This window comes from Malaya genurostris, chromosome 1, assembly GCF_030247185.1.
Source record: "Malaya genurostris strain Urasoe2022 chromosome 1, Malgen_1.1, whole genome shotgun sequence".
NCBI lineage: Eukaryota > Metazoa > Arthropoda > Insecta > Diptera > Culicidae > Malaya > Malaya genurostris.
Genome location: NC_080570.1, coordinates 24,939,222 through 25,053,914, shown reverse-complemented (window position 1 = coordinate 25,053,914; position 114,693 = coordinate 24,939,222). Strand labels below are relative to the sequence as shown.

General features: G+C 38.3%; 3 protein-coding genes across 9 annotated transcripts; 2 read left to right on the top strand and 1 right to left on the bottom strand.

Annotated features, from left to right (window-relative positions):
- The first annotated feature begins 5,353 nt into the window (after window positions 1–5,353).
- LOC131435317 (zinc finger protein 845-like) lies at window positions 5,354–7,332 on the top strand. Its single transcript, XM_058603056.1, has 4 exons — window positions 5,354–5,530; window positions 5,853–6,469; window positions 6,535–6,618; window positions 6,686–7,332. The coding sequence occupies exons 1-4, from the start codon at window positions 5,517–5,519 to the stop codon at window positions 7,219–7,221; spliced, it is 1,251 nt and encodes a 416-aa protein (XP_058459039.1). The 5' UTR covers window positions 5,354–5,516; the 3' UTR covers window positions 7,222–7,332.
- Window positions 7,333–13,888: 6,556 nt separating this feature from the next.
- LOC131435277 (E3 ubiquitin-protein ligase RNF19B-like) lies at window positions 13,889–114,181 on the top strand. 3 transcript variants are annotated; one of them, XM_058602984.1, is made up of 9 exons: window positions 13,889–14,003; window positions 50,133–51,197; window positions 59,882–60,551; window positions 69,910–70,191; window positions 70,263–70,360; window positions 111,616–111,781; window positions 111,845–112,019; window positions 112,082–112,388; window positions 112,456–114,181. In XM_058602984.1, exons 2-9 carry the CDS (start codon window positions 50,979–50,981, stop codon window positions 113,029–113,031), a joined length of 2,493 nt encoding a protein of 830 aa, XP_058458967.1. In that variant the 5' UTR covers window positions 13,889–14,003; window positions 50,133–50,978; the 3' UTR covers window positions 113,032–114,181. The 3 variants fall into 3 exon arrangements, with proteins under 3 accessions (XP_058458967.1, XP_058458976.1, XP_058458960.1); XM_058602993.1 differs by having other exon boundaries at window positions 13,892–14,277; window positions 59,882–60,524; XM_058602977.1 differs by having other exon boundaries at window positions 13,892–14,277.
- LOC131435297 (uncharacterized oxidoreductase dhs-27-like) lies at window positions 80,326–94,766 on the bottom strand. 5 transcript variants are annotated; one of them, XM_058603013.1, is made up of 7 exons: window positions 94,575–94,766; window positions 82,358–82,513; window positions 82,077–82,283; window positions 81,810–81,995; window positions 81,620–81,748; window positions 81,084–81,556; window positions 80,326–81,023 (listed from the first exon to the last, which is right to left on the bottom strand). In XM_058603013.1, exons 2-7 carry the CDS (start codon window positions 82,469–82,471, stop codon window positions 80,882–80,884), a joined length of 1,251 nt encoding a protein of 416 aa, XP_058458996.1. In that variant the 5' UTR covers window positions 82,472–82,513; window positions 94,575–94,766; the 3' UTR covers window positions 80,326–80,881. The 5 variants fall into 5 exon arrangements, with proteins under 5 accessions (XP_058458996.1, XP_058459014.1, XP_058459005.1 ...); XM_058603031.1 differs by lacking the exon at window positions 94,575–94,766 and adding an exon at window positions 94,003–94,125; XM_058603022.1 differs by lacking the exon at window positions 94,575–94,766 and adding an exon at window positions 92,451–92,909.
- Window positions 114,182–114,693: the final 512 nt, after the last annotated feature.

Sequence of the window (114,693 nt, the reverse complement as noted above, 5' to 3'; positions counted from 1 at the left end):
TTTCTCTGCTGGTGTCATTAACGGCGGTCACCAGTGAGCCCAAATACACGAACTCGTCAACCACCTCGATATCGTCACCGTCTATCAATATTCGTGGTGGGAGGCGTAGTGTTTCTTCTCTAGAGCCTCTTCCTCTCATGTATTTTGTTTTCGACGCATTTTTTGGCCAGTCCGATACGCCTAGCTTCAGCTTTCAGTCCGATGTAGGTTTCCGTCATCTTCTCAAGGTTACGTGTCACAATATCAATATCGTCAGCGAAGCCAAAAAGTTGTACGGACTTTCGGAAGATCGTGCCACTCGTGTCGATCCTCGCTCTTCGAATCACACCTTCCAGGGCAATATTGAACAAGATACAGGAAAGTCCATCACCTTGACGTAGTCCTCTCCGAGATTCGAAGGGACTCGAGAGCGTCCCAGATACTCGGACGTAGCACCTCACTCTATCCATTTTTGCTTTGACCAATCGCGTCAATTTATCCGGGAAACCGTATTCGTGCATTATCTGCCATAGCTGTTCTCGATCGATTGTGTCATATGCCGCTTTGAAGTCAATGAATAGGTGATGCGTGGGTACGTTTTATCACGACACTTCTAGAGTACTTGTCTTATCGCGAATATGTGATCCGTAGTGGCGCGGGCTCCAGTAAATCCCGCTTGGTATGGCCCTACGAATTCCTTAGCTATTGGTGATAGACGACACAAATGAACTGCCGATGTTTTGCGACTGCAAGTGAAAAATTGAAAAAATGACGAAAAAGTGCCTGTTAAAAACGTATTCCACTGTGAAAATAACTAAAAAGATTGCCCTGTATGTGTTTCCAGCATCAAGAAGCGATATATGTAGGAATCTGTTGAGTGTGAGGCGACTTGCAATTTTTACATTCGATCGATGAACTTTTAAACTGTAAACAAGTACACGTCGACTGTCAAAAAAAGTTCATTCTATGCTTTTTTGTGAGGTTATGTCATGTTCGTGCAAAACCTAATAAATACCAACGTATCGGTTACAGTGTTTCCATATTTAAAGATTTTTTAATAACTTTATGATAAGAAAAAAATATGTTTTTAAAATAAATTTTTAGATTCGATTTTTGATTTGAAAAACATGAAAATTGTTTTGGTGAATGCATTTTTTTTATTATATATTAACGCTTAAAAACAATTAATTGAGCTTTGATGACAAAACACGAAATATCTCACGTTGAACGCAAAATCGAAATCATTGTTGACGTATTACCGGATCTTTTGGAAACCGGAAAAAGTCAAGTTTGTATAGAAATGCTTAGTGCGACCACAGTGTGAAACACAACAGTTCATTCTTCTCGTAAAACTAAACACACTTTCGAGTTCACACTAATTTAACAAATCTTTTTTGGTTACACTTTATTTCACTTAAAAGAAAAACGGCTTGATGCTGATTTTAATTACACAATGCTGACACCAGGCGCGTAGCCAGAGAAAATTTTCGGGGGGGGTTTTAGAACATGGTGATAAATCAACACATGTACAATTTATATCACAATGTTTCCCATGGGTTATAATTTTTTGTTTCGGGGGGGGGGGGGGGGGTTTAAACCCCTAAACCCCCCCCCCCCCCTGTGTACGCGCCTGGCTGACACTATATAACAAATGAGATTGAAAAAATTGAAACATTCTCTGAAAATTTTCATTTTCTTTGGTGAGCTAAAATTATATATTTTAATAAACCAACTTGTTTTCTGATTTTCTTTATACTTGGAATCATTGCTCGCGTACCTTGCAAAAGTTTTTTCTTTTCACAATGTGCGGGTAGCAACATCAAAATCAGCCAATCAGAAACTGGTCCATTTTGGAACAAAAGCAGCCCCCCCAGTTGTCAGGTCTTGTCTTAGGATCACCCATAATCAATCCTACACGGAATCGCAAAACAAGCTAAATTGAAGTACATTTTACCCATTTTGAGGGTTCCTTTCAATAACCTAATTTTAGGATAGGTCGTATTGACTCAATTTCAGGTTGATACCGTTTACTTAATTTTAGCTTATTGAACAAAACTTTATTCTTCTTCTTCTTCACTTCTGGTGGCGTCACCTCACTTGAGATGACGCCGATTGATGGCACAGTGATTTAGCTATATTGCCAGTCAGTTTTTGTTTATAGTCCAATGGGCTATCTTTTCACTGGACTACAAGTGAAACCCTCGCTATGTGACAACGTGAAGTCACCGAAGTACGGATGAACATCCTGTGTTCACGCGTTGAGGGTTTCACCGGAAGTGGAACAAAACTTTCGCTGTTGGGTGATTTTGCTCTTTTTATTTTAACAACAATAGAAATAGTAAACGAAAGAAAAGACTCAAAAGAATTCAAAATTAGGCAAAAAAAAGTCGAATAATGTGTAGTTTTTATTTTCCGTGTATGTATTTTGACAGCTTTGTTCGTTTGAACTACAGCTCTACCTACTAGTCGAAATGTCGTTAGAAGGCCAATATAGCGTATCAATTGGAACATTGCTCCAAAACATGTCTTTGCGCGAAACTCAACTACCGCAAATGAAAAATGGAACCAAGGAAAGGAATAACATTGGCTCACTGAAACTCAAACTGTGTCCTTATAAATCACGGTATCAACTCCGGCGAACGACAATTATAACGCATGCGATATCCAAAATACAAAACATTTAAGTTGTTTTACAAATCAGTGGAGATGTTATGTAAAGAATATTATTCTTTGTATCTGTATCGTGACCTCTATCATAATAATAATTTCGGTAATGTTTGAATTACTGCAATCGGTCGTGTACGCAGGGTAGTCTCCAAATTACGTCAATGAAAATCAATGATTTCACCTCTGGCAAGTAAGTTAAAGATGTTACGAAGCGTTTGAAAATAATGGTGTTATGAGGCGTTACATGCGTTACAGTTTTGTGCATTATAACCGTTACATGCGTAGCATTTTCAAAAATCATTGGCGTTACGAAGCGATACATGCGCTACTTTTTTTAACGTTAAAAAATTATGAGGTGTTACATGCGTGATTAATTGTAAATTATAAGCGTTTCATTGTGAGTTATGAGCGTTTCAAACCGTTACATGCGTTACCATTTTTTGTAAGTTATAGGTGTTACATTTTAAAGGAAAACGGGTTGTGAGGCGTAACACGCGTTACATTTTTATAAATTATAAGCGTTACAAGCGTAACGAAACGGTAAATACGTTACTTTTATGTAAGTTGTAGGCATTACATTCGTTAATTTTTTGAGGTGTTCCACATCAATACTTTTCTTTCTGCATTGCGTGTGAGAGTTACTCGCCCTTGAATGTGTAAGTGACGACTCAAACTTTTAATCACTCGCATTTGGTACGAGGTTCGCACTGTAAACAGTTCACTAAATCGATTATTTTCACTTGCTATGTGCATAGTTCAATAGTTGGCTAGTTCTTATAGTTCTTTGTAAACATTCATAGTCTCTAAAATGGTCGGTTTGTCGTTGTTCACATTTTCGTTGTATTTTGTTCCAATGCAAACCACCAGTAGCTGAATGCTGATGTTATTGCCATTGTTTCAAGCGAAGCTCAACCTGCGAACGGTGCGCAAAATAAATCTCGCCATAATTTTCTCCCTGATTAGAGCAAGCACTTCGTGAACTGCGAACGGTGTACACAGGCAAAATGCTGATTTGCTAATACCAAAAGAAGGAAAATATCATAGTAATTCTGCGAAAAAATGTGGAGGCTTCATAAAGAACCAAACAATTAAGTCACTTCGATGCTTTGTGGCATACCATATACCATGTGACCTTAGTCATACTTATCCCATCACTTGTATCTTCCTTTTCCCGGCCATTCCATATCAATATTTGACCCTCCCAAGGGTTCTGATTTCCTCGGTCATAAACCTTTTAGAAATGCGCTTCCCGGATTTTTCAACATAAGACAATGCCAGTCAGTTACACAATTACCTCAGTCAAAATTGACTACGATAAAATACAAGATTGCTTGTGCGACAAAAAGTGGAGTTCAATACCCAAATTCCAATTCCGTTCACTCACGCTTCTCTTCCCTTCCGCTCCCGCTCACGAACCAGATAGGGCTAGGCTTAAGTTTGGATAATTAATAAACGAACGGCAGAAATGATTGTGCCATAGAACCGAAAGCTCGTGTTTTTAGTAACAACGAAGATATCACAGCTTCACAATATTTATATCACCTCCCTCGATTGTACAACGCAGAAACAGCAGACTATTCCTTCACCATTCGGAATTGAGATCTGGAACTGAATGCTTGATTATGTGTCTGAAACTGAAATCGAAACATGAAACTATATTCAGTATCAGAATTCTTGATACAGAAAAGGAACAGAGCTCTGGACCTGAACCAACCGTAATTAGGTGCTTAAGATACGTCCCAAAGTAAAGTAAGACGTGTTCACGTCAAAAGTCGTAATGAAAGTGATTACTTTTACTTTTTCTAATGTGTAAGGCAATTGAACATGATGAAACTTCAGAAATGTGTAAAATTGGGTTAGGTTAGTTTTTTACTGACAAACAGTTTTTCAAACAAGAACCATTTTAATGTTGACATCTCCAGTACTAGCACGTTTAGCAATCGAGTACCATTTATTTTGGATTATTTATCTTGTGGAGCTTGAACCAAATTCAATGCTCCATTCTAAATCAACTTCAGTTCAGATCGACATTACCACCTGATAGTAAAAACTTTTTCTACCACTTCTGCTATGATTGTTCAAATGAATTTGCTCGTTTTTCATCAGAAATCGTTAAAAACATAAACTAATTTGAAATGTTCCTACCGATTTGACTGCTCTTGCTGAAAGTATCATCTCAAAATAAGCAGCGCCTCTGCATTTCATTTCAACGTCAATGTGCCAATATTAGTTGAAAAGTACTTGAAGCTGAGGAATTTCCCAGTGTTGCCTATATACTCTTTTCGTTCCGTGCATACACTGTCTTTCAATCAGGATGCTATAGAGTAGGTGGTACTATTTGAATATTTGATTACGGTTGCCAACAATAAACATGACTACATGCATATTTTTAACTATCAATAAACCACCGGTCAAACTTTTTTTCATTAATTTTAGAACCAGATGCATATTTAAACTTTCCTTTTACATTCACTACTAAAAGTAACCTTCACCAGTCTCCGAATCTTCCTGAATTCTTCTTCGTAGTGGATGATTAGGGATTGTTTATCGGCCTTCATCCTAACAAAAGTGTGATTTCGTGAGAATGCAATTATAGCTGGTGTACTTGACATCAACGAGTTGTTTATAAACTTTTTTGGATCTCAAAAGACAGTCTGGCCACTCTGGTTGCGGCATGTTGTCAAATTTAACCCACAAGTAAACAAGAGAAATAAAAAAAAAGCTCGAAACTAGTAACAAAAGTGTTTTTTTTTTCGTAGAATAGTCGTGTTAAGAATAATGTTTTTCATATGAATTAGCTGTAAATCATAGCTGCCAGGGATGTCGAACTACTATTGACCTTACTCGGTGTTTGTGTGGAAAAACTTTAAATGCAAATGGCAATGTAAGTAATAAGTAACAAGTAAGAATTACTATTAGCGGATGGAATCATTTTTTTACCTTTGAACGCCATGACAGTCTAGTGACAGACCTACTTTCCTGGTACTGATAATTAGATGCTTGAAAATCGTCAGGATCAACGTTAAAAATTGCTATTAATTTCATAGGTCTATTTTACTACTGATAGCCCCCGGCGTTAGGGCGCTTACAAATTAAAGTAAAAATTGATAACGTTTCCAAGGTGAAACTTTTTTAACATAAAACAAACATTACCAATGAGTCATTTTTCATTTGTATTTATGCTAATTAAGTGTTCCAATTCACAGCTCTGGATCATGCAATTTCTGTCCCGGCTTATGTACCGGGCCCTTTCGACACGTGTTAGCCGTGACGGAAGAACACGAGGAATTAATAAATTATGCTCTCCATAAATTGAACCCTTCAACATCACTAGGACAACCCAGTTACACTACCTGTGACAAATGTCGTCGAACACTCATTCGACAACTTTTGATTCCCGAGAGTTGCTTTCAAATTCGACCAAGGGCCGAAATGGTTGAGGTCAAGGTAGAACCAGATTCGGCTAATGAAAGTTCCGATGATGAGCGTTCAGATAATGAAACATCAGTAGACAGTGAGGAAACATATTTTCCTCTGGAACCGGAAACAGAAATGCGTATCAAAGGCGAGAATGGAGAGGTTTTTGTCATCAGCGGAATGGGCGAAGAAAAAGTTGAAATGGGAGATTTGAATAAAGTTTTCGGAGATTTCATGGAACCAACTAAAAAATTAAAAAGCATTCGACGAAAAAAAACTGAAAATGACCTTGATGGATTATCTTTGAAGAAAGATCGTTCGTTCCCCATTCGACATCGATGTCCTTACTGTGATAAGGGGTTTGCTGACAAGTGTCTGATGACGACTCATATTCGGTGGCACACAGGTGAAACCTGTTGATGTTTGCTAGTAGTTTTTTTTTTTGCTAACCCTTTATTTCCCGTATGTTAGGAGAAAAGCCATACAAATGCAAATATTGCGGTAAAGGATTCTGTGAAAATTCCAAACTAACACTACACCTACGAACCCACACAGGCAAGTGTAGCACAATGCATTACATCTTCAAGCTAGAAAATTGTACATTTTTGAATTTTTTTTTCAGGTGAGCGTCCCTTCGCATGTCCACACTGCCCAAAGACTTTCACCCAGTCTGTGACGCTGAAAATACACATCCGGGTACACACCCGCGAGACCCCGTACGTGTGCGAGTACTGTGACCGAGGTTTCACTCAATCCTACAATTTGACGGTACACCTGCGAACTCAGCACAATCAGATTACGGTGTACCGTGGGCGCGAAGTAGGTGTCACCCCAGAGCATAGGTGTCATATATGTGGTAAGGTCTATCGGTCGGCGAAAAGCTTCCGACTGCATGAGAAGCTGCACTTCACTGGGAAACTGTTCGATTGTCATCACTGCGGCAAAAAGTATACCTACGTGCACAAATGTAAGAAGTCCGGAGGAGACGAGAAGAATAGGGTTTATTCGTGTAAGTTGTGTGGCCAAGAGTTCAAACACCAACAAAGCGTAGTGTATCATATGAGCAGTAAGCACAAACGGTTCGAAAGCGGGTTGGGAGACTTGATGCAGAATGATTTTCCAGTGACGAACGAAGATGAAGCGATTTGCGGGAGCTGAAAAAAGCAGATGAATATTGTTTCGTTTCAATATTGTGAAACTGAAATTTATTCCAAAGTCCTATGTTTCAATGAATATAAAATATGGCCTAAAAGTGTAACCGCGTTTTATTTTTCGTTTTACGGCAAACTTTATACGTCAACGACTAAATGTTCAAGATGTTTAACGCTAGTCGATCTTCCCATCAAGTAACCATACAGCATGTATTCGTAATGGAATGCAACTTTTATTCTCATGAACTTGTTGGGATTTACGACCATACGATTCACTTGACACCGTCAGCAAATAAAAAGCGAGGAAAAATTGTCATCTTTGATATACAGAAAAAATATTAACGGTCCGAGATGGCTTCTCTGCGGAATTCCGAATAATGCGAGGAACTCTTCGGAAATGTGATTGCCAATTTTAAATGCTAAACGATTAATTCCACACTCTCATATTAGTCCCATACTGAAAGTCGACAAGCTTAGAAAAAATATAAATACGTGTTTCTTAAATAATTCGTTTTTTTTTCGCTACTGAGATGATTGATTTATGTAACTACTACACTAAATACTTTTTGTTCATGTACATTCAGGCAGAACGAGTAGTAAAAACCATAAGGCAAATCTTACGATGCATCAAAAATCATCATTTCATAGGATTAATATGAAAAATATACCTCTGCAATATACATCTCATCTATCACTATTATAGTTTCCATACGAACAACTTATGAATTCCACAATATATGAGAGAAGTTACGTTTGTCATAGAAATTTCGCACAATGTTCCGAAAAATTTCTTATGAATTTCATAAGGCTTTTTTTTGGGATTCCAATTTTCGTGACTTCATAGGGCGGTCTCATAATTCGGATAGGATGTTCTTGTGATTAAAAACCATACGAAATCACTATGAAATTCGATATATCGACAGTCCCACGACAAAAGGGCCTAACTGCAAACGAGAGCCTCTCTTTGTTTACTTTCTCTTTTGATTATTACGGTGCCGTTACTGGAGCTTCTTGAAACTTGAAAGTTTTGCGAAGAGTAAGGCGTCAAATATAAAATCAATCCGGTAAATCGTGAATGAAAAAGTAAACAAAAAGAAACTGTCATTTGCAGTTAGGCCCTTTTGTCGTGGGACTGTTGATATATTTTGCCTGGGTGTAATGTTTATGACTTTGCAATATGTGCTCAGATATTGTGGAATTCATAAGTTGTTTATATGAAAACTATAAAAGTGATAGATGAGATGTATATTGAAGAGTGATAAACATTGTAATAGGTATGCTTTTCATATTGATCTTTTGAAAAGGTGATTTTTTTATGCATCCTAAGATTTGCCTTATGATTCTACTCATTCTGCCTGAGTGTACTAGAGTTTTAATACGAAATTTCACAGTAACACATGGATCAATAAGTCCCGAGACTAACAATGGAAACAACATTTTTTTTGCAAAATTTTTTTTAATTCATCAACATAATCACCTTTTAGGGTGATACAATGGTTCCAACGTTTTTCCAATTTTTCAATACCATGTTTATAAAAAAATTTATCTTTCGCTTCAAAATAAGCTTCAGTTCCAGCGATGACCTCCTCATTTGAGCCAAATCTTTTTCCCTGGAGCATTTTTTTAAGATCAGCAAAGAGCCAGTAGTCACTGGGGGGTAAATCTAGCGAGTATGGGGGGTGAGGAAGCAGATCAAAGCCCAATTCGTTCAATTTCGCCATTGTTTTCATCGACTTGTTTTTGTTCCATCGAAAGCAATCGCGGCACCCACTTGGAAAACACCTTTTTCATGCTCAATTTTTCATGAAGGATAGTAAATACACTTCCATATGATATCTGTGTCATCTCAGCAATCTCACGGAGCTTCACTTTACGATCTTTCATTATAATTTTTGTCACTTCACTCACATTTTCCGATGAAACGGCTTCCACAGGTCTACCCGAGCGTTCCGCGTCATTTGTGTCGGTACGACCACGTTTAAACTCGGCGAACCACCGACAAATCGTTGCTTTTGATGGACAAGAGTCCAAATAACATTTTTCAATCCATTGTTTCGCTTGCCCATTAAAAAACAATATTTTATCAAAACACGAAACTCGGTTTTTCCATTTTTTAAACAAATTGCAAAACGACTTTACTCCAACCTCGATAACTCAGCTATTTCTGGTCGGATCGACTTAAAATTTTGACCCGTTTCAAGCAAAGGTTAGTACTCTAGAAAGACGTGGTTACTGGTTTACTACGAGCGCCATCTCTACATTAGTCTCGGGACTTATTGATCCATGTGTTATATAAGAGAAGTTATGTTTGTCATAGAAATTTTGCAAAATGTTCCAAAAAATTCGTATGAAGCTTTTAAGGCTTATTATTGAAACTTCAATGTTTGTGACTTAATTTATTGGAATTACAATTTTCATAACTTCAATATCTTTGCTTCGGCTCTAAAAAGCAATGTAGCTGAAAAATAGTTCGAAACTTGTTCAATGCTGCTGCTTTAGTGACGCGAAAACCCTGAAAGGCAATCTATCAAACCGAAACAACATATCTTACTCTAACCAGCCACTCTAAAGGAGAACGAAGGTAACATTAACAGCAAATGGAGAAAAACATCGATAAATGTTTTTACATTAGTTTCAATTCCTATTTAGAAATTGTTACATATTCTCCGATCAACTTTTGATAAGTCAATAAACTGCTGGTTTATCTTTAAAATGTATGCAATTGTTTCCTCTTTTTGTTTATATCCACTGAAGTTTCACCGTTTTTCGATTTGTTCACTTCTATGCACCCCGTGTGAATTATGAAGTTAAACCCTCGCGCATTTTTCGTAAAATTGGCTGGTTTCCGCGACAAAGACAAATCTGCGGGTAATTTCATCGTCTCGTTTACTATTTTTAGTAGTAAAAAGATCGGAACCATCTAAAATAACGAAAATCAATACGTTCGCCCTGCCTTTCTAGCAATTGAAGTATCGCCTTGTTTGTAGGTATGGAACACGGAGGGCGAAACTTACGTAAATAGATGGAGTGACTTTTTGGTCCTTTATAGTTCTATGTTTTTTGCAGAATTCGAATTTTTAGGCAAAATTGTATTTGCTTACTTTTGTAAGATTCGTCCTTCTTTGAAAAACAGCAGATATAAAATGACTACTGAAGCTGAGATGTCTGCTGGAGCCATTACCATTATTGCATTTGATGTTCAGTACGTGTACATTTTTTTTCACGTCATTTGAGAATTGCATCGAGGTTGTTACTATTCTTTTTGCTGAACACGGCTCCCTGTCACGACGCCATCTTGATGAGATAAAAATCGGAACTTCAAAATCAGCTGATTGCAACGTAAACAAACAAACAGTAATACTTTTGTTTACGCGTTTACCTTGTTTAGTGCACGAAAATTAGTAAATTTTGGGTCGACTCTCTCACAATAACTGGTCGGTTTACCTAAAATACAGCAGACAGTGTTTTGGGATATCAAGTGGAGATAATTTTCACAATTTGAGAGTCGCGATGAATATCAAAACATCGCAATGTTTGGGGCTCGAAACGCGAGGGGCTCGACGTAATCGGTATACTTTCAAGTGGCTGGTGCTCACATACCGGTGTCAGATGGGTGGCTGAACAGGTCAGCTGTGCTCGGTTTGTTTACATTCGCTGGTTTCGCCCTTATTCTGATATTATCAGAATTTTCATATTTTTATTGCCTTTGTAAAAAGTTGTCTTGGATAATTTAGAACAATTTAAGTACATAATACGACTTTCAATATAAACAATCCCAATTTTCACACCATACACGGTGGTGAATAGTAGTGGTGAAGATGTCAAAAATGATTTTGCTCGTTTCTAGCAACAATTCACTCCTTTATGAACTAGGACTATATTTTTACAGTTAGAATACCCGAAATCCTAATAAGAAGAACATTCATAACAGAAAATGGATCTCTTAGCGACATTACCGAAAACTAAAAAATAACAGGGCTGCTATCACAAAACACCGGCAACTTTGAAATTCTCGGCTAATTTTTCAAAAGGTCGTATAAGCAAGTGACAGTTTCTCTTTAATCACTCGCTCTTTCGATTTCTGTGATGTGATTAAAAAGATTTTCTTTGATATGACTATTCTGGTTGAAAGTCGAGAGTTTCGGGTATCATTTCATGCAAAGAGTTGAGTGATAAACGTGGAAACCTACCATTAATAGAAGAGAAAGTAAACAAAGAGAAACTGTCACTTGCTTATACGCCCTTTTGAAAAATTAACCGAGAATTGTCAGATCATCGTTGATTATCCTTTACACATTCGCCATCATTAGCGGTCTCACTCACACAATCCTAGCTGGAAAAATTGTTGCCATGTATTATTATAATGCATTAAATTGACTGATTTATTTGTGAAAATCTTGCGTTGTTTTTTTTTTAGAACGGCAAATATCCAACATATCAACACTATTTTTGAAAGAAAATGGCAGATGAACTGTAACTAACATAGTGATATTTTTAACACCAGATGCAGAAGACATTTTTGCCTAGTTTTTAACGGAAATATAAAACTGTACTCTTGATTGCGCCACTGTCGCAGATAGTTTTCATGAAAACGGAAATAAATGTTCCTCCCAGCACTACGTATTGTGCCTCGGAATGGGAACGAATGTGCTCAATTGTACCATTTATGAGTAGCAAGTATCTGATTCGTGCCTAGGCAGCAATGAACCTAAACCGGTATATGTAGTACTCGAGCCCGACGGGTATTTGTCGGATTCGGGTTCAGAAACAGATATGTTTGTCGGGTTCGGGTCGGGTACTGGTGTCGATTTTTCCATTTGCAACGGGTGCGGTTCGGGCTCGGTTTAAACAAAATTGGTCGGATTTTGGGACTTTTTTCGGGTTCGAGTCGGGTGAAACGCATAATCTTACTATCGCGTTTTACATGGAAGAGAAAATTTGTTAATATGTATACTGTATTTAGCTTAGTACATTGGTTATTTCAGTAGAAATTTGAAATGTCAAAATCATCACATGAAACAATAAGATGACGTGAATACTCTCAAAAATTTGTGTATAGTTACACTGATAAAAAATGGTACGATGACACCATAAGTGCATCACTGTCTCCACATGCAAGATACACGAAATGCATGATCATTATATCAGACCCTGCCAGCTTACATTGATAAAAATTTGCACGATCGATTCATATATAAACAGCATTTCAATTTAATATACTTTTTTCATTTCATTTTCATTCATTTTAGATTTTATATGTAAGTAAATTGACTAAGATGCAAGATGAGATTATTTTTCACTTAGCTTTGATGTGTTTTTCCTTTGGATGTGATGTGTTTTGCTATTGAATCGAACTACATGTGTTATCACTTCATTTTCTAGTGGAAATAAGTACAGCACAAATGTATGTGCAAAACAACGATCAACTGTGCTTCAATTGAAATCTCTATGAAAAACAATGTGACATATGAAATTCATATAGAATCAAGAGGTAACGATATATCTTATCGTTTCATTTCGTGCATTTCAGATTAAAGTAACATGATTGCCACTAAATATCAACAGGTTTCATACTTATTTTATACGTTAAGTGCAGGCCCGTACCCAGGATTTCGTTTCGGGAGGAGCCCAAGGTAAAAAAATAATGTTACTGAAGACTGCTTATGTACCTAATTTTTGGTGTGCCTCTTACGGGTGTTTTTAACAGACACTTTAAACTTTTCCACTGGATCTATTATTGTATTACATTTGTTTACGTTTACTGGCTTGTTATTTCTGCAACACATGCCTCAGGCCTTCTAAATAATTATATTAGAGTGACTATAATCAGAGTGGCGACAGCTGTTCGTTTGGAATGACAGCTCCCAGTTCCAAACGAGCAAACGACCTGTCAATTTAATGTAAAGCTAATGGAATGTTTTGAATTGTTGCCAAAATTACGGATGAGATGTCGTCACTCTGGTTATAGGCACTCTAAATTATATATCTGTTTTTGATTTCGGGAGGGGCCCGGGCCCCTCGGGCCCCCCCTCTGGGTACGTGACTGGTTAAGTGTATGTTTTCATAAATTTCATGTGTTCTAAAAGTAGTGATAGTTCAAATGCTTTGCACATAGCATCATAGCGTGCAAATTATTTTCAGTGTTCACTAAGGCCTTTTTTAATGCAGTCTTTTTATGCGGTTTTTTTATGCGACTTTTTTTATTCGAAGTCTTTTTTATGCAAATTTTCAAAGTTCAGCGGTTTTTTTATGCGAATTTTCAGAGTTCTGCGGTTCTTCTTATGCGGTTTTTTATGGCAGTAGTGAGCTACTTATTCCTATTGTATAGTAAATTTGAAACTTACACAGGATTTTGAAAATTTTTGATCGAGCCTGTATATCTGTTATCTGTGACATACAGATCTTTACACATAGCAAAACATTTATCGAATCGAAAAAAGGAAAATCTCATACAACCTATAAAGAAATCACCAGTTTTTTTGCTTGATATGGGAATATACATTAAATTGTACCTTCAATATACTAGAAACAGTGTATAAAAATGAATGAAAATGTTAGCCTAACCGTACATTGGATTCATGAACTAACTCTAAATATGGCAACACTGACTGCGAACGAGGGAGCCAGTGGTTTTTTCTCCTTTTTCGTCGGTTTCATCAGTTTCAGTTTGCGCTTGCTGTTGTGTAGTCGTAGTCGGTCGGTCGATCGGTCGTATTTGTGCGTAAACCGTAGTTTCGAGTGCCCATTCATGGCCAGATGTGGATGGTTGTAGTCCGCTAGATTCTTCCGGTTAGTACCCATCGCCAAGTTTCCGGACCTGATCGAATATTCTGTTGAGTTAACCTGCAGGTGCTGAACCGTTCAAAGAAAAGATTTCAGTGGCTCGAATCCGCTGGTTGATGCGTGTGTGTGAGATTTTGTTACGGTTCCGTGGCAGCTTTTCGTGGTGTAGCTTTGGAAGTGTCTCTCTTGTTCAATGGTTTCTGCGATAGTGATTTTGGGAATGGAAATCGAGACACAATTCGGTGCCGCCGATGCTGTGATTTGAAGTAGTTTAAAATTGGTATGTTAATTTGCATTCTTTATCGCATGATTTGATAATGGGAGTATGAAGATTAAATGAGATTCGACAGATTTGTTCAAATACCAGTACTCTACCGTGCACAAAAGAAAGATGGAGAAAGGTATGACTCAAGTTGACCAGAATGGCACAGAGAAGTACGGATGTGGGAGCAGCAAAAGAAATATAACTAAAAATCTATCACAATCGCTAAATGGCTGATGTGCGAGGCATCTGAGAGATGTGCTCAGCAAAGATCTATTTTTAGTACGCAAACAGGATGAGATTTTATGTACAACGTCGGCCGGAAATATCTAGCGACCAACAATACTTTGAACACATTTTCTTGATGTTTCTGTTCGATATGGCTTTAACTGTTGCCTTCATCACAGCAAGCTGGCAGGTTTTTGTTTGGGTTGTTTGCTAAAACCCAGCCAAAACCGTGGCTACCTGATGGCCCCCTCATTCATACAAAAAAAAATAATTCGGTTCTCTTTGTTTACGCCCGTACCGTGAGCTCTTGACATTTCCCCTAGGGCTGCAGATCCGAGGCCATCCGTCGTCTACTTGTTACGCTTCTCGATGTTCCGGTTGAAGCCTGCGCCGAATTACGTCGCAAAGACACGTCTTTTATTTTACCACCTTCTCCAGCGGACCTGTCTTATAGATTTTTCATTTCATAAGCTTTGGAATAGAAATGTTCTCGTTTAAAATGATAAAATAATGTTTTCTTCTATTATAACCAAGATCATTTTAGGAATGAGTTAGTAATATTGCTACAAATAAAGAACTTTGCTTGAATGCATAGATGAGTGAAAAATGCACCTGTAGCGGGAATGCCACAATTTTCGATTTTAACCAATTTTTCAACTTAAACATTGAGCTACACGTGATTCGGAACGACATGTGGATTTTTTGGTATTTGTAAATAACTCGTATTCGAAAGACTTCAAAGAAACAGCAACGAACTTCAGTTTTACTGTGGGTAATGCATAGCTAATGCCCATGAAGGGCCATTCATCGCCAACGAAACAAAATCTGGTTCGCAGCGACTTCTCAACCAGCATCATTCCGACTGAGTATGCATACAAAGAGATGTTGGATATTTTTTCTCCTACTCTGCAGCAGCATCCTACCGAGTCTCCGTATGCAAGCTTTCTGAGTCAAATTTGCATTTAATAACAGCCCAACCAGTTTCGCCAACACTTCGATTACCGCGACTTGCACACGGTAGAAGCTAGGTAATTGAAGCTGTAAATCCGATGTTGCTGTTTTGTTTTTATAATGTTTTAACAGCAAAGATGTGATACGAGATGAGATATTATCGATCCGGTTGAGTAGGTGGTCATGATCGGCCCTGTTTCACAATGACTTACGACGGATATTTTTTTCTCGAAGTCATATACGTTGATTATCTAATGTGGTGTTGACTGGAATGGAGCAAGCTAATTTCTAGGAACTGCTGTTCTTGGCAATTATTTTTCATACGTAGACTGATTTACAAAATTGACAAAGTAATGGCTCGAATAGACGACAAGAGAAGCGATCAAGTAAAGCGGTTTACAATTGGTAGAGAACGCAATGCGCGCTCGGTATGATTAATTCTATGCTGGAACACGCCACCGTCAGTCGATGATCCAAGCTGATTGATGTAATCAATCGAATCCACAAAGCACGAGCCCAGCGAAGAAAGCTGGCGCGTAGTTTTCACACTCACTTCGTTTGCTACCACCGATGGATGAACGTGTGTAGGTACAGACAGAAAAGTAACACAAACAATCGACAAATTAAAACAAACGTGTTATCAACGAATGATTACAAAGCACGACCGGGTAGCAGAGATAGACATACCACTGCCTGCACCCTTAGAGTTTGTTACGAGATGGTTGCGCTTGTTGTTTTTCATTGCGGCTGCCATACTCGACCGAATGACGTGCGGATTGGCGCTTGCAAAATTGGGAATACACGAACCGTGTTCGTTGCATGATCTAGCGATACCAAGTCTGCTGAATCGAGGTCTAGAAAGTCCGGGCCGAGCAAATCTAGCAGAAGATTCCCATTTGAAAATAATTGACAATTTTTGTCGACTCATCAGTGCATTAGCAGTTTTTATTGAATTACTAGTGCTACCTCGCCTCTCGACATAAACCGCTAAGTAAACGCAAAGTTAATGCTATTTGCAAAACACTGTTTCCACACCGAACGTGCCGAATGAAAGAAAAAGCCGATTTTTAGTTCGTTAACAGATAGTATTTTAGTGATAAAGAGGTTATGTTTGATTGCTCAGCGATGTGGTATTAGTAGCTTAACACAAACTGCTAAGTCGAATGATGAGTCGAAAACGAAACGTTGAAAGAAGATAATCGTTTCAAAATTTTGCCCAATTGGAAATTGAAGACTACCTAGGAAAAGAAAAAAATTCTACGCTCAAGTAACTGTCACAATGATTTTTTATATTTCTCAGAAGTCTGATGGTGCAATACCATAGTGTTCTGTTTCTAGAGAACTAAATAGACAAGGAATAAATGTTTACGAACACCCGGTGGAAGTGTTTTTGGGTAGATAGAGTGGAAGTAGCTCATTAGAACCAGTGCTGTAAAACTTCATTCAATTCAATTAAAACCGAATGTGTGCACGAGCACTCTACTGCAGTAAACTTCACATTCTGTCGCACCTAATGGACATCATCCCGTCCTTCATTCGTTTCTCTTTCTACCGAAGCTCAGTTGACCCACCGTCAGTTTATCTCTGGAAGTAGCAAAATATCTCTTACAATTGAATGAGAGAGCGGCCTTCAAGTGAGGTTCATGTAAGCATTCAAATTGGTTCAAGATAATGGATGAAAGGTAAAATAAATTTAAAAAAACATTAATTAATTGTTCCCTCCTTTTAGTGTTTCATAACACATCTCAATACATTTCAAACAGTCGAAATTATCGATTTTAACTTGCTGGTGGTAATTGAAAACTCAAATGAGAAGCGCCTCCCTCTATTTATCATAATGGTCGGAGAGAGTTTTGTGTTATCGAGTTAATGTTTATGCCTATTCATTCACACTTGCTCACTACCCACAGTGAAGACAATCAAACAGGTAGACTACTTGGCACTACAAACTGAGCAAGCGAAACTTCAAGTGACTAGGTGTGGTTATTCAATTGACGACGAATGCTGGGAACAAAAGTTAAACGAATGAGAAAGGATATGCAGACAGTCAACGGCCATAAAATATTCGATAGAAATGAAGTTTTACCGCACTGATCAGAACCATCATGACGGCGTTCACTACGACTAACGCATGAGATGTTAAAGCATGGCATTGGAAGAACACCTCCCTATACTCTCTTGGAACAAATGTGTAAATTGATAACTCCAATAAACGAAGTACACAGAAGCCATCTATATACTTTTTGGTTCTTCAATGAAGGGTCTTGTTGGTCTCGTTATTTTGCTACAATAGATGCAAGTAACATATCATACATACAATAAAGCACTATTTTCGACGAATTTTACTCTATACCACTATTCTTGAAGCATGCTACAACGGTATGAAGCTATTTTGGCGCATTTTTTACCCTTACTCGATCAGATGCTCGAAACAAATTTATCACAAATTGAGATATTTATTTCACATAACAAAAATTGTTTTAAATTTGGCTGGTTCGCATTGAACAAGTTACAAAAAAACGGAAGACGAATCTGGATAAAGTTCTATATTAACTTATGAAAAATAATACCTTCCATTAAATCTGAGTTTTCGAAGACGTTCTAGCCGTTTCTGAGAAATCGGTTTGGAGCACACGAGCATAGCTACTTTCGGAACCGGGGTCGAAGATCCGGTATACCCAAAATCAATGTCATGTATAAAAACACGCTCCTAAAAAAGAAAAAAAAAAGGTGCGAAAAGATAGAATATCCTTCAATTTTACCTTCCCATACACAGATTCATCTATGAAGAACCAAAAACCCGAATACGTAGTTGCGTCAGTGCGGGACAGTTACATATCAGATGTTATGAAGTACGCAATTTGCAAGCTGCACCAGTAGCTGGCATGTTTGGATGCAGTCCAAGAACAAATCCTGTGCTTTTGTCCTACTATTTGACAGTGATAAAGCTGGATCTTTCAATCTGAAGCTCCGCGAGGGCAAAGCACACAAATGTCCTGTTTTTAGGCTCCTGCAGTCATTCAATCATCGGCACGGAAATACACCTCGACTTGCGAGCTCCCGTTTTATTGGCCTTTTACGACATGGAACAGGAAACCAGAGGGATTCCATTCTTAGTTGAAATAATTCCGCCGGATGCCACACGGCTTATCTGTTTGGCGGACTTATGCCACCGGGACAGGTGGACCGTAGTGTTGTTCTTAGCCAGCTGAGTACTGCCACCGACACTATACGGCTATCTAGGCTGCTTGAAGAGAAGTTGACATTGGAGATCAATTTCCATTGGTGGCCGAGCAGCTAAAAAATGAGAAAGGCATCATAACACCACTAGGTTTTTATATTTCACTTTCTTTATTGTCTTCTATTACAATTAACCTAGCGCACAGACATTGACTATATAACTACACACAGTGTTGCCATATTTTCAGATTTTTAATAACTTTATGCTGAGAAAAAATATTAATTTAATTTAAATTTTTAGGCTAGGTCTTTGATATGAAATTAACGTGAAAAATGTTTTAATGAATGCATTTTTGGTTATTTACGTTTAAAAAAGTTAAATTTGTTTCGCGTTGTTTTTTATCTTCTCCTTTCTTCAAACGAAAAGCTACAAATCGCTTTATTAAAGAATGTTTAAATTGTAAATTTGGTTTTCAAAGGAAGATTTATTATTCGCACAAGTCGAAGACATAGATAATAATAAATTGTTGTCGACTTTTTCCACCTCAACGATGAATCGCCATATGGCACTTTTATCGATGGAACATTATTAACACTTTCGATTACACTTTGATTCGCTAAAAAGAAAATCGGCTTGATGCTGATTTTAACTGCTCAGTGCTGCCATTATAAAGGGTGATTTTTTAAGAGCTTGAGAACTTTTTTAAACAATAAAACGCATAAAATTTGCAAAATCTCATCGGTTCTTTATTTTAAACGTTAGATTGGTACATGACATTTACTTTTTGAAGATAATTTCATTTAAATGTTGACCGCGGCTGCGTCTTAGGTGATCCATTCGGAAAGTCCAATTTTGGGCAACTTTTTCGAGCATTTCGGCCGGAATAGCCCGAATTTCTTCGGAAATGTTGTCTTCCAAAGCTGGAATAGTTACTGGCTTATTTCTGTAGACTTTAGACTTGACGTAGCCCCACAAAAAATAGTCTAAAGGCGTCAAATCGCATGATCTTGGTGGCCAACTTACCGGTCCATTTCTTGAGATGAATTGTTCTCCGAAGTTTTCCCTCAAAATGGCCATAGAATCGCGAGCTGTGTGGCATGTAGCGCCATCTTGTTGAAACCACATGTCAACCAAGTTCAGTTCTTCCATTTTTGGCAACAAAAAGTTTGTTAGCATCGAACGATAGCGATCGCCATTCACTGTAACGTTGCGTCCAACAGCATCTTTGAAAAAATACGGTCCAATGATTCCACCAGCGTACAAACCACACCAAACAGTGCATTTTTCGGGATGCATGGGCAGTTCTTGAACGGCTTCTGGTTGCTCTTCACTTAAAATGCGGCAATTTTGCTTATTTACGTAGCCATTCAACCAGAAATGAGCCTCATCGCTGAACAAAATTTGTCGATAAAAAAGCGGATTTTCCGAATGGACCACCTAAGACGCAGCCGCGGTCAACATTTAAATGAAATTATCTTCAAAAAGTAAATGTCATGTACCAATCTAACGTTTAAAATAAAGAACCGATGAGATTTTGCAAATTTTATGCGTTTTATTGTTTAAAAAAGTTCTCAAGCTCTTAAAAAATCACCCTTTACATATTTCCTACAGCTGAGGTTGAAAAAAAAAACGGGTGTGTAATGTCAGAGACATAACTGGATGTCGTGAATACGAATAAAACTGACACGATTTCTTTACACTTTCGAATTCGAATTGATAGTTGATCGATAGTGTGAATTGCGAAACTTTCCCCCTTTTCACTACTAACATTTTCAACGATTTTTGACGTCGATTATCTCATTTCGGATTTGCATATTTCATTGAAAGAAACTATCAAGATGCTGTACAGGATTCATTTCTGACTTTTAGAAAGACCAAATTGTGGAATTCAAAAATAAATAAACAAATAAATAAATTCTCTACGATATTTAGCACAGTTCGGAATATTTATCTCGAACGATTTTCGCACAGCGAAAAGTGCACGAAATAATTCAAATTATTTTGGATTTTCACTAAACTGATGATTTCCACCTTCGAATTTCAAAGAAATAATCTTAATAGTTCTTTAGATAACATTTAGAGCCATTAGAACGGCTGATTTTATATAATGTTGTCCACTTTTCGTTTCTTGTTTTCTTTCTCTCCAATGCAAACGACCAGCAGCTGGTGCAATCGTTCTTGCTTGAATTGAAATTAGCTTCTGCCCGAGTTGGCGGTTCAATGCATAGGACGCTGGTCTTACAAGTCAGTTGTCGTATGTTCGAGCCCCGACCTGGAAGGATTCTTAGTGTCAGTAGGATCCATAGTACAAGCCATGCAATGATTCTGTACACTAAGAATCGGCTGCGAAGTCTGTTGAAACAGAAAGGCCAAATTCCACAAAAGGAATGTAATGTCTGGACTTTGCTTTTTGCGTACAAACCGACACACCCGCACGCAGTGCCAAATGATGCGAAACTGGTTTAATGCGTCTTCTCGCCTTGACGACCGGAAGGCAAACGAGAACTACGACCTGAGCGTTTGAGGTTTTTAACCACGCAGAAAATGCGCTCTCCGATGCCGTTGTATGAATGCGTCTTCTCGCCCCGACGTCTGCTTGCACAAGAAGAAATGATCGATTTTCGACCACGGTTCCCCTTTTATAACGTTCAGTTAGAGATATGTGCCTGACTACCTCAAAATCGTCGTCCTTGCGCGAAAAAGCCAAGCAAAAGTAAAGAGTTTTCCGCGTTGTTTTCAAAGTTTGAGAAAACTTAATATTTGAGTTGTTTGTGGTTATCTCACACTGTTCAAAATTTTATTCTGAATTCCTGATCATATTTTTGATGAAATGGTGAAAGAATTATGTGGCTGCCATTAATACAAGTCGAGATATTCACGATTAAGTTCTGCCCATTCTTCCATATGGCTAATTTTGAAAAGACACCCCATAGTAAAGTAAGTCGTATTCACGACAAAACCGTGAATCATTCTCTGAAAATTTTCACTAAACACATTACACACTAAACTTCATTCGGTGTTTTTTCGTCTTTTGACGGGTTTAGAACAGCCGAACTACTAAAATTTCTACTGATATATCAGCAAAAATAAACATTTGCTGACAGCAGTACCTTAAGGTACCGCTGGGATGAAATGTTAGTTTTACTGAAAAAAATCAGCTAACGAAGATGGAACAGCTGACATCGGTAAACCAATTTAAGTGTGTGGTGAGCTAAAATTATACAAGTCCAGGATTATTATTTTAAATAGTTTTGAAACTGAACATGATGCGGCAATTCTTCGATAGTTTGAAATAAAGGATTTATCGTCTTTTAAAAAAAACACAAAACAGGAAAAAGGTAAGAGTTTTTCCAAGATTCGGGAAAAATCCAAGCTGAAGAGATATATTGAACAGTTTTGTCAAAGGTACAAGAAGACTTCCTCAGCATTTCTTCAACCCTAATGACGGAATACCATCAGCGCCGGAACATAACAATGATTTCAGTTTCAAAAATGCATTGATGAGAAACAATCGATGAACGAAGTGGAACATTATTTGGAGAAAACACTGCTGAAGTAGTTGCGGAATAGATTTCAAACATATTACTTGAAATGACGACAATTCACTGTATAGATCATTTACGAATAGTACAAAAAGCAGTGGTCCGAGATGGCTTCCTTGTGGAACACCCGATGTAACTCAGGGAGTATAGTTCCAGCTAGTATAGAGCCACTACAATCCGTGGCATACGACAAAATCCAATTAGTTAACCAATTAGGGAGCCCGAATAGCCACAACGAGCTGATGACTTGGAGACCTCTATTTTGAAAAATACATTTCTTCGATGATCTTGCAACTGAGTCTAGTGTTAACGAATATACACCCACGCGTTACATATCGATTTTCGATATCGGTAAATTTGTACTGATTGTTCAACAACACCGGTAAACTGCGTTGTAAATCGAATAAAATAGTTACCTGCTGGACAGTAATTACTGCAACCGGACTTGCCAATCAACATCAATCAGTGGTTCAGTTGGCCACAAAATTCATCCCCGCCTCGAAACCATTTTCCACACAATTGTTTAACCCCCTTCTCGAAAAAATGTTGGTGCTGGCTGGTAGGTATGGTATGGTATGTACTCCGATGTGCAACGGACTCCGTCAAAAAAAAACCGGGCAGGTACTCCGGACCATGACCGATCACCGCAACAACGCGAGCGGTGCTAGAGAGGAAAAAGAAACGGTTCATAACTAATTCTGCGCATGATTTCAAACGTAGGGCCACAGGAGCTAACTTAGCTGCCAAACTGCACGGGTTGCAAAGCTTACACAATTCCACCCGCTTTATCGCAGATCTCTTCTCCTCCTTCTTCTTGGTTTTTTCTTTACTTTCGACATGGCACTCAGCTGACTCCTTTCAATATTCGACATTGTGGTCGTTTACCAAATGATCTCATCGGTGGCGGCGGGTTCCAGTCTATGTTGTGTGAAAAACGTACCACCTGCCTGAAATTACATTCATTGATTCAGCGATATTTGCGCGTGCCTAAATCGCCAAACACTTTACGATTAGAAAGAAAAAGAGATAATGCAAGCTGTTATGTAACTGATCGGTTCTGATCGATAATTCGATCAAGCGGCGGACCACGAACGGTTCAGTACAAAGTCGGAAAATAACGTGAAAAGCAATTGGAAATTTTCCAGAACGGCATTCAATCCTAAACGGCGTTTTTAAAATTCGGTGGAACTGCCTTTTTGGTTGTTTATTGAATTTCGACTACGAAGTTGGGATCGAAATATAATTGCTCCAAGACAGAACGAAACGCACCATCAAGTTCAAAGCTCATCAATTTGTGACGTGAATTGCTTCGTGGTCGAATCAATTTGGTACAAATTGACACTCGCAGTCTTCGTTGTGCAGTTAATTTGAGTCTTTTGTAGTAATAAAACCACTTGTACGAAATAGTAGACTACCAGCTGCCTGCAACGGAATAATCGGACACGGGCTATTAAAATGTACGCAATTTTGATTTTTACTCTGATCTGGTGTTGATTTTCGTTTATACTGGAAATCAAACTCGTATGATTTCGAGTATTAATGCTACAATACCTGATGCCTGTTGGTACTTCGAAAAGATTTTCTCTTCCATCACCAACCGAGCTATAGAAAATTTCGTTTGTTTCCTTTTGCTCCCATAACTCTTGGTTCTCAGGGTGCAACGCCCAAAGAGATCACATTGCGATCTCTTTAACCTACTGACTTACTAATCACACATAACATAACGAATGCGACTATACCAAGTACAAGAAAGAAGCATTCATCAGCAAGCAGTCCCATTTCCCCCCTCTCCCGCTCTTCGGTTGCAATTCCATTGTCTGCAATTCTACAGTATACACAACAATTCCGCGAAAATATCAAACCCCAGTTCCAGTTCATGCACCGAACTCCAGTAACCATTCCCAGAGCACCTCTCGCTAGCTAGCAAGCAGCTAATGGCCTTGTCGTGTAATAAGAAGCGCGTAGGTACCAGCCAATAAACACGTCTATAAAAATAGTTCTTTGGAGTGTGCAACCTTGCGGTGGTTTCGTTTTCTTTTCTTTTGCTTCATTTCATTTTTTCTCGCTTGTTGCTCTAAATCAGTCTGCTTTCCATCAGTCGTCGTCGTCGTTTTTGTTGTTGTCATCATCATGTCGGCTTTCCAGCTTTCCATTGGTTTGGCGGCTGGTTTAACCTTTCTTCGGCGTCAATCCCCTACGCAGCTACGGATTTTAACTGCCCTGCTAGCTTGGTTTGATCAGCTGAAAAACATAAACATAGTCTACATCAAAGAAACGATTCACGAAAACAGAGAATCGGCACTAGCGGTTGAGCTGCGTTCACTTGATAAACTGGTAGAAAAATATTATTTGGAAATCAATGACCAACTCAAGAAATGTGTAGCAGTTCGTTATCAGGATTCAGAACTAATTGGCTCAAGTGGCACGTTTCCCTAGTTATTCGGAGATTTGTGCCTTGCCATGAAGGGAATTGTGAAGTGGGTGAAGAGGGAAAACTGCACAAAACAAAACGAAACAAATCGTTTTGCATCCCCGAAACGATGCTGAACGATCCGCAAGTACCAAAATGCACATATAATAATACCTCCAACCTCCGAGAGGATTTAGAGATTTTACAAAATCGACACCATTCTGCTTTCCTGGAAGAATGCAGAACGATTCGCAATATGTATGAACAGAAGTAAATTCGGCACCCAATGAGGGATGCCAAACAATCTGCTACAACCTTTTAAGCTAGAAACAGAAACGATTCATTCACTGCAAGAAGAATTATGAACCCTTCTGAGAAACGGTAGAATATCCTTCAACTGTAGCTCTCCATACACAGATTTAACCATGTATGGAGAACCAAAAACCCGGATACGTAGTTGCGTCAATGCGGGACATTTACATATTAGATGCTATGAAGTACTGGAATCGCCTTCACACAAATCACACGAATAATACTCAGCACGTTGTATAGTAGCCATGCGATAATTGAGTTTGCAATGTCCGGTCAGAGCTCTGACAAGAATATTGCAATGATGTATGGAAAAATGCAATGGACATTTTGGCATTTTCAGCTTCAAATCTGGTAAACATGCCGTTGTCTGAGCGCGCCACTACACAATGGTTCAAAAGCGCAATTTCACGCTCTTAATTGATAACTCATTAGAAACGTGGTTTTCGAGGTACAGTATCTTCAGCAAAGTTGCTCAAAATGATAGACGCCATCTTTCGACGAATTTTATTTATGTGATTAATCCCCCTTAAAGTGAGATAAAAATATTATTTTAGTTCAGGGCCAAAATAGGGGCTAAGTTACTTCGACAAAGTTGTGCAGAAAATTATTTCAATCAAATTTGCTGAAGTTATTATCCCCGTAACTTGAGTGTAATTCATGATATAATGTATTTTCTGAAAAGGGTGTCCTGAAACCAGTTTTTTGTAAGAAAACACATATATTTTCAATTTATATGAGTTTTTCGTGTTATACAAAGTTTTTTATCTTTAAAAACTACACAACTTTCTCGAACACACTATGCGACTATCATTTCAGTTTAATGAGATAGAGAAATTTTTCATGCTTTTTTAAATGAAATTCTAACTTGTCTATTATCAAAAGGCGCAGGAAGGTGCAGATGAGATTACTTACATATTAAACTACTTCAAAAGAGCTTTCATGCCGTGGTTGAGTTACTCGTCTGCAGGCGAGATATGTTCTTTTCAAATATCCTTGTCCTTGACATTTGCAATGATTAGGCTCATTGTATTTCAGATCGGATTTCAGTATATATTCATTACTATGGTCCTTGCCACAAAATATTTTTTTTTGTGCACATTGAAGTCTATAAATTGAATAGTTTAGTAACTGTTTTGTCACGACTTTATAAAAAAGTATTCATCAAATCGAATTAAGTCATGTCATCTTCTGGTAGAGAAAAGTATGATCAAAATTCATTTTTTAGTTATTTGTATTTATTTTATGATAGCTGAGTTCGGCGCTTCGACGTTACTGCTGAGACAGCAATTTGTTTTCAACTGCCATAAGCATAAGCCACTGAAGCCTCTTCTAAGGGGGTGTGTACAAATTCGCACAGAGCTACTGCATGACAGAAGAGAGAGCAACATATCTCATAGCTTAGATGAGTAATTCCTTCTTGTCTAGAATCTGTGCGGTAAGAGATACTTGAAATTTTAAGTTGGATGTATATGAGATGCGTGTAATTACACGCAATTTCGGTACATAAGGTAAAGTGCTCGAGTTCAGAGCCGATACGTGGGGCTACGACTATGCGTTATGACAAGATCGATTGGCTGTCATTGACCAACAAGCGCAGGCAGCTTAGGGTGAATTGGTTCATATTGTGATGTATACAAAATATCATCGAATAAATAGAGTATCCAAAAATAACATTAAATGCGGATGGGGATGCAGTTAATTTCTTCAATTTGACCGGTTGTGCAGTGAACGAGGAAGAGACACTACTGATTTCACACTTTAAGGGCTGAGGCCAGTAGGTCGCGTAAAACCACGTGGCTCGGTGTGCGTATTACATTTCTCTCCATGCTCTCTCGCAAATGTGCAAAATGACTCTCGATGGGCCGGGTGGCCAAGAAAGTTTTTATATTTTCGGTTACAAGTTTGACTACATCACATAAAATACAATAAAGATACCGTTTGTTTGGCAGCCTTTTTGAGCCGATTTTATTCCTCTCTCATGTTTCGTTGCATTACCAGGAAACTGAAGCAGAAAACAATGGCGCCGCCATAGAAATCGACTTACCTTCACAAAAATAGCATTCACTTCATTTTTATCGCGACAACATATATGTTTTTATACACTAATCGCATCTCAATTAAATTATCTAGACATTGTCAGGATAGATTCTTGATCCATGCATTTGAAGGCGAGATAGTCAATGAACAAGTTGAAAGACGGCGCTATGCAATTCTTCCCTCAGAAAAAAGACTTTCCCGACCGCTAAAGTCAATGAATCATTCACACATTCAGAATTTTCACAAAATAATCTAAACTAATTTTCTAAGAGATTGTCAGTTGTTTTTTTTTATATATTCGTCACCGTTTCTGAAAAAATCAGATTTGAAGCATGAAAATAGACCTCTAAATAACCCTAAAGCACACTGGCCTCAGCCCTTACTGGTGTCAGTATTGCAACTCGCACCGTGTGAAGTTTTGCGACCGAGCAAACGTCGGCACACAAGAACATCGTTAACATGACTAAAATCAACGAATTCCAATTGTTTCCCCATCCACCATTTTTTCTGCATTTGGCTCCCTTGGACTATTATTTCTCCCCAAGCCTCCTCCATTGATGACTGATGAAAAAAAAATTTGCTCGATCGAAGAGATCATCGACGCCGCCGAGCAGGATTTGTCATCGGATCACGAGTGCATCCGGCACAAGTTGAATGGCAGAATATAACACATACATCACATCACCTTCAGTTCTCATTCACTCTTTTCAGCGAAAAACAATCGGCTCTATCCGGCAATGTTTTCCTTCGGATTAACATCTATATGAGAATTACGTGGGCTTCGAAAAATGAAATTCATTTCCGAATTGACTGTCTCGGATCGGTTCGAAATTTGCCAATTATACGACAGGCGCAGATTGGCTTCACACGACCGAATCAGGAAACCTTGATGCGTTTGGTATGCTCGTGGCGTTCAATTTCGATTACTGATCCCCCGTGGTCTGCTGGACGATGGTGTTGTCAATGTCATCCAACTTGGATAGCAAATTTTGCTATCCTTGATTTACAATATACCGCGACAATTTCCCAGCAGAGCCAACCCAACCCACCAAGCTAGTTATGCAGATTAGTTATCATACAATGTATCACTAGGTTTACCTAGGTGAATCCCTTGAACGTGCAGCGCAGATAGAAGGAACGCATGCAGGGTTGTTTTTGCTTTTGCTATCTCTTTCAGATTACCGCAAATCAAACAAACCTTTTTCGATGCGTCATCGCTTGCGGCGAAGCAAACGAGAAGTTTTATCGCCGCAGAAAATAACTATGAATAGAGATAGCGGCATTTTTTTCCGATGCATCACGTCCAAGTTACCGGACTCCTGTTACAGCCCGATCAGAGTAAATAGCAAAATATTATGCTTGTGCATTGTTCACTTTACACTTCAGTTTCTGTTTTCAGCTGATATGACACCTTATGGGGGCGTTATTGAATATCACGTGAAAAGACTTAAATGCTGTTTACCACTATGTACTTGTAACTGTAGCACTGTACATCTACGTACGTCATCTGTGGTCGCGTTGAAAATTACAAAATATGGTTTTATTTTCTTCCGACGGTCCGAGAGTTCATTCAACATATCTCGAGTATTTAATGCAATGAACTAGTATCGGTTGGAGTCGAATGTCGTGGGCATCCAGCTGGCGCCGCTGGACATTCGCTACGTGGGAAAAAAAATTCTCTATTTCTATTTTTATTTCTGGTCAGTCAGTAAGTCAGTCAGTCAGCACATGGAAATGCTACAGTCTTTTCTATCGGCTATCGAAGGGTGAACGTAAATGCGAATGCAAATATCGCCTGCTATTCAAATAGGATGCAAATTGTGACGATTCCAATGCAAGCCTATGTCATAAGTGGCAATTGTTTACAAATCGAAACAAATTACTGACTCAGCTGTTGGTCGGTAGTCGGCGCCGGGAAGATACTTGAGGGAGTTGAATTTTGAGATTTTTGTGAAATTTTTCATCAATTTAAGAAAATGATGAACAAATAGATGTATCCATCTGTAGATTTTTCCATAAACATTTATCTTAGAAATATTCGAGTTTACTAGTCCATTCGGTTCCCTACAAATCTGTCTTTTTCGCGAAATTGTCGCTCACTTCCAAGCATATTTCATACAACAGCATCAGATTCCTGAATCCTTCTGCACAGAAGCTCCACCTGCACCAACCTAGTTTTAACGTTGTTGAACTGAAAATCGAGTCAATTTCTAACCTGGTTTTTATATCAGGTTTGTTCAAACCGTTGCTAAGTGCGAAACCAACACAGTTTCGTGAAAATTTTTTGTTTGATGAAACTGCCCTGGGTCATTATTTCAGTTTTTTTCAAGCGAAAACGACATTAGTGACAGTAAGATCGTAGCACTAGCCATGCAATGATTCTATACGCTATGAGTCGGCTGCGAGGTCTGTTGAAACAGAAGATCAAATGCCACAAAAGTAATGTAATACCAAAGTCAAATACCTTTTTTTTAAGTCAAAAACGTGATAATTCAGCAATCACGGAACCGTTCGAGAAAATCTTCCATGGAGAAAAAAAAAACTTTATATTATTTTGCGAAATTTCGATGTGTGACTATATTTTTTTCACTTTCCACCGAGCATAACTTTTTCAATACTGTACGCATCGTGGCGGAACTTTTAACACTGAAATACGTGTACTGCACCAACAGAAGTTCCCAGTAACTTCTTTTTCATTGATAAGAACAGATGATTTCGCAAGGCATCTGGAGCTGCTGGTTTTAAAGCTAGCTCGATGGAGCTCTAACTGTATTAGTGAAAGTTCATGGCTCTCAACGGTTCAATGGAATTTGACTACAAATTTGGAAAGCTACTACAGTGATATTACGATAATAGTTAGGCAATTATGAATAGGAAGTTCAAGAAATTGTCGGGAATTTATCCGAAAATCGTTGGAGCTATTTTACATTTTTATAAAAGTACACAAACATTTGTTTTTGCTGCAATATTATTTTCTTACGTCAAAACACCTGGCTTCACGCTTCTGTGTAGACCAGAGCTTAAGACTTACTTATTCAAGCCACCCCCTTCACCGCTGTTCTGCTGAACAATTTTCCACTTTTCGGCCTGCAAATAGGATCGGAATTTGAACAAACCAGAAATAACTTTACGGTAAATAACTCCACCGAAACATTGGTGATAAATTTTTCGCCTGTCAGTGGCAATCGAAAGCCAAGCCTTCGCTAATAAACAACCATTAATCCATCAAGGCATGCCTTCGAGCAAACCCGAATTTGGCAACGTACCGAATATCATTCTCCCAGCAAAGCAATCAACTCTCCTCATCAAAGAAAGAGACAGGGACGGAACAACCGTTACTTGTGCATAAATTTCATGACATATTAAACTTCAGTAAGTTTATGGGTTACGCAAAGAGAACACAAAATAAAACAGAAGCTCTAAATCAACGACCGCAACTTGAAACCTGCAACAGCCCGGTGTGTGGTGTGACAACTATTATGCAACTTATCTGGTAAACATTGCTTTTGTTGGTTTTTTATTTTCGTTGGTTTCATTAAACGATCGCTTGTCGGTGATTTCTACGTGCGTGTATTGGTTCTGCAATCTTCGCTGTTACTTGAATCGCTAAATACCTGCTGTGAGCGGTGAAAACTGTGCACTTAAAACGTGTAATTTTTTTTTCAACATTTCTCTTTATCTATCTATCTCTCGCTCGCTCTGGACGGATGCTGCAATATTGCATCATTAAACAACAAACTCGATGTCGCACTGTTTTGCAGGCTTGTGTGCGTGCAATTTCGGACTCGACACTGATCGAGCATTCGTACAAGAACCACCGGGGTGCTGGGCAGAGCAGAGCAGCAAGCTTTCGCCAGTTTGACTTACACCGGGCCCCGCGTGATCGGTGTTGAAAATTGCATACAACTGCTGTTTTTTTTGGTTAGTTGGGGCTATTGGCCCGATTGTGGCTACTGGAATAAACAACCGGCGAGAGAGAGAGAGGCGTTCACAACCCGATGTATTTGAGTTCAAAGCCATCGTACGAATTGCGCATTGTGTTTGCTTAGGCTTTGTTGAAGAATTTGAATTTCGACGAGTCCTAAACTGCTGTTGTTGGTACCTTTTCAGGTTTCGATTGGACTAGATCGATCATTGTCGAACCCGTTGACCGCCTGTGCCGGCTCGATTCAAGGTGGTTTATTTTGAGTGAGGTTTTGGTTGCGGCTCATGAAAGGCCTCATACCTGTCGAAATCGAAGTGCAATCGAGAGAATGTTTACACTAAAACAAACCGGTTCCCCTTGACGGCAGTTGAGATTCAAATAGCAGATTTGTTGGGGGAAATATTCGATAAAGCGAGATTACATTGATATTAGTTTGTTTAAAAAATCAAGTAATAGAATTTAGTACGTGTCTTTTTCTATTTCTTCGTCTTCTCAACTTTTCAGGAATGTATTTTGATATCAAAAACATGTAAGTTTCAACAAAATATGTTGAATTACCTAAAAAAAAAATTCAAATTATACCCACTTTTTTAAGTTTTTACGCCTGAATATTTTGATTTTTTTTTGAATTCTCAAACAATTATGAAAAAATTTGGTTGCTTGGACTAATATTTATAATAATTGCATTCTAGTGTTTGAAGGGATATTTTCCAATCAACAAATTTGTGAAACTTCTTAAAATTTTCTCTAAATTCACTGCTTAGAATTTTATGACGGGAAACAATAAAACTCCTGGAAACTTAAATATTATTTTGGATTTACAGGGTGCGGTAGAAGAAAATGTGCAAATGGTATTATACTTCTATCATATCAAATTTTCAATTTGCATTCAAATCATCAACATTTTCAGTTCATATTGGCACTACACTGCGGTCTCTTTTTACGGGAGGGTGAGGGGAGGGGTTACGTGTAAAAAAACTTAGAAATGCATGAAACGTCCAGATCTGTTGTAATCTCGAAAAAAAAACTTTTCGAAAAAATCTACTTTGGGATTTTGAGATTTCCTAAATCGAAAATTTTGTTTGATGCCAAGTGTTTTAGAAAAAGGGTAAGAGCTCCCTATTTCATCTCATTTGTAAGAACGTGGCCTCAAACCCCCAATTTAGCCACTAAAATCACTATAATATTTCCATATTACTACTTCATTCGCCTTGCTCCACGTTGAGAATTGATTCACATTTCTTGAAAATTTAACTAATATTCATGAAACAGCTAAAAACACTTATGATGTGTTCACTACTCTGCTCCTAATTTCATCTCTATGGATTTTTATCCATCCTATCGTTGGTCCTTTATTCATCCTATAAATTAGTAATGGCGACAGCAATCAAAACAAAATATTCCACTATTACACTCTCAGGTTCAAAATGTCGGAATTCTTCTTAAAAACGGAATAATGCAAGCTATGAGACAACACACGATATTTTCAGAACCAGTTTGGCATCATTTCAACGTTTGAAAATTTTTCGCTCGTTTCCTTTTGCTTTCGCTTTAAATTTTAAATTTCACTGCAAAGTTTATTTGGTGAACTTCAAATAAAAACAATAAAGTAATTGTTACTATTTAGGCATTAGCCCTTCCTAAAACAAAGCGCAGAGCCAGAGATGCCGTTTATACAGATTTATCTGTATTGTATAGATTTTTGCGTTCGCATACTGATTGAAATCAGATTACAGATTTTATACAGATTTTCTATGTATTTTTTTTCATTTTTTCCAATATGTATTAAATTTGTACAGGTTCATAAAAAGTGAGAAGTAAAAAATTAGACTTTTCTCTCTGAGTATCTATTAGTATTTGATTGCAGTGATTCTTTAAAAGTTTATTAATCAACGGACAAATCACACATTAACTGCAGGAGTTATCCGCATGACTTCCTCCACACTTTATACACCGGTACATTACTAATTATGAAGTCATCCAGCATTCAATGGTAGTGTAATTGTGCGAAATAGTGATCATGTTTTGAGACGAATCGATTAGTAGATAATTAGAAACATGACGAACTGTAAATCTTGAGACGAAAATGTGTCCTAAATTGAAAAGTGAGTTTATTATAAATGAACAAAACGATCACCGAAGAATTTAAAACCATCTTTTTCAATGGAAAAGAGTGACAATAGCTCTTATAATCATTATAAAACATTTCACAGTTTGTTTGAGGTAGGTTGTAAACTATTATTCATGTTCAAAGTAATGAGGTGACGGGATGAGATGGAAATAGGATCTCAGATGAAATAGGGAGCCGTTACCCTACATGAAAACTCGAGTCTTTCAGTTTTCGCAGTTTCATTCAATTATCTTCCCTCTCAGTCTGTTTCTCACTGGCAAAGATGAGAAGTAGAAGTGAAATAATTCAAATGATACTCGTGTAAAAACCGTTTAACTACGGCGATCCGCGTGAAAAAAATCACGTTCTTATGGAAAATCCGCGTAACTTCGGAAATCCGCGTGAAGAAACTTACGTAACTTCGGAGATCCGTGTAAAAAATCTCGATACTACTAGAACCCGCGTGAAAAAAAGCGTAACTTCGTAAATTCGCAAATAACTGCGTAAGTTCAGAAATCTGCGTAAACAAAATCGCGTTACTTTCAGAATCAACGTGAAAAAAACGCGTAACTTCGGAAATCTGCGTAAAAACATCGCTTTTTTTTAGAATTCTGTGCAAAAATTGCGTCACTTCGAAAATACACGTGAAAAAGGTGTAACTTTGGAAATTCTCATTATAAAAACGCGTAACTTCGAAAAACAGTGTTACTTTAAAAAGTCGGTTAAAGAAATCACGTAGCTTCGGGAATCCGCATAAAAAACCGCGTAACTTTAGAAATTTACGTAAAAAACTGCGTAAAATATAGAAACTTTGAGAATTTGCAGAAAAAAAATCACGTAACTTCGGAAATTTGAAATAAAAAAATCGCATAGCTACGGAGTGCCGTATAAAAGAACCGCGTTACTTCGAAAATTCGGGTAAAAAATCACCTAACATTGGAAATCTGCTTAAAAAACCGCGTAATATCGGAAATTCACATAAAAAACTACTTCAATACGCAACTCCGCGTTGAAAAAAGAAACTTCGAAAAATTCATACAAAAAGTTGCGTTACTTCGGAATTCCACGGTAAAAAATCGTTACATCGAAAATCCACGTGAAAAAACATGCAACTTCGGAAATTCGTATTGAAAAATCGGAAATTCGCATAAAAACGCGTAGCTTCGGAAATCCGTGTAAAAAAACGCGTAACTCAAAAAACGCGTTATCTGAAAATCAGTGTAAAAAAACCAGTCCGCCGTAAAAACCGCGCACCACGGAAATTCGTTGAAAAAAACGTATAACTTCGTAAATCTGCATAAGAAATCGCATTACTTCGAATATCCGCGTGGAAAAACGAGTAACTTCTGAAATTTACATTAAAAACCGCGTATCTATGGAAATCTGTTTTGTATTTTTTCGAATTTGCTCAGTTTTTTCTTCGCGGATTTCCAAAGGTAAGCAATTTTTTACATGATTTTCCAAGTAACGCGTTTTTGAAGTTACGCGTTCTTTTTACGGATCTCCGAAGTAACGCATTTTTTCTAACAGATTTCCATAGATACGCAGTTTTTAATGTGAATTTCAGAAGTTACTCGTTTTTTCCACCTAGCAGTAAGATGATACCTTTTTTATCAATCAGCATGTGTTTTTTGCATGAATATTCTTCGGTGTTTTAGTTCTCATGACATTATTTAAATGACCACTGTTTTACGCAGCAATTTGAGATTTAAATCACTCATTACCCTGTAATGTCGAAACTGCAAATGGGATCGAATTTGAATCTAAAAGTGTGACAATGTTGTAAGATATTTTAAGATTTAAGTTAATTGAAACAGCTAAATTATTTAGTGCTTAAATTACGGTTCGTTGCGCTGGTAAATTTTATATAAAAAGGTTAAACTTTGATCTTCTCACAGTATGAAGCTACTTAAATCAATATTTAGTACGAAAGTTGTTACCTTTCTAGTATGCAGTTTAGATTTCAATTTTAGCCTATAGAATAGTTGATACGGAGAGAATTTGGAGTTCATAAAAAATAGAAGAGAAGAAACTAATTGCTAGTCAATCTAATACGCTAAGACTTAAACTAAGAGAAAAAAAATTGCGACCCCGTTTTGATCCCGAAGCTGTGCGAAAGTTCAAAGACTATTCAATAAGTTTGTCTTTCAGGTTTTTCCTGCCATCCAAAATGTTTACTTACGTCACTCTATTACTGTTAATAATACTTTTTTTCTATTTTGCACACATTTCAAGATGTCAAGTCTGCTTAAAAATCGTTTTGCATTTGCCATTTTCTCTGTCGCTCTTGGATGGCAGCGTTTTATAAGTGCCCGGTTAAATAAGCCACTGCAAATGGAGCAAATTGCTGCCACTCGGTTGCCGTCGGTTTGCTTTCTATTCACGGCGTTAATAGTTCTGTTGCTCATTTCCTACTTCGCCGCTATCGCTCAGGTTGAAGAAAATTTCACATTGTTGCTAATTATGGCACGGCCAGTTTCGAGAAACCTCCAGCGTGCTGCCGTCGACGTTTGTGAGGTTATGAGTTATGTTGCATTTTTATTTTGGTTATAAAAACAAAAGATCAACTGGGTATTGGACAGTTGTTGAATTTCTTTACGGGCAGATAATGGAACAGGGCGTCTAAAATACTAATCAACTTTCTCCTTTATCAAGTATTCTCCTTAAGAAAATGTAATTTGAGGTTACATTTCATTTGTTAACAATTGATTCGAATGACATGAGACAGAATTTTCTAGAGAGACCGAATATGAAGAAGAACACAATCGTAACATCCAATATTACATGATGGTTCATGGCATCAGTCTGTTGAACCGTCGTCAATCTCGATTTTACAAGCTTCGACCTAAACCGTCCGCCGTCGTTAATCTAACCTAAATACCAAGCAAACAGAGCTCTGTGCTACACAGAACCGACCGCAGACCGGGACGCAGATAGGCTTTGTTTCCTTTTGTGTCTGCGTCATCAATCTCAGCTAGACGAACTGCCGGGGGTCAACGAGGTGACTGGTATTTTGAGCAGAGAAAAAAAAAATAATACGAACGAGTACATTCAGATGTGGGTCGACTTATTGACTGATGGAGAAGAATATGTTTATGATTTACAACCACCACCTGATCATTCGATTCCGACACCGACAACTCAAGTAATGCTAATCCTCTTTCCTATTCAAGCTGGTAAAATTGTGAGTAATATTCCTACCAGTTCAATATCAACTATTTAATAAATTGATTCAATTCTAAGTGACATTAAATCGTCAATTTTCCAAAGGCACCGATCAACAATTAACGAATCATTATCAATTTAAGCTCTGCAGTACAACAATTTTGTTTCGTGCATTCCACGTAAAGGTCAATGGTTGACCTTTCACCGAAGGTTATCTTTCAATTAGTAATCAGCTTCCATTTACGGTGTCCACTAGACTGTACGCTATGAAAAGTGCTTCAATTTCAAGGTCACATACCGATATGCGTTTGTAAGTGTAAGTAGCATGACTACTGCTTCGCACGATAGTCGTCGGTCGGTCGGTCGGTCAATTGCATTCAAAACATTTCATTTCAAGGCCAATGCTGTGATTCCCTGCGGGTTCTGTGTGCCTAGCGGTATTCTGATGCTCAAGCTAACGAGAGTGGTTCCATGCAAAGATCGATTTTCGATGGCATAAGTGTTGCTGTTGAATAAATGCTGCACAGGCAATCAACGGTTGCATTCTCATTATGGAAACCATTTTAGAATGTTGGTGGAGATATGCTGTATTGTAACTAGTTGATGTCACTGTGAAGTGAGTACATATACAATACAAATACAATACAAATACAATACAAATACAATACAAATACAATACAAATACAATACAAATACAATACAAATACAATACAAATACAATACAAATACAATACAAATACAATACAAATACAATACAAATACAATACAAATACAATACAAATACAATACAAATACAATACAAATACAATACAAATACAATACAAATACAATACAAATACAATACAAATACAATACAAATACAATACAAATACAATACAAATACAATACAAATACAATACAAATACAATACAAATACAATACAAATACAATACAAATACAATACAAATACAATACAAATACAATACAAATACAATACAAATACAATACAAATACAATACAAATACAATACAAATACAATACAAATACAATACAAATACAATACAAATACAATACAAATACAATACAAATACAATACAAATACAATACAAATACAATACAAATACAATACAAATACAATACAAATACAATACAAATACAATACAAATACAATACAAATACAATACAAATACAATACAAATACAATACAAATACAATACAAATACAATACAAATACAATACAAATACAATACAAATACAATACAAATACAATACAAATACAATACAAATACAATACAAATACAATACAAATACAATACAAATACAATACAAATACAATACAAATACAATACAAATACAATACAAATACAATACAAATACAATACAAATACAATACAAATACAATACAAATACAACAAAACACAGCTCGTGTTCGTATCTCATCCAACGCAAGCGAAAATCGCTTATGGTTAAGTCAACAGAAACTAAGACAATAGAGTTTAGTAAACGATAGTGAATTCGAAATGGGCAAATACGATTTTCAAAAGCCTGGAACTTGGCATCTGCGACTAAATTCAATTTGTATTGATTTCAAGCGCTACAAAATTAGACTCGCAACAAACGAAATTGAATTCTTTCTAAAGGATTGAATGCATCAAGACGTAAATGATGTATGTGAAATACAATTCAAAAAGGCTAGTAACTTAATGTAGATACAATTGCATTTGCTCCGGTTAACAACGAGGTGCACAGTGACGAGCATGACTACGTGAAATACATAATCCCTGTGTACGTGATGGACAGTTCCATTGAACTGCCTGTCAATGACATTCTCCGCAGTACGGAGAAATTCTTTTCATCAAAAAGGAAGTCATTTGAGGTTAGAGCGATAGGTATCCTTATAAAACGCTGGTTACCTACGAAAATCAGCTGATTACATGTCAGTTTTGTGAAAAACCTGCTTACTGCGGTAAGCCTGCACTGGAACTGCAGAAAAGACATCTTCAACCAAAGTCAACCGTTCAGCATAGGTATCTAACGAACCCAATAGGTTTGGTCTAACAACAACAAAAAAATACAATCACCAACCAGTCTTACTATGCAGAAAGCAACCATTGTGAAACAACACAAACCCGCTTCAACAAACATCGACTCGAACGCTTAAAACAGTACTACGGATGATCAAGAGACGCTCCAAAACAATGACTCCGAATACACCAAAAACAACAACAATAGCAACGACGACGGAGAAATGGATGAATATGCGATTTACGAGCCAACGGTCCCTCAACCTATGTTGAATAAGAACGAGAATAACTCTCCTCCTAGAAATCAGGATACCACAAGATCCAGTAAAAAATTTAATCCTTGATCTCAATTTTGCGTAATTTAACATGATAGATCGGGTCTGCTTAGTTTTTGGGGTCATGAGCCGCATAAAATAATTGTATGAATTAGAAAAATATACTGCACATGGTAGATATAACCAAACTCAGCGATTTCGCAATTTTCTGAACCAAACCACGTTGGACTTTAAACGTGGGTGTCCAAAATAACATACCTTTTTCGGTTTCCTTCTATAACTACTTGTTTTAATAATAACAACTTTCATACACTGAAAAAAAACTAGCTTTCCAAGCAATCTCTGCGTAGAATGGCACAGCACCTTAATATCTCTGTCAACGAAAAACACATTCGCCCGTAGACATGTCCTTGTGACCTATTCGCAAAACTTGCGTTAATCTCCTTCGTCGCCATCGACTCGTTCTAGCGGCATTCGTAGTTTACCGGAATGGTCGGCCGGTCGTTCTCCAACGACACCTGTCGCGCACACCTGGCCACTAACAATAACAATCGCTAGGGGCAATTATGCACGCAGTCGGCGCTAAAGCGGCTGCAAATATCTAGTAGTGGTTCGATTTTTTTTTCTTCGCTCTACACTTCATTCAACTTTTAGACCTGATCTACCCACAGCTGCTCCTTGATGTTCGTAACCACTTCTATACATATTTACTCTATACGGGTCAGTTCGTCGGGTAAATAGTCGTCAAAAAGTGTGTCAAGTTTGATCGAATGCATTTATCGAAAGTTGCGTTTTACGTACATATGCGTTCCGTGGTGGATGCACTGTTGAATGGACTGCCCGTAATTCATTTTTAATCATCGATCCCATCCCTGTTGGTAATGTTCCTTGATCAAGTGTTGATTATATTGATGCTCAATTGTGTGCTTACCACAGAGGCTATACGAGCACCGGTCAGTGTCCTCGAACCATGCAAAGGCAGTGGCTGGAACATTAGGTCAGTAGATCAGCGATATTAGTGTGATTAAATACCTGGCTATGTAATATGAAAAAAACGCAGGGCTGACTTCAGCTGCACTAGAACCAATTAAATTATTAAATAGGATGCGTCATCACACAGCCACACACACACTCACACAGAAGACCATCATTTTATCTGTTGATACGCTACCACCCTGTCTGTGTGACCCTCAAAACGCTCATTTTCCCTTTACGGAGTCATGCACCTTGACAACGGCACAGCCCCAGCAGCGATGGCAGTTTTACTGTAGGGGAAAAAAAACAACACAAAACGGATGCACGCTCGAGGAAGATGAGGTGAAATTAAATACGCGCACGCGGAAACCAATTTATAGCACGGACCGCCAGCCCCATGGGCCTCCTTCCTTACGATAAGGCTTGCTCTGATGACAGACTGCTGACGATGTTGTTGATGCTGGTGTGCTGCGGCCGCGACGCTGTGACCCTGAAATAGTAATGCTCTCTGTATAGTTGCCTCTAGTAGCAGCAGTTCGCACAAAATATACGTGCACCAGTGGTACCAGTGCTAATGAAGGAAGCAATTATTAGCTGCAGAGCAGAACCGTACGATGTAAATAATTATACTTATAAGACAAACCCCCTCGCTGCTTCTGCTCAGATCAAGACATCTGTTCGTACTACGGCATACGGGAAAGCGAGGGGGGAGGGGTCGGAGGTCTTGTCATTCCTAAAAAGCGGCGCGGTAAGACTTCCGAAGAACTTCCGGCAGCCAGTCAGAGTTTTACTGGTCTAGTTTAGTCGCTCGCTTGTTGATAATGGATAAAACATTTTTAACATGTCTGTCGTCTCTGTCAAAATATCTTCTGGATATAACTTTGTATTCGCCAGTTTCGTCACACTTTTCCATTTTACGATAGAGAAGGACACATTAATCAGAGTAAACGGACGAAAAATCTTACTATCTTACTCTATTCGATTCCAAAACCATTCGGCCTATTTCGTTCTCAATCTGCCAACGCGTATTTTGTCTCGTTCGAGCTGATCCCTGTTAGAAATACCTCTCCGACCGAGTATGCTGGCGGTCATTATCATCGACATTGTGTGTGATTCATTTAACTGTGTTAATATGAATCAATTAACTGGGACACAAAAAAGGGCTACTGCGTTAATGTGTTGTACCGTGAGGCCTCCAATAGAGGGGCAAATTCAACCTCATATTAGCGGAGTCAATCCGGCAAGGGTAACAATACTGTTTAGTTGAATAAACTGTGCTAAATGCGTAGATTTAGTGCTTAATATTGAGTACGAGAACATCAAGTTCAAAAATACCGGTTTTTAAAAAAGATAATGTAACAAAGGTGCGGGTGCCTTCCAGAGTCCTGTGAGAAGGGCCACACTAACTCGATGCCTCTATTTGTCGGGTTGAGACAAGAAGATCTCTTGTAACGTACGACATTCAGGTATCAATTATGTCTACAAACTGTTCACCATAGAACACTCTTCCTTCTTCTTGAAGGATTCCTCGTGATGGGTAAGTCGATGCCTTTCAAGCGGGTCAGGGTTATTTCGTTGAAAGCCGTTTCGCCGAAGTACATTTCGCCGAATACCATTTCACTGGATAGAGTTTCACCGAATAGCATTTCACCGAAAGTGTCATTTCGTCGAATCGTTTTCCATTGTCTAAGAGGCGGGTAGGGTCTAACACTTTTGAAAAATCATTTATTATTTTCTTTGTATTTTCTCATAGTGAAACATTTCGAGAATATTCTGTGAAATTTTCAAGTCTATTCTAACGAAACTCTGAAAGTTATGGACCTTTATCTATGGCTATCTCATTCTGCGAAGAAGCAAGAGTTCGGCGCACTGACCCAAGATTTCTATTTCGATTGAATTCAAACATTGACAAAACATTCTTTAAATGTTTCATTATAATAAATTATGAAAGAAAAAATATGATTGTTTTAAAGTGTTAGGTCCTACGGGCTCCCTGGAGTAATAAATTGTTTCCATTGATTTTATAGACAACAAACTTTAAACGCGTTTTTCTCGAAAGCAGGTTTTGGCAGTCCGTGTCAATCATCATTCAAAAACTACCGCACCAATTGTTTTCAAATTTTGCACAAACACTTTCTACATATAAAAAACTAGAACCCAACGTTTTCCTTTTCGTTGTTTGTTACTTTGGGGAAATTTTACAGCAACAAAATGGCGGATTTTTTCGTGAAAACTCGTAGTTTTCATTTGGAACAACCACCAAAAATTAAAAAAAAAATCAAACAGAAACGTTGGGGTCTAGAAAAACTTCTACTCTATCTATGCTGCTTTGATTTGTTCAATTCTGATTAGTCTGATCTCAGATACAGTGGACACCGCAAATCATGATTTTTTAGAAGCGTTCTCAAAAATACCTCTTCACCGACTTATTTCTTAATATTTTTCCACGAAAAAAATAACAAAATGTTGTTCGAATGATCCATTTTATCATGCAAAACATTTGCACAAATTTTGTTGCACGATAATTCTGAAGAAAATTCTCAAAAATTGTTTTTTTTTATCATTTAGACCCCCCCCTTGAATATCGTAATTAAAATTTCATGATATTCTATTTATTAGTTTGTGAGTTTTTGTCCTAAGAGTGACGCTACTTTTGTTATTTTCAGAACAATGGATCAAAAACAATTTCGTGTTTTAATTTTACACTGCTTCTTGATGGGAAAAACACCGTTCAAGCGAAGCAATGGCTTGTAAATGGCTGACTTCAAACGTGGTCATAGAGACACGTTGTCTAAAAACGAGAACGTGTTGATAATTCTGGGCAGTGTTTGGCCATGTTTAATCGTAATAAACCGGAATTTTTGCGTCGATATGTGACAATGGATGAAACATGGATTCATCATTTCACTAAACGTCATGTGAGTGGACAGCAACTGATGAACATCGTCGTTATGGCCTCGGTATTTTGAGATGCGCGTGGTGTAATATTTATTGACTATCTTGAGAAAAAAAACCATCAACAGTGAATATTATATAGCGTTATTGGAGCGTTTGAAGGCTGAAATTGCAAAGAAATCACCACATATGGCAAAGAAAGAAATTTTGTTTCATCAAGACAACGCATCGTGTCACAAGTCAATCAAAACAATTGCAAAAGTACATGAATTGAACTTTGAATTGCCTCCGTATTTGCCTGATTTGGCTCCCAGCGATTACTGAAAAAATGCTGAAATGCTGCTTTTGAAGTACCATAAAAATAATCTTCACTTTTACTGAAATACAACACGCATTTATATCTCGTCCAAAATAATCGACACAAAACAACCGACCGAGATGTACTGTATAAGGTAACGGAATGAATATATTTTAGCCCGGTGTACATAATTCTGGGTGTAATCAAAATGAAGTACATCGTGTCTCAGAATTTTAAAAATTATTCCATTCTCTAACATATTTGGTATGAATATGTACTTTATTTTGATTACAACCAAAAATACGAACACCAGGCCAAACTATATATGGCCCGAATACCTCCGTTATCCTAGTATAGTGAACCATAAGACGATCTCAAGAAATCTAACGATCAAAAGACTATAGTGCAAAACTGGACCTTGGGAGCGAATGCTTCTCGATCTAAAGCAAGTGCATTTGCTTCAACTGAATAAAACTAATAACGTTCTATTAACTCTATTCTACTACATCTATTAGCTAAAGACAACTTTCTGCACTATGTCGAACTTGAAAATATCAAATAGAAGCGAATATATCTCGATCTGAAGCAAGTGCGTTTGCTTCAACTGAATAAAACTAATAACGTTCTATAAACTCTATTCTATTCGGAGTGCAAAACAATTGAAATTTCTAAAGACAAATATCTGCATTATGTCGAACTTGAAAATATCAAGCACAACGAACCAGTATTTGTCGAAAATTGTGCCACTGAAATGCGGGTGCATGATCTACTCCTCGGAAAAGTCACGAATTATCACGTATTATCAATGGACGGATTCAAACCAAAAGCCTTCTCTTCGTTTTTTTACTTTCTCATTCGTAACCAACGAAGAGAAACGCAACTATTGCGTCTTTCCCTTCAGCAAAAGTGAGTATCAATGCTAACGTCACTCGTTTCCCTGCGACAAGACGAAACCAAAATATCGTCTGTAGGTGAACACAGTCCAATTTAAACACTGTTTCTTAAATATAATCAAAATGTGAGAAGTCAGGCTCTAAAAAGTGTCGAAAATTCAAAATTATTACACTCCAGAACCGGCACAAAACTCTTTGTACGATTTTCACTGAAAACCGAAAATGAATAAAACGGTAAACGAAAGAACAACAGATAGTTTTGAAACTACTGTTCCGCTTTTGTCATTCGCTGGGCACGGATCTGGTTATTATAATTTGCAAGCGCAGCTGAGAGTGACATTTGTTTTTCGTCATTTTCATATATTTTGAGTCAATAAAAACGACTTTTATTGGCTCCGACCTTCTTCTGAAAAATTTTCCCCGGTCTCCTGAATGCCATACGTTTTTTACACATGTTTTCAAAAAAAGTCGATACCTTTTTATGTGACTTTCGGTCAGGATCCAAAGAGTCCATGTAAATAGTTTGTCACCTACGACAATCACTTAGCGACAATACAACACTCACATCAACTCAACAATGATCTGCAATCAATGTATAATACTACTAGGTGCGTCCGTTACTTTTAAGAACGAACCTAATCGGTTGGAAAAACAACAGAGAAGAAATGGAAACAATAATTCGCAGAATAGAAATAAGAGCAGAAAAGGTTACCAACAAGATCTAGTAAAAAAAAAACAAAAATATAATTTCTAATACATGAAATGTAAACGCCGATCCTGCTCCGTTTAGCCATCAGGCAATGATGTAATAAAAACGGAACAAAAGAAGACTGAATACAACAATCGTAATTTGAACTCCGCTCGAGTATTTTTCAGTACAAAAATCGGATGGAAATTGTGCAGAAGTCAGACTTTATTTTTTCAACCCGAAAATCGTTTAATAACATTGTCACGAAAAGACCTGCGCAAAAAGAGCATGAAGTAAACACTCGAAAAACATCATAACCGGGTTTTGCTACGTAAATCCGTTTTTGCACAAAATACTTAAAGGGGTTGTCAAAAGTAGGAGGCCCTTTTACGATTCGGCATGTTTTAATTTTCGGGATTCTTATAGTTAATACAATACTGAGCGACGTATTTCATGCAACCTTGTACGTCTTATGATTGTTCGGGTCGTAAATCGGAGCAGCGGTCATACTTCGTTTGAATATTATACTATACAACCTTATCAATGACGTCACCTACTATCTGTCCGATAAGACATCATGAAACACTGTTCGCAAAACCGGTGCACTAAAACAACTTTGACAGATAATGAACTGTTGCAATCACACGAAATGGGAAAAGTGTTTACACAAGCAGGAAAGTAGCAAGTGTACGGTTTCTACGTTGGGCGGCTGTGCAAGATATGAAACGACTTTTTCAATCAGCATGTTTAGAAAGTAGTTGCGGGCCGCTACAAGTCAATGGGGATTAGCTCCCAACATCGTTTACTTGGGAAACGGGTTTTGCACACACTCACACCGAGTAGTAGTTTTGCATGAGGATACTGGCACCTTAAACCAGCACGAAGACAATCCCCACCCACCGTTCGAACTTTTGGTTTGCAAATAAAGACGAATAATGTTATTCATTCAATTCATGGAATAATAATTTTCTTTTCCTGGTACTTGTAGGGAATTTTGCAGATTCAAGAGGAGTTCCAGTTGAAACACATTCATGAGAGATGCAATCAAATGTCTGATAGGAGGGTGTGTATGAAAAGTTAATTACATTAGCACCTAGTAGACGAGCAGATTTTATGTCGTGACAAGCATCCATTGAGAAAAAGATTCATTGGTTGACACAAGGTTATGAAATTACGTTGTTATTAATAATAACACGATGCAAAATGCGGCTCACGCCTGTGGAAATTGAGGTTTCCTACTAACGAATGTGTACTAACATTTTCAATGTGAATCACTTTTATTTCCCTACCCCAGCCTGTGACATAAAAAAGAGGCGAACTGGCAAAAAGCTATTGACGTTCTCGCCCTGATTGACTAAATGTCTCGATCGAAGCAACAATTTCCGAACTGGGCCAGGGTAGAATTGAACAAACGAACGAACGAACGATTGCGCCTCCAAGGTTAACCGACTCTTGACACTGGACTAACTTTTTTGTTTTGGTCAATTCCGTCCCCGTCGGTGTGACCCCGCCTTTGCACACATACCATGCGCACTTGTCCGGCCTGTTTGCATCGCGGTGACGCAAAGTTCTGATTGCTGTAAAACATAACAAATCTTTCCCTGTCCTGGGCACACTTTTTCGAATGCTGAGCCGTCACTAACAACTGATTGTATGGTAATTAGGGGTTTTTTCCTGTTTTTTTTTCTTTATCAAATACTCGACTAACTCAACAATCACTAATCGATCATAAACTGTTCATAAAATTACTCGATTAATCGAGTGTGTTATCACTCATTCCTATTTTAAGTTACCTGCGTTTATTCTTTCTTTTTTTCAAGTCGAAACTTGGTCAATAAATGCCTCTTCAAAGTAACAAAAAACGAAAAGGAAAACGTTGGGGTGTGGTATTTCACATGAAGAAAGTGTGTGCCAAATTTGAAAATAATTGGTTAAGTAGTTTCCGAATGACGATGGACGACACGGACTTTCAAAACTTGCTTTCGAGAAAAACGCGTTTATAGTAGTTTACTAGCTGAATAACCCGGCGTTGCTTGGAAATGTTCCGTGAAGGCAAAGCCGCAAAAAAATTTAGAAATGGTCCTGCCCACTTAAAATTCTTAGATCGTAGTGAAACACAACTTAGACGGCAACCCGATTGAACAACACTCCGCACATGTTCAGATTGCGCACGGCCAATGTTCCATCTCAGATCTCAAAATAATCATAATTTTCAAGATATTCTCGTAAAATCGTTTGATTCATTTTGCTAGGAACATTTAAAACTGCTCTCCTTTTATAAATACCAGTTAGGTAACCTCTGAGTCCAAAAAAGTATATGCGCTCGTAATTTACTTGAATTGACGTTCCTCGTCACATCCGATCTACATAACCTTAGGCTTCCATGATTATGAACACTTGCTACTCCCTCCTCGTTATAAAAATTTTTCTGACATCTTTATTTTCACGTAATCGCTCAAGATTTGATCAAGATTATTTTATAACGAAAAGCTGTTTATCACCATAACTTCATTCGTACTGTAGAATAACGATTCTTGAGTCGACAGTTTTCTTAATTTACATTGAAAATGCAGATTCATTGCACGATTTCTTCATGAAATCAGATTTATGTTACCTCCCTTAGTTAATAATATTTATTCCACCTCCCTGTTGTGAATATTTTTGTGACCCACACTTAGTTGTCAGGAATATGCAGTAAGGGTGAAGAGGTACCATTTTTTCGTAAAATCCGATCAATTTTACTTTGTAGATTTGTCCACCCTTTTGATCACTTATGCAATGAATATCTGATCTCGCCAAGAAATATAAAAAGTACCCTTATTACCACCTCTGAATTGCAAATAGTACCTGTGTCAATTTCTTCGCGTTTCGCCTTCGGCTCGTCAGTGCTTAAAGCAGTTCAAATTGAACTGCCATCTCGTGCCTAGCAGTTCCACTTAAACCGCTAAGCAGGCGTAAAGTTTGCACTACTTATGCAACCCTCAAACAATATTGCACAAGTGCTATATTATTTCTGACGTCTCAGGCGTAAACGAGTGACGGCTTATTACTGGCCGTCGCAGAATGTGAACATTTAGGGGTTTTGTTGGTTTGTGCAAAAAACACATATTTTGTTTCTATTTCTTAACCCCTAAATGTTCACATTCTGCGACGGCCAGTAATAAGCCGTCACTCGTTTACGCCTGAGACGTCAGAAATAATATAGCACTTGTGCAATATTGTTTGAGGGTTGCATAAGTAGTGCAAACTTTGCGTCTGCTAAGCGGTTTAAGTGGAACTGCTAGGCACGAGATGGCAGTTCAATGTGAACTGCTTTAAGTACTGACGAGCCGAAGGCGAAACGCGAAGAAATAGAAACAAAATATGTGCTTTTTGCACAAACCAACAAAACCCCTGAATGTTCACCTGTGTCAAGTTTGGTGATAACTTTCCGAGTTGTTATGGAATTATTACGATATATACAAACAATTGGACGGAGAGCTTCGTTAATAGAGACACTTGCTATCTTATCAAGCTTGTAAATCTTCTTACGATCATCTCATCATCTCGATCATCCCCCCCCCCCCCCCCCCACTTAATCATATGTAAAATGTATCTATGGTCTTCAAAAGGTATCGATTCTCGTCAAGTAAGATAAAAAATTGCATGACCTCCCCTGTTAAGGGGAATCTGTGGAGAGCAAAAAGTATCTGTGCCAAGTTTGGTGACAATCCGTTCAGTAGTTTCGGAGTTATGCCGTTACAAACATACAAATTTACATCCTTCTTTTTAACAGATCGGCTGAAAAGTTCGTATCGTTTCTATGAGAGGGCGCCACTAGAATTAAATCCATACCATTTTCAGTTAGTACCAACCTTCAAAAGATACGTGTATAAATTTGACAGCTGTCTGATTATTAGTTTGTGAGATATTGCATTTTGAGTGAAGCTACTTTTGTTATTGTGAAAAAAATGGAAAAAAAGGAATTTCGTGTGTTGATGAAACACTACTTTTTGATGAAAAAAAGTGCCGCCGATACCAAAAAATGGCTTGATGAGTGTTATCCAGACTCTGCACCGGGCGAAGCAACAATTCGTAAGTGGTTTGCAAAATTTCGTACTGGTCATATGAGCACCGAAGACGATGAACGCAGTGGACGTCCAAAAGAGGCTGTTACCGATGAAAACGTGAAAAAAATCCACAAAATGATTTTCAATGACCGTAAAGTGAAGTTGATCGAGATAGCTGACACCCTAAAGATATCAAAGGAACGTGTTGGACATACTATTCACGAATATTTGGATATGAGAAAGCTTTGTGCAAAATGGGTGCCGCGTGAGCTCTCATTCGATCAAAAACAACAACGAATTGATGATTCTGATCAGTGTTTGGAGCTGTTATATCGAAATAAAACCGATTTTTTTCGTCGATATATAACAATGGACGAAACATGGCTCCATCACTTCACTCCGGAGTCCAATCGACAGTCAGCTGAGTGGACTGCACGCGATGAACCGAACCCAAAGCGTGGAAAGACTCAACAATCGGCCGGTAAGGTTATGGCGTCTGTATTTTGGGATTCGCATGGTATAATTTTCATCGACTACCTTGAAAAGGGAAAAACCATCAACAGTGACTATTATATAGCGTTATTAGAGCGTTTGAGGGACGAAATTTCAAAACAACGGCCTCATTTGAAGAAGAAAAAAGTTTTGTTTCATCAAGACAATGCACCGTGCCACAAGTCGATGAAAACCATGCTGAAATTGAACGAATTGGGCTTCGAATTGCTCCCTCATCCGCCGTATTCTCCAGATTTGGCCCCAGTGACTTTTTCCTGTTCTCAGACCTCAAGAGAATGCTCGCTGGTAAAAAATTTAGAAGCAATGAAGAGGTAATCGCTGAAACTGAGGCCTATTTTGAGGCAAAGGACAAATCGTACTACAAAAATGGTATCGAAAAGTTGGAAGATCGCTATAATCGCTGTATCGGCTCTGATGGCAATTATGTTGAATAATAAAAACGAATTTTGGCAAAAAAATGTGTGTTTCTATTAAACGATACAAACTTTTCAGCCGAACTGTTATATAGAAGATCGACTATAATATCGAAGGAAACAATTGAATGTTTTGTCAAATTTTCAAGTCAATCGAAGTAGATCTCTTGGGCCTGTGCGTTGAGCTTTTGTCTCTTCGCAGTATGAGATCAGAGATGCCAGATCTGCAGATTTGTCTGTAAATCTGCAGATTTCGTATGTAGTGCTGCAGACATTTTTTGTTGTGCAGACTTTCGCAGATTTTTGAAAATCGAGTCTTTCGCAGACTTTTGTCATAAATTACAGACTTTTAAATTGCCAGCAAGATATACTTGCTGACTGCATATTTTTTTCGGATTTACAGACTTTTGCGACCCTGTCTGAATATTTTAGAAATTTTTACCTCGCATCTCTATATGAGAGAAGCAAAGATATGATACCATAATTTCCAGAGTTTTGTTCCGATAAGCTTGAAAATTGCACAGAATATTCTTGAAATGTTTTACTATTAGAAAATATAAATGATTTTTTAAAAGTGTTGACCCTACCCGTCCCTTAAGAAGAACTTGTTACAAACTCTGGAAAAAAATATAAACCTAGCTTTCATTTTCATGCACTAATCGTAACATTAATCGAGAAGAATTATTCGATTATTTCGATTAACAAAAACAATCTAATCTAATTTGATTATCCGGGTTAATCATCGATTAATCGATCGATAATCGGACATCTCTAAATAGCAATTATGTGCAATTCAAACGTATTGAGGTACACAGACACGAATTTCGTTATATTTTCTGTGTTATCACTTTACCCTTTGAAGTAAGTTGTACCACTGCCACGGACACCGACGACCAGTTGTTCCCTCAAATCAGAAGAGCAATGAGAAATGCATGAATTTTAATCATTTATCAATTTATTTTTATTTTTACTCCAACTAACCGAAACCTTTCTCTCTTCGATCATTTCAGGATTTCTCTTCGCAATTCTCCGGCGGAAGAAAGAGCTCGCATTGTCCAGGTAGCTACCGCACGTCACTCTAGCAGCAGCTGTGTAATCACTCTAGGCCTTTTTTTGTAGTGGTGTACGCGTTTTCGAATTGACGCAAAGAGCAAGAAGAATAAACAAAATCGTGTGTGATAATCTGCATTTATTCGCGCATTTTCGTTGTGTCTTCAATCAGAAGCGAGAAGAATACGTGTGAGCTGTAGGATTAATTGTCGTTGCGGGGCCAGTGTTTGCGTCGATGCCACTACCACAACTTGCCGGGTTTTTTTTTATTGTTTAGTACGCATGCTGTCGAATCGGATTGCGATGTGAACTGAATTGAAGCAGAGTGGGCACCGGTCGCCAAGGTCGACACTAGTTTGCAGAAGAAGAAAAAAGTCAGTGATTATCACAATACCAGCATATTACCTTTTGCTTCGATGACGGTCAGTTGCGCTAGAGTCTCAGTGGCATGAATGTGTTTAGTGATTCCGGTTCGCACCAATAGTGAGCAAACAATACAAATCTGAGAGTGCATTGTGAAGGTTAGCCCTTTTTGAAAGGCGTTCGATGGTGATTTATTGCTGTTGTTGTTAGTGTTACTTGATCCGAGTTGTGTATATTGCGAGAGAATAACATAAAAGTTGAAGCAATGCCCGCTGCTGTCAATCAGTAAAGAAAGGTGTTTGAGAAGCTTATTCCGGAAAGCCAGTGATTACAAGATACGTAAAGTTGGCTCTTCTTCAAGCGGGTGCCCCAGGAACGGCTGCTTAATTCAAGTGCAGTATTATAAATGGTTCTGTAGTGCAGCTTAACGAGAAGGCACAAACATGCGCCGAACGAGTCGAAATTCGTTTAATTTTGATTTCTCGCTACGGCGCCTGTTGCTACAGGGAGCACGAGCTGCACGGGGCAGTCCTCCGCTAGGACAGCGACTGTGCGATGTAGAGAAGGGCAGTGGTAGCGGTGGCAGCGGCGGAGGTCCCAGCGCTAGTGGGAGCAAATATGACAAGACCGGATCGTCTAGTGGTGGTGGTGGTGGTTACAAGGTGAGTCATACGATTTCTTTCCTGTTTGTTATGTGGTTTCAACTCGGAAGAAACACGATCTTCGAACTTGAAATGTAGCACTAGAAAATTTTGATTTCAGTTGAACTGTGACTGCAATTTTGTAGTACAAAGTTATTTTGATAGAGAAAAAAACTACTACTTTGCGATAGCAGATCACAAGAACTAGCAACGAACAAAACGGTAACTGTGCATCTTACTAGATTGCCTTGCCCCTATAATTATCTATTCTAATCACCTTAACTCTAATTGCTGGTGGTAATAAAAACAAATAGCGTTATAAATAGGTAATATGCGAATCGTGCACTTGAGCTGCGAATGAACACAGCATTCTAGAGAGAATTTTTTCTCTTAATCGAGTAATAATGATAGCTACAATTATCGTTCCGTCATTATTTTCACACTAGTGTGGATTTCGAGTGTTTGCTATTTGCAAATTTGCTGAATAGCACAAATTTTTCTCACATTAACGATGCTTACAAGGTACAGAGCTTCCCATTGGTTTGCACCCTATTCAATTAAATTCATCAAATGTCGATCATAGATTGCACGAACACTTTCGTCATGACTGTAGTTACAGTAGTTATTAATTACTGCATTTTAAGAATTGTAATCGAAATATCTATTATGAAACAATGTCGTCCCTCACAGATGTTTCGCATTCCTCGCATTTAACGTAAACTGCAAAATTGTAGTGAACTTGCATTTGAGCACGAACCGAATGCTTGTTTAGACAAGAGACATGACTACTGGTCAGATTCAATTGTTCGAGTGAAGTAAAAATGGTTCACCTACACAGAAAACCACCTTTGTGCAACGGCTTGCTCAATTTGCCACACTCACAGATCGCCTGCCACATCAAATGCTGCTTGACAAATTTGTCGATATTGTTCTTTCGCAGCTTTCTACCGTGAAACATTATTGTCGGGCCCGGAGTTTAAAGTTTGTATGGGATTTAGTATGGGGAAATTGACTTATTTAAAAAAAAATCACCACAAGATCCGAACTATGGCTCATTCCTGAATATATCTAGCACCACTGCTGCTAGTGATCGTAATACGATGTGACTTTTTGCCTTTCTCATATAGAAAGGCTATGCAATCGCAGTGAAAACCGACTTTACAACCGAGATCCGGAGGGCCGAGTGTCATATACCATTCGACTCAGTTCGTCGAGATCACAAAATGTCTGTTTATGTGTGTATACATGATAAATAATGTCACTCAATTTTCTCAGAGATAGCTGAACCGATTTTCACAAACTTAGATTCATATAAAAGGTCTTAAGATCCCATACAAAGTTCCTGAGTTTCATTTGGATCCGAATTCCGGTTCCGGAATTATAGGGTGATATGTACCAAAAAAAAAAAGGAAAAAAAGTCACACACGTTTCTCGCAGAGATCGTTGAACTGATTTTCACAAACATAAATTTAAATGAAAGGTCTTTTGGCCTCATACAATTTTCTTGAATTTTATTTGGATCCAACTTCCGGTTCCGAAATTACAAGGAAATATGTGTAAATTTATTAAAAAATGCGCCCTCTATTTTCTCGGTTATTTCTCAACCGATTTTCACGAACTATGAAGCAAATAAAAGTTCTTATAGTTCGTTAAAAAAATCTCGAAAAGTTGATCCAAACCCGACTTCCGGTATTACAGTGCGATTAGTGAAAATTTTCAATTTCATGAGTATTTTTTCACAAGCGACAGCGAAACGATGCCCATATTTTTATAAGACTCCCAGCTAAATTCATCTAGTTGACAAATCTTGTTAGTTAGTGAATATATAAAACTATTTTGGGTCTACTAGTCCCCGGTTTCCGGCTTCCGAAAGCTTCGATAATAGTGAAGAAAAACAGAACTCACTTCCATTTCTCAGCAACGGTTAAGCCGATTTTCACGAATCATGATTTAAATTGAAACTCTCATTGTCTTTAAATATACTGTGCAATTTCATCCTGACCCGACTTCCGGTTCCGAAATTATAGAGCGATGAGTGTCAAAACATTCAAATCGTCATTCAAAATGACGATGCAAAACTAGTACGCGACGGTACGTGTGGCTTTGCTCCGTTCGCAGCGTGCTTTGTTCAATTTTGTATAGCGTGCAACCCTCACATTAAAATTTTTATTTTTCAAGTGAAAAAAATGTGAATTTCTAATTCTTTTATTTAATTTGTACCTATTTGTTAGTGTAATCAAGAGATCATGATAGCAATGCTTTTCTATAAAAGTACACTTATTGCCTTTATCATATAGGAAGTATATGCTATCTCTTGAAAAATTGACTAGTGAAAATTGGCCTAAGGGCTAAGTATCCTATTTCATTCGACACAAATTTTATCCAAAATTTCATAATTTTTTGTTCACGTGAAAAAGTTATAATCAAAAGCAAATGTTGCATTTATTTATTTTTGTTCGAAATAGACTCTTTAATTTATATGACCGTAGGCTTTGGTTGAGTCAATTTACATTTCTTACAAGGACACAGTCGTACCTATCATTTGCTTATAAAAATTGTGAATTGTTTTGTTTTTTAGATCGATCACGGAGTGAATATGACTAATAGTGCTTAAAATAGACAATAGGTCATTAGGTAGTTTCAAGCACTTATATGCCTAGAATTGGTCGCCAATTTGGATTAACTTGAGGCAGATGGAATGCATATCAATACATCACATTCGTCCAGAGCTGGTGAATTTAATTCGAAAAGGATGACTAATATTATCAGAAATAAGAGAGATCTCATGAACCGTGAAGGAACACGGTTCATAGCCTTCAGCACATTGCAATGATTATGACGAAACGGATACTGCCTACTAATCTGTGGAAGAAACGAAATATTCTAATCAAATATCCCATGATTGGTGGTATGTATGTGTGCATATATTGCAATGTGTATTAACTGAATATTTCTGTTTCCCCTATCCTTTGGCTCAGAAAGGAGAATGGAATCATGTCCTTTTTATCACCTCCGGGAGCCGCAAACAACGTGGACAACATCGTCCAAAATCTGCACACCTAGTAGTTTGATTGCATGTTAGTTACAAGTATTGACATTCGTTACTTTCACTCAGTTCCTTATTAATCACTCATCTATCATATCCCACAATGGGTATGCAAAAAATACCAAAAAGAATCGGCAAATATATAAGCAATCAGAGCAGATTAGAAAAAATAGTGTTAATAGACCCATTATTTAGATATCATTTCTAGATAATTAAAGTAATAATCGTATGTACCGCTTCAGACATAAAAGACTATATAGGAAAGCAGGGACAAGACCGAAGCGGATACAATACGAAAGTCTTTGAAGTTTCATCAACGAAGACATTGAAAACATAGAAGCAGTTGGAAATTTTATGTACCTTCCCTATGGTGATTTTTCAAGATCGAAAATTTTCAAACCTCAACCGCCGGGCAGCACCCCTTACGCATGTCCGATTTAGGTCAAATTTTGCATGAGAACATTTCTCGAGGTGCTTAAACTTTTGAGCATTAGCGCTTTACGAAATTAGAGGTGATCCCAAAATATTGGTACCCTTATATGTAAAGGGTGATTTTTTAAGAGCTTGAGAACTTTTTTAAACAATAAAACGCATAAAATTTGCAAAATCTCATCGGTTCTTTATTTTAAACGTTAGATTGGTACATGACATTTACTTTTTGAAGATAATTTCATTTAAATGTTGACCGCGGCTGCGTCTTAGGTGGTCCATTCGGAAAGTCCAATTTTGGGCAACTTTTTCGAGCATTTCGGCCGGAATAGCCCGAATTTCTTCGGAAATGTTGTCTTCCAAAGCTGGAATAGTTACTGGCTTATTTCTGTAGACTTTAGACTTGACGTAGCCCCACAAAAAATAGTCTAAAGGCGTCAAATCGCATGATCTTGGTGGCCAACTTACCGGTCCATTTCTTGAGATGAATTGTTCTCCGAAGTTTTCCCTCAAAATGGCCATAGAATCGCGAGCTGTGTGGCATGTAGCGCCATCTTGTTGAAACCACATGTCTACCAAGTTCAGTTCTTCCATTTTTGGCAACAAAAAGTTTGTTAGCATCGAACGATAGCGATCGCCATTCACTGTAACGTTGCGTCCAACAGCATCTTTGAAAAAATACGGTCCAATGATTCCACCAGCGTACAAACCACACCAAACAGTGCATTTTTCGGGATGCATGGGCAGTTCTTGAACGGCTTCTGGTTGCTCTTCACTCCAAATGCGGCAATTTTGCTTATTTACGTAGCCATTCAACCAGAAATGAGCCTCATCGCTGAACAAAATTTGTCGATAAAAAAGCGGATTTTCCGAATGGACCACCTAAGACGCAGCCGCGGTCAACATTTAAATGAAATTATCTTCAAAAAGTAAATGTCATGTACCAATCTAACGTTTAAAATAAAGAACCGATGAAATTTTGCAAATTTTATGCGTTTTATTGTTTAAAAAAGTTCTCAAGCTCTTAAAATCACCCTTTATAAGAGCGGTAGAAATCAGCGTGTTTTGTCGGTTACGTCACTTATACCATCATATCTCTGGAACCAAAAGTCACAGCCATTTGATCTTTGAACTTGATCAATGGCCCGACAGTAGCTTTTAAACGAGCATAAGTTTGATCGGTTCAGCCATCTCTGAGAAAATTAAGCGCATAATAATACAGTCGAATGGTATATAACACTATGGGTCTCCGAGGCTCCGTCGGTCGGTTTTTCCAGCAATTCTAATACCTTTCTATAGAGAAAGGCAAAACATTCATCATTACTCAGTTATAAACGTTTTCTAAAATTTAGTTGTTTTAAAAAGAATGCGAATCTATATTCTTTTGAAAAAAAAAACAATGAAATATTCTGGTTTTAAATAGCCTTAACATAATAACCTTTCCATCATAGAGCTAACGTAATGTGCCTCGATAAATATACATTAAGAGATATTTTTCGACATCGGATCTCCGGTACTAATTTTCACTAGTCAATATTTTCAAGTGATTGCATAATATTTTTATATGGTAACCGAAAATGTGCAGAAGCTAATTTATAGCGTACCGAAAACTATATTGGTTTTCAATTTCAGGGTATTAAAATTAAATTCAAGTAGGCTAGAAGGGATTTCAATCATTTTAAATGATTTTTAGAGCAACACATAGGAGTTGAAAAAATTATTCACTATCTAAAAAAGATTATAAATCTGCGTGAATCATAACAATGGTCGGTAAATTGAAAAAAATATATTTAAAGCGATTTCGAGTGACTAGGATTGTTTCTATGAGAAAGCTCTATTCAAAGTAGCTATGATAAAGCTCTATTCAGTTCGCTTCCACATCTCATCCAAATCAGTCGATAAAACAAAACCGCTTACGTTCGGGACGGAAGAAACCAAGTACAGTATTGTGTAGTGAACAATAGAACGACCTCGAAAATGAGTGAACCAAACGAACAAAAGCTACCGTCGGTACGAAAGAATACAATTATTGTTGACTTCAAGGATTGCAAAATTCGACCTTCGATACGAGAACTTGAAGGTTTGCTTAAGGAGCAAATGCATCTTGACATTAAACGTGTGCATTTACTTCAATGCAATAAGACAAATAATGTTGTTTACATCCAGTTTTATAAAGAGTTGGATGCAATTCAATTCGCAAAAGACAATAATAAAGTGTATTATGTGGAGCACGAGAACATTAAGTACAACATTCCAGTATAAATGGAAGATAGTGCTATAGAAGTGCGCGTGCATGATCTTCCCTCAAGCGCCATCGATCCTTACATTCGTAAAACTATGTCCCAAACCGGAGAGATTCTCTCTATCGAAAAAGAAAAGTGGAAGAACTTTTCCCCCGATATTCTAAATAGCGTACGTTTGTTACGCATGCGCTTGAAAAGGCCTATACCTTCTTATGTAACTTTCGGTCAGGATACAAGAATCCCGTGCAAATCACTTGTTACCTATGACAATCAGATGGCCACATGTCAATATTGCCAAAAAGCTGTTCACTACGGTAAGCCATGTGATAAACTGGACAAGGAGACAACTACACCAAAGGACAACGGTGCTTCCTTCACACCAACCCCAAGCAACCCCAGTACATCTGTGACAGCCACCAACAACAGTGAAGTATTCCCTTCAACGAAACCATCCAACGTAACCCCTATAGAACAAAGTACACCAGCTGCAGTTAACAGCTTACCGTCCAACCAACCAGCAACCGCAAACAATGTACAACAAGACGCATCTACAGTAACTAGCAACGAAATCAACAGCAATACCACGGCAATGGATGACGAGACGAATAACGAACAAACTGCCCCTCAAACCTCGCAAGTGGGAAATGGAAGCTCCTCTCCCCCTAGAAAAAGGGTGACAACGAGATCCAATGCAAAAAAAAATTTTAGCTAAAAACTTCAGGTTCAGGTTATTATCTCGGTATTTTGGAATGTGCGTGGCGTAATATTTATTGACTATCTTGAGAAAGGAAATACCTTTAACAGTGAATATTATATAGCGTTGTTGGAGCTTTGAAGGCTGAAATTGCAAAGAAACGACCGTGTCACAGGCCAATTAAAACAATGGCAAAACTACATGAATTGAATTTTGAATTGCTTCCACATCCACCGTATTCGCCAGATTGGGTTCCCAGCGACTACTGGCTGTTCGCAGACCTGAAAAAAATGCTAAGAGGCTATCGCTGAAACTGAGGCCTATTATGAGGCAAAAGATAAATCGTTCCACAAAAGTGGTATTGAAATGTTAGAGCGGTGCTGGAATGATTGCGTTGTTCTTGATGGAGATCACGCTGATGAATAAAATTAATTATGAACCAAAGAAATCGTGTTCTTTTTGTTAGGCCCGGAACTTTTCAGTCCATGTGTTAGAAATTCCAGCTATCAGACATTTGAAAAATAATGGATTTTTGAAACAGTTTAATGTACAAAAAGATCTCCCGAAGAATCTCAAATGATATTTAGAAATCGTACAGTTTTCAAAGAAACTGCTTTACATATGAGTATTTTTAAGGTTTCATAAAATATGTTCGGAGAATTCATAAAATACCACATTAAAAAAATTGAAAATATGGAAAAGATATGAAGTTCTTTCCGCAACATTGAGCGACGGGAGAACTTATCGGTTATTTCACATGATTTTTTTTTTGTTTGTTTCGATTACACAGGTTTTAACCTAAAAGTCATTCGACTAGACCCTAGATAAGTATGTGAAATCTGCCCTAAAGAAAATACATTTTGTTCTTTGAAATTCAAGGTTAGGTGGATACTTGTTTCATGAATGAAAATAACGGAAGTAATTTTTTCTGAGTTTCTTTCTAGAAAATCTCTTGAACTGTTTTGTTCACGAATGATAATGAAATGAACTTTTTCTGATCACAGTTTTCCCAACACTGCACATAACAGAATTTATTTCAATTAGTGTCTGCCTATAAACGATCGGGAAATGTTGCCGAAGGTGAACAGTTACTTGCAAATTTCTCAATTGAACTTAAGTGGATTATGAAACTAATGTTAAGAGACGGTATAGTCTTAGTAGTGGTGCCATTACGAGTACTAAGTCGACCTTTAAACCTGCATTAGAGAAAACCGAGCCGAGTAGAGTCTGTACTGAAATTGAAAACTAATTTCGATGATGTTACATTACGGATAATAATTACTGAATGGGTAAAATATCCGGATCGACCTTCGGCGCCAAATGGTAAGCATCGAATTTAATTGAATCATAATTTGATCATGATTTAAAATTATCGTTTCGATTTACTGTCATTCCGACGCAGGACTTCGCTCGAGTGGCTTCATGATCTACCCATGCTTGGGAAGCGATAAACCTGAACCAATTAACCCATATTGTTATTATTAGCTCAGTTCAGAGTGTATTTTCAAACTTAATAATCTCGATCCACAGACAAACGGAACCCGAAGAAATGTTTTCTTTTGAAACCAGTCCCAGTCAATGTAAACATCCAATCTCGTTTGTTTGCTGTTTCATCCCACAAACCTCAGCTTTTCTATGTTTCGTTTGTGCACCGACTGACTGACTGACGGACGGATTGACTGACTAGAAAGCACTCGTGGCATTCATCGTTTGTGACAAATTAATGATCCAGTTCATTATATTTGCCAAGCCTGAAATCACCGTACGGAATGAGCTATTGGCACGTGGTAAAACGTTAATTTGTCTTTGCAGATGTGCAGTTAATCGTGTCGTGCTAGTTTTATGGTTGGATCGTAATGTAACCAGTATATGGAGAGGGCAAGTAGACCGTATATGCAGGTGGTTTCCGATTTTCTCTTTTTTTTGTTGTTGTTGCTCAGAGTTTGCTATCATTGTAAATCCGTTTCCGAACGTTTTCAGAGAACCTCGTCCAATATTGCATCATCAGATCAGAGTTCAATTTTAGATTTGTTGAATAGATATGTGAAATTGTTGATTTATGATCACCATAACTTGATTTCAGAAGTCAAGTCTACAATTCTGTACAGATTTTTCAGCATACGTACTTTGTTATCTGTCAATCAAAATGTTTCACACCACGGTACTTTAAATTGATTATCTACGTTTCGCTCCACTGACCCTTATTGAACACCTTTGGCCTTTACTGGTTGTAAACACGAACCAATTATTAATGCACTATTTTTTTTTTCTCTGTCTCTCTCTCTCCTTACAGCATAATTCCGATTCCACTTCGCAACATTCAGCCAACTCACCGGGCAACCTGGACCGAGGCATCTCCACCTCCAAACTTACGCCAAATAGCTATAAGTCATCGAACAGTCTGCAGAGCAAAAGTACCTCCGGATCCGCCTCCGGGGGTGGCTCCTCCGGTTCCGCTGCCAAATCCACCTCGTCTCCTGAGGAGTGCCCCCTCTGCTACGACACCGTACCGGTCGGCGAGGAGTTCTACTCGCTGCTGAACTGCCGGCACTACGCCTGCCGGGGCTGTCTGGAGAACTACCTGATGATCGAAATCTCCGAAAGCCGAACGGACATCAGCTGCCCGCAGTGTCCGGAATCGATGCACCCGACTGATATCCAAGCGCTGCTGAAGGCGTTCCCCTCTGCCATAACCAAATACGAAGACTTTATGGTGCGTCGTGTACTGCTGGCGGATCCGGACTCCCGCTGGTGTCCGGGGCCGGACTGTAGCTACGCGGTCATTGCGAACGGATGCGCATCCTGTCCGCGGATACGCTGTGAACGACCCGGCTGTGACGTTCAGTTCTGCTACCACTGCAAGGCCGAGTGGCACCCGGATCAGACGTGCGATGCGGCCCGTGCGTCCAGGCAGAGCCCCACCAGGGCACCGTCCGGTAGTATAAGTCAATATTCACAGCACAGTAAGAGTTGTCTTTGTTTTCCGTTGTCCAGTTGTTCTTTGAGCATGTTTTCTTCTCCGGTGCATCACTTTTCCGCATTATTACTGAGGCATACACATCTTTGTTAGAAGAAAAACAAATCATATACAGTAAGGTCAGCTGTACTCAAAACTTATCCTAACAAAAAGAGGCTTTTGATTTCTGTAAATAAACTTGTTATTTATATCATTTGAAGATTGCACCGATTTTCATGGTAATTTGCTTGTAATATTATTTGGCACCACATCTACCGGTTCTGTATTTGTGGATCTGTGTAACTCATTTGTACTAAAGATGATGATATGTCTGAAGTGCTTCGAAAAGTGATAAAGTCGAATTAATTCGGATCGTTGGAAATTGTTAAACTTCGTTAAAAGAAGCTAATGACATTGAAGGATTAATGGTAGGTAGTTATCTACCTGTCACGCTAGCGTAACTGTCACCAGATGAAGAAAATGACGGGACAAATTTACCTCAGAGCGTGGCTTAGTAATGCCATTCGATCTTTTTTTTTCATAAGTATTACTTGGGATGGAGCAAAACCAAACAATTCTTTTAGTTCATTTTCAATTTCTTCTGTACTTTGGTCATTTGATAGGCCTTCCAAGAGAGCCTTGAACGGTCTATTGGATTTTATGTCATATGAATAAAATATATGAAATACCGAAGAAGACGTTCGTGATTTCCATCAACCATGACTCCACATTCTTCTCTTCGTCCGATTTGAAATGAGACTTTCACTTCCACAAGGAAAGTAGAAAGCTCAGTACGGAATGCTTCGAAAGTCGGAGATCATCACCGTCACTGGAGGCATAGATTTAAACTTTTTCTCAGAACGACAAGCGTCCATTTTTTTGAATTTCTGTGTGCTACATTCAGATTCAGGAAGCATATCGTAAATATTGTTAGACGGCATAGGATTCGTTCATCCGGGGAGTTCGTCCGTTGTCTTTTATTTTGACGTGCAGAATCTGTAAGATCGTCAATGTTGTTAGAAAAATTTTGAAATAACGGGAAGGGAATTGCTCCGTATTAGTTTAAAGGGTGATTTTTTAAGAGGTAAAAAAGCACAAATAATGAGAAAATTGATGAAATCTTTTTTGAAATCGATAAAACGATCAATATAATTTAATGTTTGAATATGATTCCATGCAAATGTTAGCCGCTTTAGATGGCTTATGCGCAAGGTCCAATTTTGGCACACTCCTTTCAACATATTGGCCAGAATAATGCCACCGACCTATAATCCACACCAAACAATTACTTTTTTGGGATGCATTGGTAGCTCTTGCAATGCTTCTGGTTGGTCTTCACTCCAGATGCGGCCATTTTGCTTGTTGGCAAAAAAATAAGCTTCATCACTGGACAGAATTCCCATTCATCATTAAAGTATAGACCAAACGACGATTTATAAAATTATAAACCAAGCTGAACAAGTTTAATAATGACACAAGCCACGATTCACGCGTGATATGTCAAAAACAGCCAAAAAGATACCGGAAAAAAAGTACGGGTGTGTAATGTCAGAGACATAACTGGATGTCGTGAATACGAATAAAACTGACACGATTTCTTTATACTTTCGAATTCCAATTGATAGCTGATCGATTGTGTGAATTGTGAAACCATTGACGTCGATTATTTGCATTTCGGATTTGCATATTTCATTGAAAGATTCTATCAAGATGCTGTACAGGATTCATTTCTACCTTTCAGAAGGACCAAATTGTGCAATTCTCTACGATATTTAGCGCGAAAAGTGCACGGCGCAAATCAAATCATTTTGGATTTTCACTAAACTTATGATTTTTACCGTCGATTTGCGAAGAAGTAATCCTAATAGTTCTTTAGATAACATTTAGAGCCATTAGAACAACGACCGATTTTATATAATGTTGTCTACTTTTCGTTTTCTTTCTCTTCAATGCAAACGACCAGAAGCTCTGTTGCATGATGCCATCGCTCTTGTTTGAGTTGAAACTAGCTTTGCGTACAAACCGCAAGACATCCGCTCGCAGTACCACGTTTCCCCTTTTATAACGTTCAGTTGAAGATATCTGCCTGACTATCTCAAAATCGTCGTCCTTGCGCGAAAAACCCAAGCGAAATTAAAAAGTTTTCCGCGTTGTTTTCAAATTTTGAGAAAACTTAATTTTTTAGTTGTTTGTGGTTATCTTGCACTATTCAAAATATTGTCTTAAATTCCTGATCATATTTTTGATGAAATAGTGAAAGAACTATGTTGCTGCCGGTAATACAAGTCGAGATATTCACGATTAAGTTCTGCCCATTCTTCCATATGGCTAATTTTGAAAAGGCGCTTCATAGTAAAGTAAGTCGTATTCACGACAAAGATCACCCTTTATTTCAACCTTAGGATTGTTGTTTTTCAGTTGGACATAAATTAACAAGGCTAAATATTTCTGAAATTGAAATAATACCAGATCTCCATGTTTCATGCAATTTTAAGACATTCGGCATAAAAAAATTTCATTTTTTAGTATTTTATCAAGATTGAATATTTTCAAGCTCTGATTTTAGATCAATTTAGCTCTGATTTGAGATAGATACTTTTTTTGGGGTGCTTAAACTTTTGAACAACAGGTGAAATAACACCAGACCTCCATGTTTCATGCAATTCGGCATAAAAAAAAATCATTTTTGGAAATTCCATGTACCCCTCTCTAGTATTTTTTCAAGATAGAAAATTATCAAACTTTGACCGCTGGGTTTACCCATACCCGATTTAGCTCTGATTTTAGATAGATACTTTTTTTGATACTTAAACTTTTGAAAACTAACGTTTTATGAAATTAGAAACGATTCTTTTTATTGGCATCCTAATACTTACGGATCATTTTTTGTGAACGAAACTGCATGGAATGAAAAGTCCCGGGCCATCAAAAGGAAAGAAGTGAATAGTTTCGAACCGTGTATATTTTGTTGAGAGCATGCCCAATACCAAATTTCTAGTGTTTGAAAAACAACTGATCGTGTCAGACGAATTCTAGTTTTCACCAAGCTATGGAGAAAAGACGCATCAGCGCGTTTATGCATAAAAGCAACAGTGAAATTGAATGATTTGCGGTACGGATTGGTCCACGATCCCCCGTATTCTCCAGACCTGTCCCCCAGCGACTATTATCTATTTCCAAATCCCTGAAAAGGTTCCTCCAGGCAAAGAAATTCTCGTCGAATACTGAGGTCATTGCAGAAACGAAAGCCGCTTATTTCCTCGTTTCTTTATGCACTGAAGTTTTTTTTATGCAAATTAACGTACCGCATAAAAAAACCGCAAAACTCTGAAAATTCGCATAAAAAAACGCATAACTCTGAAACTTCGCATAAAAAAAACCGCATAACTCTGAAACTTCGCATAAAAAACCGCAGAAGGGAAACCGCATAACTCAGGAACTTCGCATTAAAAAAACCGCATAACTCTGAAAATTCGCATAGAAAAAGTCGCGTAAAAAACCGCATGAAAAAAGAGCGCAATAAAAAAAGACCTCAATTCGTATTTTCTCCCCAGTAACTTCCATGAGATTTACGTGAAAATCCTGGCAAGTGAAAATAAATGTTAGTGTACCATTTTTTTTTTGGCAAATACGTACAATATACATACAAACGCATTGATGACGCATTCATTATATTCGTGTTAAGCACCCTCAAACTTACTGTTAGTGAGATCCGTTTGCAAAATGTGGTCCACACTCACTTATGGTTTTGCCGACGACTATCATATATTGATGACCGGTATAAGCATTAACACTCTCTTTGATTTAATGCAACAAGCCCTGCGATCTGTTGAACAATGGTGTTGTCAGGTTGGATTATCTGTAAATCCGGGCAAAACATCAATGGTGCTTTTCACTCATCGTAGGATAATCACAGGAGCTCGTCCGTTGCAGTTCTTCGGTTCAGAGGTCACTGTGGTCGATCAAGTTAAATACGTCGGGGTTATTCTTGACTCAAAACTGAATTGGTCTGCTCACATTGACTTCAGGATTAAAAGAGCTTGCATGGCTTTCGGCCAATGCAGACGAGCTTTTGGAAAATCATGGGGACTCAAACCCAGATATATTCATTGGATCTACACAACTATTATTAGACCAATTTTAGCATATGGATGTCTGGTATGGTGGCAGAAAGGAGAAGTCGCGACAGTTCAGTCAAAGCTAAATCATCTCCAAAGGATCGTCCTAATGGCGATGACAGGAGCATTCACGACAACTCCTACTGCTGCTCTAGAGGCGCTACTGTGCATTAAACCACTACATGTGTTCCTAAAACAAGAAGCATTATCTTGTGCATACCGTCTTAAGGTTACAGGGCTTTGGAACAGTAACCCATTAGATTATGCTATCAGCCACACTCGCTTGTGGTCTCAAATGGTTACGTGAGATGAGTATTTACTCGCTCCTAGTGACCTAACACTCACATGCAGTTTTCCTTTCAAAACATTCAATGTGAGCTATCCTCCTCGTGAGGAATGGTTGTCTGGTTGTCTGGAGCGACAACTTGATGAACACATAGTTTGTTATACGGACGGTTCTCTGTTGAATGGTCGTGCTGGTGCTGGTGTCTACTGTCGTGAAATGAGACTGGAGCAGTCTCATTCACTTGGTAGATACTGTACTGTGTTCCAAGCAGAAATCTACGCGATTCTGTGTGGAGTACAATCGGCACTTCAGCAGAGGACCTGTGGTAAACGTATTTATTTTTGTTCCGACAGTCAGTCATCCTTAAAAGCAGTCCTCAGTTTGAATGACTCACGGTCGAATCTAGTGATCGCATGTCGAACTCAAATTGAAGACCTCAGCATTTCAAATGCTGTTTACTTCTTATGGGTACCCGGCCATTCTGGTATTACTGGAAATGAATGGGCTGATGAGTTGGCTAGAGCTGGTGCAACGAATGATTTCGTTGGTCCTGAACCAGCTTTACCACTTTCAACTAGTTGGATGAAGCACAAGATTCGTTCTTGGGCTGCATCCAAACATGCCAGCTACTGGCGCAGCTTGCAAACTTGCGCTCAGACAAAAGCATTTCTACCAGATTTAAATCTGAAAATGTCAAAGTGTCTACTGCATTTCTCCAAGCATCATTGCAGTATTCTGGTCAGAGCTCTGACTGGACATTGCAAACTCAATTATCACATGGATACTATTCAACGTGTTGAGTATTATTCGTGTGATTTGTGTGAATGCGATTACGGTACTTCATATCATCTGATATGTAACTGTCCCGCATTGACGCAACTACGTATCCGGGTTTTTGGTTCTCCATACATGGTTGAGTCTATGTATGCGGAGCTAAAATTGAAGGATATTCTCTCGTTTCTCACCCAATGTGGTAAGGAGCTATAGTCAGAAGGGTTCATCGTTCTTCCTGGAGTGAATGAATCCCTTCTGTATTCACCTTAAATAGGGTTTAGCAGATTGATTGGCATCCTTTAGGGGGTACCGAATTTACTTCTGCTCGTACATACTGCGAATCGTTCTGCATTCTTCCGGGAGTGCAGAATGGTGTCGCTTTTGTAAGATCTCTAAATCCTCTCGAGGGTTGGAGGTTTTATTAATAGCAGACTGTTCGGGGCCTCGTAGAGGTTCAGAATTTACTTCTGCTTCCACTAAATGTGATCCTCAGCAGATTGTTCAGCATCCCTTAGGGGTGCAGAATTTACTTCTGCTTTTATGTGTTTTTGTGTCGTCAATTTTTCCCATCCTCCTAGTCCAACCCTTACCACTTCCTTTCAATCCTTCCCTCTTATATATCGGGAAAATGATGCTAAAAACAAATTGATGGCAAGGCACAAATCTCCAAATATCAAGGGGAACGTGCCATTTGAGCCAATTTGTTCTGATTCCTGATTCCAGGAAAATTGAGTAGTGAAAATCATAAGGCAAATTTTATGATGCATCGGAAATCACCAAAATCACCATTTCATAAAATTAATATGAAATACATACCTCTGCATTATACATATAATGCATAATGCATCTATCACTATTATAGTTTTCATAATAAGTTAATGTTTGTCATAGACATTTCGCACAATGTTCCTAAAAATTTCGTATGAATTTCATAAGGCGTTTTATTGGAATTCCAATTTTCGTGACTTCATAAGGCGGTCTTATGATTCGCATACGATATTCTTGTGGCTGAAAACCGTACGAAATCATTATGAAATTCCATATATTTTTTGCCTGAGTGCAGGTGAAACAATTGGCAGCGAAAAAATGTGCGACATCACTGTCAAAATATACTTTGGGTTATATACCTCTTAATTTTCACAACTTCCGTCAGCCTTTTTTTTTTTTTGGTACAAACAACCACCGAGAGGTAATATAGAATATTGATTTCGACAATTTACCATTTTGACCCAGTCTCCCCTAATATAGCCCGAAATCCGGAATTGAAATTGCAATAATGCGCAAAGTACTGCTGTGGGCAATAAATAGTAAGACTGTTCATAATTTCAAAATTCGTCTCCTTCAAAGTAATGCCCCTCCAGCCAATACACTTGTGCCAACGTTTTTTTTTTCAATCCTCGAAACAGTTGTTAAAGTCAATAACCTTCAATGCGCCTAGCGATTCACGTTTGATGTCTTCAATTGTCTCAAAACGGTTTCCCCGGAGCGGTCGTTTGAGTTTACTGAATAGCCAGAAGTCACACGGAGCTAAATCAGGTGAATACGGTGGTTGCGGAACGATATTGGTTAATTTTGATGAAAAAATCATAAATAATCAATGCAGTATGCGACTTTCCATTATCGTGGTGTAAAAACCAAGAGTTGTCGGCCCATAATTCCGGCCTGTTTTTACAAATATCGTCGCGCAAATGACGCATAAAACTAAAAAAAATTCTATTTCTTGTTGACAGTTTGACCGGTCGAAAGAAATTCGGAGTGATGCACCACACCTCGATAGTCGAAAAACACTGTCATGTTGATGGCCGTCCTGGACGTGGTTCGTCGTCAACGTGTTCTCGACCCTTTTTGACCAACTTGTACCAATCAAAAACACTTGCTCGCGACATACAATTATCACCGAAGGCCTTCTGCAACATTCTGAACGTTTCGGCACCAAAAATTTGATTCCGCACACAAAAACAATGTTGAATAATTGCACACATTTTTTTTTACCAAAATTCGTTTTTATTATTCAACATAATTGCCATCAGAGGCGATACAGCGATTATAGCGATCTTCCAACTTTTCGATACCATTTTTTTAGTACGATTTGTCCTTTGCCTCAAAATAGGCCTCAGCTTCAGCGATTACCTCTTCATTGCTTCTAAATTTTTTACCAGTGAGCATTCTCTTGAGGTCTGAGAACAGGAAAAAGTCACTGGGGAACAAATCTGGAGAATACGGAGGATGAGGGAGCAATTCGAAGCCCAATTCGTTCAATTTCAGCATGGTTTTCATCGACTTGTGACACGGTACATTGTCTTGATGAAACAAAACTTTTTTCTTCTTCAAATGAGGCCGTTTTTTTAAATTTCGTCCTTCAAACGCTCTAATAACGCTATATAATAGTCACTGTTGATGGTTTTTCCCTTTTCAAGGTAGTCGATGAAAAGTATACCATGTGAATTCCAAAATACAGACGCCATAACCTTACCGGCCGATTGTTGAGTCTTTCCACGCTTTGGGTTCGGTTCATCGCGTGCAGTCCACTCAGCTGACTGTTGATTGGACTCCGGAGTGAAGTGATGGAGCCATGTTTCGTCCATTGTTATATATCGACGAAAAAAATCGGTTTTATTTCGATATAACAGCTCCAAACACTGCTCAGAATCATCAATTCGTTGTTGTTTTTGATCGATTGTGAGCTCACGCGGCACCCATTTTGCAAAAAGCTTTCTCATATCCAAATATTCGTTAATAATAAGTCCAACACGTTCCTTTGATATCTTTAGGGTGTCAGCTATCTCGATCAACTTCACTTTACGGTCATTGAAAATCATTTTGTGGATTTTTTTCACGTTTTCATCGGTAACAGCCTCTTTTGGACGTCCACTGCGTTCATCGTCTTCGGTGCTCATATGACCAGTACGAAATTTTGCAAACCACTTACGAATTGTTGCTTCGCCCGGCGCAGAGTCTGGATAACACTCATCAAGCCATTTTTTGGTATCGGCGGCACTTTTTTTCATCAAAAAGTAGTGTTTCATCAACACACGAAATTCCTTTTTTCCATTTTTTTTTCACAATAACAAAAGTAGCTTCACTCAAAATGCAATATCTCACAAACTAATAATCAGACAGCTGTCAAATTTATACACGTATCTTTTGAAGGTTGGTACTAACTGAAAATGGTATGGATTTAATTCTAGTGGCGCCCTCTCATAGAAACGATACGAACTTTTCAGCCGATCTGTTATTTTGACCTTTGGCACAGATGTCACTGACAGTCATACCAACCTAAAAAAAAATAACGACGAAACAAAGAAGGCATGACTTTCCGATGTGAGTAAACATAGCATGTTACTCATGTAATTTGCATCATTTCCAATTACTAATGTGTTGCTTCAACATCTGATGAAGCTTGCTAGAGCTGTGCTGAACAACTTATGCCGTTTTTCATTCAAAAACACTGGTGACGTGGATTGCTCTGGTTTTGCACTTTCGAGCAGAACCAGAGCAATCCACGTCACCAGTGTTTTTCAATGAAAAAAGCCATTAAAGTATCGAAAAAGTACTTTCGACTACCCGAACCAACTATAAATATTCAATCACATTCCATTAGCGACTGGTTCGATATGTTTTTGTCGACTCTCCTATCGGAGTGACGCACGTACTAATTGATGTAAGTACGTTCGAAGAAGAAAAAAAACCCAATGAATGCCGTTCCTGATACGCTGCTAACTTGGAACGATTAAAACAATTGCCTTTCAAATGACTCAATTATCGCAGGACCCGCCTCACGGCGCTACCGGTCCCGGTGATGCGGTGCGGTCGGCGGATTGAATTATCTCGGCGGAGGAGGGAACCACCCTACTGTAAAGCTTCGTACATTTACGCATATGCATGTAGATCCGATCTATGAATCATACTCATATCGAAATATTCACATACAATTTCCGATTCCAACGCTCTTCGCTTACGGGGTGCGTACTGCCGAAAGTTGATGGTTTCATTTCCCCCGATTCATTGACCTTTCCACTACACAACGCTCATCAACTCTATTTTCAATTCATCTGCTATCAAAAATCTCACCTGTCAACGCAATGTATTGATCAATCCACTGATGCTGTGTGTTACCCCTTCTCGATACGCCATTGTAACCGAGTTCTTTTGTTATATCGTTTTTTTCTTTTTCTTTGTTGCTTCAGAGGACGACATCAAGCCATGCCCACGCTGTCAGGTCCTGATAGTCAAGATGGACGACGGGTCCTGTAACCACATGGTCTGTGCCATCTGCGGGTCCGAATTTTGCTGGCTCTGCATGAAGGAGATCAGTGACCTGCACTATCTGAGCCCGTCCGGGTGTACCTTCTGGGGTAAGAAACCCTGGTCCCGGAAGAAGAAGCTACTGTGGCAACTGGGAACGCTGGTGGGTGCACCACTCGGGATCGCTCTGGTGGCCGGGATTGCCGTCCCTGCCATGATTATAGGTTGGTTTGAAATCGTTTTTTTTTCTCTCGATGTCTACAAGATTTAATAATGTTTCCATTTCACGTTTTAGGAATCCCAGTTTGGGTTGGTCGCAAAATACACACACGGTACAAAGCGGCCGGAAAGCACAAGCGAAACTTTGCCGTGCTCGGTGGTGTAACGGCATCGGTAAGTAAACTCATGATAAATTGCTCTGCCCGCATACAACAGCGAGCTGTGATCTGACGGAACGGTAATGGAATGGAAATGAGTAATGAAGATGACTAATTAGTGCGTGCCTACTGTAAAAAGTGTAAAAAGTTTGGTCACATGATTGATTGCTACAATATGATGGAAGGCAACCTAAACTGCATTTATGACAATCAGATTGTTTTTTTTTGTTCACAAGGGATGAATATGAATCTGTTTAGCGCATATATTTCTATCAGAAAGGTTACTAAGCGGGAACGAAGATTCGATGTCAGATAATTTGGTTGATAAGTCGTTTGTTAAGCTTTCGGCACGTGGAACGATAATGACGGCTGGTTAGTCTAATGGACGAGGTTGGGGTAGGCATGCCGATTGATTCTTCGTAGATAAGTTCGTACAATGAGTTCGTACATTATCTATACATTCTCATTCACGACGATCGATAACAAACGTGAATCACAACAAGTTTACATGGTACATGCACCGTTATACATTTACCGGTCGTTTAATCGCAGTCGCAGGGCATGATATGAATTCCGGTTGCATATTTATCAAACTTTATGAATTGTTCTCAATGTTATGAATGCTCTAGTTGAGACAATCAGTAATGGAAAAACATTACTCCGAAGGCACAATAAACAACAGTGTACCACTTCCCTGAGAATAAAGAATACTATTTCTATAGATTTCGTAATGATTTTCCCTCAGTTGTTGTGACTCAGAATAATTTTTCAATTCTAAAGAGACAGTTACTTTAGACAACTCTGGGAATGAGCTGTCTGTTGAAAGATAGTGATTTTAGTGTGTCAAAGGAATATATTGGGAGTAATTTCATTTTCTTTGAGAGTGTAAAACAGGGGTTCCCAAACTATTTTGGGTCATGGACCCCTCTACTAAAATTAACTTAGGCCTCAGACCCCCATCAACAAATTCCTGAATTGCGTTTTTTTCTTGCTTTTTGCAATATTGATGTAAAATACTTACGAATTTCTGCGGATGATCAAATAAACACAACTTTTTTTACGTAAATATTTCAAATAACAACTTACATCAAACAACAGGGGATTGATTTTTAGACCTCGTCGACCCCCCATAGTCAGTTCTCGTTTACGTTGACCCCTGCGAAAAGGATATCGACCCCAAGGGGTCTATATCGACCACTTTGGGAACCCCTGGTGTAAAACCAGTACATTCCGTTTCATCTAGTATTTCCATTCAAGAAAGAAATTTAACCACATCGTTCATAAAAGTCTGGGACTAGTAACTAGGAAAACAACGATTCCTGTGAGAAGTTCTATTTTATTCATCAACAGTGCAAAACGAGCTTTTCTAACTATTCGATGCCATGCTTGTAGAATGGTTTGTCCTTGGCTTCAAAATAGACTTCAGTTGCAGCTTGCAGCTGCAGCAGATAACTTTTGTTATTCGAGCCAAATCTTTTTTCCTGGAGCATCTTTTCGAGATCAGCAAAAGCCACTAGTTGATTGGGGCTAGATCTGGGGGAATATAGTGGGTGAGCAAACACATCAAAGCCCAAAAAGTCCTGAAAGTACTGACATTACATTCCTTTTGTGGAATTTGGCCTTTGTTTCAACAGGTTTCGCAGCCGATTCTTTGCGTACAGAATCATTGCATGGCTAGTACTACGATCCTACTGACACTACGAATCTATCCAGGTCGGGGCTCGAACATATGGTAAACTGGCTTGTAAGATCAGCGCCATTGTTTTCATTGAATTTGCGGCACGGTGCATAGTTTTGGTGAAAGATCATTTTTACCTTTTTTTATTTCCACATTTTAACTGTGATGTTTTGGGTTTGAAACGCGTCGCTTCTCGGCTGGTGCCAAAAAAGCTGAATTTCATTCAAAAAACAGCGTCGTGTTGATGTAGCCAAAGAGATGATTTCCAACGCAGATAGTGACCCTACATTCATCGAATGCATCATAACTGGTGATGAGGTGTGGATCTATGAATATGACGTCGAAACCGCACAACAATCGAACGAATGGCGCTTCGTAGGTGAACCGAAACCATCCATTATAAAAATCGCCACACGAAAAATTTTCAACTTCTTTGTATAGACGCCAAACAAAAACTAATCGTACGATATGCGTCAAAATTTGACAGAATGTGTATAAAAGTGTTGCCAGCGTTGAGAGAATAAAAGTTTACCGATTGGACAAACGCGGAAATTTTAAAATGAAAATTCCGGTTCTTTTTTTATCATATCTATCAGGTATGATAGTATGATTGAAAGGCATCATTAAACCACTAGGTGGATTAAAACAGGTTTTTATATATATAAAAAAAACTTTAGAAAAATTTTCCGAGGCCCAGAGGGTCGAGTGTCATATACCAATTGATTCAGCTCGACGAACTGAGCAAATGTCCGCGTGTGTGTGTGTCTGTATGTGTGTTGTCAACTAAGAGGTCGCAAATGAAAGATCTCCCCGTCACCCAGAACGCTATAAAATGGTTTTGAGATCGGATGTTTACTTTTTGAGTTATACAAAGTTTTATGTCAAAATTTTTAGTTTTTTGACAATATCTGTCATAATTGACCTTGAAAACAGAATATTATTTAAGACTTAGTTTCCGCACGGTTATAGCTATCCAACAAGCCATAGATCGTCAAAATCTGTCCATTTCTAACGGAATTATCGATATTTTTGTGTAAGCGTTTTTTCCCCTATTCCAGCAGTAGGAGTTTTGAGCGCTGTATGACAAAGCAACACTTGGGAGCAACGTGAAACACGATTTTTTATACTGTAACATACAATTGTTTCCAAGTACCAAAAAGACTGTGCACAGCATCTTTTTTCATGACTTTTCACCTCCGACCGATTTGAGCATGGTTCATTTTTGGCAACATAATCGTTCGAATATGACATATGTAAACCAGATGATGGCTGCATTTTCGAGTTGAAAGTAATTCTATAATTATATTGATTTAAACTACTTACAGTAATAAATGCTGGAAGAACATAACTCCCATATACCATTCAACTCAGTTCGTCGAGATCAGCAAATACGTGTGCGACAAATAATTTCACTCAATTTTCTCGGAGATAGTTGAACCGTTTTCTACAAACACAGATTCATATGAAAAGTCGTATGCTCCCAAACAAGGTTCCTGAATTACGTTTGGGTCCGACTTCTGGTTCCGGAACTACAGGATGATATGTGAAACAAAATTGTATCTCATTGTTGACTGAACCAATCTATAATTCACATGAAAGTTTGAATAGTCGATAACCAAATAAACTCATTTCAGTTTTAGCGATATTCAGTTTTCGATTCGGAAGGTATTCAAAAATTTAATTCGGACTACGAATTCTCAAAGATGTCTAAACTGATCTTCAAACATATGGAATCAAATGTAAACTATACAGCTTCTCAGGTGAATTTAACTGACTTCGGCTACACTGATTTTCGAATTCCGGTTCCAGTATCGAATCGTTTCTCAAAGCTCGATCGTTTTCTCAAAAAAGCGCAAATCGAGTTTCAAAAACAAAAATTCAAACTAAAGGATTTGTAATCCCATACAAAATTAATGAATTTTATCCAATTCTGGAATTACAGAGTGATGAGTTTTTAAAATTCAAACCGATATAGAAGATAACCATCCCAAAAAAGCTTCAACTATTGCAATTCATTCGTCATATTAGTTTATGGCTATACGAATCCTTTTAGGTTATGCTGGTTCCTGAATACTGGCTCTAGAGGTACCGTAGATAAACTCTAAAGTGGAACTTACTTCAAAATCTCATGGAATATTCAATCAATTGTAACACGTTTAAATTCGATCCGATATGCAGTTCCGACATGACACGGTAATGTCGGAATAACTGAAATCTCAAACTGCGTCTTAAAACGACGGTCATTAAGATAATGTCATGAGAACTAAAACACCAAAGAATATTCATGCAAAAAACACATGCGGATTGATAAAAAAGGTATCATCTCACTGCTAGGTGGATTAAGCACGTTTTTTTTCTTCTTCATATGAGACCACTTTTTTCGATTTAGTTCTTCCAGCTGCCTGTTGTGTTTTCGAACGCTTCGGTGGCTTTCCCCGGCTGCACGATACTCGACTCCGTAGTAGAATGGTTGTTTCGTCTACTGTCACATACCGTTTATTGCCAAACAGCTCTCTGAATCTTTGATATGTTGTTGCTTTGGTTTGACTGTTTAAAATCGTAAAAATCGTAAAAGCACTTCCAGTTGATGTACAGTAAGCAAAACAAAGTCTTGGCATTACATAGAATATTTTGTGGAATATGGCCTTTCTGTTTCAACATACTTCGTAGCGTACATAATCATTGCATGGCACAATCCTATTGATACTAAGAATCCTTCCAGGTCGGGGCTCAAACATACTAGTGTGGGCAAAAAGAAGTAAGACTTTTGAACTTATTCGTCGAAATTTTTTTTCCTGGGTTGGTATGACTGTCAGTGACATCTGTGCCAAGTGTCAAAATATTCCAAGCGTCAAAATATTTATTAGTGTTTGCTATACGTCTGTCTGTTTGAAGTATTGAAAATGCAATCGGCAATTTTCACAATGAGTGGAATTATTCATTAATTTTTTTTGTGCGGAATCAAATTTCCAGTGCCGAAACGTTCAGATTGTTGCAAAAGGCCTTCGGTGATGAATTAGTGCTCGAGAATCGACGATTAACAGTCAGAGGCCTTACTGGGTTCGTTGGAATATCAAAAGGAGTGAAACCATTTTGAAACATCATTTGGGTAAAAAAAAAGCGAAAGCACGATTGGTTCCAAAAGTCACTCATTGATTCTTCGAGATTTTTCGCCAAAAATTCAACCAATACTACCGTATTCGTCTGATTTAGCTCCGTGTGACTTCTGGTTATTCAGCAAACTCAAACGACCGCTGTTAGTATGGTCACGTTTAGCATCAGAGTATCAGCAGTAAATCGTTGTTTTTTTTTGTGGAGCAGAGTCCGGATAACACACAGCAATTTATCCCACTAAAAACGATGTTTTATCAATACACGGATTTTTTCCATTTTTTTTCACAAACGTGAAAGTAACATCACTCATATGTCGGTTGTTTTTTTCTTTGTTGATATTTGACATTTGACACATGTCTTGTGAAGGTTGGTACTTTGGAAAAATAAAGTTTTTTTTGAAATTATAAGCGTAATCTCGGGGTCAGTCCCGAGATTTTTTGAACGATGTCTTATCACACTGATTTCTTGTAAGATAGGGGCCCGATCTGAGAGCCTTTTTTAGATAAATTCACGAGTTTTGTATATGATCATGATACCTTTTATTTGAATCTAAGTTTATGATAATCGGTTCAGTCATCTCTGAGAAAAGCTAGTGCACATGTTTTCATTTTTTGCACAGATCATCTTGTAATTTCGGAACCGAAATTCGGATTCGAAACAGATTCAGATACTTTGCATGGGACCACAAGGCTTTTCATTTGAATCTATGTTTGTGAGAATTGGTCCAGTACTTTTAAGTACTTTTATCGCATTGGTGACAATTGATTTAATTACTTGTCACAATTTCGCACCTTTGGTGAGCGAGTAGTTCGAATTTTCGCTATGCGCTAGCGAAATTTTTACGAGCTGCTCCTATTGCGTCGTTACAATTTTTACAACTAAATAGAAATTGCCAAAATCAGAAAGCGCGAATCTTACATCTAAACCTACCCAGCTTCTAAATGAGGAATGCTTTTGGTTGACCAGTTAGGAGCTATCATATTTTCTGACCCAGCTGGCATTGTCAGAATCGACATCTCGCGGAAAGGTTTCTGTTGAAACTTCAACCACTGCACTCCAAATAAGTAGTTTATAACATTCGTGATCGAGTTAGTTCTTTTCAAAATATAGGCTAACGGTTAGCAGTTCATCATAAACTGCGAATGCACTGATGAGTCGAAGACGAAACGTAAGAATATGGTTTATAGATGGTTGAGTGGTAAATTGACGTCTTCCTCTTCTGATGGTAAGGTAACCGTATTCCGTAATCATTTTAGTTTCTCGATCCACTCCTTCCCATGAGAGCTGCCATAGTTATTCAATGCAATGGCTCAAAGCCAAATGAAATGAAAATTTATGTGTTGATTTCAAGTTCCTGAGCCACTGTATAGTAAAGATTCCACATTTTAAACACATTTGTTCAGTTCAAAGTCAAAGATATTAGCACTGTTTACAGTATGTCCAATTGAATATCGAGAAATTATCGAGCGGAATTCTTTCAACAACAAAACTTCAACAGAGAGTTTGAGAGGTAATGAACATCGAAGCTACAGTATGGGAATGTAGTTCCAAATTGAAGATTAAATAGTTTATTGATCTGAAATATGCCAATCATAAACTGAGCTTCGGAATGCGAAAAAAATAGCGAGAAACACGCAAATATTGAATTTTAAACTGTAACTAAACACAATCTTATTGCCTACTGAATTGCAATTATGCTACTGAAATATTGCTGACTTTCTCATTTTCACTCAACAGAAGGATCCGGCAATGGAGAGTCCAAAGTAGAGATGAGCGAAACAGCTCATTTCGAGGAACCGTTCAGAACTCAACAGTTCTACCGAAAGAACTAGTTTGAGTCGTCCATTCGTTCTATAGCAATATTGTATGTTTCTGCAAAAACCATACGAGACCATAATCATATTTCGTTGATAACTAACTATTTAAGAGTGAATGCAGTGACTTTTTCGCATGTATTAAAAGTAGCAGAAGTTCACTTTTTGTGCACTTTTGTATACAATTTCTACAGCATTCCTAAAAACTACGACTATTTCGAAACATCTTGTTATAAATACCCTTTCTTATAAAAATTAAATCACTTTTATTTCTTTTGAGCAGATTCAAGAACTATCGTTCTTTATCAAAGAAATAGTTCACTTGAAATAGTTTTTTTGAACCGTTCGCTAGCGGATTGACCACCTCTACTCCAAAATATAAATTAAATTAGCACAACATTCTTCTAAACTGGGTCACTGTTAATACTTTGTTATGAAATTCTTCCAATTGCTCTGTTATCATCTATAGTGGCAAATTCTAGATAATCAAATCAATGTATAATACGCAAAAAGCTGTTCTAGATCGCAAATCGTCAGTAAAGAACTCGTATTAAATTCAAATTTATATTAAAGGAACACTTAAAGAACATTATTTTTCAATCTTCTCTTTCGTATTTCTAAAGTTGCTAGAGCTAGATTCTGTCGATGGCAAAATGATTCTTCCGCCTGTGTGCCTCATGTGCTTACTCCGGACCAAAAGCACGAACGCGAGCACACTTCGGAAACGTGCTTGGTCATGCTAATGCGTCGATTGGTAACTGTTGGTGAAACCTTAATTCATTATTACACATCAGAGAACAGAAAGTGGATTGTAGCCGAAACGAGTGTTCCGTAGCGGCCTAGGAAGTCTCAATGGGTCGGAAGATTTATGGTTCCGGTTTTCTATGATTGTGATAGCAAACTTTGGCTGCGACCGCACATGAAACGAACAAAACCACAAGAGTAATTGTATCGACATAAAAAGAGGCGTCATTCAGAAAAAAATGAAAATGGGATAACATTTCTGTCTTTCCCTAGGAGGTTCCCTTTTCATTTCGCCCAGTGTAATTACTAGGATACAGTTTTAAGTGATTTTGTATTATTTGAATTTGAAACTTGCTCCAGTGAATTTTTCCCGGAGCCCCAGGAAACAGAAACCCAAAACAGTACTCAACCAGAAAACAAACCGGAAAAGAACTAATTAATGAAGAAGTAAACATTAAAGTTTGTGAAAAATTTATCACTGAGACGGAACTCTAACCCGCCACTCTTCCTATCCGGGGAAATCATTTCGTCAGCCTAACCACTCTGAACAAGATATGAGACTTTACATAGTACGACTTGGATGAAGCTCTAAATTCGTATTCAGCACTGTAAACCTTTAGTTTTTCAAAAGATCAATTTGACTTAGAACTGGTTTAAGAAAAAAAGCGGATATATTTTTACATGCACATTTTTCCATTTGTTGTAGCTCGCAAGCCGTGAATTGTATACAAAATGGTGTCTGAGCTGAAGTTGCAAGAAATCAACTGGGCACTTCAAAATATTATACACTGAAAAAAGTTGAACGCTTTTTCCAAGAATTAGAAAAGGAATTTGTGGATATTGACGGGTTAGCATAGTAAAGGTTTAGAATTTACAGTAATTTTGTTTAAATGCCTATTTTTCATTAGAAACGCTTGCCAAAGTTTTCAAGAAGTTTTACCAAAGCCTTGAAATTGTTTTAGCTTTAAATTCATTTTCAAAAACGTACTTAATCCACCTAGCAGTGTGATGATAGCTTTTTTTTATCAATCCGCATGTGTTTTTTGCGTGAATGTTTGATGTTTTTAGTTTTCATGAAATTATTTCAATAACCGTCGTTTTATATGACCGTTTGAAATTTCAGTAATTTTGGAACTGCAAGACGAATCGAAGATGGAATTTGTATGAAACCTTGAAATTATTCATTTCAATCTAAACGCATACAATAGATTAAGCATTCCATGAGATGTAGACGTAAGTTCCTCTTTGAAGTTTTATTTATGGTAGTTTCAGAAACGGTATTCAGCGACCAGCATAACCCAAAATAACTCGTATGACGAATGAATTGAAATAGTTTAAAGTCCAACTTTGAAGATTTTTTTGGTATCATCATTTTCGATGACGATTTGAATTTTAAAAACTCATCACCCTGTAATTTCAAAATTGGAACTCGATATCGGATAAAGTTCACCACTTTTGTATGGGACCATAAGTTTATTCAATTTTGAACTCGTTTTGGCCTTCTTTTAGCTTCTCTATTCCCGATACATTTGGACACAGAATTCGAAAATCGGTGTAGTCGAAGTCAGTCAAATTCGCCTAATGGATTGTAAACCATTTCTCCTGAACCGGAAATCGGATCTGATTGAAAAACAAGTAGTTTTTATGGGACCTGGAGACCTTTCATTTGAATATTAGATGGACGAAATCGGTTCAGCTACACACAAGCAAAATGAGTGACCTTATTTCAGTTTCAATACATATATCATCCTGTAGTTCCGGAAAATGAAGTCGGATCCAAATGGAATTCAGAAACATTATATGAGTGCATAGGGCTGTTCATATGAGTAAGTTTTTAGAAATCAGTTAAGCCATCTCCAAGAAAAATTATCGAAATTTCGAGCTGAATCGATTGGTATATGAATATACCGGAAACTGAAGAAACTGATTCGATATTTTTTTACTATTGAAAATACCTTTAACTTGTTGCCATTATGTGTATAATTTTTAAAGTTCTTAGTCGATTCTCTGTTGCTCCCTGACTTCTTTTTTGAATCTGATTTTATACAATTAACAGTTTCCGAGTTATCGCGATTTGAAGAAAGTGCACGCAAAATGTAAATTCCCCTTTTTTAAACCTTAGGTTCAAGAGCAATTGCACTCTCCTTCAGGGAAGTTGGTTTATCATTCCCAAATAGTACTCAAATTGATTTATCAGAGATGGCTGAACTGATTGGCACTGTGCATATATTCCTATTGATTTTTATTTGAATCCGTCTTCCGGCAATTCATCACTCTAAGCTATTTGAATTTGTATTTCAGAGTCATGCTCAAACTGTCTTGAAATATTTGTTTGTGTAGTAGCTGAAACATTTGACCGAACATTGTCGTGATGCAAAATGTCGTACTCGTTTCTCGTGGTATCGTATGCTGGTCACCTTTCCTTCAACCAATTACTCAGAATGTCGTAACAACGTTTATTCGATACTTTACTCACTCCTAAAAATACTCAAAGCAATAAAATTTTCAAATGTGATGAAGTAAAGTTGTTTTCAAATGTCAATGCTTTCAACCATGAATCCGGTAGATTTCCGGTCGGAAATCTTCTGGTGGCTACCGTTGGAAATTTATCTCTAAACGTGATACAGTTAATGATGTTTCTTTTTTTGTATTCTCCTTCAAAAGCATGCTATTTAGTGTGCCATAACATATCCCAAATTTATTTTCTAATGGACCGGGCGATAATAGAAAACTTCTATTTGCAATTTGTAACGCCTAGCTGAAACCAACCTCTTACCATGCTTACAATGCTCAAATAGATGCAACTTGCTTCTTGCTACTGGAGAAAAGGTATATCAATTTGTTGTGATTGACTGATTTTGCTGTTGATTGATTGACTCGATTCACTTACTGAACTACTCTGCCTGGGTTCTAGCTACAAGCACTGGTACTAGCATATCAATTAGGAATATATTTCTTATAATGCAGAAGAGCGCTAACGATTCACTAGAACATCTTAGCCTAGATAGAAATCGGGTTTAAAATTGTCGCTTTGGAATTTGATCAGCAATTTTCACGATTTAATTTAATCCTGGTTTTTCTTTTCACCAACCAGTCAACAAATTGTTAGAATCTTTATGTTGTTCGTTTCTTCGAAACTGTGAATATTTTGAAGCTCACTTGTTACCTAAGACTGTCACCTCTTTGATTACAGACACTCGGTTAAGCTTAACACTCCGTCGTCGTTGAAGTCACGCAGGACGTCCAACAGGCGCTGCTCTGCGACCGGATTCCCAATGGCAATATCGATAGAACCGATGCAAAGCAAGAGCGCTAGAAGTTGCGATTGTCTGCAATGTACAACATCTAGAGGTGTGATCATTCGTTTTTTTTAAAGCAGCAATAGTTACCGATATTCCAGTTCCATTTTATTCCGACTGTAGCCCAGGTCGGCTTCGATATCTACGTCCAACTTTTGACAGTTGCTCTTGAGCAAGTTGTAGTACAAATCCAACAGTCTTGTGCTGTGCTGTCGCCGAATGTGAGACGGAATGGAAGAAATCAGCAGCAGTGCCAAATCGTTCGTCGGACGACTGTAGGTCACCATCTGCCAGTCCAGAATGACGCAGCTATCGGTTCCGTCCGACTCGGCACGGAACAGCAGATTGTTGCACCAGAAGTCAGTATGCGTGATCAGTCCCATCGGTTCGATTGGCTGCAGGAGCGTTTCGATCAGTTCTTTGGTCTTGGGACGGATTTTGTTCAGTGCCTTCAGCTCATTGCCGTAGCCGGATTTGGACTCCAGGAATTTGGTCAACTGTGGCATTCCCTGTTCGACAAGCTGCTGATAGCTCTCGGTGGCCCGAGTCGTTTGGAAAAGAAACTAAATGAAGAGACGGTTACTTGAGTTCTTTGATGACCCCGGCTGAAAAATTATGCTACTCACCGGATACTTTTCATTGACGTCAACTTTCTTTTTTATTTTGATACCTAACGAAAGCACATGGATTGCAACAATAGCCCGAATAGCGGCTTCGGTTTGGCTTACCGTGAGTCCGGATGAAAAATTTGCTCCCTGTAGACCAAAAAAAAAACATTGTTCAGACTTGTTCAGTAACTTGTTTCTTCGCACGAACTTTGTAACCAAGAGAACGCATATCCTCCAGCACCAGAATACTTTCCGGAGGTTCCGGACTGCCCTGGGAAGCCGCGATGGCCGGCGCATATTGAGTGTAGAAACATGTCGGAACCGATACCAACATTCCGGAACCATAGTTTTCGGTGTTATAAAGCTCTTGGAAAGACAGCAGATCGGGTAGTATCTGAAATGATGAATGTAATTCAATGACTCGTCGAAAGCTTCGTGTTCCATCATCATCATCATCAAAAGTGAATTCACTAACACTCGTGTAAAATTTAATCTCTCTCAAGTCGAACTGTGCCTCGGTTACAAAAAATCTGCTGAAAGGATCCTGCGGCAACAGTTTTATCACAATATCCAAACTCTTTGTCTCCGGTTGAACGCTCCGGAATTCGTACACCACCGAAACCGATAGAATGTCGCTCAGATTGTTCACCCCATCCTGGCAGCCTTGTTTCACCTTGAAATCCTGCATATAAAAGTTCCTCATTAATAATAATAATCATCATCATCATCATAAACGCCGTTGTTAATTTCACCGACCGTAATCTTGATACCGGATCGCACCTCGTGATGCTTCTTCAGGACCTCAACCAGCCAGTCCTCGTTGATGGGCCAACTGTCGGAGCTTCCCGAGTCCTCCTCCGTGTCGGACATTGCGCTGCTGTCGCTGCGTGTCGGTTGGACGTTGGTAGCAATCTGAAAGCGGAACCAATAAACAAACGAAAAAAAAAATTATTACGAAAGGTAATACGGGGTCGGTCCTCACAGGTCGATTTCGATCAATATCGAATATGTGTGTACGGGGCAATTGAAGGCCACATATTGTGCTCGGATGCTACGGCAGAAAATAAACGAACCATTTCTAGACGAAATTTGCCGGTTCAGTGGCTCTCTCACTGCTACTGCTGGCTGGCTGACGTCGTCCCACCGTCGTTCGCAAAAGGGGGGAAAGTCATTGTAGTCAATAACCCCTTTTTGTGTTGATGCTTTCCTTTGATATTGGGTGCGGCGTACGACGGTGTCGACAAAGCACTTCGCACAGATGTTAGAGCGAGAAAAAATGCCACAGGTCGTTTAGTTTCATTAATATGCTTTCAGGGATTTGTGGTAATTTTTTTGTTTTCTGGTGGTTCTCAGGCACTCTTGTCTCTCAAATCTAGCTCACTGTTTTGCTTGTGGTTTTACCGTGAATGTTCAGGGTCATTATCATCTGCCATAACCCCTGGTTAACAACCAGCGAATATTGTTTTATCGTCTACAGTTAGGCAATTTTTTTTGGTCTTGAGCAAAAGTTCTAATTTTGTTACATAAGGATTTATGTTCTGTTTCAAAAACAAGCGGATGACAAATATGTTGAGCCCTTTTGTCTACGAATCAAAAGTATTTTGTCTATTCGAATGTTGCTTCAAAACCCCCGACAGCTGACTACATTGAGGTTATTTAAGATGGTGTGCAGACAGAACAAAACAATCATCATCTCATACATTTAAAATAAACTGAGCAGATGAATATTTTATTGCGGGTGATTTTGTTAGTACCGGAGTGTGTGTAACATTCTGGCAGTATGTTGAACGGAAATGTCAAAAAGGAACCTGTTGGGGACATGGTTTGATAGACATAACAGCGAGTTTTCTTTGTGATATCAGTTCCTTCCGAGTGGTATCTAAGATGTTGTTTATTTGCTTTTCTATTTTTATCTCTTCTGTTTTTGGTATCGCGCAAATCACTCATAAAAACTTTTTTTCATAGTTAGAAATTGTAATATTCAATTTGAATTTTGAAACATCATAAAATTCAAAAGGATTCGATATGAGTTTCGTAAGACAAAAGGTTTGGTCATTTGAAAACTCTATTGAAATAAAATTTCGTGCAAATGCTAACCAACATGAACCAGCTCGGGTCTTGCTCATTTCGACAAAAGCAAATCAGTAGAAAGAATAATTGCACCCTCGTAGAATGTGCTTCGATGTATTAACCGAGTAATTTTTTGCTATTCAGCCATTCTGCTGTTCGTTCGAAATTGATTACTATGTCCTATAATCCAGCTCCAAGAGCCCTGTAGTTTATGATTCGGGGTAAAAACAATTACAAATCCATCTAAAAAACTTCGTAAATCCAAGTAAAAAGAAAGCGCATAGCTTCGGAAATCCGTGTGAACAAAAAAAAACGTGTAACTTCGAAAATTCACATAGAAAGTACCACGTGGCTTCGGAAATCCCAATAAAGAAAACGCGTATCTTCGGAAATCCGCATAACGTCGGAAATCCACTCCGAAAATCCGGGTAAATCACGCACAGCTTCGAAAACTCTTTTGAAAGAGTATGGGTAACTTCGGATATTCGCATAGAAAGAACCGCTTAAAAAAAAATCACTCAACTTCAGAAATTCGCATAACTTCGGAAAACAGCGTAAAAATATCTCGTATCTTCGGGAATCCACGTAAAAAACCGCGTAACTTCGGAAATGCGCATAAAACAAATGCGTAGTATGGGAAACCCAAAAAAAAACGCGTAATTTAGGAAATCCCAAAACCCGCATGTCTTTGGAAATTCGTGTAACTTTGGAAATCCAACTAAAATAATAATAATAATAATAAGTATTTTCGGAAATCTGCAAAATTTTGGAAAACCACGTGAAAATCTAGGTAACTTCGGAGATCCGTGTGAAAAAAAAACGCGCATCTTCGGATATTCGCAAAAAAGAACCGCGTGAAAAATCCCTTAACTCCATGTTAAAAAATGCATAGCTTCGAAAAACCGTGTAAACAGAAAAAAACGTGTAAATTCGGAAATTTGCATAAAAAGAACCACGTTAAAAATCGCCTCGGAAATCGCATAATTTCGAAAATCCAAGTAAAGAAAACGCGTAACTTCGGAAATCCTTGGAAAACCCGCATTGCTTCGGAAATTCGCATAACGTCGAAAAACCACGAAATCCAAGTAAAAAAACTTCGTAAAAATCGCGTATCTTCGGAAATCCGTATAACTTTAGAAATCTACGTAAAAATAAATCGTGTATCTTCGGAAATCCGCGTAAAAACGCGTTGCATCGGAAATCCGAGTAACTTCGAGATTTCAACGTAAAAAAAACGCTTAACTTCGAAAACCTGCATAACTTTGTAGAACCGAGTAAAAAAAAACTACATAGCCTTGAAATTCCGCGTAAAAATCGCGTATCTACGAAAATGCTAGTAAAATCCGCGTAATTTCGGAAGTACGCGGAAAACCCGCATAGCTTTGGAAATCCAAATAAAAAAACGCGTATCTTTGGAAATCCGCATAACTTCATCCACTTCGAAAATCCGCGTAAAAAATGCACATCTTCGGAAATCCATTTTTAAAAGTACGCGTTACTTCGGGGGAATTCGCATAAAAAGAATCACGTAAAAAATCGCTTAACTTCGAAAATACGGGAAAAAATCACGTAACTTCGGAGTTCCGCGTAAAAAAACCTAACGTTATGAATAGCTTTTTTCGGTTTTCAACGATATCAAACTAACTAGAGATTATAAGAAGAGAAAGAATATGAAATTATAGAGCCATAGTACTCAAGGAAGAGGAAGGATGTGAAGAATAAAGTTCTGAAAGTGAGACGTGACAAGGGTCATTTAAGTAAGCAGAAGGCTTCTCGTATCTCAACTTTTACCTTCTACCAGAGCTCGCCTTCGAAAATCCCAGTAAAAAACTCCTAACTTCGGAAATCCGTGGAAAACCCGTATAGCTTCAAAAATTCGCGTAATTTCGGAAAACTGCATAACTTCGGAAACGCAAATGAAAAATAGCGTAAAAAGTCATTTCTTCGGAAATCCACATAACTTCAAAAACCCACGTTAAAAACCCATATTTTCGGAAAACCACGTGAGTTTGGAGATTCGCATAGGAAAAACCGCGTAACTTCGGAAATCCGCGTAGCCAAACTGCGTAACTTCGGAAATACATGTAAAACACTCTACGTAAAAAAACGCGAAGCTTCCGAAATCCATGTCAAAAAAACGTAACTTCGGAAATTCACAAAAAAGAACCGCGTGAAATCCGTGTGAACAAAACAAACGTGTAACATCGGAAGTCCGCCTAAAATCCGTGTAACATCGCAAATCCGCAAAAAAAACCTCATGACTTCGGAAATTCGAGTAAAAAACCACGTAGCTTCGGAATTCGGCGTAAAAAATAGCGTATCTTCGAAAATCCTAGTAAAAAAACGCGTAAATTTGGAATTCGCATAACTTTGGTAAACCGCGTAACTTTGGAAACCCAAGTAAAAAAATCGCATGAAAACGCATTTCTTCGGAAATTCGTATAACTTCGAAAATCCATGTGAAAGACCCGTAGCTTCGAAAACCGCATAATTTCGTTGGCATTGATTGTTTTTTATTAGAAGAACGTAAACATCTATTTTTCAGTCCCTGAAGAAGTCCACATGAGTAGACGAAATGGGTATCCATCCCGAATGTGATGGATACATAGTACGAGAAATGTTCGCTTTTATTTTAAGATTCGACAAATCGTAAAACGTTCAGAAAATGACATATCTGTACGTGCGTTATTCGTACAGCTAGGTCAGGTGTTGTTTTGATTTCAATTCATTTGCCTAACTGTGCGTACAGTAAACTATGCCCGCAATATTCGTTGCTCCCATCAGTTCATTATTAGCGTACAGAATCAGTGCATGGTTATTACTACGATCCTATTAACATTAGGAATCCTTCCAGGTCGGGGCTCAAGCATGCAACAACTGACTCGTAAGGCCAATTCCCAGTGCATTAAACCGTGTACCCGTCATTGACAACTAGTAAAAAAAGTCACTTTTTCGAACGTCCTTTTTGATGTTTGATTGTTAACACATGTGATAATTCTTCCAAATATTTGTTAAGTAGTTGAAAAATATCCTTTATCTTGTGAATCCCTGAAAAAGGTCACAAACTTCGAGCATCAACAAACTCGAATTAGCTACTTTACTCTAATAAGAGGTGCTACTGTCGGCCCTATCAAACTCCTGAGCGTAAGACAAGTTTGAGCTTTCATGTAATGGTAATTGATGCGTGTGGATTATACGCAACGATGAACAGTGCAATGAATTTTTCGCTTCAAAACTTTACACAGTTTTTATCTGTAGAATTTCTTGTTGGCTGTTTGCGATCCGAACCGACATTGTTTTTATATCGGAGCAACTGAAAGTTAACATTAGAGCAGTTTGAATTGACTGGATTTTCAGCACTTGTTCGTCAAAAACGTTTCCAAAAATATTAGTATTGTAGAGTTTTGGAGTACTCTGCTAAAATAGAAGTAGCATAAGCAAAACATTGAATAATATCTTTGCACAACAGGAGTGTCATTACTAGAGATGCTTGGAGTATGCAAATTCTCCAACCCAAAACTGACCCGAACAGATCGAATTTCGAATTCAAATACTCGAAACCAGTCCATCTCTAGTCATTACGGCTAGCTCCTGTTACCAGTTGTAGTCCAGTTCCGACAGATGCAGGAACAAACCCTGCTCTAGAAATGTAAACATAGATCTCAAATGAGTGTTAGATTGTCCGATTAATAATCATCCTGCGAAACAAAATCTAATAAACAAGTGTATCTAATTACCCAGTATAGAACATTTGAACATTTTTGCGATCTTGACAACCTTTTCAGTCAAATTTTTGGCAAAAAAAAATCATTTGACTGCACTGCTGTAACACTTCTTGAGTTATTTAAGGCCTTTTTTGTACTACATAACCATTGTCATTGTTCTTTACACTTCGTTTTCGGCTGGTCAGTTCCGATGTGTTACTTACCAGTTCAACATTTACCGGTAAACAGACGTAATACTTAAATTCTACTTCATCAGCATATTTTATAGGATGCGCCGAAGCGATGTTCCAAACGAAAACTAGTGTTGACAAATCGGCGGAACCATGAAAATTTTGCTACTTAAATAGAGTTTGAGCTATTTTGATGCCTTTTGACATTTGTTTTGTTTTTAGATCCAATAGTTTCAAAAGTTTTAGTACATTTTGAATTTTAGTACATGTTTTAGTACAATTAATTCCAACATCTGGTGATTTGGCGGAATTTCGATAAAAATCTGGTAAAAACTGATGACGGGTTATTTGACTCAAAGTGGTATTGCAAAAAGTTATTTGACTCAAAGCCATTTCGTTAAATAGGTTTTTTGTTGTAGAATGTTTTAACATTCACATGCCAAACTAAATTGACTCAGCGTAATCCAGATCGAAATCCAAGCTAAGCTATCCGGGTTGGCCCCGATCTCTGCTACGTTTGGCATAAGTATCATTTTTTCGGTTAAAAAACACATTGTTCACCTCAGTGAATATGTCGAGTTTTGAATCCATGTGAATCTTACAACACGACAATGCGCCGTTGCATGACGCTAAACTAGTGACGGGCGCATTGATTTAATTACTATCGCACCCACCGTGGCTAAGGTTTTTTTTTCTTGCTAAGGTTTTAATTTGTCTGCGAGGTAGACGAAATGTGTAGAATTCAAAAGTTTTCAATTGAAGGGGGAACTACCGAAGCGAATAGTTTGGAGGCAGTTTTAGCATTTTTTTCTAGATTTTTTATTTGTTTCACCACTTTAAGTGATGGCATAAAATTTATAACACACTTTACCCTATAAATCCAAAACCAAAAGTCGGACTCAGATGACCGATTCCATGCCATCTTTGAGAAAAGCGTCGAAGTAATTTGAAATTAGGATTTGGACACTAATCACCCTATAAATCCGGAACCGGAAGTCGGATTCAGGTGAAATTCAGAAGTTTTGTAAAAGACCATAAGACCATAGATTTGAATGTAAGTAAAAAATGGCCAGGTCATCTCTGAGAAAAATTAGTACAAATATTTTTATTTTTGTTACACATTTTACCTCATAACTCCGAAACCAAAAGTCAGATCCAAACAAAATTTAGGAATTTTGTATCGGACTACAAGACCTTTCATTTGAGTCTTAGTTTGTCTAAATCGATCCAGCCATCCAGAAAAGTTAGTTGCAAGAAAAAATATTACATGACATTTTGCGTACTGGACGAACTGACTCGAATGGTATATGAGACTCGACCCTCCAGGCCTCGGTTCAAAAGTCGGTTTTCACAGTGATATTGCATCAGCTTTCTGTATGAGAAATGCCAAAAACGTTTGAATTTACTTATGAATTATATTGCTTATTTTGTTGTGACAAAAAAGAGAAAATTGAGGGATTGAAAGCTTGTTTTGATTATTTAAAAAATCGTTGGTTTTGTCAGCTATCTTACCATAATCGAATTGACTTTCAAAGTCGTCGAAATCTTTCTCCCTTGGATCAGATGAACGTAATGTAAAATACATATTTTTGGACAAAAAAAATCTAAATGATGAATTTTAAATCTGACAGGATTAAAACGCATTACACTGGGGACTTTTTTACGCGGATTACCGAAGTTACGCGGATTACCGAAGTTACGCGGTTTTCTTGTTTTGTCTTAGAAATGCATGAAACGTTGAAATCTGGTGTTATGATAAAAAATTTTTAAGTAAAAAATATGAAATTTTTTTTTTTCAGACTATACTAGATCTTGACTTTTTATGCATTTCTAAGACATATGGCATCAAATTTTTTTTCAGTTTTGCGGTTTTATTCTGCGCAGATTTCCCAAGTTAGGTGTTCTCAATTTCTCTTTGAAAAATCTATTGAAAAAAAAATTTAGAGATTACACCAGATCTGGACGTTTCATGCATTTCTAAGATGAGCATGAACTTAGCGAGGCACCTCTCGCCGATGCTAACACAAATTGGTGAATAGTTTGTTGCTAATTTGTTTGTCAATTAGTTACGGTAATTTTAAGTAGTTTTAAATTTGTTGCTCAATTTTTCTATTTTTTTTTTGAGTATTTCGCTAAGTTCATGTGAAGTTAGCAAAGCCCCGCTTCCAAATATGCTTCAGAACAAATCGAAACCCAGTGAATAATGTGTTGTTAATTAGTTACGGTAATTTTGAATTTGTTGCTCAATTTTTTGTTTAGTTTTTTGAGTACTTCGCTAAGTTCATATGAAGTTTGCAAAGTGCTCAAAAATATAAAAAATATGATGAGCCGAATGCGAAACGCGAAGAAATCGAAACTTAATATGTACTTTACGTACAAACCAAAAACCCTAAAAAAATTGAGCAACCAATTCAAAATTACCGTAAATAATTAGCAACAAATTATTCAGCAGACTTCGATTTGTTTTGAAGCATATTTGGGAGAGGGGCTACGCTAACTTCATATGAACTTAGCGAAATACTAAAAAAAATAGAAAAATTGAGCAACAAATTTAAAATTACCTTAACTAATTAGTAACAAATTATTTATGATTTGTTTTGAAAATATTTTGGAGAAGGGCTTTGCTAACTTCATATGAATTTAGCAAAGTATTCAAAAAATTGAACAACAAATTAGCAAAAAAATTAATCACTGGGCTTCGATTTGTTTTGAGGCATATTTAGAAAGGGAGCTTCACTAACTTCATAAGAACTTAGCGAAGTACTCAAAAAAATAAAAACAAAATTGAGCAAAAAATTCAAAATTACCGTAACTAATTAGCAACAAAAAATAATTCACCTAACAGATCGGCTGAAAAGTTCGTATCGTTTCTATGAGAGGACGCTACTAGAATTAAATCCATACCATATTCAGTTAGTACCAACCTTCAAAAGATACGTGTATAAATTTGACAGCTGTCTGATTATTAGTTTGTGAGATATTGCATTTTGAGTGAAGCTACTTTTATTATTGTGAAAAAAATGGAAAAAAGGAATTTCGTGTGTTGATGAAACACTACTTTTTGATGAAAAAAAGTGCCGCCGATACCAAACAATGGCTTGATGAGTGTTATCCATACTCTGCACCGGGCGAAGCAACAATTCGTAAGTGGTTTGCAAAATTTCGTACTGGTCATATGAGCACCGAAGACGATGAACGCAGTGGACGTCCAAAAGAGGCTGTTACCGATGAAAACGTGAAAAAAATCCACAAAATGATTTTCAATGACCGTAAAGTGAAGTTGATCGAGATAGCTGACACCCTAAAGATATCAAAGGAACGTGTTGGACATATTATTCACGAATATTTGGATATAAGAAAGCTTTGTGCAAAATGGGTGCCGCGTGAGTTCGCGATCGATCAAAAACAACAACGAATTGATGATTCTGAGCAGTGTTTGGAGCTGTTATATCGAAATAAAACCGTCGATTTTTTTCGTCGATATATAACAATGGACGAAACATGGCTCCATCACTTCACTCCGGAGTCCAATCGACAGTCAGCTGAGTGGACTGCACGCGATGAACCGAACCCAAAGCGTGGAAAGATTCAACAATCGGCCGGTAAGGTTATGGCGTCTGTATTTTGGGATTCGCATGGTATAATTTTCATCGACTATCTTGAAAAGGGAAAAACCATCAACAGTGACTATTATATAGCGTTATTAGAGCGTTTGAAGGACGAAATTTAAAAAAAAACGGCCTCATTTGAAGAAGAAAAAAGTTTTGTTTCATCAAGACAATGCACCGTGTCACAAGTCGATGAAAACCATATTGAAATTGAACGAATTGCTCCCTCATCCACCGTATTCTCCAGATTTGGCCCCCAGTGACTTTTTCCTGTTCTCAGACCTCAAGAGAATGCTCGCTGGTAAAAAATTTAGGAGCAATGAAGAGGTAATCGCTGAAACTGAGGCCTATTTTGAGGCAAAGGACAAATCGTACTAAAAAAATGGTATCGAAAAGTTGGAAGATCGCTATAATCGCTGTATCGCCTCTGATGGCAATTATGTTGAATAATAAAAACGAATTTTGGCAAAAAAATGTGTGTTTCTATTAAACGATACGAACTTTTCAGCCGAACTGTTATTTGCGTTATCATCGGCGAGAGGTTCCTCGCTAAGTTCATGCATATATTTCTAAGATATTTAGCATCAAAAAAAATCTTAAATTTTGCGTTTTTTTTATGCGGATTTCCGAAGTTACGCGGATTTTTGCGCGGTTTTTTTGCGCGGTACGTATCTCCCGCGTAAAAGAGATCTCAGTGTATAACAATTGAAAAATCAAACGATTATATTTGACACAACAGCAGTCATTCCAGTTCGATTTTTTTGTATGTTCGTGTGAGTGATTGCTCTTTCTTTGTTCACTCTTTCTCTTATTACATTTCTTCTCGCATTACATTTGAGTCCATCCACTAGCCATCCCTGTTCATCAGTTAGGACACAAATCTTCATCGGTTTGCATACTGGGCCAACCATTACGCTCTTCGTCTTGAACTCATCCATTTTCGAAATCACGACCCTAACCGTTCCTAATTATTACAGTAAATCCATGAACGAGGCATAACTGTCGGTGAATTTCAGTAGCCGAAGATGCTTTAGCACACAAAAACCCAGCTTGCGTAAGTAATGATTATCGCAAACTTTGTTCACTGCAGGCACAGATAGGCAAATGACTGCTGAATCAAAACAACTCGTAGTTTCCGATTATCTAACTAATAATTGATCTTGATGTTCGTGTTGATACGATAATAATCATTTTTATATTAAGTAAGAAGAGATATTGTGTTTTAATCATAATAGTCATAGTTAAATGTACTTTAAAATATCTCAAAAACCCATACCAAGAGGGAACTGATTGCCTTCTTTTTACTTTTGTCCCGTGATTGCAGTTCCCATCCTGCCTTCGGGATAACCTAGTTACTATGGGTGTTTGCGTCATCTCTCCGAAATGCGCCAAACAACAGTTTCCGATTTGGCACAAGCTCTTCTCTCGATATATGGGCCAAGGTCGAGTGAAAATCCTCCTTTTTGTCTGGATCAACGGGTTCTCACTGCTGCCAGCTCTCACTACGGTACGAACACAGTCACTGCATCAGTTTCTTCTGTATCCAAAAAAAAAACAATGTATATCACTTTGTTCGTCTCACAAAACACAAGGTTTCGAGGTTATGCCAATTTCACTCGTCATATTGTAATCCGAATTTAAGATTTAGGACCGTCGGCGGCGGTTCCGGTTCGATGATCTATCTATCGATACGTCTTTTCAGTAGTTTCACCATCATTCAAGCAGAACTTCGTACCACAAGAAGAACCAGTGACCAGCCGATATTCATGAAACCATAGTGGCATTTCCGCTACATTAATTAAAACAAATAGTTTACACTTTTCAGACGAACCCGTTTCGACCCGCAGCAAATTGACTCGTGTGGATCCATCCAAAAAAAAAACAAAGGCACAGAACAAATAAGATAAATTGGGGCACGAGGGTGCGGGGAAGAACCGGAATTGAATTTAAAATAAAACACCAGGGGCTCCGATGAGCACGAATAACTGAATAATGACGGTAGAGGCGCATCGTGGCGGCCGATAACTGTACACGGCAATAACAAAAAAAATTAGAATTTCAACGCGCACTGACAAGTGAATTATGGGTGTTGCTTTGCAACTGTAAATTGCTGGCATTTTAGGTGCTAAATTGCGATCAGCTTGTCTCGTAATTTGAGGTCATAACCATGTCGACTGAGACTGAGTAATATCAAGTCACTTTTGTGGGAACAACGAACAGCGAAAAAAAATTATTTCCATGAATCTGAAAACTATCAACGAAATCAATATGGGCAAACATTGAACATAGTAGCAAAACACTACAACAACAATAACGAACAAGGTCAGTTCCAGAGGCATAGCTGCTCTCGTACTCTTTGTCTTCGAGCGCAAATAAAAAAGATCCATTCTTCGAAAACATCACGCCACATCCTCGGTACAAACAGCATCACAAACACGCTCTAGGTCACGGGGCTCCCGGCCTTTTCGCGTTAACTTTCCCGTGGATATTTTGAGTTGGTAACTGCGGAGTTGTCCGATTCGTCACAGTTGTCTAGACAACAAATGACTTATCTATCCAACTATCAGTCAACCGTGTCCCACTAATAACGGGCGGTAGTGGTTTTTCTCGGAAGGATCAAAGTCCTGTGTTACATTTCCCGTACAACTCTAACAAGAAATAATTACAGTCCGCCCCAACACGCCCCCTCGTTGGCATTGGTTTGGTGAGCGGAACGGGACACCACATTTGTCATGTTGATCCACTCTTCACGACGGCTGTTTTCCAGTTCAATACAATTTTCAATCATCCCTACTAGTAGCACTACTAGAAAATAAAAAAAAACATACTTCCTTCGAATCCGAACACAGCGACAGCAGCAGAGTAACAGAAAAAGTAATTATCCCTGGTGCCAACTGGTCGACGTCTGGATTGCGTCCTTGCGTCGTTGTTGTTACCTCCCTTCTATCGAGACGACGGTTGTCCAGTTTTTGCTTGATTTGGCCTGTACTAAGGTTTTCTTCGGTGTATACTACGCTAACTACGAAAATAGCATGCACGGATAGTCATCAGTTATACTGTCACAACATATGGATCGCTTTCCTTTCGGAAGGCATTCACTCGGTCGATGGACGGCGGAGGGGGGAAGAATCCGGTACAGTTTCCACGGCACCGCGCCCTTCCCCGAATGTGTGCGTACATCCGCGTCCAACACACCCAACATTGCAATTGGGCTCAACCGAACCGAACCATCGACAAAAAAAACACATGTAACCTCATTGTGGCTTGCACTCCTCCCCGGAACCCATGTCGGAGAATATCCAATTGCATCAACCCAATTATTATGGGTGGGACCCCATTCCTCACGGGAAATAATCTAACGCATATTTCACCTGACTTCCACCGACAACCCAATACACACCTTTTTTCTCTCTCTCTATCTCTCTCTGTCTTCCCTCTACCCGACGACAACCGACGAAATAATTCTGTCAGAAATGGTACTATTTCCCCCGGATGCCACCGGCCACTATTGACACGCGTCCGAACACGACAAGGTTACAGCTGCAACTGATTAAACATGAGCTTGTACGCTAGCTTCTCTCCCACATGTTAGAAAATCTTTCATGGTCGGGTGGATATGGAAAATTGCCATGATTTTCCGTAGTGTTTTCATATACTGCATGTGAGAGATCGCCGGAGTTATGCTGCTGAGAGAAAAACCGAGACCGAAGAGCTGAGAGTTTTCTCCGTTTTTCGGTTCGTTTCGTCTCCCAGCAGCATCTGCTCGATGCAGTGCTGCCGAATCATACCGAATTGATGCTGGTCCTGAGTAAGCAATCTAAAGCTCTCATGTAGTATAGGGAGTGTATCGAAAATAAGCTATCCACAAATTTTTCTTTCAAATTATGATAAAAAACGATATTTTATTCAAACTAAAAATTGATCCTTTATTGTACGAGGTTGTACTTGAGCGTAATGAAAACCGGATAAAATTCAAGTTATTCCTTCACGAATTTCCGAACTTTTGATCGAACGCTCTTCGTCAAGTTCCGGACAAGTGTTGCATCGCATTTTTCGGACGCCTTGAGCCCAAACTCCTGGATGTTCCCAGCTGCCTTAGCAGTCTTCTTGACGACCCTCTTCACAATTGCCCAGTAACGTTCGATGGGTCGAAGCTGAGGGCAATTTGGTGTATTGATATTTTTCTCAACGAAATGTATACCCTTTTCTGCAAGCCAATTGAAAGTGGTTTTGGCATAGCGAGCTGATGCTAAATCCAGCCAAAACAGTGGAGGTTTACTATGCTTCTTATATAAAGGCAGCAATCTCTTCTGGAGACACTCAGATCGATAGATTTTTGCATTTATAGTTCCGGTAGTGTAAAAAATGGTTGACTTCAAACCACAGGAACATATTGCTTGCCATACCAGTACCTTTCGACCGGATTTCCCCAACGACGACAGTAAAGTATTGTGAACCTGGAAGGGTTTTTGAGTCCTCCTTTACATAAGTCTCATCGTCCATCAAAACGCAGGCATCCGGACACTGCAAAAGACACGAATACAAGTTCCGGGCCCTTGTTGCTGCTCGCTTCTTCTGTTCTACACTTTGTTCCAAGATTTTCTGCTTCTTGTAGGTCTTCAGGTGATTTCGCCTCTTGATACGCTGGATCATTCCAACACTTGTTCCTACTTTCTTGGCCAATTCGCGTATTGACATTGATTTGTTCTTCATGATTAGAGATACCACTTTCTGGTCCAGTTTCGAGTTGGAAAAACCGGGTTTTCTGCCTCTTCCTGGTAGCTCATCCAAAGAATAGTGTTTCCCAAACTTATCAACGATGGTTTTAACACTGGCAGGATGAATTCCAAACCGCTTCGCCAATTTTCGCATAGTAGGGTAACAGAGGTATTTTGGCCACTTCATATATTTTGGCCCACCTAACAAACTTTATCAATTTCATCGGATTTTATCGATGTTAAGTAACCCATGTTGCATCAATTTGAAGTTAATCACATTAAATTACCTATTGCGGAAGGGGTTTTCAAAGATATTATAACATTTGGGGGATATTTTTACAAAGTGGGCCAAAATAAAATCAATCTTAAAGTGGGCCAAAATACCCCTGTTACCCTAATACCCTTCTCACCTAGCCATGTGTCCAGAACCTTAATTATCACTTCTATTTCAATACGCGACATTTTGAAAACGCAGAATTTCAACCGCACAAACAAGTAAACAAACGAAAGCTGACAGCCAAACGCACGGCATGCTGAGATCTGAGCATAAAAAACCATCACAAATACATGCGTACAACACAAATGTATGAGGATAGCTTATTTTCCATACACTCCTTAGCTTTAGATCAATTATTTATCCCTTGTGATCAATTTCCGATATGTCAATAACATCTTTAAGGTCGGATATTAAAATTCACCGGCTCAAGTGGCACGTCCTCCTGTGAATATTAGAACATTCCACATATTTTACCACGTTTTCTTTCTTATCATCCACCTGATGACCGAGTTAAATAGAGTAAGCCGCATTAAAGATCTAGGGCCGAGTGTCCTATACCGTGTGTGCGTGTGTGTGTGTGTGTGTGACAAATAATGTCACTCAATTTTCTCAGAGATGGCTGAACCGATTTTCACTAAGTTGGATTCAAATGAAAGGTCTTGAGGTCCCATACAAAGTTCCTGAGTTTCATATGGATCTGACTTCCGGTTCCGGAATTACAAGGAAATATGTGAAAATTTATGAAAAAATATGCAATCAATTTTCTCGGAAATTTCTTGACCAATTTTCACAAATTAAGAAGCAAATAAAAGGTCTTGAAATTCTTTAAAAAATCCCCGAAAAGTTGATCCAAATCCGACTTCCGATTCCGGTGTTACAGTGCGATTAGTAAAAATTTTCAATTTCATGAGTATTTTTCCGCTAGCTATGGCGAAACGAGGTGCATATTTTTATAAAACTTACTGCTAACACATGGATCAATAAGTCCCGAGACTAACAATGGAAACAACATTTTTTTTGCAATTTTTTTTTAATTGATCAACATAATCACCTTTTAGGGTGAAACAATGGTTCCAACGTTTTTCCAATTTTTCAACACCATGTTTATAAAAAAAATTATCTTTCGCTTCAAAATAAGCTTCAGTTTCAGCGATGACCTCCTCATTTGAGCCAAATCTTTTTCCCTGGAGCATTTTTTTAAGATCAGCAAAGAACCAGTAGTCACTAAGGGCTAAATCTGGCGAGTATGGGGGGTGGGGAAGCAGATCAAAGCCCAATTCGTTCAATTTCGCCATTGTTTTCATCGATTTGTGGCAGGGTGCATTTTGTTCCATCGAAAGCAATCGCGGCACCCACTTGGAAAAAAACCTTTTTCATGTTCAAGTTTCCATGAAGGATAGTAAATACACTTCCATATAATATCTGTGTCATCCCAGCAATCTCACGGAGCTTCACTTTACGATCTTTCATTATAATTTTTATCACTTCACTCACATTTTCCGGTGTAACGGCTTCCACAGGTCTACCCGAGCGTTCCGCGTCATTTGTGTCGGTACGACCACGTTTAAACTCGGCGAACCACCGACAAATCGTTGCTTTTGATGGACAAGAGTCCGGATAACATTTTTCAATCCATTGTTTCGTTTGCACGGTGTTTTTACCCATTAAAAAACAATGTTTTATCAAAACACGAAACTCGTTTTTCTTTTCATTTTTTTAAACAAACTACAAAACGACTTTACTCCAACTTCGATAACTCAGCTGTTTCTGGTCGGATCGACTTAAAATTTTGACCCGTTTCAAGCAAAGGTTAGTACTCTAGAAAGACGTGGTTACTGGTTTACTACGAGCGCCATCTCTGCTTTAGTCTCGGGACTTATTGATCCATGTGTTAAATTGATCTAGTTGACGGATCTTATCAGTTAGTGAATTTATAAAACTACTTTGAAACTACTAGTCCCCGGTTTCCGCTTCCGAAAGCACCGATAAGAGTGAAGAAAATCTCCAAAAACGGAACTCCCGTCCCGTCGGCTTTGCTCCATTCACAGCGTGCTTTGTTCAATTTCGTATAGCGTGCAGGGTTGCCACATTAAAATTTATATTTTTCAGGTGAAAAATATGTAAATTTCTAATCCTTTTATTCAATTTGTACCTACTTGTTAGTGTTAGAACAAGATCATGATAACGATGCTTTTCAATAAAAGTGCACTTATTGGCTTTCTCATATAGAAAGATTATACAATATGTTCTATATAATTCGACACAGTTCGTCAAGCTGAGCAATGTCTGTGTGTGTATGTTTCAAATAATGTCACTCAGAAGAAAAATCTCGTAGTCCTGTAGGTTGCTATTGAATTTCACACCGTCATTTAGAGCGACGAAAGGTTAAATTCTAGATTTGGCTTAAAACTGATTCAATTCGTAGGCTATATTAGTTACTTACTAAACGAACCGGCTTTGGCTATGCTGGTTCCAAGTTCCTGGTTCCAAAAGTACCATAAGTAGTGGTCAAAACGTTGAATACGAGGCTCACTTTATTCTCTTAGATCGATTAGAGATTTGATCGATTTCCACAAACAGACTCAAATAAAAGTTCCTACAGTCTCATAGGTTGCTGTTCAATTTCATCCGGGTCCGATTTCCGGTTCCAGAACCATTTAGTGCGACGATGCAAAATAAAGAAAAATTCTTATCAACATGACATAACTGTTTAGAATTTGAAAAGGTTATGTTAGTGTTATGTTATGTTAGTTTATACCGAAAGAAAGTTTCTTATTTTATTCAAGATTGAAAAAAAATTCTTCACAAAATCTTCTGGTGATATTTTTGAAAATATAAGTAATATGAGTAAGACATCATTACACCACTAGGTGGATTAAAACAGGTTTTTCTTTTTGTTTATGGTGGGTCTATGGGACCTGAAGACCTTTCATTTGTGAAAATTCGTTCAGCCAGCTCTGAGAAAATCGAGTAATATCACATTTGTCACATACACACAGGTATTTTGTGATCTCGACGAACTGAGTTGAATGATGTATGACACTCGGCTCTCCGTTCAAAAGTATGTTTTACAGTAATTGCACAACTCTTCTCTATGAGAAATGCAAATTGCAGATGAATTGCTAACAGATTTCCGCAATTCAAACCACTTTAACATTTATATTAAATCATGTCAACACATAAATGGCAAGATGCCAAATCTTCTCGAAGTAGAACAGAACAATTATGTTTTTTGAGAAAAGGCAATAACCGTTTTAAAGGCACTCCTGCACATGAAATTCCTGCTTCACGGTTCCGTTCATGATGTAAATGGCGCTAATCAAGCCACCAGAACAGAATAACATAATAGAACAGAAATTGAGGTCAGCTCATGTGTAAGGTGCACAATAATTTTAGATCACTGTCCTCCCCACCAAAGTTTTTACCATATGATTGATTTAAACTAGTAAACTGTGGAAATTTCATTCAAATTCAGACCGCTTCGTTCCATCAATTGGATTCGTCCGATTTGGCACGCAACACTCGGTGGTGGTAACGAAGAACCGGTCATGAGGCCAGAAGTAATGTTTTCAAATCCCTTTTGACTTTTGGTCTCGTGCAAATGCGTGCAGCTCGAGACCTGCTGGCTTTTCTGGGTTCATGAACTTCATATTTTCTTTGAAATTTAATCCGCAAACTATGCCACGGTTAAAGAAAAACCCAAGTTGAATTATTAACCACAAGTTAATCGAAAGAGTAAGTAAACAATAAGAGGTGATGGATAGGAGAAAACTCATCACATCGTCACATCTTTTCGAACAGACAGGTATCTTGAAGAAGACCCCGACCGACCCTGCCGGTGGCTGTAGGTCACCTGAACAGACGGGCTAGCGATCTTCGTGTTCGTACAAGATGTAAATCCTTTTTTGTTTTTTTACTGAGAGCGAGAAGCGGAAATGTCGTGTCCCAATTGCGGATAGAAAACTCGCGTGGGTTGAATCTACTACTCGCATTTTTCATATAATAGTTTTTAAATGAATATTTCTTGATTGAATATCACCAAACATAACGGAATATTTGAGATTGAGCGTTGAGTAATGAAAATTCTCTTGATCCCATTTCAATTCCAGTACACAGTTCATAACACAGGACATAGGAGAAATAAACTGCTCTGCTCATTCGATGTCCGGTTTTTTTATCCATGAACAGATGTCATCTTCTTTCTCCTGCTTCTTTGCCTGTAACAAGAGGAAAGCAGTTGGGTTAAGCAGACGGTGGCATCTAGGCGGTGGAAGGTAGGAAGTTGGAAAAAACAAGGGTTCATAACAACACTTAACCAAATCAGAAGCATAGCAATATAAATATGAATATTGCATCGTATTTGACCCTGATCCTTGCTGTTGGTTCGCAATAGGTGATGCTCATCCGGAGACCATTCATTAATGGGTGTACGTTAGACTGGTTCAGTTTTCGCTTCGAAAGCCATTTTTTTGGTTCCTGTTGAGCCTAAAAATTTATCAGAATTTATCAGACAAATATCCATGCACAAGGCAAAATGTTTAGTTTTTAATTTTGAAGATTTCATGCAAACTTCAAAAAATGAATCACCACCGACACCATTGCTATCGAAACTTATATTTAAACAGGACAAAAACACACGTGAGAATGAATGGGTGTTCACTATTCAATAGTATTCTCATGTTATGTATCATTTTTTCCCTCCTTCTGAGTACGGTTACACTACGGTAATCATGGCACTTCAAAAAAACGGCTGAAACAAGACAAAACAAAACGCTAAACTGAAATGGCTTGCGCCTGTGTGCACGACTATTGCACTAATAAGCTATTTTGTTGAGTTTCCGTTTTCAAAAAGGCTCCGATGAACAATTCCCCATCTGTATGCAGTCGGTATTTATCACCGTGCACTTCTGTAGCACTCGTACGTAGGATCGTCTAAAGTGGATAACAAACCACTCGACAAACGACGATGCAAGTTGGCGGAATGCACAGCCCTGCTGCTGACTGTCTGAACATCATCGCAAACGGTTGAATACACGGTGTAGAGACCATGCATCGTAATAATGAATGCATAAATAAATAAATAAATATCATGTTTTGAACTATTGCATGCGATAGGACAAGAGTCCTCTACAATCTCATTGCTCGATACTCGATCAGTGCAATTATTGTGATGTTTGGCAGTACGCATATCTGTTGCAATGTACGTGTGATTGGAATAAAATACTATTTTGGGGTATGTATTAAGACATAACACATGGATCAATAAGTCCCGAGACTAAAGCAGAGATGGCGCTCGTAGTAAACCAGTAACCACGTCTTTCTAGAGTACTAACCTTTGCTTGAAACGGGTCAAAATTTTAAGTCGATCCGACCAAAAACAGCTGAGTCATCGAGGTTGGAGTAAAGTCGTTTTGCAGTTTGTTTAAAAAATGGAAAAAACCGAGTCTCGTGTTTTGATAAAACATTGTTTTTTTAATGGGTAAAAACACCGTGCAAGCGAAACAATGGATTGAAAAATGTTATCCGGACTCTTGTCCATCAAAAGCAACGATTTGTCAGTGGTTCGCCAAGTTTAAACGTGGTCGTACCGACACAAATGACGCGGAACGCTCGGGTAGACCTGTGGAAGCCGTTACACCGGAAAATGTGAGTGAAGTGACAAAAATTATAATGAAATATCGTAAAGTGAAGCTCCGTGAGATTGCTGAGATGACACAAACATCATATGGAAGTGTATTTACTATCCTTCATGAAAAATTGAGCATGAAAAAGGTTTTTTCCAAGTGGTTGCCGCGATTGCTTTCGATGGAACAAAAACAGCAACGAGTCGATGATTCAGAAATTGAACGAATCGGGCTTTGATCTGCTTCCCCACCCCCCATACTCGCCAGATTTAGCCCCCAGTGACTACTGGCTCTTTGCTGATCTTAAAAAAATGCTCCCAGGGAAAAAGAGATTTGGCTCAAATGAGGAGGTCATCGCTGAAACTGAAGCTTATTTTGAAGCGGAAGATAAATTTTTTTATAAACATGGTGTTGAAAAATTGGAAAAACGTTGGAACCATTGTTTCACCCTAAAAGGTGATTATGTTGATCAATTAAAAAAAAATTGCAAAAAAAATGTTGTTTCCATTGTTAGTCTCGGGACTTATTGATCCATGTGTTACAGCAGTCTTGAACTCAAAACTGGCGAGCTATAAACGATAAACGAGAGAAGGTTGGGAAGTTGAATTTCACTCGGCTTGTGTGCAGTATCACACACAATTTCAGCACTATTTCACCTGTTCAGTTCTGGAGGAATCCGAACTAATTGGCTCAAATGGCACGTTCCCCTAGTTGTTATTTGTAGATTCGGGCCTTGCCTTGGCTTCTCATCATTGTCCTGATGGAACGAGAAGAATTAACAGTAACATGGAAGGAAAGAAATGTGAAGTTGGGTGAGGTGGGAAAACAGCACAAAACAAAATGAAATAAATCGTTCTGCATCCACGAAAGGATGCTGAACGTTCTGCAGGAACGACCGAAATTAGCTCTGCGCCTAATTCGTATTACTATTTTTGAATTAGTTGATTTTAACAACAGAATTTCCAAAATAATTAAAAAATTAGTTAAAATTGAGAATTTACTTTGCTGAAAAAAACTCTTATTTTTAGAGAATGTCTTTAGTTGGCGATTATCCTGGACACAAACCAGCAATATTTCAATCCAACACGAAATTCTCATTGACAACTAATTTTGTTATTAAAATCAGAAAATTTGTTTCTATTTATCTATCACCATCATTACTGAAGGACAGCACAAAGAAAACAAAAATGAAATTGGTCTTAATGACAAGTTTATTAGCCAAAAACTCATGAGAAGTGTCAAAGCATAACAATCCCTCAAAAAGCTAAAAAGAGCAGCCTTGTTGAAACTGCTTGCAAATTGTTTTGATGTTTTTCGCATGTGTTACGATATATCCATATATTAATTTCTGAACCGACATGTAAAAATGACGTAAACTCTTAGTGGAAAGTGTATTTATTCAGAATTTGTGCGCATTTGAAGCGATTGTGCGCATTTGAAGCGATTGTGCGTAATAATGTTTTTACGCGGAACAGTGAAGTCAGTCTCGAATGTTGCACTCTAATTGTATATGTCAAATGATGTTTTTTGTATCTTCCAACCTTCCGGGCTACGCCGTCCGGTGTACTACTTATATTCGGTTTTTGTTTTCCGAGTGCTCAAAGTTTTCAGTGAAAGAGTCGATTTCGCGAAGTCGAATGAAGAAAGCAGCGATTTAGAAGAAAAATTTTCAAAAAGAAGTTTTATTTCTCCAATACAACATCGTATTTATACCTGCCAATACAGAAAAGACAACCGCGACTGAAATTTTTTTCGATAGTAGTGTGCCATCTAGTGGCTAGTCATTACGGTGTTAACGTTTTTTCGGTGACAGAGCGCCTTATAGTTGCAAATTGCAGAAACCAATTCAACCATTTATGTTGGTTGAAAACAACGTTTTATTTCTCTAATTCAACTAAAAAATTAGTTGAATGGAAATGAAGTGTGCCTTAGCTAAGTAATGACAGCACGTGTAATTGGTGAATTCAACTAAAAAATAGCCATTTCAACCAATATTTTATTATTATTGAGGGAACTAGAATTAAAAAGTCTAAATTAGCAAAAGTAAGATTTTTTTAGTTGTCTCAAAAAATAACTAACAAAAATCAGAAAATCAACTATTTTTTTCGCCAAAATGCTGATTTCGGTCTTTCCGTGTTGTAATGACTTAATGTTAGATTAGATTGAATTTTACTGGTTCTCTACTGTAACTTGCATTCTGCTAGTAGGTACGACTGTATGAATTTAAATGCACCATTTACCAACCGAACAGATGTATGCTTCTGTGGCTCAGTCGATTAACAGACGTACTTGCGATTCAATGATTCTCGGTTCAAGTCGCGGCGGTTTCAACGAATTTCATGTTTTGGAGTTGTAGACACAATATTAAATGTTCTTCCACGTGAATTTGCGTGAACTGTGACGCTCCATTCATGTGCATCTAATAAGATGTAAAATCACAGGGATTTTTTTTAAGTGTGTACGCAATCGCACTTACACAAATCACAAAAATAGTACTCAGCATGTGATGGTTGAGTTTGAAATTCCAGAAAATGATGCTTGGAAAAATGCAATACACATTTGAACATTTTCAGACTCAAATCTGGTAAAAATGCTGTTGTCTGAGCGCAAGTTTGCAAGCTGCACCAGTAGTTGGCATGTTTGACAGCAACCCAAGAACGAATCCTGTGAATTTGTGGTTTTGATAAATCATAAATGGAATGTCCTTATGTCTGAACTTCGAACCAATCTAATCGCGGGGTTTAAAATTCGATTGAGCACATTTTATTATTTTCAATCTTTTTAATATCTATATCACTGTAAAGGAATACTAATTTGCTTGCATGGTTTAACCCATTACGAAAGTTCTTATTTATGTATTCAGCCTAAAAATGAGAACAGTATAATATTAGAGCGAAAATGGTTTTATTGTTTTTTGCCTTTCTCTATAGAAAGGTATTAAAATTGCTGGAAAAACCGACTTTCGAACGGAGCCTCGGAGACCCATAGTGTTATATACCATTCGACTCAGTTCGACGAGATCGGAAAATGTCTGTGTGTGTGTATGTATGTGTGTGTGTGTGTGTGTATGTGTGTATGTGTGTATGTATGTGTGTGCACTTTTCGAAGATATTTGAACGCGCTCAATTTTCTCAGAGATGGCTGAACCGATTTTAACAAACTTGGGCTCGTTTGAAAGCGACTGTCGGGCCATTGATCAAGTTCGAAGATCAAATGGCTGTGACTTTTGGTTCCGGAGATATGATTGTATAAGTGACGTAACCGACAAAAAGCGTTGTATTTGAACGCGCTCAATTTTCTCAGAGATGGCTGAACCGATTTTAACAAACTTGGGCTCGTTTGAAAGCTACTGTCGAGCCATTGATCAAGTTCGAAGATCAAATGGTTGTGACTTTTGGTTCCAGATATATGATGGAAATAAGTGACGTAACCGACAAAACACATTGATTTTTACCGCTCTTATATATATAAGGGTGCCAAAATTTTGGGATCACCTCTAATTTCGTAAAGCGCTAGTGCTCAAAAGTTCAAGCATCTCTAAAAAAGCCTTCATGCAAATTTTGAGCTAAATCGGACATGCGTAAGGGGTGCTGCCCGGTGGTAAAGGTTTGACAATTTTCGATCTTGAAAAAGCACCATAGGGGGGAGTACATGAAATTTCCAAAATCGAAATTTTTTTTTGATGCCGAAACTCTTAAAACTGCATGAAACATCGAAATTTAGTGTCATCTCAAAAAAATTTTTTTTTTTTGAAAAAATCAACTTTCGAGATGACACTAAATCTCGACATTTCATGCAATTCTAAGCCTTTTGACATCAAAATTTTTTTTTCGATTTCGAAAATTTCATGTACTCCCCCCCTATGGTGATTTTTCAAGATATATGAAAATTCCACTAAGTGGACTAAGAAGGCTTTTTTTAGATTAGCATCACTGATTACAAATAGGCAACGTAAATGTCAACCACTAGTTTGGAAAAATGATGCTGACTGTGTGACATAAACACTGAAGCATGCTTTTGTGAACTACTCGAATCAATCTGAATCAATTGGTGACAAAATTAGTATCCAAAATTATTTAGTAAAAGTATGAAACATATTTTCATGAGACTGTTATGAAAGAAGAGAAAGGCATTATCACACCACTAGGTGGATTAAGAAGGATTTTTTTTTCAAAATATTCCCCTAGATGATCAATACACAATTTAGCATATCCTTGAACTAATTTTCATAACATTTTTTCCACTCTTCTTGAGGTACCCCCAAGAAGAGTGGAATTTGGAACGCTTCAACAGCTTCTTCAGGAGTATTGAATCGCTCTCCATGCAGTTTATTCTTTACGGAAGGGAACAAATAGAAGTCGTTAGGTGCCAAGTTAGGACTATAAGGCGGGTGGCCCATCAATTCGACGTTTTGAGTGCTCAAATATTCGTGATGAAGAATGATTTTTGCGTCATGCGTGTGTTTTCCTTATTTCACGAAAAACTTTCGGCAAACAAATGGTGGTAGATCAATCAGACGGTCTTACGATCCTCTTAAGGTAAAGGTAGCGATATGACCGTTTATATCGAGAAAACAAGCCAGCATTATCTTTGTAGTGCTTTGAGCGCGAACAACTTTTGTTGAATGTGGTACTTCTTGGAACGCCCATACAGTCGACTGCTGTTTAGTTGCGGGCTCATATGAGTAAATCCATGTTTCGTCACCTGTGTATGTTAGATGTTATACACCAAATTTGAAGCAGCACGATTGATTTTTTTTTCAGTATTGCTTTGCACCAATCGACACGAGTCTTTTTTGGGCGATTGTCAAATTATCCTACGTGAACAAATTGTTTTCACGACTACGGTATGTCACATACTCCATTATCCGAGTTTTTACACAGCATCAATGTTTTCTGAAAGAACAACTGATTATGGACGACCTTCCTTGAATTCATCGGCAAGCGAACTACGACTACGAATAAATTCTTTCTAACAGTTTTTTTACAGTCGCCTAGGATGGTGCTATACTGCCAAAAGTCGTACTAAGTTCTTCTATCAACTTACTTTTGGCAGTATAGTATCCTATGCGACTGTAAAAAACTGGTAGAACGAATTCAATTCACTCTTGTCTTGATAATCCACGACGAAAATCGCAATAGATCATTGCACGAAATAGTTCACGATTCAATTCTATTTTATTGCTAAGGTAAATTCACTGTAAACAAAATAAAAAATGCTCAAATGATAGGATGTTACGAAGATGGTATTTGGTTAGAAATGTCAAATTTTATGATGGAAACGTAAAATCCACCGTGTTGACAACCCTAAATACATAAATAGAAAAAAACGTATAATCCGGGGGTTTTAAGGTAGCGCTTCGCCGTGGTCAGGTCGAAGCGAGACAACTCAATGCTTCCTCTTGCTTTGTCGCCGAAATTGCACCCTAAATTGCAAATTTCTCCAATAAGGAGTGTATCGAAAATAAGCTATCCACATACATTTGTGTTGTACGCATGTATTTGTGATGGTTTTTTATACTCAGATCACAGCGTTTGGCTGTCAGCGTTCGTTTGTTTACTTGTTTGTGCGTTTGAAATTTTGCGTTTTCAAAATGTCGCGTATTGAAAAGGAAGTGATAATTAAGGTTCTGGACACATGGCTAGGTGAGAAGGGTATTAACAGATCGGCTGAAAAGTTCATATCGTTTCTATGAGAGGGCGCCACTAGAATTAAATCCATACCATTTTCAGTTAGTACCAACCTTCAAAAGATACGTGTATAAATTTGACAGCGGTCTGATTATTAGTTTGTGAGATATTGCATTTTGAGTGAAGCTACTTTTATTATTGTGAAAAAAATGGAAAAAAGGAATTTCGTGTGTTGATGAAACACTACTTTTTGATGAAAAAAAGTGCCGCCGATACCAAACAATGGCTTGATGAGTGTTATCCATACTCTGCACCGGGCGAAGCAACAATTCGTAAGTGGTTTGCAAAATTTCGTACTGGTCATATGAGCACCGAAGACGATGAACGCAGTGGACGTCCAAAAGAGGCTGTTACCGATGAAAACGTGAAAAAAATCCACAAAATGATTTTCAATGACCGTAAAGTGAAGTTGATCGAGATAGCTGACACCCTAAAGATATCAAAGGAACGTGTTGGACATATTATTCACGAATATTTGGATATGAGAAAGCTTTGTGCAAAATGGGTGCCGCGTGAGCTCACAATCGATCAAAAACAACAACGAAACACCATGCTGAAATTGAACGAATTGGGCTTCGAATTGCTCCCTCATCCACCGTATTCTCCAGATTTGGCCCCCAGTGACTTTTTCCTGTTCTCAGACCTCAAGAGAATGCTCGCTGGTAAAAAATTTAGAAGCAATCGCTGAAACTGAGGCCTATTTTGAGGCAAAGGACAAATCGTACTACAAAAATGGTATCGAAAAGTTGGAAGATCGCTATAATCGCTGTATCGCCTCTGATGGCAATTATGTTGAATAATAAAAACGAATTTTGGCAAAAAAATGTGTGTTTCTATTAAACGATACGAACTTCTCAGCCGAACTGTTACTATGCTAAAATTGGCGAAGCGGTTTGGAATTCATCCTGCCAGTGTTGAAACCATCATTGATAAGTTTGGGGAACACTATTCTTTGGATGAGCTACCAGGAAGAGGCAGAAAACCCGGTTCTTCCAACCCGAAACTGGACCAGAAAGTGGTATCTCTAATCATAAAGAACAAATCAATGTCAATACGTGATTTAGCCAAAAAAAGCAGGAACGAGTGTCGGAATGATCTAGCATATCAAGAGGCGAAATCACATGAAGACCTACAAGAAGCAGAAAATCTCGGAACAAAGTGTATAACAAAAGAAGCGAGCAGCAACAAGGGCCCGAAACTTGTATTTGCGTCTTTTGCAGTGTGCGTTTTGATGGACGATGAGACTTATGTAAAGGAGGACCTTAATTGGATAAACGTATACTGAAGGCGTTCGAGCAAAAGAAGGAGGTTTCAGTTCGGGATGTGGCCAAAAAAGTGGGCACTTCGAAGTCAAATGTTCTTCGTGCTAAAGAACGTTTGAATCTTCGAACCTATAAGAAGCAGAAACAACCAAAACGTAGTCCGAAACAAGAAGCGTCGATCTGGCCGATGGTTCGAAAGCTGTACAATACTATTCTTGCTGGAAATTTGAGCTGCATGATCATGGACGACGAAACCTACGTGAAACTCGATTACAAATCCTTGCCGGGACCACAATATTATACAAGTGTTAAACCAGTCCGAGACAGCGATTGAAGTCGAAAAATTTGGTAAGAAAGCTATGGTCTGGCAAACAATTTGTAGCTGCAGTAAGATTTCGAAACCCTTCATCACCACTGCTTCAATGAACAGCGAAATATACATCGAGGAATGTTTACAAAAACGACTTCTACCCATGATTCAAAGCTACAAGGATCCTGTTGTCTGCTGGCCAGATCTTGCTTCTTGCCACTACTCGAAATCAACGGTAGGATGGTATACTACCAAAAACGTCACTTTTGTCACAAAAGACATGAATCCACCAAATTGCCCACAACTTCGACCAATTGAGGAATTTTGGGCACTAACGAAAGCACATCTTAGGAAACATGTCTCGGACAGCCGAAACCATTCAACAATTCGAAAAAGATTGGAGAAAATGTCAAAACTTGTCGCCAAGAAGTCTGTACGGAATTTAATGAGGAACGTTCGCAAGTAGGTGCGCCAGCTAGTCTACAATGGCTAAGTAACAAATGTTGAGAATAATATTCTGTTGTTGTAGTCCAATATTATCAGTATACAAGGTGAGATGAAAAAACTGCAACAAAGTAAAACGCCATAATTTTTTCATTTTTTTTTTAAATTTTATTGAATGAAAGCAAAAAATGTCGGAAATAACATCAAATTTGAGAATCGGTTTATATTTTTTCTCGAATTGGCCACCTTTGGCACGAACTATGGCCTTCAAACGGCCAATGAAACCATCACACGCTGCCCGAAAGTGGCTCTGCGGTATTTTGTCCCATTCTCGGCGAAGCGCTTGCTTGAGATGATCGACACTTTGGTATTTTTTAGTGCCAACCTTGCTTTCCAAAATACCCCAGGCACAATAGTCCAACGGATTGGCATCCGGAGATTTTGGTGGCCATTGTGCGGTGGAAATGAAGCGAGGAACCTCATTTCTTAACCATTCTTGGGTGGCGCGTGCTGAGTGCGATGGTGCTGAGTCCTGTTGGAATGTCCAAGGTCTGCGGCCGAAATGTTTGCGTGCCCAGGGCTTCAGAACTCCCTCCAAAATATTTTCGCGATAGATTTGCGCATTTATTTTGACCCCACGGTCGATGAATACGAGCGGCGAGCGACCATCGGCTGTTATGGCGGCCCACACCATCACCATGGCCGGCTTTTGAGTTCTGGTGGCCAACCGAAGTTGCAAATTTTCAGCTGACCTCTCTGGCAAGTAAACACGATCATTTTGTTTGTTTACAAACTGCTGGATAACGAATGGTTTCTCATCGGAGAAAACCAAATTCGGCAGTTCACCACTTTCGGCCAAGCGAAGCAACTCTTTAGCTTTTTCGAGTCTAACTTTTTTTTGCGCATCAGTAAGATCTTGCACTTTTTGGAACTTCAATGGCTTTAGTCCAAGCTCATTTTTCAATATTTGCCGAATGGCATATTGCGATATGTTCAGCTCACGAGCCATTTTTCGGCCACTGCGACGCGGATTTCGTTCAATTCGCTTCTTCACTTTTCGAACCATTTCTGCCGATGTTGCTGTTTTTTTTCGTCCACTTCCTTGACGTCGGGCTACGCTACCAGTATCACGGTAACGAGCGATGGTACGAGACACAAAAGATTTATTCACTTTTAAATGCTGGAGGGCTCTAACGATAGCCACTTGTGGTTTTCCAGCCAAATGCAAAGCAATCACACTATCACACTTGAATTCCATCACAAATAACTTTTTTTCTGAAAAATTCCCACCAAAATGCTTTTGTGCGCTTGTAAATAATATAATGAGCTGTCACTAGAATAAATCTGACAGCTGTGGGACGAGCGGTTTAGAAATGGCAGCAGTCTGAAGTTGGTTGCAGTTTTTTCATCTCACCTTGTATGGAATAAAATTTGAATATCTAACACTTGTGAATTATTTACAGCGAAATCAAAGTGCGTCCATACTTTCTGGGACAGTCTTTGAAAATACATATTAAAAAAAGTGTTGATTTAAGGCAGTGTACGAGAAAAAAGACTTCAGCGTAGTACAACACATTTCAATAGGATTTGTCTCATTTTGACTTTGTCCTTTTTCAAGAGACAGTCTAGATCGATTTTGGAAAAGTAGACTACGTAAAGTGGCTTTTGGTGATAAATTCTGCATGGCCAGAATGTTTCATTAAAATCTGAAAGAGTGCTGCTAAATCCGAACATGACACATCGCAAAATTTGTTGAAACTGAAATCTCTGAGATCTAGCCCAAGGATGACCTATTTATCACTTACCCACTTCATCGGAGAATGTACATGTACTTAATTGAGTTCCCACTGAAGCATAAGTAATAAGCAGCATCTTGACAACATTCCATATAGGTTCACGGTTCATTACTCGGTAGCTACGATGCAAAGGGCTCGTTCTGTTCCTATTCCCCCCCGGTGTTGTGAGCAGTGAATGCGATAAATCATGTTAAAACTCATATCCCGCTGGACAAAGTTCGTCAGATTACACATTAAATAAATTATTCATGAGCAGATCTAATTCTAACAACTTTTTCACGTAATAATTTTTTTTTCGTTCTCTCTTCAACGAATTATAGGTTATAGTGTCCCCAGTACTGGCCGGACTAGCTGTCGCCATCGGAGTTCCCATTTTGCTATTCTACGTGTACGGAGTAGTACCCGTTTCCCTGTGCCGCGCTGGCTGTGGCGAGGGAACAAAGTTTGAGTTTGACGAAGAAGAGGACAACGGTTCACGAAATCATGGTGAGTCTATGCGGAGCTCTCGTTTACCTGTCAGCTGATTGATTTTTCCCCCCCGCTTTGCAGATGCAACCAGTGTGGACGCTGTGTCCCGAATCGGAGCCACCAGTATAGGCGAGGTTAGCCTTAGTGTGGCCAGTGGCAGCCATCTGGGAGTGAGCAGTCAGCATTCCAATTTCGGCATAACGACAAATCCTTCCACCCGAGAATCGACAACCGCCCTAGCGGGTAGTATAACTGGGTAGGTAACGGTGCTTTTATCGGTTGAGACTAAATGGTACAAGCTGGCATATTCTATTGCAGCCATCGTCTGGAAGTACAGGCTGACATAAGCACTTCGGAAACGGCATCCGCTGTAACGTGTGTTAGTGAAAAATCCGGAAACACACTGAACGACACCGCCTCGACAAAAGCCCTGGCAGGGTCCATTCTCAGCTATCGGGCTCACCAGATGACAACGGATTCGGCGTGTTTCAGTGCATCCGAAGATGGGGCCTCGGAACGGGTACGGTTCGATAACACAGTTTGTTACGTGATCGACGGACGTAGCGTTGATGGTGGCAACAAAAAAGACTCCTGTGATATCTGGTACACAGTCCCGTTGGATCAGGTAAGCCGTAATGAATGTGTTAAGTGTTAGAAACCGATTTATCATTCCGTAAATTGCTTGTGTTCAGGACACAGCAGCGGACAAGGCAAGTCTGGGCAGTGGGCGGTCGTTCCGCAGTTCGGAACGGTCATTTAGGGACGATTTCGATTCGACCAGTCTTTCCTCATCGCACAACACTACCAGTACCAGTCATCATAGTCACAGTGCCGTCGGTACTAATCCAGCGGGAGCTACCAGCACTACGGGAAACACGGTCGCTCCGGCCACCAAGCATCAACGAATCAACGCATTTGGCACACGTATTCCGAAGTTGGGATCGGTGGTACATCAGCACAGGACTCTTTCGATGGAAAGTAACTCAGGTTCGTATAATATTCCGGAAAACGTAAGTCTTGAGCAGGAACTAGAGGAACAGGATCAGCAGCAGCAGCAGCAACAGCAGCAACCTTCTTCCTCGGTAACACCGGCGCCCAAGCCACAACCACCGATAGCAAACCTAGAACAACAAACATCACCGAAGCTGGATGAAATAAGGCGAGAACCTAAATCGAGAACCCATATTCTAAGGAATCTATTTTTCGCACAAACCGGACCTGCTGTTGGTCATGGAGACCCTCAACAGGGAGATTTTACTCAAACATAATAAGTAAAAGCAACGTTGCGTGAAACAATGCAACGCCGATGAGTTGGCCATTTGTAGGTTATGCTAGCTTCATGTACCCTAGCTAGTTTTTAACCATTTCCTCATATATGTATGTTCATACTGCGACTGACGACTGCGTACTACAAGTACAATCAAATCAACGTCAACGCTCATGCGAACACAAGTACCAAAAATTAGCCACTTAGATTCTTGTCCATATCGACGTTCATTTTTGTGTTCAGAATTTCAATTTTTCATGGTATGGAAAGAAAGATCTTTTCAAAATTGTTCGCATGTGACTGAAGTAAGTGTGTTTCTGAAACTCATCGCCACATTTTAGAAGTAACTGAAAAATACATAACATATTGGAGACGATCCGATAATCAGTAGAAAGGGGAGTTCATTGCAAATGGCAATGTGATTATACGCTGACAACAAACGAGTTAGTATACTTACAAAACAGAACTTGTATTTATGAGGGCAACTGATAACATTTACAACAAAAAAAAATTAGAAGCAGACATTAGTTATCGAAAAAAAACGTTTAATAAATAAGACTGCTAGTAGACAACAAAACAAACAAAAAAAACAAAAGGATATAAAACGTACAAGCACCAGGACGTGCACTGGTTGATATGAATTTACGTTACGAAGTAATGATCCGAAATAAATGAATTTGTACGTAATTTCTATGATAACAGAAGACAGAACTAACTTCTCAAATGTATACCCTCGTAGGCCAAAAATACATGAAAAGAAGAAACTAGTGTATTTTCTATACCGCATGCAAGCAAATCCAACATAACTGATGCATTATTCCTAGTGAGGACTTGAATCGAAAACTAAAGGAAAGCTCCTCCTCATTTATTCAATAGCTTAAAATGGAACGTAGCAAAATACTGTTAAAGCGCGCTCTGAAGCGCACATATTTGTTGGAATCAAAGCATGTTGAATGCTGAAATTTACCGAGAATAAGATAATGAGTTTAACTTTGTACGTTTGTTTTTTTATTTTCCTTTTTATACTTCTCCGATATCGGACGAGAAATGTTGACAACCGAACAGTGAACACAGACTGGGACAGACTTTGGAAACCCAAATTAAATGAATTCATAAGTGATATAATAATACAAGCATGCTCTTGGATTGAATTGTGGTCTATGATAACAATGATGATGACAGTCCCTTCAGCGTTAATGTTTTGTCTGCCGGTGTATTCGAATCCTTGGCTAAACGAAAAAAAGGGTTGTGTCTAAAAGTAAGCTTTCAACATAATACATCGTTATTGATGGCGTTATCATTGTCAAATACATATCAGCTCTTTTTCAAAGAAGGGCGAATCTAACATTGACAGCAAATGGAGAAAAATATCGATGAATGTTTCGACTTTGGTTTCAATTCCTGTTCAGAAATTCGCCCTTATTCTGAATAACGTCGTATCGTTTTTTTCCCTCGTATTTCATTTGTATTCCCCATAACGCTAGCAAAATCAAAGGTAGCTATGATTCGATCGAACCACATTCGATCGAAAACCAATACGACGTTATGCAGAACAAGGGCGATTATCCCTTCCGTGGTTGGTGGGCTTGACGGTGGCCCTTATTACCGTTCTCACTTCCACTTTCACATTCACTTCACTTACATGTCACTTCACTTGATTTTA

Bases quoted from the DNA above. Each gene is read 5' to 3' on its own strand.
- LOC131435317 (XM_058603056.1), top strand. The intron at 6,470-6,534 runs GTGAAACCTGTT...CCCGTATGTTAG, and splicing joins TCATATTCGGTGGCACACAG to GAGAAAAGCCATACAAATGC. The intron at 6,619-6,685 runs GCAAGTGTAGCA...TTTTTTTTTCAG, and splicing joins ACACCTACGAACCCACACAG to GTGAGCGTCCCTTCGCATGT.
- LOC131435277 (XM_058602984.1), top strand. From the start codon at position 50,979: ATGCGCCGAACGAGTCGAAATTCGTTTAATTTTGATTTCTCGCTACGG. The intron at 51,198-59,881 runs GTGAGTCATACG...CTCTCCTTACAG, and splicing joins GTGGTGGTGGTGGTTACAAG to CATAATTCCGATTCCACTTC. The intron at 112,020-112,081 runs GTAGGTAACGGT...ATTCTATTGCAG, and splicing joins CTAGCGGGTAGTATAACTGG to CCATCGTCTGGAAGTACAGG.
- LOC131435297 (XM_058603003.1), bottom strand. The intron at 82,284-82,357 runs GTCGGTGAAATT...TTTTATATGCAG, and splicing joins GATCCGGTATCAAGATTACG to GATTTCAAGGTGAAACAAGG. The intron at 81,024-81,083 runs GTAACTATTGCT...TGTACATTGCAG, and splicing joins AAAATGGAACTGGAATATCG to ACAATCGCAACTTCTAGCGC.